Genomic DNA, 136946 nt, shown 5'->3' with positions numbered 1-136946 from the left:
GCTCCAAGAGGCTTTTCTTTTGTCCAGCCTTTTCCCCAGGAAAACACACTGTTTACTGCTTAATCAGAACAAACGTCAATCCACAGAAAACCTGCTTGACGCTTGATCTGATTCAGGGCTCATACAAACTTGCGCTGTGCCTAGAAAGCAGGACCCAAGCAGTTTTCTTTTGCCTCACCACTTTCCCCTGGAAAACCCACTCTTAAGCAATAAATCAGAGCAATAAGTCAATCCGGAGAAAACCCACCTGACACTTGCTCCAATTCAGCAGTGAAGCGCAGGGCAAACAGAGGTGTGGCTAAACCCATCTAGTCCAGCACCACTTTCTCTCAGTGGCCAAGGAGACACTTGTGGGGAACTAGCAAGCAGGATCTGAGCCCAAGAGCAGCTCTTCCCTTGGGGGGTTCCAGCCACTGGCGCTCAGAAGCGTGGCTGCCTCCACCTGGGGAGAAGAGCCCCAAATGAGCAGCAACTCCCACCTCCACGGGGGTCTCAGGCCCTCTCTCTGGAAATCTCCAAAGATCTCCGTTGTTCCAGAGCAAGGAGCCACTTCCTTCACTGGCCACTCAGCATCTGGAGAATTACCGCATTTACTCGAATCTCAGGCGCCATCAAATCTAATGTGCACCTCAGTTTTCAGAACCTTGAAACCCAAAAAAGTATTTGCTGGCGAATGTAAATGTGCCATCAAATCTAATGTGCACCTTAATTTTTGCAACATAATCTGGCCAAAAACAGTGAGCATTAGATTTGAGTAAATACTTCTAAGCTGAGCTTCCATTGCCAATCAATAAATCAGCAAACCCTCGGGAAATAAATTACACCCCCCCAACTCCCCCAGACGGCAGCGAAGATCCATTCCCTTTACCTTGAGCACCTGATCCACCTCCACAGACATAATCATTTCAGGAAGATTACCATTCCAAACATTTTTCATAATCTATTTTTATTAAACATTAATGAAATTGCAAAGGAAATGAAGCAAAACAAATCTTTCACACAGAAGAAGTTTTCTTTAAGGTTGGAAGATGCCTTTTGATGGGATGCTATTAAGCCAGAGGGAAATGGGATAGTTTGTCATGTCGATGTGCTTCGATGCTGAGGCGGGGGGGGGGGTCAGAGGGTCCCCAAGGGGGGCTGCCACCAAGGGCCTCATGGCGGAAGGGGTGGGGGGCTCTGGGCTGCCCCACACAGCGTGGGTGCCTAGCCCAGCCACATCTCCACCCTCGCTCCTGCCCCCAACAGCCTTGGCACTCCTGGCGCCAGTGTGGCCCCTTCTTTCTCCATGCCACTGGCTGGTCCTGGTGCCCACGTCTGCTCCCTCCTCAGCGTCCTGCCCTGGCTCTACTACAGGATGGGCAACCGCTACCCCAGGGCCAGGCCTTGCCACGTGGTACATCCTACTGCTCTGTTGTAGCCCAGGGCAGGAGTGGGGTCAGCTGTGATCTGTCAGAGGCACCAGGAGAGGCAGTGGCTTCCCTCAAAAGGCCTGTTCATTTCTTGCTCCATGTGGACTTTCTCCTGGTCCCATCCTGCTTGGCTAGCTGCCCCCTCCCACCTCCAGCTGAGAGGGGAAGGTGTGGGGAGCAGGATGCAGCCCCAAACTCAGCCCCCCGTCTGCACTTGCCAAGTGAAAAATGCAGAAGGGGAAGTTTCTCAGTAACAGGGCTGGCCCAGCCATTAGACAGGGTGATGCTGCCGCCTCAGGCAACAGAAGTCCCTGAGGCAGAAACCCCTGTGGGTGCCCCACAACCTCCGCCACCGGCAGAGAAGCAGCGTCAGAGTCAGCACCAATTTCAGGTGCGATCTTGGCAATTTTGCTGACCGCCCAAGTTCTCACCCGAAGTGGGTCCTGATGCTGGAACCGCTTCTCCAGCACTGGCGGCAGCAGCAACGGCAGGGCAGGGTAGCACGTCCCATTGCGCCCCTGCTCAACAGCCGCTCTTGGCCTTGATGTGAGGGGGTTTGGATTAGAAATGAAATGGCAGATCACCTTCAGGAGGCTTATAATGACAGCACAATGCACACGGTAATATACAGAATCCATCATATGGCAGCAGGGAAATTAATGCATTGGCGGCAAAGCAGGATAGCAGCGTCAATGTTCTTGAGGAGAGTGGAAAGTGTTGTGCTAATGGCTTGACACCTCCTAGTCATAATGCAAACATCTGGCAGTCGATCCCTCTTTGGAAGGAACAAGGTGGGGGGCATTAGCACCCACCACCACCATGTGCTAGGTCCAGACTCAGCCTTTGCGCTGGGGGGTTTGGGGGGCAGTCTTAGCCCACCTGGCCTTCCCATCATCCAACATCTAAGTGCAGAAGTCTTCAAAGAGCTGTGGGGCGTGGGGGGGGGCTCATCTAGGCACACCGGAGCATTGTTTTCCTTTCCGGGGAATACAGAGGCAAAGTTGGTGTTGAGCAGTTCCACCTTCCCTCTGTCTCCCAACAGCATCTTCTTAAAGTCCAGAGTGCATGTCCAACCATTCTCAGCTTTCTCATGCCTCTCCATCATGAAACCCAAGAGGACATGATCACTTCCTCCCAAGATTCCCAGTGTTGTTGTTTAGTCGTTTAGTCGTGTCCGACTCTTCATGACCCCATGGACCAGAGCACACCAGGCACTTCTGTCTTCCACGGCCTCCCGCAGTTTGGTCAGACTCATGTTTGTAGCTTCGAGAACACTGTCCAACCACCTCATCCTCTGTCGTCCCCTTCTTCTTGTGCCCTCAATCTTTCCCAACATCAGGGTCTTTTCCAGGGAGTCTTCTCTTCTCATGAGGTGTCCAAAGTATTGGAGCCTCAGCTTCACGATCTGTCCTTCCAGTGAGCACTCAGGGCTGATTTCCTTAAGAATGGATACGTTTGATCTTCTTGCAGTCCATGGGACTCTCAAGAGTCTCCTCCAGCACCATAATTCAAAAGCATCCATTCTTCGGCGATCAGCCTTCTTTATGGTCCAGCTCTCACTTCCATACATCACTAGTGGGAAAACCATGGCTTTAACTATACGGACCTTTGTTGGCAAGGTGATGTCTCTGCTTTTTAAGATGCTGTCTAGGTTTGCCTTCGCCTTTCTCCCAAGGAGCAGGCGTCTTTTAATTTCGTGACTGCTGTCACCATCTGCAGTGATCATGGAGCCCAAGAAAGTAAAATCTCTCACTGCCTCCATTTCTTCCCCTTCTATTTGCCAGGAGGTGATGAGCCCAGATTCCCAGTACTTCCACCAATAACAAACTTGGTCTCTAAGGTGCTACATGGAAGGAATTTTTTTATTTTGTTTCGACTACGGCAGACCAACATGGCTGCCTACCTATAACTTCCACTCTGTCGGTTAGTTCTTTCCTGTTGGTGAGGACAAAGTCCAAAATAGAAGGTCCCCTTGTTGCTTCTTCTACTTTCTGGGAAAAGAAATGGTCAGTGAGGCAATGGAGGAATTTGTTGGACCTTAGTAAGCATTTTTGGCAGAGTTTGACTTCCAACAGATATCAGAGAAGTTGAAGTCTCCCATGACTGCTATATTTCTCCTTTTTGAATCTTCCGTAACCTGTTCTATGAAGTCTTTAGTCTGGCTTGGAGGTCTATGGCAGACACTCACAGTAAGGTCACCTACAGTTTTTACACATACAGTATGCTCTCAATCTGCATTCCATGCTCCAGGTCATGGATCTCTTCACAAGTGTACACAACCATTACATATAATCTTTCCTGTTTAGTCTATTCCCTTTGAACAGATTATACCCCTCAATTTCTACATTCCAGATACAAGTCTCATACCACCAGGTTTCAGTAATGCCTATTAGGTCATATTTGCCACCCTGTATTAAGAGCTCCAATTTGTCTTGCTTGTTTCCCATACTCTGTGCATTTGTGTAGAGACAACTGAAACCATGAGTCATGCCCTTCAGCTGATTCCTACTTGTAGTTTCCAGCCCTTTAGCAGGTTTCTGGAGCATCACTTGTTTCCTGTGCATCCATGAAGCTATTCTCCCCAGTATCAAGTGTTCCGCCTGTCATCTGTAATATTGTCTCCCTCCACCTCAGGATTTAGTTTAAAGCTCCCCTGATCAGGCTCTTAGCAAACAGATGCTGGGTAGCACAAGAGTGCACAGAAGAGGGCTGTGGCACTTGGGTCCTGCTTTGGGGCTTCCTGCTTGGCTATGTGGGAACAAGGTGGAGATGGGGCTTTGGCCTGATTGGGCAGCTGTGGTCTTCTGATAGCCTTGCGTCAGGAGAAAGTGTCCAATGGTATTCAAAGTGTTGGAAAAGTCAAGGTGGGTGAGGACTGGAGGGAAGCCTTCAGACCGTATAGTTAAGAGCCCCTCAGTTATTTTCCTGAGGGCAATTTCAGTGGAGCACAGGGGATAGAAACCAATCTGGGGAGGGAGGACGGGGGTGCAGGAGCAAGTGACACCTCCCAGGAAGGTGAAGGCGAAGAGCAGGAGCAGAAAGAAGAGTCTGGCACCTTTGTAGGGGGCATAATGTTGTGCAGCAAAACACACCAATGATGAGGCACAACCTCCTTGCAGGTAATTAACTGCCTCCCATAATTTTCCAGGCTGTTGGGCACCTGACAAGGGACTCCTACAGGCTTCAGAAGCCTCTGGGTCATCTGCTTAGATCTGCAGGAGGCAAAGCAATCCCGCTCTCTCCTGGGGGCTCCAGCTTTGCAGTCAGAAGAGACCCAGAGACCACCAAGAGCACCTGGATGAAGGCAGGGAGGGAGACTCCCCACCCATTTGCCTCTCTGGAGAAAACAGAAATAGTTTTCTCCAGAGCTAAGAATGCAAGAGGGGCCTCCAGCTGGATCAGGCCAGTGGACCACCTGGTCCAGCATCCTGTTCCCACAGTGCTCAGCCAGAGGCCCCCATGGGAAACCCACAAGCAGGATTAGATTGCCCTAGAGGACCTTCAGGGTCCCTTCCAACTCTACAAATCGACTAAGCTTCAGCCTCTCCCCAGAGGAAGAGAAGGCATCAAAAAGTGTTTTCTAAAGAATTGATTTAATGTTTTGCTTGTTTTACGTCAATTGCCCTGGAAGAGGCTGGGTGCAAATATTGGAATGAATGGATTCTGCATTTCCCCAAAATTCTCTACATGACTGAATTCAGCAGTTCTTGAGAGAGAGCATCACCAGGCACTGACCCAGCTGCTGATGGAGGCAACTGGCAAATCCAGAGACAGACTGATCACCCTTCAGAAGCAGCCTCCCCAGCACAGGCAGCTCTTTGGCTGGGGGGGGGGGCATCAGGAAAGCCACTTGCCCCAGAAAAGCAAGAAGCAGCAACCCAAATCATGCTGCTTTTGACAGATTGCAAATGAACAGGGAAACTGGGATTTTTTTCCCCTGGTCATTTTTGAGTGCCTGTTTACATGAAATTGACTTGTTCTAACTCCAGCCGAGTCAGCCTACCTAGGACACACCAATTGTTTTGAAGTGGATATTTCAAGTAAGCCCATTACTATTTTTCTGTTCTTTTTAACACATTGAGCGCCATGGGATGGCGCAGAGGATGTTGACAAGAGGGTGTCCTGCCCCCTAAAATAAATCCTGGCTAAGCCCATGGAGAGAGAGAGAGAGAGAGAGAGAGAGAGAGAGAGAGAGAGAGAGATTGAGAGAGATGTGAACTTGCAGGAGATCCTTTGGCCCCCCCTGAGTCCTGCAGGGGCCGCCTTCATGGCCGATGGGGTTGGGGGGCAGAGCAGCTACCTTGGCCCTGAGTTGCTTCTCTCCCGGGGCTTTGGACTAGATGGCCCTTGGGGTTCCTTCCGACTCCTCAGTTCTGTGATTCTATTAAATATATTTGGATGTCAATGTCACCTCCTGCCCTCAACTTCTGTTTTGCTATAAACCTGTTTTGTTGAGATTTGCTTCCCTGCTCAGAGATGAGCAGGGCACCTCCTCTTCCTCCTCCTTCCCTCTTTACGTGCCAGGGGTGGCAGCTGGCTAGTTGTGGGGAGAAAGAGAGAGGCTGGCGCCCCTTCTACTGCCTGCTGCCCTCACAATGCCAGGCTGGCTCAGATGATTAATCCATTCCCCTCATTTGTGGGAAGGAGCAGCTGGGCTGGAGAGCCAGGGGCTGGGAGAGGAAGAGGAGGAGGTCTCCGTGGCTACTGATAGGGGGGCTGCCAGGCCTCCCCCTCTTGTGATGGTCCAAGTACCAAGTATGTTTTCATCACTGCTGGCCGTGGCCACAGCGGAAGCGGAAAGCACCTCTCAGTGCAAGGGATGGAGGAGAGACGACAGGAACACTCTCGCATGCGAGCTGGACTCTGGAGCACCCTTCTTCGCCTTCTGCCAAGCCGCCTCAGCCTGCCCCACATCAGAAGGGCAGGAAGGCCACCTCAGCCAAAACAGGTGGGGAAAACACTGGATGGCAGCTCTCTTCATGGAGGAGAGGGCTGTCGGGGGCTACTGGCCACAGTGGCTATGCTCTGCCTCCACTGATCGGAGGCAGCAATGTGCCTAGAAATTGCAGGAGGGAAGAGGCCTCTTGTGCTCAGATCTTGTGCTCAGATCCTGCTTGCAGGTTTCCCATAATGGGCATCTGGTTGGCCACTATGGGAACTGGATGGTGTGATGCATGGGCCATTGGTCTGATCCAGCAGGCTTTGCTTATGTTCTTTTGCCACGAGGAAGGGTCTCTCTCTCTCCCCCCCCCTCCCCCTGGGTGCTACTTTCTCTGTGTGACCTCCTCCTTGCAATACTTTTCACATATTCATAGAATCATAGAATTGCAGAGGTGGAATGCTCTGACAGGTTTATAAGCCTCCAGTGAAGGAGAGTCCACCACCTTCCCAGAGATTTGCAGAGAGAGATTGTTTGTGAAGCAGGCATTATTTGCCTTTGGCACCAGGAAGATTTTCTCTGCTTTGCCTCTTCCAGCTCTTGGACGAGAATGTGCAAACTATGAGGCCTTTGGTGAGGAGCAAGTGGACAAGGATGAGACAGATTCATGGGAATGGAGTGTTTGCACAGTGGCTGGTGCTGAGATGGCTAAATGGAGCTTCCACAGTCAGAGAGAGTCTACCTTGGATCATCAAATGTTGGGGTTGAAGTGAAGAAGCCATCCCCTCACAGCTCCACTTGGCGTCTTCCCACTGGGCCATTTTGCCTTCCCACAGGCTAGGTGCTCTGGGGTGTCCAGTGCCTAAGGAGGAGCTCTGAGCAACTTAGAGGGGGAAGAGGAGCTAAAAATGCCATGCCTGAAGTCCCCCACCCCATTCTGTCAGCAGCCCCGGCAAAACATGGCAGGGCCTCTCTTCTTTCGAGGCAGCAGTTGCCATGGGAACCAGATGTTGGGTAAAGCAGCTCCGAAGAGGCCCTGCCTGCTCTCTGTGGCACCCCAAAGACAGCGGGAAACGCCGGGGGGGGACTTTCTCCTAAGTGGGGCAAGGGAAGCTCCAGGGTGTTCCTCTCTCTTGTGGAGGGGAGTCCCTGGGGCTCAGGCTAAAGACGGCTGAGTCTCCTTGCTCACCCTCCCCAGGAAGTGCTGCACAAGCAAGCGGCAGGCAGGTCCTTGCAAAGCAAAAGGCTTCACAGAACTAGGAGCCCCTGCAAGGAGGAGCAACACCTTCTCTCCTGCCAGAGGAAAGGTCCTTCCAGCCCCTACTGAGGGGTCAGGAAACCTCTGAGTTGAGGGCTTAGGCTTCTTCTTTACATGTACTTACTGCACAAAATCCTTCTTTATGCAGCGCACAGTTAAACTATGGAACTCACTTCCACAAGAGGCAGTGATGGCCACCAACCTGGTCAGCTTTAAAAGAGGACTGGACACATTCACAGAGGAGAGGGCTATCCATGGCTCCTAGCCAGGATGGCTCTGCTCTGCCTTCGCAGTTGGAGGCAGCCATGCTTCAGAGTCCAGCTGCTGGAATCTGCAGGAGGGAAGAGGGCCGCTCTTGTGCTCAAATCCTGCTTGTGAGTTCCCAAAATGGGCATCTGGCTGGCCAGGGTGAGAAGACGATGCCGGACAAGATGGGTCCCTGGCCTGATCCAGCAGGGCTTGTCTTACATTCTGAGCCACAAGGGGAATAGGGAGGGCTGAGGAGCCACCTACCCACCAGGCCAAGATGGCCAGTGCCTGCTGGATCCCAGCACCTGTCGTGGCCCAAAGCCCATCTTGGGCTTCTGCACGAAAGGAAGCTTCAGTGGGAGGCAGACAGTGGGAGAATTGCCACAAGGGAGGCTGCTCAGTGCCCCACTGTGGTTCATAACGGGGTGTCAATGGAAAGCCTCTTCCGCTCATCTCCCTCCTTCCAATGACTTCTTTATCTTCCTAGAAAGAATTGAGATCCTAGAAGACCTCTGCAGGTGGAATAATAGAACTGTAGAGTTGGAAGGGATCCTGACAGCCATCTAGTCCAACCTCTGCAATGCAGGAATCACAGGTGAGGAATCCCTCACAGACGGCCACCCAAGGAAGGAGAGTCCACAGCCTCCCGAGGGAGACTGTTCCACAGCTCTTACTGTCAGAAAGTTTTTCCTAATGTTTAGTTGGAATCTCCTTTCTTAAAACATGAAGCCATTGATTCGAGTCCTGCCCTCCACAGCAGGAGAAAACAATTTATTTTTTAATTGATTTTATACCTTTCACTTCCTACCTAAGCATCGCAAGAGACAAGGATCAAAGCAGGGAGAGTTGGGGTGGCAGAGAGAGAGAAAGAGGCTGTGCTGCTATCTGCATGAGGGTTAGGCCACTGGGGAACCAGGGAACTCCTTGCCACTGTGAGATTTGCTGCCATGACCTAGTGAGCACCACACTTCTGCCAGCCAGGCACATGGAGCAAGGCACTGTGGGGAAACAGCCCCGTCTATGTTGGGATACTGCCAGGGAGATAAAGTCCATCTGAGCCCCAAGCTCGGTGCCGGACGATCCATCGACCTCCCTTAGTCACGCAGTATCTAGCAATTGTAGCGACACGAAGCCTCAAGAAAAGATAGCCACATTCTTGGACTTGTGCACACTCTATCAGCAGAATTCACACAACAGAAGTTGCACAGCATGAGAGCAGAACATGCATATTTACAGTTTATTAGGCGTTGGTCAGGACAAAGAAAAGCATGACCGTCTGCTCCGACTGCTCAGGCAAAACAGCAAAAAACGAAAGGAACTTACAACATAAACATCCTGTGAGACAGGAACGTACGCAGGCTGTTATACAAACATCCTGCTCCCTTTTAAGGTGGAACGGAAATATCCTAACATCCTCCCCCTTTCCGTGTAACCTGTAGTACCTGTGGTTCAACCCAATTGCAACCTTTGTGCGTAAACCTTAAGTTGTTCTCTGTTAACAACCTTAGACAACAGATCAGCAGGAATTTCATTTCCTGGCATGTAGGACACCTGAATGAGTCCTTTCTGAATACACTCTCTTGCACGATGTAGCTTAATCTGCAAGTACTTGGTTCTTTGCTTGCAACTCTCCGAGTTCAGCAAAGCCAAACAAGATCTATTGTCTTGATACACTTGTATAGGACATTTCACAGAAACCCCAATGTCCTTAAACAGTTGCATCAACCATTCACAATCCATGAGTGAAAATGACAGAGCATTGAGTTCTGCTTCACAGGAACTTAGGCTAACTGTTGTCTGCTTTTTGCACAACCAGTCAAACAGGCAGTGGTTGTACATGTAGCATACTCCAGAAGTGCTTGTACCATCCGTGGTGTCACTTCCAAAACTTGCATCTGCAAAGATTTCAAGACCTCCAGTCTTCTGACTGGTGAACCTCAGCCTGTAGTGCATAGTCCCTTTCAAATAACGGGCTATGCGCTTCAGAGCTTTCCAATCCTGAACAGTAGGATTGTTAGCATGTCTGCTAAGCAGGTTAGTGCTTACAGCAATGTCAGGTCTTGAACATCTAGCAATGAAATTCAACTTGCCTAGAACGCATCTGTACAGCGTTGTGTCAGAAAACGCTTCAGCAGTACTATCTACCTGGTAACCTGTCACCATCGGTGTGTCTGCTGGGTTTGCATCAACCAAATTCAACCTGGTTAATACATCAGCAATTTTCTGTGTTTGGTGTACCAGAAAATTACCTGCTTGGTCCCTCTCCACCTGCAGAGAAAGATAGTTGGATACCTCACCAAGATCCTTCATGTCAAAGTGCTCCTTCAACTGAGCTAGGGTGCTTTGGTAAAAAACCTGATTCTTCCAAAACATCAGAAGATCATCAACAAAACATAAACAATACAGTTTGTTTTGCCCCTCCTCCTTGACAAACACACACGGATCAGCTTTGCCCTGGTGAAAACCTAGAGAAAGCAACGTCTCAGTGAGTTTTGTGTTCCAACACCTGGCACTCTGCTTGAGACCATATAAGGATTTCCGCAGTTTACAGACCATTCCCTTCTGTATCTGCATTCCATCAGGTGGAAGCATGTACAGCTGCTCGTTCAAAATCCCGTACAAAAAAGCTGTATTTATGTCATGATGGGAAACATGCAGTTTCTCCTCCGCAGCGATCTTGAGCATCAGCCGAATGCTCTCATATTTGACCGTGGGTGAGTAGGTCTCGTGGTAATCCTGCCCTGGTACCTGTGAAAAACCTCTGGCAACCAATCTGGCTTTGTGTCTGACAACCTTGCCATTCTGGTCTGTCTTGGCCTTAAAGACCCATTTGCTGCCAACCAGTCTCATCCCTGGGACTACCGGTACCAGCTCCCAAGTTTGGTTCCTGTTCAAGGAATCAACTTCAGCTTTCATGGCTTTAAGCCAAGGCTCAGCATCTTTAGAGGTTAACTCCTGGACCTCTTTGAAGCTTGAAGGTTCCCACACCTTCTCTGAGCTACTAAGAACAGCAGTTGCCATCTTAGCAAACTCATCAGCAAATCTCTTTGGAGGTTTGCCTTTGGTCGCCCTTTCAGACCTGCGAACCAGACGCAAGTCTTCTGGACTCATCTCCTCCTTCTTAGGAGAAAAACGACCAATGGTGAACAGTGGTTCTTCCAGTTCATTGTCAGACTCATCAGATGGTCTGACTGAGGCCTTTGCGCTCTTGTAGTCTGCTGTGTCATCACTGTCACTGACAGCAGCAGCAGCACCGCCCACTGAACTGGAATCCGAACTCTGATCATCATCATCATCATCCTCATCATCATCATCCTCAGTTTCCTCAGCTTTCTCAGCATGATCTGCTTTCTTCACATCACCTTCATCCTCCTCTGGGTAACTCTGGAAAATTCCCACATTTTCCCCCCACTTAGGATTGTACTCAACACTCCTTGTGAACTTTATGGATTTAGAGTTAGTCATCCATACCCTGTATGCACCTTTTTCGTACCCCATGAACAGACCATGTGCCCCACGCTTCCCAAGCTTGTTGCTTTGTGGGGTGTGTACCCATATGTCAGAACCAAAGATTCTCATGTGTTTGACATTAGGTTGCTTACCAAACATTTTCTCATAGGGAGTGCAGCCAATAGGTGATGACAGTCTCCTGTTAAAAGTATAAACAAAATTTGCCAAAGCCTCCCCCCAAAACTTCTCAGGGAGATTGGCATCATGCAACAAGGTTTTTATCCCTTGCAGCAACGTTTGATTTGCTCTCTCCGCAAGCCCATTCATCCATGGCGATCTAGGCGTTGACAAGTCATGCTGGATTCCCTTCTCAGTCAGGAAAGCTTCAAACTGCTGAGAAGTGAACTCCCCGCCTCGATCAGTAAACAGACAACCAATACATTTACCATGAGCATTCTCCAACCAAGCACAGAATGCCTTGAACCTAGGAAATGCTTGCGATTTCTGCTCGAGCATAAACACATGAATGTACCTGGAAAAAGAATCAATTAGAACCATGAAGTACCTTGCTCCTCCTAAAGAGGGCGCTAGTGGACCAACCAGGTCTGCGTGAACTAGCTGGTAGGGTTTGGAAGCCTGCCTGCTAGACTCCTTGCCTTTTGGAGCAACCTTCACCTTGTTCTCTGCACAAGATACACATTTCATGTGAAATTTACAAGGTTTGATGTCCAAACCTTCAACCAACTCAGGCATCTTGGCTAGCGCTTGCCAAGAGAGGTGACAAAACCTTCTATGTGCATCGTGAATGCATCCTGCATGAAGAACCTTGTTAGTTTGTGCAACACAACAAGAATCAGCATTTGGTGTAACAGCATTGTCATCATAAGTTAGACAGAACAAACCATCCAACAACTTTGCATGCAAAAAGTCCTCTTTGCCTTTTCTGATGACACAGACAGTCCTCTTGAAGGTAATTTCAAAACCACGCCCATTGAGCTGTGGGACACTAAGCAAATTGTCCGCAGCTCCTGGAACAAAAAGTACATCTCTGATGGTAGTATGCAGACTTGCAAGTTTCACAGTCCCAACTCCTGCAGCTTGCAAAGTCCTTCCATCAGCCAGGTGGATCTCTCCATCTTGAGGTGTGAAGGAGATGAACAGATGGCGGTCTTTGGTGATATGACGCGTGCAGCCTGAATCCACAATAAACCTGGCTTTGGCTTTTGCCTTTGGTGAAGCAGTGCCAGCAAACAAAACCTTGTTTTCCACTGGCGTGGGCTTTTGCTGCTTGCCCCCCTGCTCCTGGCCATCAGACTTGCCTTTAGCCTTTGGTGAAGCTGTGCCAGCAAACAAAGCCTTGTTTTCCACTGGCGTGGGCTTTTGCAACGTGCCCCCCTGCTCCTGGCCATCAGACGTGCCTTTAGCCTTTGGTGGAGCTGTGCCAGCAAACATCTTGCACTGTTTACATCTGGTCTTCCGGCCTCTGCAAAGGCTCTGACCTTGGTTCTCACGAGAAACAGAGCTCTCAGCTGCCGACTCCTTGGCTCCCCCTGGAGGCTGGAATGCTGCCTGGGATGACGTTATAGTCTGCTCCCCCTGCAGCTTGCAATCGGTGCCCTCAGCATCCCTGCATTCACTAGCATTCTGGGAAACAGCCAGGACCTCCGATGCATTCAAACACTGGGCTGGGATTATTGGCTGGTGGGCCTTTTTCAAAGCATCCCACATCTGACGTGCAGTCGTGTTGCCAGCTAGCGTAGCAATTTCCTCCAGAGAGACGGACAAGACTATTACGTCTATGGCTCTCGAATTCTGAGCCTCCCATCTCCCTGTCAGAGGAACTGGAGGGGCTTCACAGACAGTATGCCAGACTCCAAACTGACGCAGCAAACTCTCACACCATTTTGCCCAGGTCTCATAATTGTCCCGATTTAATTTTGGGCACTCAGCAGCTTCAGAGGCTTGGAAAAACTCCATTCCAGCTCTTAACGCCAGCCGTGAGCCTTTATGCCACTTCAGAGACTCCTTATCTTGGCACCCATAAATCACGAAGCCTCTGGCTCGGCTCCCAGGCCAATTAATTTTGCCGGACATCAAAGACTTCTTCCGCGGCAGAAAAGCCTCTGCTTTCGCTTTTCCAGCACATACCTTTTTGCAGTCTGTCGCTGTCTTACTCTTCTGCAAGTGCCGTGAATCTGGGCCCGAAACCTGTTGTTGGGATACTGCCAGGGAGATAAAGTCCATCTGAGCCCCAAGCTCGGTGCCGGACGATCCATCGACCTCCCTTAGTCACGCAGTATCTAGCAATTGTAGCGACACGAAGCCTCAAGAAAAGATAGCCACATTCTTGGACTTGTGCACACTCTATCAGCAGAATTCACACAACAGAAGTTGCACAGCATGAGAGCAGAACATGCATATTTACAGTTTATTAGGCGTTGGTCAGGACAAAGAAAAGCATGACCGTCTGCTCCGACTGCTCAGGCAAAACAGCAAAAAACGAAAGGAACTTACAACATAAACATCCTGTGAGACAGGAACGTACGCAGGCTGTTATACAAACATCCTGCTCCCTTTTAAGGTGGAACGGAAATATCCTAACAGTCTACCCAGAGGGAACAACGGCCGGGCACTGAACTAAGAGCCAGCCACACATCATTGTTAGCCTTAAGCACTCTGTGCTCTTTATCCTAAGGTTACCAGATGTCCCCGTTTCCCGGGGACAGTCCCCGGATTTACAAATCAGTCCCCATACAAAATCCATTGAAGTTGAAAAGTGTCTCCGGATTCATTGAAAAAAATCTGGTAACTTTACTTTTATCCCATCATCTTAAAATCGTTTACATCTTTAAAATATATTTTTCCACTCTTATAAAAATCTCAGGTGCTTTGGGGGCATTATGAGCCTTTCTCAAGAGCAATTAGAAGCTCACTCATCGTATAATGGCAAATCTTATGGAGATTCAGGAACAACCATTTCAAAGCGGAAACCAAACCTTAGTACAGTAGAGCAGAGATTTATGGCTTCCCATCCCCTGTGCAAATGCTCAGCTCCTGCTCCTTGGCAGAATGATCAACCCTTTTGCAGTCAAAAGGCTTCCTCCGCTGGCCTCTGTAGCTTTTGCACACTGCAGTCCTGTGCACACGTCATCTTACTTCCAAGCAGACATGCTGAGGATCGCACTGCACGTGCCCCCAACTCCCCACGGAGCAGGAGATTTCAGGGCTGCAGCATCTCACCAGGGTCCATGCTCCTTTGGAAAGAGGCCGAGGGCAAAAGCAAACACACACTCTTCCTCCTCCTGAAGCCCAACTGCTCCCATTTCCTCTCTGCTGTAAACATTTACGGGGCTTTCCCCAAAGAGCCAGAAAGCGGCCCAGTCCACAGAAGAGCACTTTCACACCAAAGAGATGGTCAAATGGCTGCCGGGCCATTTATAGCCCAGTCAGTTCAAGGTCAGGGAAACATCTCCAAAGGCCTTGTGACTGTTGGCTCAACTCCCAAATCTAATAATAATAATAATAATAATAATAATAATAATAATAATAAATGCCATCCATCTGACTAGGTTGCCCCAGGTATTCCGGGCAGCTTCCAGCAAAATATAAAAACACAATTAAACTTCCAACATTAAAAACTTTTCCTAAATTAATAGCAGCAGGGAAGGGAGTGGGGAGGCACCAGGAGAAGGAGACTTGGGGAGCCTGTGCAGCCAATAGGCATCCTCAAGCCTCCTGAGGAATCACCTGCAACCAAAAGGTTATCCAGACCAGGCTCCCCACATCCAAGCTTGCCACTAAGCCTCCAGGGTCACCTGACTCCCGCCTGGCTGGGAGGGAGGTGAAGTCTTTGGGGAAAGGAAACCATTCTTGGAGGTCCAGGTAACTTTACCTACCGTATTTTTCACTCTATAAGGCGCACCAGACCACAAGACGCACCTAGTTTTTGGAGGAGGAAAACAAGAAAAAAAATATTCTGAATCTCAGAAGCCAGAACAGCAAGAGGGATCGCTGCGCAGTGAAAGCAGCAATCCCTCTTGCTGTTCTGGCTTCTGGGATAGCTGCGCAGCCTGCATTCGCTCCATAAGACGCACACACATTTCCCCTTACTTTTTAGGAGGGGAAAAGTGAGTCTTATAGAGCAAAAAATATGGTATACTTCAGAAAGAAATGTCTGCCTGTCTGCCTCCATGGGGGGTGGGGGTGGAGACTAACAGGATGGTCCACCTTTGGTTGAAGGGTGAATGGATGATTGATGGGAAGATGGGTAGCTGCACCCACCGCCCCCCCACACACACCCCAAGCAAACCAGGAGGGAGGCGGGAGCAGGGAGGCTTCTTGGCTCATCTATTGCTCTACAAACAAATCAGAGTCACTCCTGAATAAGGACTAGAGACAGCCCAACCTCCACATAACCGTTATGCAAGCAGATCCGGACTCTCCTTCTCGGAAGGTTTTTAAACAGAGGTTGGATGGCAACCTGTCAGGGATGCTTTGGCTGGAATTCCTGCAAATGTGACATGAAGGCTGGTAACATCAACCCCGCCATGTGGAAATCCCTTGCAGACGACCGCAGCGCCTGGAGACAGACAGGTAGTCAGTACATTCACAGCAGTGACCACCAGAGGAGGAATGGCCACTGGGAGGAGTGCAAAGAAAAGCCATTGTGCATCTGAAGCAGCAAAACGGGACGCCTTCATTTGCCCCCAGAGGCAACAAAACATGGCTTTCCCATGTCAGAGAGACACAGCAGACACAGAAACTCTCCAGTGGTTTAACTCCACCCCCAAAGGCTCACTCTCCCATTGTCTCCTGAGACAGATGGATGAGCTGAACTGTGGGGGGATGAGGGGACCTTTCATGGGGGCCACAGGAGGGGCTGGTGGGCACCCCGCCAACCACAGGCAACGCACATGCTGCCAGGGAGGGAAACAAGATGTTTAAAAGGCATAAAGACTGCAGGGGGGGCAGGAGAGCCTCGCAGTCAGGCAGCTTCTCTCATTTCTGTCTCTTCTCAACCTGAGAAAGGTACAAAATTATTAACTCGGTGCAGCTCAGCATTCATTTGAAGCCAGGCAAAGAGCTCACACTGATTATGGCAGTGTGTCCCCAAACCACTGCCATGTCCTCAGTATCTGTGGTGCAGCAGCGCCCTCTGCTGGCTGGCCTTTGTCTCCTTCAGCAGCAAAATGGGAAGGGAAAGATTTCAGCTATCAGCACCCAGCACTAAAAACTAGCCTAACCTGGAGGGTGCTGGGTGTCTCCCCAGGAGGCAGGTGACCTGAGAGTGGCTCCCAGCCTGTGCTCCATATGATTCTATGATTCCCCTGCAAGGACTCAGGCAAGCTCAGGACTGAAGGCAGGTGCCCCTGGAAGGGGGTTTGCAAGCCACCCAAGGCTGCTCCTCCCCAGCAACTGGGGATGTGCAGGATGTGCCCAGTGACCCCAACTGGCTGTGCACCCCGTGATGCTGTGTGCAGGGGATATATATAGGAGAAAGAACCCAGCGGACTTGCCTCGCCGGTCTGCTATGAGGAATCAAGAAACAGACACAGCATACAACATAAGAACATAAGACCTGGATCAGGCCTTATGATGGGGGTGGTGGCTTGGAAAGGCCCCTTGCTTGGGGGCAAAGAGAGGGCAGGGCCCCTGCATGCCACTTTGGCCCCATCCTAAGGGCTACCATAGGCTGACCCCCAGCTGGTCCTAGCCAGGATGTGGAGAAAAGGGCTTTACCCTAAATCCACCCACAGCAGGCAGGCTCTGTTTTGAATCCTGCTGGGCAAATTCAGGTCTTGGCTGCTACTGTTTCCTTACTTGTTGCTGTGATAGATGTGTCCCAGTTCTCAGGGTGATGGGGAATTTCAGGGGCAGGTCAGAGACCCCAATTGTAGACCCCAAAGGGTCATCCAGTCCAATCCCCTGCAATGCAGGAATCACAGCTAAATGACCCAAGACAGATGCCCATACGATCTCTGCTTCAAAACCTCCAAGGAAGGAGAATCCACCACCTTCCAAGGGAGTTTCACTGTTGAACAACTCTTGCCATCGAAAAATTCTCCCTGATGTTGAGGCAGAACCTCCTTTCTTGTAATTTGAATCCATAGGTTCAGGTCCCTCCCCTTTGGAGCAGCAGAACACAAGCTGGCTCCATCTTCCATGGGATGGCCCTTCAGATATTTGAAGATCTGGGTCTGGTTCCCTTGTGACCTTTTACACATAGGTTGAACATCTGTGGAAGTGCAATTTAAACACTCCAACAGATGGTCCCAAATCCATGCAAACAGGCCCCATCTAGGTCAGCAACTTGGCCTCCTAGGGACCAACAAGCCCCCACTTATTTCTAGGAAAGCAGTTAGCTGTTGTTCCCAAGTTAGCTCTTCTGAGTCTCCAATTCCAGGTCTCTGACTCTGTCCCAGACTGGCTCTGTTATGTACTGAAGTTCTCACCCTGGGCCAGCAGGGGGATACTGTAGATAGTTATGCAAATGAAGGATCGAAAGTGACGTTCAATGATTGGATGGATACTGTAGATAGTTATGCAAATGAAGGATCGAAAGTGACGTTCAGTGATTGGATAGTTTTAGAAAGTTGTTACAGTAACGTGGTACTGGAGCTCTATATAAGCAGGCTGACTGAGCCCTTCAGTTCAGTTCTGTCCTGGCCTGTGAATAAACAAGAGCTGTTTGAAGAATCGCTGTGTCGTCTGATATGTTCACCCACAACCTAAAAGGCTCCAAAGTGACCCGCCAATTCTTTTCACACAGTGTCTCTTAAGTAGCAGAATTGCTTTGCTGGGAGAGGGGAAGGCAGGCTGTGCCCCATTCAGAACAGTCCTGAAGACTCTGGGGAAATGGCTGGACACTTAGCCCAGTGCCATGTTGCCATGGCAACACACCTGCCTCACCAAAGAGATGTGTAGGCAAGACCAGTCGTCCTTTTGTATAGACCTCAGTCTTACTGTAGAACCACCACACAGAAGGGAGCCGAAGGTCACCCCCTAAAAAACTCTCAAAGCCTACAACATGGTGATCTCTTGGTTTCCCTTCAGTAACATTTCCTTGGATTCTGCTTTGGAGGGCAGAACTCAACCCAATTGAGAAAGGAGATTCTGACTCAGCATCAGGAAGAACTTTCTGATGGCAAGAGCTGTCCAAGTGGACAGGTCTCCCTTCGGAGGTTATGAACCGTCCTTCCTTGGAGGTTTTTAAGAGCTTTAGCTGTGATTCCAGCATTGCAGGGGGCAGGACTAGATGACCCTCTGGGTCCCTTCCAACTCTATAGTTCTATGATTCTAAGATTTTCCTGGTTCATGGTGTTGCTAGATCAGAGATGGGGAATGCCTGGCCTGCAGGTCTCATGAGGTGCAGCATGGGTCCTATGTTGACCCACAAGGCCATTCCCCACAACCATGCCCAGATGGGACTCCAATGGGAGGCTAAAGTGAGCTCCTGAGCCCCTCTTTGCCAGTGGGGCTCCCTGTCAGTGCCTATTGACTTATGATGTGGAACGTGGGGCCAAGGTCAGGCCATTCCCCATTCCTGTCTGTGCAGGACTGTGCTTCTGATGGCAATAGTCCATCTGGGTGGCCAAAGGCACAGGAGAGCTCTGAGGGGCCCAGCCTTTAACTCCTGGTGATGGGCTGTCAGCCAGTGCTGAAGCGTTCACACAACCGCAGACCCAACTCTAGTCATTTCCACTGAATTTCTGAAAAGCCACCAGCTGCAGCTGGATAGTTAATAGACAACAAACTCTTTGTTGAAATCTGGGGAATATATGTATGATGATGAATAGAGGCTGTTTGTGAGGTGAATGATAGAAGAAAGAAAAGCCAGCCAGCCTATTTGGCAACATCTCAAAATCTATCACCTTTTTTGGTCAAATGTGCTCCTTCTGCTTAGCAAAGCCTCAGGTGCAATTTCTCCCTGCCAAAAACAGGAAGTGTGGAGCTTACTCGACCGATAATAAATGTTGGAAATGTAAAGATAATGAAGGTACATTCTTTCACCTTTGGTGGACGTGCCCAAGGATTAAGGCTTTCTAGGAGATGATATATAATGAAATGAAAAAGGTATTTAAATATACCTTCTTGAAGAAACCAGAGGCCTTTCTCCTGGGCATGGTCGGCCAATTGGTGTTAAAGAAGGACAGAACTTTTTTTATGTACGCCACAACAGCAGCAAGAATACTTATTGCAAAGTATTGGAAGACAGAAGATTTACCCACTCTGGAAGAATGGCAGATGAAAGTGATGGACTATATGGAATTGGCAGAAATGACTGGCAGAATCCGAGACCAGGGAGAAGAGTCGGTGGAAGAAGACTATTTACAGAAACACTGCAAAATTAATGAATGTTAAAATGATGTTGGAATGAAATGAAGCGGTTTTAGTAACAATGTTAAAAAGGAGTATGTAAAAATGATTTATTAAATAGATGAAATTATAAGGTTACAATATGTTAAGATAAAGAACTAAGATAAATACAAAGAGGGAAAGGATTTGCTGAATTAACCATTCGAAATGGAATACAAAAAAGGGAGGTGTGAGGAGGTCAGGGAAACAAGTCAATGAAAAGTAAGATATTGAAAGATGGACTTATTTTTCTTTACTGTATTTTCTATTTTCTTTTTTTTCTACTCTGTATTTTTTATTGTTTGTTTTCTTTTTTTATTATCTTATTATTTTTGTAAACTCTTTCTTGAAATTTGAATAAAATATCATTTAAAAAATATATATATATTACTGAAATTTATGGAAACTGCCTTGAGCTGAAGAAAGGTGGTGTCAGAGGCTCAGGAGCAGAAGAGCAGGGGAGAGAGCAGATAGAGAGCGGAGGAGAGGAATCAGAGGGGAGCGTAGGGGAATATGACAGTGGACCGAGAGATTCCATGAGCTTCTCCAGCGAATCAGAAGATTCCCAGGAGAGGGCGCCTATGGTAAGGGCGAGGCGAATCCCAGAGGGGACGATCCATAAACAAGGAACCAGAGGGGAGTCCCAAAGGAGTAGCGGAGGAGTAGGGCCAGTTTCCCCACCAGAGCACAGTGGGGGGGAAGAGTCACGTGAGTCAGGACCAGCTTCTCCTCCATCGGGGAGTGGGGAGAAGGAGGGAAGGCCAGGTCCAGCTAGCCTCCCCGAAAGGGGGAGCAGTGACACAAGTGTAACGGTCAGAAGGAAAGTGGGAGGCTGCGCGCGCGCGCCAAGTTCAAATGTGGAGGAGCGCGGGACAGCAGAAAACCCGGATTGGGAGCCAGGTCCTAAAGCCCAAAAGAGGGGGGGGGAGGAGTCGGGAGAATCAGCGTCAGAAGAATCTCGGAGGGCAGAGACTCCGACTAGCAGAAGGACCCAGAGAAAGAAGGAACAGAGGAAAAGGTGGAGTAAAGCTAGAATCTTAAGCTGGTGTCAGGGGGGCGGAGATTCAGATGGGACTTCTACGGTCTGACGGATAGATGTAGCGTTGCGCGCTGCACGTCTGGAAATGAGACTGAACTTCAATAAAGACTTTTAAACTTGAGCAAGAAGCAGCGTTGGTCTTGTGTGAGCTGGGACCTTGGGCAGCGCTGACAGGTGGTCTATCAATATTTTCTGTAAATAACATACTCAAATCCCACCAACATGAATATGGGCTTCCCTGTTGAGGAAACAGCATTCATTAGTAAATGGGGTCAAATGTGGGGTGCCGTTTCCTTTTTCTGCAGTGCATGAAAGCACAAGAGGACTCTGGGGGCAAAAGCATCCCCTCAGAAGTGCTGTAAGCCATGGAGCCCTCTGCCCCCAAGTCAGTGCAAGAGACGGAGCCTTAGAGTGCCACAAAACCACTCTCCTGTCTGCTGACTCTTTGGTGCTACATAGGTGTTGCTAGGAAGGTTGAGGGGCACTGGAAGCCCACTGCTAGCATCTCAGCATCATCCCTCAGGGACCCTGAGGGCCATCCAGTCCCATCACCTCCATGCTTGCTGAGTCCCCTATTCAATTCCAGTGAAATATTATCATTTTTTTGGAGGAAGAGAGATCCTCACAAATCAGGAAACCTTTTAATCCCACCTTGACTAAAATCCCATAGCATCACGGGGGCTGAATCCGGCCCAGTTGGACAGCCATGGATTAACTCAATTGGGGATCCTCTAAATGGCTCTGTTCTGGCTTCCTGTTCCTCCCTGAGCCCAATTTAAAGGCGAGCATCACCTTTTTGATCCAGGATGTCTAAAAAACAGCTTGCTCTTGCTATGCCTGTGCCTGCCCACAGAGTCTCTGCTCCACATCCATGACCTTGTAAAATAAGGCAGGTGAGTATCCAGAGAGTATTGGGTGGGGTATGTGATGCCTTCTTGGTTGTTCCCCAGACTCTGGACCTGCATCTGTCAGAAATCCCGCCGATCCCCTTCTCTTCTCATTCTTAGGAAAATGGCAAAAACAGACTTGCTCAGACCGACTTTCAGTCTTGAGTGATTTGCGGCCCTTGAGAAGCTGGTTTTCTTGCTTATTGTTTCCTGACGCTTATTTTTATTGATGCTCGTCTCGTTATTGTTGCCTGCTGCTTCAAGGGTCTTTCTGGCTGCAAAACAACACATAACTGTAAATAATACTGTCAGAGGCTCAGGAGCAGAAGAGCAGGGGAGAGAGCAAATAGAGAGCGGAGGAGAGGAATCAGAGGGGAGCGTAGGGGAATATGACAGTGGACCGAGAGATTCCATGAGCTTCTCCAGCGAATCAGAAGATTCCCAGGAGGGGGCGCCTATGGTAAGGGCGAGGCGAATCCCAGAGGGGACGATCCATAAACAGGGAACCAGAGGGGAGTCCCAAAGGAGTAGCGGAGAAGTAGGGCCAGTTCCCCCACCAGAGCACAGTGGGGGAGAAGAGGCATGGGAGTCAGGACCAGCGTCTCCTCCATCGGGGAGTGGGGAGACGGAGGGAAGGGCAGGTCCAGCTAGCCTCCCCGAAAGGGGGAGCAGTGACACAAGTGTAACGGTCAGAAGGAAAGTGGGAGGCTGCGCGCGCGCGCCAAGTTCAAATGTGGAGGAGCGCGGGACAGCAGAAAACCCGGATTGGGAGCCAGGTCCTAAAGCCCGAAAGAGGGGGGAGGAGGAGTCGGGAGAATCAGCGTCAGAAGAATCTCGGAGGGCAGAGACTCCGACTAGCAGAAGGACCCAGAGAAAGAAGGAACAGAGGAAGAGGTGGAGTAAAGCTAGAATCTTAAGCTGGTGTCAGGGGGGCGGAGATTCAGATGGGACTTCTATGATCTGACGGATAGATGTAGCGTTGCGCGCTGCACGTCTGGAAATGAGACTGAACTTCAATAAAGACTTTTGAACTTGAGCAAGAAGCAGCGTTGGTCTTGTGTGAGCTGGGACCTTGGGCAGCGCTGACAAATACTAATAAGGTGTCCTTACCGTTGTCATGAGCACTGCCTGGTCTTTGCCTGAACAGGGTACCACTGCTACTCCCAGCCCCCAAAGCATGATGTAGCCCTCTGGTCAAAGCGGAGGAGAAGAGCAGGAGGGCATGCCCTACTCAACATTACAGCGTATCTGGATAACTGATAGGTGGAAAAGAAAAGCCAGCCAGCGATGACTCTCACGAGATGGCAGAGCCAACGAAGAAGGCAAGCCCAGCAGCACTCCTGGTGCAGAGTGCTGAAAGCAATATGGCAATGCATAAATCATGTGAAAGGCACCCCTGGGTGCAGATGGTCAAGAAGCAGAGCAAGACCTTGCAGAAAATGCATTCTAGGGGAGGGGGGAGGAATCTCTGCCAGGCAGTTTGCAAAAGATTCATAGTCCTGTGGTTTGAATGAATCTGGAGCTATTCAAAACTGGTATCATTTAGGAGTAAGTCCTTCTGCAAGTCAGCAGGATTCTCTGCTGAATGGCCTCACCCTGTGCACTATGGGAACCAAATTACTGTTATTTAACCTCTAGGTTAGAGTACTGCAATGCATTATATGTGGGGCTGCCTCTGGAGATGGTCCAGAGGTCCAGAGGGCAGCAACACAAAAACAAGCCTTTTCTCCCTCCCTCCCTCCCCAGGGAGACTCGCCTGGAACCTTCATTGCATATCTTTAAGTGCCAGGCAAGAACATTTCTTTATACCCAGGCCTGTAGCCAATTAGCATCATATCTAGTCTGAGTCCAGCTCAAATACGAGAACTCGAAGGAGGAAGAGCAGTCAGGGCCATGAAGTTGCCTGTCAACAATGAGCAGCGTCTGGACTACAGACTGAGCAGGCACTCACAAAGCTCACCTGGGCTGGATCTAGACACATTCCAAAAACGTTTCAGGAAAACGCATTGTAAAGCTCATAATGGGAAATCACGTTGCTGAAGGATTGAACTCTACAGCACCATCACAGTGTGATGTCATACCCTTTCCCACCAGAGGGTTTCTACAAAGCATAATAAATATTTCTAAATCTGTATCTATGCCTTGAAGTTAGCATAGGCAAATTTTATGCAGGTCCCCGTCCTCTTACTGCTTCTTTTTCAGGAGGAAGGGGATACACACGTGGCTGTCCCAACAGGGACCCTGGTCATCTCTCACCAGCTGACTCTGATGTCCTTTCACTCAGAAGCATCACTCCTGCAAGACTACTTACTTGAAAACATGGCAACTTGGCTTTGGCCAGACGTCCTGTGCAACTGCAGCCACCACCTTTCCCAGGAACGTCTGTCTTCCAGAAGAGAAAGTGCATAACTGAGAAGGCCTTTGTGTGTCCTCATTAACATGCATCATAAACCAGCCAAAGAACTGTACTTTTATTGCAGTGCTTCTATTGAAAAATCTAATGGGCATTAAGAGGCTGACAAGAATAATAAATGCCAGTAATTAATAACTGCAGCCCTGAAGCAAGCCCTCCCCCCACCCCGCCAAGGGCTGAGACGTGGCTGTGTTTGCTCCAGTGTTCCTGTAACCAGGACCTCCTGGGGCTGAAGAGGGAATTCTGCCCTGACTTCTTGAATCATCTTCTCCTTCCAGGCAAGTCTGGGCCCCCATTGTCTCCCATCCGTCAGTCCATCCAGATTTACAAGACACCCTAGTTCAAAGGGAAAGGGCCTCTCTTTTTAGAGAGCAATTATGGAACTCTCTGCCTCAGGAGGCCGTGATGGCCATCAACTTGGGTGGCTTTAAAAGTGGATTAGACAAATTCACAGAGGAGAGGAGGGCTATCAAAGGCCAATAGCCATGGGGAGACAGCAATGCTGCCAAAGACCAGCTGCTAGGATCCACAGGAGGAGGAGGTGCTCTTGTGTTCACGTTCTTCTTGCTGGCTTCTCGTTGAGGCATCTGGCTGGCCACTGAGGAAAGGATGCTGGACTCCAGCAGGCTCTTCCAATGTTTTTATGTGGTGCTTTTGTTCACTTTGTGTGTGAGATTGGGGGTGTCTCAATAAGCAAACCAAAAGTTTTGTTTCCTGCCCCTCCAATAACAGCGACACGAGTGCCTGTGCAAGTAGGGAATGTCTTTTGGGGGTGATCAGATCTTGGGGCCAAGCCTGGAGTTCCCATGGAATGGCTTACTGCTCCCAGCAAAAGTGGTGCTGATTCACCATGGGCAACAGGCAGGCCTGTGGAGCAGTCAGACATTCCCACAGAGCAGTGCCAGCAGGGGAGGAGGATTGGGACTCCGCACATTTGTACAGGACAGAAGCTGTGCTATGATGGTTCTGGACAATGCCACAGCCAGTGACGGAAGGGAGCATTTGAAGGGGTCTGTTGGCACACCAGCAGAGGTTACTCCTGAGTGAACCTTTCCTTCAGTGTTGCTGGCAAGTGAACCCAAAATACATGATGTGCAGATGACAGTTTAATGACTCAGAAAGGATTCAATAAGTCTGCTAACGTGTGGCTAATTCTTTACATCCTGGAGGAAGGGCTTAGCCACAGCGGCCGTTGACTAATGGCAACCTTGGCAGACACGTTTCAGAGAGGCTTGCAGTTGACAATGTGTAATCAAAAGGGCCCTCCTTGTCACGAGGGGCACAAGTAGCCCATTCTTCATCCTTATAAAACACGTCCAAGTGTCCCAGAGGCATGCTCCCTTCATGCGGCAGCACTCGTCTCAGTTGGGAGCACTTTCTGGTAGGCTCTGCTGCCACCAGCTGGCACCTAGAGGGGAGGACGGGGCTTTGGGACTATGTTTAGAGGAAGAGGAGAACCAAGGAAAAGGTAGTTCCACCAAGGGCAGCCTGTGGTTGGGAAGGAAAACTCCTAGGCATTCGGAATGAAAACCAATCTTTCTCTGGGCCTGATGAATTGCATCTGGAGTGCCACAATCCCAGAGTCCATCAGTGACCAGGACACTAAGTTGGGAGGCTCACCAGCTCAGGAATCCAGCTGGCCTTCTCACCTGCCACACTGAGAGGTCTGCCAAGTGCTCTTCACCAGCCACAATTCACCTGCCTTATACCAATAACATTGCTGAGGACTGGTGCGATGGAGAGGCTGGAGTATTGGTCATGGGCCACGTCACAGGCTCATGTTGTGATGGGGTTGCCCTGCCCTGTCTTCATCCCCCACCCCGCCCCCTTTGGCTTCCAAGGCACAGTCCTGAAGTCATTTGAGTGGCTGAAATAAGAATGTGATCAATATGTGATGCATGACCAGATAGGAGAAAATGGGAGGGTTGATTAATGTGTCCATGTACAGCATCAGCAGCTCATGTGCACGATACATTTAATCTCGAGTGTTTTACTCAGCAACAGAATGATTCAAATGTAATTTATGTATGAAATTAATGAAGCAAAATAATTCATGAGAACGAATTGTTAGAACAAAGAATGTTTCAAAATTCAGGAGCTGCATTTTTAAAAAATGGTTCTATTATCATTGAATTAGGGAAATCAAGGTGCCCAATTTATCAGTGCTGAGATGTTCAAGGTGTTTTGAGGTAATCAAGACTGAGGATAATGGCATGCTGGGAGTTTCATTCCTGGAACTCACAATTGCTATTAAAACCTCTCTTTAGTATGGCCAAAGCAGGAGCAGAAGTTGCAAGATTTATTATGGAATAAAGGGAGGCACTCATAGTGTGCATAAATCTGGGCCAGGGGGCCATGATTAACGTGCAGACCAAGAAGCGTCACACTGACGCTTTCCGAAATGTGAAATGGCTCCTTCTCAGTAACCAGGCCTACACTTCATCACGAGGGGCTGTTGGACACAGAGCCTTTGCCAAGCAACTGAGACCGTGTGCCGTTTGCTACCTGGGACTCACTGGGCAAAGTGCCTCTAATAATTTCAGTCGCAAGTGCCAAGCACGGGCAGTTGAGTGCTGTAGACCAAGTGCTTTGGCAGCAGTCTGGGATCTTGGGAGTTCGAGCTTCATTAGGATGTTCACCTCCAGTCCATTCATGGACTCAAGTCTCTTGGCTTTGGTCAATCAGAGCAACTTCAAGGGGGGCATGGATGGATCACACTGTCATGGACCATGTAATGATCAGCCATTGATGCGCACAGGTGAAGAGTCAAGGGGATCTCCCCCTCCTGCTGCAACAAGCTCTTCTCCCGTCTCCCAGAACCAAAAAAGGGTTGAAATGGGAGGAGGAAGGGCAGGCTGCATGCAGACACAGTCTCAGATTGCTTGGGGGAAGCCCCGGAGAGGAGAGGACTTTGATGGCTGTGGGAAAGCTATGAGTTTCAGTCTTTGCAATTTGATCTGACACTCAGCAAAATCTGTGAAGATTGTGTCTTTACAATAAAGAGTTAACTCCAACTTTAAGCAGTGTGCTTTTCTGACAGCTCACTCTGTGACATCCTAGATCATTTTCACATGTACTACTGGCAACTAGGTGTCCCTCATCTTATATTTGTGCATCTGGTTCTTCCTGTCTAAGTGTAGAAGCTTCCATTTGTCCCCCTAGGAGCTGGGGGCACTGTTATACAGTGGTTCTGCTCCTTCCTCCTGGGCCATGTTCAGAGAGTGGGGGGGTGAGTGTTCAGACCCCTGGGCTCTCACTTTTGGGGTGCCTCAAGGTTCTGTCCTCCCCCCCCCATGCTTTTCAACATCTACATGCAGCCACTGGGAGAGATCATCAGGGGGCTTGAGCTGGGTGTTCATCAATATCCGGATGATACCCAGCTCTAACTCTCTTTCAAATCAGAACCAGTGAAGGCGGTGAAAGTCCTGAGTGAGTGTCTGGAGGTGGTTGGAGGATGGATGGCAGCTAACAGATTGAAGTTGAATCCTGACAAGACAGAAGTACTGTTTTCAGGAGACAGGAGGTGGGCAGGTGTGGAGGACTCCCTGGTCCTGAATGGGGTAACTGTGACCCTGAAGGACCAACTGCACAGCTTGGAAGTCATTTTGGACTCACAGCTGTCCATGGAGGCGCAGGTCAATTATGTGTCCAGGGCAGCTGTTTATCAGCTCCATCTGGTACACAGGCTGAGACCCTACCTGCCCGCAGACTGTCTCTTTTTTATATATATATAAGATATTTATTAAGGTTTTTTTTAAAAGTACAAAAAGAAACATAAAAAAACCCCATCCTTTTAAACAAGAGAAGATGAAATACAAAAAAAAAAGATAGATCAAAAAGAAAAAAACAGAGAATTAAAATCCATTAAACAAAAAGAAAGATCAAGAAAAGAAATACAGCAACTCTTCCCATTTGTTTTCTTTCATTAGCTTATTTCCCTGACCTCCTCACACCTCCCTTTTTTGTATTCTGTCAGTTATCCATTTCAGCAAATCCTTTCCCTCTTTTCAAATTTTTGTCCTGTAAATTTATCTTGATATTAATATAAGTTTACTTTCCCTCCTTTCACCAATTAACAGTCTGTTTTTTCTAAATCTTTGTGACATTTCTGCTAGAATCACACAAATTCATTCCAACATCATTCTAACATTCATTAATCTTACAATACTTCTGTAAATAAACTTTGAATTTCTTCCAATCTTCCTCTACCGACTCTTCTCCCTGGTCTCGGATTCTGCCAGTCATTTCCGCCAGTTCCATATAGTCCATCACCTTCATCTGCCATTCTTCCAGTGTGGGTAAATCTTGTGTCTTCCAATGCTTTGCAATAAGTATTCTTGCTGCTGTTGTAGCATACATAAAGAAAGTTCTGTCCTTCTTTAGCACCAATTGGCCGACCATGCCCAGGAGAAAGGCCTCTGGTTTCTTCAGAAAGGTCTGTCTCGCCAGAGTGGTGCATGCTCTAGTTATCTCTCGCTTGGACTACTGCTATGTGCTCTATGTGGGGCTACCTTTGTTTTTTAAATAGTATTTATTGAAGTTTTAAGGTTACCCTTTTTTACCTTTGAAGGTGACCCAGAAACTACAACTAATCCAGAATGCAGCAGCTAGACTGATGACTGGGAGTGGCTGCCAAGACCACATAACACAGGTCTTGAAAGACCTACTGTACGTTTCTGCGCACAATTCAAAGTGTTGGTGCTGACCTTTAAAGCCTTAAACGGCCTCGGTCCAGTATACCTGAAGGAACATCTCCACCTCCATCGTTCTGCTCAGACACTGAGGTCCAGCGCCGAGGGTCTTCTGGCGGTTCCCTCACTGCATGAAGCCAAGTTATAGGGAACCAGGCAGAGGGCCTTCTCGGTAGCGGCACCTGCCCTGTAGAACGCCCTCCCACCATATGTCAAAGAGAAAAACAACTACCAGACTTTTAGAAGACATCTGACGGCAGCCCTGTTTAGGGAAGCTATCGTATTTTAATATTTTGTTGGAAGCCGCCCAGAGTGGCTAGGGAAACCCAGCCAGATGGGCACGGTATAAATTATTATTAGTAGTAGTATTAGTATTGAAATGCATTTGGCCCAGTCTTCTCCAATCTGTTAAAGTCATCTTGAATCCCAATTCTGTCTTCTGTAGCATTAGCTATCCTTCCTGGTCTGGCGTAACTGGGTGAGCATCCCCTCAATTCCTTCATCCAAGTCATTTATAAAGACAATGGGCCCAGGACAGAACCCTGCAGCACCCCACTTTTCACTTTTTTTCCAGCATGATGAGGAACCATTAACGAGTATTCTTTGGGTTCAGTAAGTCAACCAGCTACAAATCCACTTAACAGTTATCTCATCCAGCCCACATTTTACCAGCTTCCTCTCAAGAACATCATGAGGGACTTCATCAAAAGCCTTACTGAAATCAAGATACACTATGTCCACAGCATTGCCCTGATCCAGCAAGCCTGTAAGTCCATCAAAAAAAAATTGAGATTGGTCTGGCGTGACATATTTTTGAGAAACCCATGCTGGGTCTTAGTAATCACAGCATCCTTTTCTAAGTGCTCATAGATTGACCGTTGAATTATCTGTTCTAGGACCCTTCCTGGTATTGATGTTATGCTCACCAGTCAGTAGTTACCTGGGTCTTCTTTTTCTCTTTTTGAAAATAGGGACATTTGACCACCTCCTCACCTAATCGCCAAGAATTCTCAAAGATCACAAAGGCTGAGATTACACCTGCAAGCTCCTTTAGTACCCTTGGGTGCAGCTCATCAGGCCCTGGAAATCTGAATTCATTTAAAGTAGCTAAATGTCCCCTTACTACCTCCTTTCCTTTCATGAGCTACAACTCCTTTTTTGCATCATTTCTTTTGTCACTAGGTTGGTCATTGCGTTCCTTTTGTGTGAAGACAGAGAAAAAGTATATGGTAAGCAGTTCCGCCTTCTCTCTGTCACCCAAGAGCATTGCTCTGTCTTCTCCATGCAAATGACCTACCACTTGTTTGTTCTTCCTCTTCCTTCGAGCATAGCTGAATAAACCTTTATTATTATTTTTAACCTCTCTTGCAAGCCTGAGCTCATACTGAGCTTTAGCCCACCTGACATTCACCCTACATCAATTGGCTACTTGTGTATACTCCTCCTTTGTGATTTCTCCATTCTTCTTTTTCTTATACATTCCCTTCTTAACTCTCAGTTCATCTGTAAGCTCCTTATGTAGCCACACCGGTTTCCTTAGATGCCTCCCGCTTTTCTTTCTTGTTGGAAATGTCTGCATTTGGACCTTCAAAATTTCATCTTAAGGAAACTCCCATCAGTCTTGGACTCCCTTCTCTCTGAGTATTTCTGTCCATGGGATCTTACTCAGTAGTTGTTCCTGATGTTTCATTGGAGTATTGTATGAAATTTGCAGCAGAGTAAGCACTATATGCCTGGATGCCCCTTGCAGGACTCCTGAGTTCACAAATATTTTGTCACAAAACCTTGGTATCTCACTGCTTGAAACTTTGGGGTCTTTTCCCCCTGTAATCCTTGTTCTTTCTTAATTCAGGTTATCCAGAGCTGCATGCTGCATCCATTGAGAAACGGATATGACTATGCAAACGCTAAAACTATTCCACACTTGCACGAGGCGCTATTAGTGCTTCTACAAAGGCAAGAGATGTCACTTTTGTTCTTAGCTCCATGATTACAGGGTGGAGAACAAAGAAGCCACCTAACATTCTTACTAAGAGGATTTCACCAAAGCCTAAAGTTGTCACAACCTATTAAGGCAAATGAAGCCTGGCATTTCACAAAAGGCAGAAACGCTTGTAATTTGATTGTGAGAGATAGAATTCCTCATCTCCATGGTTTCTATTTCAGCCTAATCCTACTCAAATGACATAAGCACTTTCATACTGGTGATTATTTCTAAATCTCTGCTCTTGACAGGGGAAACATGACATTATCTCCCCACAGAGGAGTTACGGCAGATTTGTGCCTGGAAGGTGGGGGGCGCTGGGCGAGGCAAGAGAGGCCGCCAGCAGCCGGCGCTTTCTGGGTCCGGGAGTGGGCACGACCCACAGGGCAGGTCTCCAAAGGGCACCATCTGAGGCCGCTGCCCCCGACTCTCGGATGGAGAGGCAACGCGAGGAGTCCTGTGGCAGCCAAAACAAGCCAGACCAAGCGCCGAAAGCTCTTGCAGGCTTGGAAGGAACCAGGCAGAATGTCTTCCTTTCTTTCCCGGGCTTCCGCGGGAGCCTGTCCATGGCTGCGCGGCCTTCCTCTCCTCGCCTCCCCACGGGGGCCGCAGCCTTGCTTGTTCGGGGCCCGGGCCCTGCTCCACTTCTGTGGGCTAACTCTGAGGAGGGACCCGCCAAGGGCGCAGCAGCCAGCTTCGCTCTCGCGAGGGGCGAGGGACACCCGCCGCCGCCCCGCCCTGGCGCTCCTCGCCGCCGCCGCCTCCTTCCCGCCCTTTCCAGCGCCTCAGGCGAAACGAAGAAAAGGGCGGGAAACTTCGGACGCGGCAGCGCGAGAGCCGCTTCTGGGCTTCCCTCGGCGTTGGCTGCTCCGCCTGCCTGTCAACATGTGGCCCCGCCTTGCGCCACTGCCTGCCCAGTCAGACGCCTCTCTGAGCTGCCAGTCGGTCGTGGCTGGAGGAGGCGCTGGGAAGGGCGTCCGCCTCCCAGGGAGCAAAGGGCCGGAAAGTGCCTTCTTCGCCTGGATGGAAGTCTCTCTGCAGGAGGAGCCATTGGGCCCTCCACTCGCTTTCCATTCGGCTCCCTTGGCATTTCTCAAAAGGGGGGCCATTTCGCCCTCAATGAGAAGTTTGTGGGGCTGCTCAGTGAAATTCTTCTTAGTTTAATTGCTTTGCAATGGCTTTGGCTACACAAATAAGCAATAGGCAGAAATAAATCCTTTATTCTGGAGCTACATTCCTATCTCATAGGAAGCGCTTGTAAGGCATTTGCAATGGCTCCGTCCCGTGTGTGTCTGGGAGGAGAGGCTTCCTTGGGTCACGGCCGGCTCACGCGTCTTCCGCAACCAACATGGCCTGGGGAATTTGGCTCTTCCCCAGCCGCCTGCCCTGCTTGAGCCCTTTCTGGCAATTCCAATGCAACTCAGTCCTTCCGAGGAAGCAAAGGCCGTGGTCCTGTCTGGATTGCGGCCAGAGATCCTTCTGGGCACCGGTGCCTGGCTCTGGCTTTCAGTGCACACCAGAGGAGCACTCCTTGAATAGGCCTCCAATAATGGCATCTTAGTTCAGGGGGAATCCATACGTTTAAAAAATCACTGGATGAGATTTCTTTTAAATACCCTGCTTCTGTGATAGGGACACACAGAATTCAAGCTGAGAACACAAATTCAGTGCCTAATAATATTATAGGCATGTTGCATCTGAGTTTATCAAAGAAATGTAAGCAAGAATAGACACTGAACTTACAGTACCGTCTCATGCATCTCTACTAAGAGCCAGTCTCACTGAGTTCAGTGGGGCTTACTCCCAGGTGAAGTGTGTAGCATTTCTGCCTCAAGCCTGGCAGTAAACAAACTGCATCTTCTTCTCAAAGTCCCCAAGGGGATTCCTAAGACTACTGCATTCAGGCCTTCTAGGCTTTGCGCTACAAAATCCCACTTCACATAAGCATAACAATGCTGGTGGAATGAATAGTGCCATCTGAGAATGCATTCATTTTTGGTACACAAAATCAAAGTTTAGTACAATGTAGTTAAACTCAGGGTATCTGAGCTTTGATCTATGTGAACCAAAGTTTGTTACCTCATCCTGCCCCCAATTTCAGTGCAGTGTTTGTAAGTTTAAGCTCAGAATTTATGAACTCAAGGGGAGACAATTTGGAAATCTGTACAATTATATCTGAGCCCCATGAATCAGACTTGTAAGAGCAATTGTGTTCTTTTAAAGCATAAGAACTTTATTAACACTCTAAAAAAAGAAAGCTAAGATTTTCTGGTTTCTTGCTTAAGAAGCTAAATTGATGTCATAGATCACACAGTGATGTATTCCCAACTGCTTAAGCCTCTGGACTGATGTCATGGATCACACTATGATATATTCACACAACTCAGCAGGTTTTAAAGCACTGACAATTTAACTGTACTCATTATCTTTTTCCTGTCAGTAGGAGATGCAGCTTGGGGTGGATTTGTAGCAGAAAAAATGGAAGCAAAATTATTAAGAAACTGCCCCCTCCACCATTGCCCACTGCTCAACTTCTGCTAGAAGTTTCAGCCAAGAAAGGAAGGAAGAAAAATAAAGAGAAAGAATAAGAGAATTGATGAAGGGAGGGAGTGGGAGAGGAATGAAACACCTGAGCATCCCATGTTGTTTGACTCCGATAGTCCAGTGGCTCTTCTGCCTCCTGCTTACCCTCTTGTATCCTTGCAGGTTCCTTCAGCAAGGTAGAGGGCCACCTGAAACAGGTGGGGAAAGTCTACAGCAGCAGCTCCAGAGCAAATACGTATATGGAGCTGGCTTCCACAAAGAGTGAGGTCTCCTTCCTAAAGAAAGTACTAGAGGAGTGGGGGAGAAACTCATGGAGCACCGTCCACAGCACCAGAAAGAGCCTGCATGACAGCTGACGCTTAGGTCACATGGCTATGAGCAGCCAGCAGGCAGGACAAGAGCCTCCTTTATTTTATTTATTTTGCTTTACTTTACATTGTTTTGTTTTTTAATTTTATTCTGTCCTTCACCCAAAGATCACAAAGCAGTTCACAATATAGGGTGCCCTGGCCTGCTGTCTTTGGTTTTCCTTTGGGTAAGGACAGTGGCCCATCAGTTTGGTAGTCAGCATGCTCTAGCATATTCAGTGCAATTAACTTCAGCCACATAGGGCAATGAGAGACATGGGAATGATGGGGAAGCCCGATGTGCATTGAGAAAATGTGGCTTTACCCAAAACACTTGTTACATTATGCATCCCTTACTAACTCCATTCTTCCATGTCTCCTAACAAAGCAAAATAACACCTGTTTATCTGACTTTTGTGTTCAAATCTCAATGATCACACCACATTGAATATGCCCTAATTACCATATTTACTTGAATCTAATGCACACCTTTTTTGGCCAAATCACGTTGTGAATATTTGGGTTTGCGTTAGACTCCATGACACATTTACATTTGCCAGCAAATACTTTTTTTGGTTTCAAGGTTCTGAAAATTGAGGTGCGCATTAGATTCGATGGCACATTAGACTCAAGTAAATACGGTACCTTGTGCTTTGTAACCACAGTGTAACTAACATTCCCCTTTCCTGACAGTGCGAACCTGCGTGAGCAGGAGTCAGGGAGCCAGATGGAAGGGAAAGACTTCAACTCAGCTCAGACTCCGCAACCCAGAAGCAAAGCAAGGCCCAGGGCTGGTGCAGGTGCTGCAGGCTGACTGCGAGGGGCCACGTCCATTGCTGTCCAAGGTTCTGAACTACTAAAGAGCCGTAAGCAGTAAGGTCTTGCCTGGAAGCCGGATACTTTGCTTTTAAGTGTGCTGTTTCATGCCTTAATATAGAAGCCCAATCTAGGAACCGGGCTTCTTGCTTTGTCTGGCATCCTGTAAGTTGGGGCTGGACACACTGGTGGCACTAGGGCACTCCAACTGGGGTGCTGAGCATTACCCTGTTAGTCTTTGTGCTTTAACATGTGGTATGCAGGCTAGTCCTGTGCATTACACATAATACATTCTGCAGGTTGGCTACGCAGCTATGTTGTGCTTCATTCTTGCTGGGTATGAGTAACGTGTGGTCATCACCCCAAGAATTTTTATTGCCTTTGAATCCAGAAAGAGCAGCTGCCCTTGGCAGAACACAACAAAGATGCTGAAATGGCTGGGCCTCTGGTTTGTGGAACAGTTTTGGGCTTGATTTGGGACTGACTCTTGAAAGAGCTAAGCAGGACTAAGTAGCTTCATGAATGTAGCTTGACCAGCAGCCGAGATCCAGTCCTAAAGGGCCCTGCTGAGATTTCACTGACAATTCAACTTCAAACAATTCAAGAACTTGCTGCAAATATTTATTGAAGTTCATCTCAACCACCAAACACAATATATACTGGTCAGTACACAAGAGAGTGTATTTGTATTAAGGCAAGGAGTCCCCAGGAAAATAAATAATTTCACACTTAAGATCAGTATTGTCATAGTGCCTATTGAGTACTCATAGTGTTCCTCATCCTTAGCTAAGTAATTCTTACACAACCCCCTATTACACCTGATGCATTCAATTCAAATACTTCCATAGGATAATGTCCCACCTTTTTCTTACAAAGATTTTGCAAACCTGCAGTATTGTATAATCTTTTTTATATAGTTGAGCCATTAGGAGAGATTAAACATCCAGGTCCCACAGAGATCTCCCAGAGCAGTTTGCATCAGAGGAAATGCCTGAATCCAAACCCCAGAAAACAGGATAAGTGAGAGACTGTCAACTTTAGGGCTTTCTGGAGTTGGAAAAAACAAACATTTCAATCAAATATCTGCTGGTAGAGAAAGAGGAGACAGAATTGCACAAGCAACATTCTTGCCTCAGCCTCCCAGTTGTTATGCCTGATAATCACTGTGTAAACAGGAGAAACTCTACAAATATTCATGCTTACTTAAATCTTTTGGACAATTAATTGAAGGAAGGTGTGTATGTCTAAAGCCTTCAGAATTTTGTTTTTTACTGATGCAGCTCTGCAAGAAGTCACAGCCTCCAGCTGCACAGAATCTGCAGCTGCCCTCCCAACACCCCTGAACCCTTTTTGTGAGTGCTGTCAGCCCCCCTTCTGGGAATGGCCCCAGGGGACTCCTTGTCCTGCCGCCATTAATGAACACAAAGGAGGAAGAGAGGAGCCGCTTCCAGAGCAGAAACTGGAAGTCCCTGTTAAATCCCTTCTTCACAGGGAATGTGGCACAACACCCCAGATCACAGGAGTGACCAAGGCACTGACCCCCTGTGAGCAGAGCAGGGGCAGGAGACCCCTGCTCTGAACGAGACCCTTGCAATGGCCACTGAAGGAAAAGGGATAGCAAAGAGTCCTCTGGAGAGGGCTTGCTGACACGTGGCCCAGCAGGAAAGGTGGCAGCCACCATGTTGCACGACAAGTGAGAGACACCACATGGAGACACAGGCAGGCGGCGATGGCAGGCATCATTGGGGGCATGTTGGGCTGCCCTCTTCTGTGAGGGTCTTGAAATCCATGGACAGGGCCATCTCCTCAGCCAAGGGGGGCCTTTGCCACTCCTCCCGTGTCAAGATGTAGCCCACAATGGCCCCAAAAGCCACCAGCAGGAGGCCCAAGGTGTTGGCAAGGACTCCCTCCGGGGCAAAGGAGCTGTAGGTCTCCCTGAGCAAGAACAGAAAGGTTGACATTAGCACAAGCACTTTATCTCCACCCCACCCCCAATTTCTAATTCATTTAAGAAAAAGGCAGCTCAAGGCTTTGGGCAACTCGTCTGCTGACCAGACATGTTCAGAATCTCATTCTGCCTTCCAGGCCAGAGGAGGCAATGGAGACGGCACTCAGTTCCAAGCCCAGCACTGCTGCCATTTTGCAAGATGTTGATTTGAGAATATATTAGCCAAGTAAACTGCAAAAAGCTGTAACGAACACCCCTCCTAGGCAGTCATTTCTGCTCCATCCCTCACTTTGCAGCCCAGAATTCTGGATTTATCAGAAGGAAGCTGAGCAGAGACAGAGCCATCAGGTTGTAAGTTAAAACAGAAACACTTCCACAAAGTGGGGGCCACTCACTTGATGTTGAAGAGCAGCACCTCCAGGACCCCCAGCAGGGCAGTGGCGACGGAAAGGATGAGGAGGGCAGCCCCAAAGAAGACATGCTGTGGTTTGTATCTGCTGCGCAGCGAAAAGGAGGCTCCAGGGAAGAGGAAGAAGCTCCAGCCCAGCAGCCACTAAGGAGGAAGGGAGGCAGTGCCCCAAAGTCAGGAGACAGCAGCCCACCTCCCATGGAGCCCATCCCATCCCCAGAATTGACTAAACAATCAGGAGGCAAAGAGGAGCCAGCCCTCAAAGCCTGCAAACTCCCTTGCCGCCGCCACCTTTAAGTTCTGGTGAGAGGCGGGTGGGGCCCCAGGATGAGGGGCGAAAGGTCTCCCTGCCAATAATCCCAGGAAGCCATGACTGGGGGGGGGGGGCACAAGGGCTGGCTCAAAGGCAATTCAGAGCGGCAGCCTCCTTGCTTGGAGGTTTTTAAGCAGAGGCTGGATGGCCCTCTGTCATGGATGCTTTAGCTGAGTTTCCTGCATTGCAGGGGGCTGGACTACATGGCCCTGGGGGGTCCCTTCCAACTCTTAAGATTTTATGTGGTCCCACTGCAAGTGACCCCCCCCCCCAGGAAGAAGGGGGCGCAGGAAGGGCTCCCAGCAATGCAGATCAGCTGTGCTTTGGGAAAAGATGAGGATCCTGGGAGCCAAGACCCAGCTCCCCAGGCAGACAGTGTCAAGAGCCCCGTGTTGTTTCTGCAGTGCAGATGGAGCCCTCCCAGAGATCCCCCATCCAGCGCCTGGAATCAAAGGCCCCCCTGAGAAGGATGTGGGTGGCTGCTGGAAGCTCTGAAGCTGTCAGGCTGCAGCATGCAGCAAGGATGTGGCTCAAGGGTGTCCTTCCTCTAATCGCTTGGGTCCAGACCCCTGGACAGCTCAAGCCCCCCTCCAAGGTTGCTGAGGAATCTGGGGAGCCCCAGCACCAGATGCCGTTTTAACAGGGGAATCAGCAGCCAGAGTTTCTTCCTTTCTCTTGCTCTGATTTCCTGCCCCTTGTGCATTTCTCTCTCTCTGCTCTCTGGGCCACAGACCTGCTTTGGAAGGAGGCCAGGCAGACACCAGCCCCCTTTCTTCCTCCCGCTCTGCTTTTGCCTCACCTGCACAAAGTAGAAGCCAAAGGCCAGGATGCCGCACCAGCTGTGCAGGCTGTACATGTCCGGGATGCTCTGCTTCTTGTGGAATTGGAACACGGCGATCAGACCTGGAGGGAGGGAGAGACCTCAGGTGACCCCCTGCCTTTCCCCACCATCCCAACCCTCAGGCAAAACTGCACCAGAGTGGGACCCCACTTAACATGAGGGACCAGGGATGGGGAGATGGGCAGGTCCAAATTGCCTGGGAAGAAGCACATGGGTGGAAATGGCAGGTGGTGGAGACTGTCTGTCTGTCTGTCTGGGGGAGCCCTGCTAGTTATATCCCAATCCACATATGTGAGGAACGCAGTAAGCCACCCACGGCCTCGTCCACCCCAGCCTTATGTTTTTATGGGAGAGGAGGCCCAAAACATGCCCGCTTCCTCCAGCTTATTGGAGAACTCAGAGGAGCTGTGGGTTGACCCTGAGGCTCAGCGAAGCCTCTGACCACCCCCTTGAGCCTGGTGCCCCTCAGAGGGGCTTCTGAGAAGGCAGGCAGGAGGTTGAGGCTCAAGCAAATGGGGCAGATCATTCCAGCTGCCCCCCCCCCGGACTCACCAACCAGTGCAATGACCAGTGCCAGGGCGTGGAGCAGCCCGTGGAGGATTTTGGTAGAGCGCTTGCTCTCATGCCGGAAGACCCGATATACCAGGAGGGCTGCAAGAGGAGAAGAGGAGGGGAGAGGGGCAGTGAGGTGTGGGGCTGGCTGAGAGGGGGGCTTGGCTCTTGCTCCCCTGGCCAGGAACTGCTCCGCTCAGACCCCACAAGTAGCGTTCTTCAGTTCTGTATTTTGTACACTTATAAATTCATAAATATATTTTTTAAAAACAAACAAACAAATAATTGAAAAAGTTTGAGGGTCTCTCAAAAGCCTGGGATTTGAATAACAGAGTGGAAGATAATCTAGTGGAGCATCTGCCTTAATCATGTGACCATGTGCAGACACAGTTTGTGGACCCTTGTGGGGGGGGCACATCCTGCTCTGCCCCCTCTCCTAAATTGTGAATGCAGTTACAGCGGGGGGGGGTTGAAATAAGCAGCTCCCAGTTGTCTCCCTTGGAAGGCAGTTCTCAAAGGCCCCCCTCCCACCACTTCCTTACCGTCTCCTTGGAGGAAGACCATCCCAATGACCATGCACAGGGGGTGGGCATTGAACTGCAGCTTGGATCCATCCCAGGCAATGCCGCCTCGGTATTGGCCCATCCAGGCCCCCGTCAGGGTGATCACAGCCAGGCCCACCACCTGGGAAGCAGCCACGGCGTAGGTGAGGCCAGATGGACTGGCGCTCCTGGCCGGAGAATCCTCCATGCTCTGCTCAGCAGAGCCCGGGGCTGCCAAACAAGAGGAGCACAGCTGTCAGCAGGTAGACCCAGGGAGGGCAGGGGCTGCCTCTGGAAATCTCGGGGGGACTGGAATTTGGGGGAGACCTGCACCCCTCCTTGTCCCACTTGGCAGCAGCACCTTGGAGAAGCTGCACCCATCACCAGATCTTCTGTTAATTCCAGTGACCAAAGAAGGCCCAGAGGGTGGACCAGTTACTCTATGAGCCAAAGGTGGCCCTCAAGATCTCGCTGGACTTCCGTGGAGCCCGTTACAATTCTTAATTATCTGTCTGCATTGTTTTAAAGTGATATTTTATCTCTTTTGTAAAGCTTGCTACACACTGCTCTGGAATTTTGCACGAAGGGTGCTCTATGAATACTTTTCATACACTACTAAGACGCTGGGCCAGGCTGCCTGGGGTTTCTCCTTCACCATTTCGTGGCTCTATAAGGATCAGGGAGAAGAGGAAGCTGGCATGGCCCCACTTGGCCCTGGGGCAGAGAGCCCAAGCCGAGGCTGTGGGGCAAGAGTCTGAGGCTCCTCCACCTTCTGCATCTGGGAGCTACAACTCCCATCTTCCTTGGCATCATACAGCTATGTTTTGGGGTACCTGATGGGACCTGGAGAGTTCAGAACATCTGAGCAGCCATGAAGCACCATGTTGGGGAAGCCCACTCCGGTCAAACTCCCCCCAGGAGTCCCTCACCCAAAATGCTTGTTCCCCACCTGCATCTTCAGGTCCTTCTCTGCACTTTGACCCAGCACAGCAGAAAGGTCTGCAAACATCCTCCCCTTTAAAACAAACACAAGCCCCAGGAAAACACAAAAATGCCTTCATTGGGCCACAACCAACAATGATGATGTCCTCTCTGCACTGGGAGTTCCCAATCCAAGCAAGAGCCTCTGCTCTTGGGAAAGGAAAATGCAAAGTCTGACCGCCCCCCACCGCCTGCAGGCTGCCTTCCAGCTTCTCTTCTACTGAGCCTCCACCCAAAGATAGGGCAGGATGGAGCCTAGATGTGCTTATGGGCAAAACCAGGACTAAACCACTGAGCCTCTTGGGCTTGCTGATCAGAAGGTCGGCAGTTCAAATCCCCGCAACGGAATGAGTTCCTGTGGCCCCTTCCCAGCTCCTGCCAACCTAGCAGTTCGAAAACATGCCAGTGCAAGTAGATAAATAGGTACCGCTGTGACGGGAAGCTAAATGGCGTTTCTGTGTGCTCTGGCTTCTGTCATGGTGTCCAATTGCAGCAGAAGTGGTTTAGTCCTGCTAGCCACATGATCCGAAAAGCTGTCTATGGACAAAAAGCAGCTCCCTCGGCCTGAAAGCGAGATGAGCGCCACAACCCTGTAGTCGCCTTTGACTGGACTTAATCATCCAGGTGTGCTTTACCTTTATGGGCAAAACCTCAGCACCACCATTTGCTGGTGGAGAAGCAGAGCCTGCAATGCCTCTGAGGAGCCTGGTGAGTTGTCCCCTAGCTGCGTTGCTGGGCTCTGGATCTCCCTGCCCCTCTGCCAGGGACATGGGTACCCTAGGGGCCTGTTCTGTTGCACAGCACACAGCTGGCCTTTGCAGCAGGGAGGAGGACGGGGCTAAGCCAATTGACTTAATCCACTTAACTGCGCTGATCTAATCAGGCCTGCAGCTCTGGCCAAGAATCGATGCAAATGTGATAAAGACACCCACTCCCACCTCAGCTTCCAGGATCCAGGCTTCTGTTGGGAACATCCTGCTCCCCAACCAGATCCCCCTCTGCCCCCCCCAGCACTTTGGAGTCTGCTGCTCCACAACTAGCAAAGAGCAGGAGCTGCCATTAAAACAGGTGCAAACATCTGGCTGCAGAACAGGCCTCCCTAGGGAGAGGCAGAAGGCAGGGGATTCCTTTAGGCTGTGCTGACTTGCCAGGGAGAGGGGCTGCACTTTCCTCCCTGCTCTCCATAACTTGGTCTGTGGTAGAACAGCTGCTTGGCATGCAGAAGGTCATTGGCATCTCCAGGCAAGGCTGGGGAGAGACTCCTTGCCTGAAATCCTGGAGAGCCACTTCTGCCAGTCAGTGCAGACAGTACTGAGCAAGATGCAGCAATGGGTCCCACTCAGTATAAGGCAGCATTGCACCCCCCCCCACCTCCATGCCAGGCCCACACTGCCTGTCTCGTGAAGCTTGCCATGTAAGGGATGTGCCAGGGCAGGAGGGGAGGAGATGACTGGCAGCACCAGCCTTTAATCAGGGAGCACCTTGGCCAGGCTCTCCTTCCTTCTTCCAATCACAGTGCCGGGGGGGGGGGTAATAGAATGAAGTTACCAGTTGCTGCCAAGGGACAAAAAAGCAAAAATCAAAACCTCAAACCAGCTTTCATACATCCCAAGTCCCTTCCCCCTGTGCCATTGTAGAGTTGAAAGGGACCCTGGGCATCATCTTCTGGTCCAAGAGTGTAAGGTCTGACAAATTCCTCCCTTGCCTTGCTGACCATTTCATTTCCCAGAAGGTGGAAGAACCAACAAGGGGGTCATCTATCTTGGATCTGGTCCTCACTAACAGGGAGGAGCTGATCGATGAAGTGGAAGCACTTGGAAACTCTGAAAGTTGGGAGGAAGTGATTCTCTTCTCCTGGGTTTCAGGATAGAGAGGAAAGGGGAAACGAAAGGGGAGTCGGACACAGACTCTGGACTTCAAGAAGAGCAACTTCATATAGCTTAAGGAGCTACTGGGTGTGATCCCACCGTCAAAGAGAAGGGAGTCCAAGAAGGATGGGAGTTTCTAAAAGGAGAAATATTGAAGGCCCAAATGCAGACAATACCAAAAAGAAAGAAAAGTGGGGGGCTCAGCAAAAATATATGTAAGCTATTTTCATACAAATTGCCCCCCAAGTCACAGCAGAGAGATAACCCCCCCCCCACACACACACTTTCTAGACTTCTCTTGCACAAAACCCCCAGTACTGACTTGAAAATTTCAACAAATTCTGCAAATAAATAAATATTATAGGTTCCACGTTATATAAAAAAAGAACCATTAAAGGCATCTTGCCCACAGGCCCCTCCACCTGTTTGGCTGAACTCTGGCAAGCAGAATCCACTCAGAAGTGGCTGGCAGACCTGCCCTTGCCACCCAGTTCTGCAAAAGAGGCATCCGCTTCCTTGGGCGCCCCTTGCAGTCAGCAGAGCCAAAGAAATCCTCCGTCCACCTGCCGGGAGCCCAAGCGACCCAGGTTCTGAGGGGCCAAAGCAGGCTGGGCCTGGCTCTTCCCTCCTCGGTGCCCCCTCTTTGCTACCCCCAGCGCCGGCAGGCAGCGCTCAGCCCGGCCAAGACCCACCTGCTGCTGCTGCTGCTCCTGCGATCTCTGCTCCGCGTCCGGAGCCCCCAAGGCGCGTCTGCCGGCCGCTCCGGAGCTCCTTGCGCAGCGGAGAGACGAGGCTCCCGTTTCCTCCTCCTCCTCCTCCTCCGGGCAGAGCCTGGACCTCCCTCCCTCCCGCCCGCCCGCCCCCCGGTGCCCAGCAGCCACCTCCGCCCCTGGCGCGCCCAGAGCTCCGGACTGGGGGCCCTCACCTGCCCGCCCCCGCCGCCTCCTGCTCTCGGCCGGCGGACCCTCTTGCCGGGGGCGCCTCGGAGAAGGGCCGGGGGGGGGCACGGGGCAGGGGACTGGACGGAGCCACCTTCAGCTAACATGACTCACCTTTCCTGTTCTCGCCCAGGCAGGAAGCCAGAGAAGGAGGAAGGGAGAGCAGCCCCGCGGGAGGGGCCGGGCGGGGCCCCCGGCTCCGGGTCTGGAGGGGACCCCGGGGCATCTAGTCAACCCCCCTTGCTTCCAAAGAGGGGCAAGCCGGGGAGGCAGCCTTGGAAGGGCCCCTGCTCCTTCGGCGAGGGGGCAGGACCCGCCTGCCGAGGGCGCCTCCTTGCAGAAGCCTCCGTCTCGAGAGGGACAAAGAAGGGCCGCGAGGGGGGTCCTGTGGGGGCAGACGGAAGCCCATCCCGGCTGGGGGGCAGAACTCTGGGTCGCCCGCGGGGGAGGGCGAGGTTGCCCATCCCACTCCCCCCCCCGCCCAGACCGGGGCGACCAGCCGGGTCTTCTCTGGGGGATGCGGGGCCCCTTGGCGCTCCAGGGAGGCGCCCCTCTCCTCCCCCCCCCTCACCTGGCGGCGCCTCCGTCCCAGTCGCTGCTGCTGCGCGGCGTCCGCCTCCTCCTCCCGGCCGGGCTCCCCTCCCACCCCCACCCCGTCGCCATGGAAACGGGGGGAGCTGCGGGGCGAAGGAGGAAGAGGGGCTGCAGCCAAAGGACCCCTCCCTGCCCCTCCAGTCCGAGCAGGTGCAGGGGCGCAGGCTGGGTGGCCGGGGCGGGGCTGCCCTGAGCCCCAAGGAAAGAAGCGCCAGCTCCAGCGGGGGGCCAGATAAGCCCCCTCCCCGGATGAGGGGGTCTCCCTGCCGACTGCACCTGGCTGCGCTGGGGGGGGGCTTCCCTGGTTGAGAAACTCAACAAGCTGCTGGTGGCCCCACAGGAAGGAGAAGGATGCCCGTGGAACTCCCTGCAGCTTTTTAGGTGTCTCTTGGAAACTCCTTTTAAGACAGGCCACCGCAATACATTTTTGTATAGAACCACCAGCACCTACTGATGATTTAAATGTTTCATAGATATGTTAGGGGTCTCCCTCCACCGGGATTTTTAACTGGTTTTATCCAGTTCTATTTTATACAGTGTATTGTTAAGTTGCTTTGAGATTTTCTTTTTATAAAGCCACTAAGAAACACAATAATGTCTTAGCTTCCATAGCAAATGTTTTTTAGATTATAAACTATGAGGAACGGCTAAGGGAGCTGGGCATGTTTAGCCTGGAGAAGAGGAGGTTAAGCGGTGATATGACAGCCATGTTCAAATATATAAAAGGATGTCACATAGAGGAGGGAGAAAGGTTGTTTTCTGCTGCTCCAGAGAAGCGGACACGGAGCAATGGATCCAAACTACAAGAAAGAAGATTCCACCTAAACATTAGGAAGAACTTCCTGACAGTAAGAGCTGTTTGACAGTGGAATTTGCTGCCAAGGAGTGTGGTGGAGTCTCTTTCTTTGGAGGTCTTTAAGCAGAGGCTTGACAACCATATGTCAGGAGTGCTCTGATGGTGTTTCCTGCTTGGCAGGGGGTTGGACTCGATGGCCCTTGTGGTCTCTTCCAACTCTATGATTCTATGAACTACATCTTGGGCAACAAAAGATAATATTTAGAATTGAACTGGTACTTTTGTACAGAAAGGGACTATTCACAACGTTGCAGAAGATGTAATTAGGAAAATGCTTCTTTGAAACATAAGTATAAGCTATGTCTGACGTTTATGAATTTTTGGATTAAAGTCTTAGGATGTATAAATACTCTATTTGGGGGGAAATAAAATTGTCAGATGATGGCATTATCCTAAATGTCATGTCAATTATATGAAGCTTGACAGTTGGTCGATCTAGATGGACTCTTTGTGCTCTTACTTCTGCCAAAAGACTGATATTGACTGGAAAGATAATACTTTGGCCCCTTTTTGATTAATGGAGAGACGATAGGACATTTCTTGCAACATAGGAACAGATTATTTTTAGATGCAGATTGTGTATTTTGTGCATTTTGTTCAGAGAGAGATGACCCTCCATTTGCCTCCTGTGGCTTAATCAACCAGCTGCTCTTTTCAACATCCAGGATTCTGTAAACACCAAGCATTTTATTTTCAAAAATACAGAAACGATTTTCACCCTCCGCACGCAACTCTGGTCCTGGGGACTCCTGGCCTGCAGGAGCAGCTCCCAGTTGGAGAAGGACCCAGTTCACTGTCTCTGCCAGGTAGGGCAGGCACACCTCCCTACACCAGAGCCCACTTTGCCTCTGCTGAAGGGTCAAAACCAGCTCCTCTGCCTGAGGAAAGGCCGCCTGGGCTTTGCAAAAGTCTTTCTTCACTCTGCCACTTCCTGAAGTTCCTCTTTGGTCCCTCAGGCCTTCTTTTTTCTGCCTTGGAAGCTGCGCTTTGCCCCTTGTCCAAAGCAAACAGTGTGTGGGACACTGGAAGAGAAGGAACAGCAAGAGAGCTTTCAGTGTCCTCATGGCCAGCAGTAAAAAGGGCTCTGGGTGGATCAGAGGCTTGGCTGAGGCTTCTCAGGTTTCCAAATGCCATATGCGAGCGCTGCCGTTTAAGATAACTTGTGTGACTACAGAAGGCCCTGAAATCTATTGAAATTTGTTACGCTTTCCTGTTGCTCAGCCACTCAGGCTCAACAATGGGTGTAGTTCCTTATTTTAACTCATTTCTGGTACCTCCATATTGAGCTCATGTTACCACAAGTGCATGAAGCGTTGTCATTTGATTAGTAAAAAAAATACCCAGTCACCAGTTCAGTAACTAAGCTATGCAAACATATATACATGCAAGCAATATTCCAAAAGCAGAACAGCTCTTTCTGACTTATTCCAGAGGCCAGACTTACACATTTCAAGACGTTACTACCCTGTGCTTCTTCAGGAGGAAAGGGGATATAATTTTAATATAAACAGCAATATTAGTTAGTAGTGCCAAATCGCCCCAAGTTTCACTCACACAATGCCATTCATGCAGCTTCCAGCCATTCAAAAAGATTTGGGGCAGGATTTTAAGATGAGATACCTATTTTCTCTTGGAGGTTTAGTGACCCTTTTTAGTTTGTGGCTGACAGAAGAAGCAAGCGTTGACATCATTCTCCACACACAAAGAACAAGCGGATGCTAAGACGAGGACAGCCGCTCCAGGAGAGGCACCGACCTGGACCTGTAGAGCCGCCTCTCAGGTGGCGGAAAGGCTGGCGTGTCCTCTGCCCCAGGCTGGGGCGGCTTCTCCTCTGTGCTCTCGCTGGGGCCGACTTCCATGGCATCGTCCGCTGCTGGCTCCCTGCAGTCTTCTCCCTCCCACACATCCATCGGGAAGGTGGTCTCTCTGGAGGGAGATCTCGCTGCCTTTGTGCTGGCACAAAAACACAGCCCAGAGCAAAAGCCTTGCAAACTTTATGAAAAGGCATGAGGACCTTGCTGCTGCCACCACCCCAGTTTCTCTCACCACATGGAGGCTGTCTGTGAGTCCTGGCCCTTCTCCCTTGTCAGCTTCTTCTCCCCCCAGCCTTGCTTTTCTTCCTGCAACATGCAGTCACAGTGGCAGGCAAAGACTTTTTAGAAGAGGATCTAAATCCCTCCCCACCCATGAGGCTCACCAAGTGGCCTTGGGGCCAGGCACTTCCTCTCAGCCTCACCTACCTTGGCTCCTGGGCGAAAAGGGCAGGATTCCAAAGAAAGCCAAACAGTACTAGATTTGTCTAGAAGATTTGTCTGCTCCCCCCCACCGCTCCATGTCCGAAGCCAGTCTGCTGAACAGTGAGCATGTCTGCTCCCCCCCCCCTGTTACCCACACCTAAGTACTTACCTCTTTGCCTTCACGGGTTTATCAAAGCGGAAGTCCGACGGGTAGCAGTGAACTCGGATCAAGTGCTCCTTGCGCTCTTTGCTGTTCTTGAACTTCTCTGGACAGCTCTCAACCAGGCACTGGTACTAGAAAAGGGGGCAAGAAGGGGCTGGTCAGCATTTGGGGTCCCAACCACTCAAGCAGAGGTGGGCTTTTGAAAAAAATCTCTGATGTCTTATTGCGTTTTTATATTTTGTTGGAAGCAGCCCAGAGTGGCTGGGGCAATACAGTCAGGGGAACAAGATACAAATAATAAAATTATTGTCATGAAGCAGCAGCTGGCTACTGATGCAATGGCCTATTATACGGACTATAAGCCCCTTCATGGAGCAGCGCCAGGGCTGCCTTGCCCTCCAGGGGCCTCCGGCTCTCACCAGGCTGCGCTTCTCCGCCATGACCCCGAAGAGGGCGTCGTGCCACTCCAGCAGGTGCAGGTGCAGCAGGTGCGCCGAGGGGAAGGCGCGCTGGCAGGCCGAGCAGGCGCTGCGGTGGAGGAGGCCGTAGTGGTGCTCGCAGCTGGCCAGGGAGTCGAAGACCTGCGCGCAGCCCACGGCCGGGCACGAGAAGGCGGCGGCGGCGGCGGCGGGGGGCCTGCGGGAGACACAGCGGGGTCGCAAGGGGCACCCAAAGGCCACCCAGACCCGCCCCGCAGGGAGGCGAGAAGGTTCCCCCGCGGGCGACGCTCACCGGGAGGCCCCTCCGGGGGGGGCGCTGGGCTGCGCATCCTGGAGGCCGAGATGCCGCTGGACGTCGCCGTCCTAAGACGAAGGAAGAAAGACCCGGATGACGCCACTTCCGGGAGGGCCCCCCCCAGGGCTCCCCTCTCCCCCCCCCCCAGCCCGCCCGCCTGCCTCGAAGAAGGGGTGCTGCGCGGGGAAGCGGAGCCTGGCCGGGCGGAAGCGGAAGGGCCCTCCGCCTCCGCCGCCTCGCTCGCCTTCCTCGTCCCGCATCCTCCCGCTTTCCTCGCCCGCTGCCGGAAGAGGCGGGTCTCTCTCTCTCCCGCTTCCGGGGCCCCGTTGCCGGGGAGACGCCTCCCGGTCCATGGCGGCCATGAGCGAGTTCCGGCTCCACCACGACGTGAACGAGCTTCTCCGGCTCCTCCGCGCGAGGGGCTCCTGCGGGGAAGGCGGCGCCGAGGGCTACGTGGAGCTGCTGCAGAGGAGCCAGAGCGGGCCCTTCCTCGCCACCTCCGCCGCCGCCCTCGGAGCCAAGGCGAGCCAGGCCCCGGGGGGAGGGAGGGAGAGAAGGAAGGACCCCCCCGGGACCCCCCCCGGGACTCCCCCCGCCGGGCGCTGACCCCCCCCCGTCTCCCCGCAGGTGAAGATCGCGGAGTTTTCTCGGACGCCGGAAGACTTTCTGACCAAGTACGACGAGCTGAAGTCGAAGAACACGCGGCACCTGGACTCGCTGGTGCAGCTGCTCTCCAAGCTGACCGAGGACAAGGAGGTGAGGAGAGGCCAGCGGCGCGGGCGGGGACAGAGAGACGGGTCCCCCCAGAAGCAGCCCCAGCCAGCCCAGCGCTGGCTCACCGGTTCCCCATCAAGAGAAGAAGCAGAGGGTGGGACCTGCAGCCCAGGCTTGGAGGGTCCAGAGCCCCCGCTCCCCCTCTCCCTTCCCACCCGGCAGACTGACAAGAGAGAGACAGGTTGCTCTGGCCTGAGGCCTGAACCCCTGAGGGCTGCAGGTTGCCCACCTCGGCTGTCATATATCAAGACTGGGGAGGCAGCTGAGAGATCCACTCTCCTTGTGGGCTGTGGCTCTTTGGTGCCATTCCTGAGTTCTGCTTTTTGTGGGGCTTTTGCAGACCCTCCAGTACTTGCAGCAAAATGCCAAGGAAAGGGCAGAGCTAGCAGCCAATGCAGCGGCCAACAGTGGCGGAGCCAGCAGCAGCGTCACTTTCTCCATCCCCTCAACAACAGCCAAAATGACCGTCCAGGAGCTGGAGGAGCTACGGAAGCAGCTGGGCACCGTCACAACCAGCTCCAGCGCCCCACAGGTCCCTCTCTTCTCTCGGGTCCCCTGATTTGTTATTTGGGAAGGGAGGGTTCTGCTGCAGCCAAAGCCTTTGGGATCTCTCTCTCACACACGGCAAGCCTGGGATGGGAAGCCAGTGACCTCAGTGGGCAGGAGGTCCTTAGCTGGGCTCCCTGTAGTGCCTACTTCAGAGGAAGTTCTGCCTTGTCCAACGCTCCGGGTGGGTGGGCTGCTCTTTGGTTTGCCAAGGGGAGTAGGGGTGGGTCCTGAGAGGCCTCCCTGGGTGCAAATACTGTGCCAGCCTCTTTTGCCCCCTGAGCAAAGGGGGCAGGAACTGGCAGCGAGTGGGAGCCCAGCTGCCACACACCCTGCTGCCATGGCTGCTTGATAGTTCAGTGTCTGGGCTGGCCTGTCACTCGCTCTCTTCCTTGGCAGTCTCTTGAGCTGGTGCGGAAGTCGCTCAGGGACAAGCAGAACAGGAAGAACTCTGGGCAGCCCATCCCGTCCTTTCCGGCCTGGGTGTATGAGAGGCCGGCCCTCATCGGGGACTTCCTCACGAGCTCCAGCCTGAGCCTGGACACCACGGTGCCTATAGGTGAGTCTTGCACGAGAGGAGCAGAGGGTCTCACAGCTTGGGGCTGTTTCTGCCTCCCCTGCCTGGATATTTCTCTGGGACCCTTAATGGGCAGCTGGTGATGCTCTGCCAATGTGGGTCTGGGTAGTGCAGCGCGGAAGGTCCAGAACACAAGAAGAGTGGGGCGGCTGGATCAGGCCAAAGGGGCCTATCCATTCCAGCATACTGTCCTCACAGGGGCCCACCAGATGCCCCCAATGGGAAATCCATTGGCAGGATCCAAGCCCAAGAGCCCTCTCCTCTCCCATAGCCGCCAACAACTGCCAGCTTACCATAGATTAAAAACACATGAATATGAGTAGAGTTTTATTTGTGAGCCCAGCAGGCACAATAAAAAGTGTCAAACAGCTTGACGTAAAAAAATAAGCACACCAAACCGTGTCCAGGTACACAAAATATCAATAGGGATAAAGTCAAAGAGCATATCAAGGCAGCCACCTGTCAAATGCCCTCTCCTCTCCCGCTGGTGGGAGACCCTGCTCTTTTTTAGAATGGCCAGCTGCCCTTTTGGCCCTCAGGCGGGTTCCCCAGATGCATTTGTTCGAGTGGCGCCGGTGCATGACGTGCCGCTTTCCTCTGCCAGGGACTTTGCCACTGGCAGCCCAGGAATCTGCTGTGGTGGAGGACTTGCTCTACGTTCTGATTGGGGTGGATGGCCGGTACATCACTGCGCAGCCACTGGTGGGCAGAGAGAGCCGCACTTTCTTGGTGGATCCCAACCTGGATATGTCGGTCAAGGAGCTGGTCACCAGGATCCTCCCCGTGGCAGCGAGCTACTCCATCGTCACCAGGTAGCAGCCTGGGGTTCCTCATCAGGGACGGAGCTGGGGGAGGCGAAGAAGACGCAGCAACAGCCTGTGTCCCATCCCTCTGGCTGAGGGCTGGGTGGGGGGGCCTCTGGGGTTCCTCCCACCTGGGGGCTGCAGCAGCTCAGAGCCCCAAAGGCCCCTGGAGCTCAGGGAGCCTAGGGAGCTTCCTGCTTCCTCTCATTGCTGAGCTGCACAAGAACAAGGCTTCCTTGCATCTCGGGCAGGTGGGGCGGGGGGGTGGCATTGGTGGGCCACGTTTCTGGTGGGGCCCAGAGGTGCTGGGGCTGGCTTCCAGCAGCAGCTCTCTGTCCTGCGCCCTGACAGGTTTGTGGAAGAGAAGTCTTCCTTTGAGTACGGGCAGGTGAACCATGCGCTGGCGGCCGCCATGAGGGCCCTGGTCAAGGAATACATGACCCTGGTGACGCAGCTGGAGCACCTGCAGCGCCAAGGCCTGCTCTCCCTGCAGAAGCTCTGGTTCTACATCCAGCCCACCATGAGGACCATGGAGATCCTGGCTTCCCTGGGTGAGTGCAGGGCAAGGTCTCTCTGGGGGGCAGTGAGCAGGGTGTCTTTCTGGGCAGCCGCCTTCTCTGTCTGCTTGCCTCCTGCTCCCCTGGAGGGGGCAAGGGAGGGAGGGAGGCTTGGACCTTGGAGCCCCAGTGCCAGGAGAGGCTGAGCTGGCTCTCCTTCATCAAGGGGGCGGTGGAAGGAGATGGGTCCGTGTGTCCAAATGGGTCTCTGGCTCTGCCCACTGCTGGGATGTTGCTGCAGGGAGGGTCCTTCCAAGGGAGTCCAGCAGCCCACCGCTGAAAGGGCTTCCCTCGTGCCACAGTCAGTCTCAGGTGAGGCCAGTGATTGGGTCATTCCTTTTCCTGGGGGCAGCAAAGTCAAAGGGGCTCCCTCTGGGCCTACCCACCCCCTGGGAATGCCACTCCTCCTCCTTCCCACAAGGAGCCCCATCCCTCAGCCCTAGAAAGAGGAGCTGCAGGGGAGCTTCCTTTGTACACACATCCCCCCCCAAATGCTGTGGAAGCCTCCAAGTCCCCCCTACCCTGGTGCCCCAGAGCAGAAGGGGGCATCCTCTGGCCCCTCCTTATTTTGGTAATAATTTTTATAAAGTTGACACAGAGGGATGTCGGCATGTCTTCATTTTGATTACTGTATATATATTACAGTTTTTAAGGTTGATCTCTTCTGTGAACCTCCCTGAGACCTCCAGGTATAGGGTGGTATATAAATTCAATTAAGAAGAAGAAGAAGGAGAAGAAGAAGAAGTAGTTTGCAATTACAATCTGATAATAGCCTCATTATAACAGTACCAACTTATAATACAGTTATTAAAACCAATCCCCTGGCCCCTCCTGCTGACTGCGGGAATAATGCTGGCGTGCTCGCTCTCTGTTTCTGTGTGTCTGCAGTCTGTGAGCTGTACACTATTTGTTGATTTTGCAGAAGCTTCTATCAGCTGAATAGGGTGGGGTGGGAGGACATTCTTTGAATAAACAGTTCTACATGATTCAGATTCAGCACAGGGGATTGGCTGGAGCACCTCAATCGCGATAAGTGCACTTGAGGACAACCAGGGAGTGGCAGAGGTTCTGTTCCTGAAGTGCTTGCCAGTAGCCTCTTTTCAGAGGTTCTTGGGCACCTTTGGGGGCCACAAGTGACCCAACCCCAAGGGCCCATTGAGCCTTGCGGAAACCCTGCCTCCGCTCTGGGTGCTCACCTCGTAAGCCGGTGTCCCAGGCCATGGTCCAGAGCAGCCATCTCCTGCTGACCCCTTTTCAGATGGGGGAGCTCCTGCAACATCCAGGTGTGTCTGCCATGGATGGGCACCTGTGCCCTGACCAACCCTGGCTTCAGCGGGACGTGGCTCTTCTTGGCCTTTGCTTCTTGTTGCAGCCACTTCTGTGGACAAAGGGGAGTGTGTTGGAGGGTCAACACTCAGCCTGCTGCATGATAAGACGTTCAACTACACGGGAGACAGCCAAGCCCAGGAGCTCTGCCTCTACTTGACCAAGGCTGCCAGCGTCCCCTACTTCGAAATCCTGGAGAAATGGATCTATCGAGGCATCATCAATGATCCCTACAGGTGGGCGGAGGAACCTGTGTTCCTTCTCTTGGCATGTGAGCTGGAGAAACCTCTGTGGTCTGTTTGGGAGTCCAAGCAGGGTGCTGTGTCCTGGAACTGCCTGGATGAAGAGCCCTGGGGAGCCTCCTGCTCTGCGCTTCCCTGCCATGGGCCTAACCGTTTTTTAATTCCACAGTGAATTCATGGTGGAAGAGCATGAGCTCCAGAAGGAGAAGATCCAAGAAGACTATAATGACAAGTACTGGGACCAGAGGTACACGATTGTCCAGCAGCAGATCCCCTCCTTCCTCCAGAAGATTGCAGACAAAATTCTCAGCACAGGTGAGGAGCCAACTTCCTGCTTGACAGGAAAGCGGGAGGGGGGGGGTCATGCAGTGGATGGAGAAGCCCCCAGGCGGGGCGGGGGGGGGAGCGGTTGTGGAGTGCCTGGGAGGTCTGGTTCCCTTTGCAGCTCTTCCCTTCTGCCTCTGGGTGAGTCGTATGGAGGATATCCTGTGAGATTTTTTCTCAAGCTCCAAAAGCCTATCGTTGTATTTATCTGGCTTCTTTCCATTGCCCTTCCGTCAAGGAGGGAGATGACAGATGAAGAAATTGAGGGGATCCTCATCAAATTTGCAGAGGATACCAAACTGGGAGGGGTAGCTAATGCTGCAGAAGACAGAATCAGGATGCAAAAATACCTTAACGGATTGGAGAAGTCAGCCCAAACTAACAAAATGAGTTTCAGCAGAGACTAATGTCAGCTTCTGTGCTGAAGTTTCATGCAGTGGGAGGATGAGAGGGACAGCAGGGAAGGGAGAGGAAATGTGCTCATTTGTTTGTGTACAAGGTCTGAACAGCGTTTAGTGAAGAGCTGAGCCCGTCCTCATGTCCCTTTGTCCCTCCCGTCCTGCAGGGAAGTATTTGAATGTCGTTCGGGAGTGTGGCCGTGATGTCACTTGCCCCCTGGCCAAAGAGGTCATCTACACACTGAAGGAGCGGGAATATGTGGAGCAGATCGAGAAAGCCTACAACTACGCCAGCAAAGTGCTGCTCGATTTCCTCATGGAGGAAAAAGAACTTGTCGCCCACTTAAGGTTTGCTTCCTTCCAAGTAGTGTCTCTTGCAGGCTGCTTTTCTTCTCCATGCCAACTGGGACAGTTTTAGGGGCTGCTGATTTGGGAAATGAAGGGGCAAAAGTGTGGAGGAGCTTGTGCTTTCCCAGCAGGGGGCGAGAAGCAGGCACTTTCATAGACTTGCCCTGAGGCTGCAGGAGGAGCTGGGTGGAGGGGCAGGGGCCATGGGACCCCCACTCCAAGGGAGAGTCCTCCCATTTCCTGCCTCCCAGCTGAATTGCAAGGGGCTGCTTTATTGCAGATGGCATAAAGATACTTGCAGCACTTCTTATTCCAAAAGCCAGGTCCGCTTCTTCCTGTTTCTACTGGGCGGGAGGAGGCAGGCAGTGGGTGAGGGGTCCCTCCTGCCTCCTCTGTTCCTGCCGCAGTGAGTTGACTGGTGGCCCCTTTCGGTGAGCAGGTCCATCAAGCACTACTTCCTCATGGACCAGGGGGACTTCTACGTCCATTTCATGGACCTCACCGAAGAGGAGCTGAAGAAGCCAGTGGACGACATTGTCCCCACCCGGCTGGAGGCTCTACTGGAGCTGGCCCTGCGGATGAGCACAGCAAACACAGACCCCTTCAAGGATGACTTGAAGGTAAAGGATGCCCGGCACAAAGGCTAGGCCTCAGAGCCCCAGAGGTGCTGCCAGTGTCTCCCCATTGAGCCAGGGCAACCCCGCGAGTGGCTTTGGCTTGTCTAGCAGGGCTCTGGGGGACGTTTGGTGTGGAGCCCTTGCCCACCCAACCAAAGAAAAGACTTTTTGCAGATAAAGTTGCTCAGATTCAGGAAGAGGTAGACTCCACCATGGAAGCAGGGTCAGGCCAGGAGAGTGCTAGAATCCTGTCTAGTCAAGTTGCATGGAATCAGTTCCAATCTGTGACCTCTGAGGATGTGGACAGGCTGCTTGGACGAGTGAAACCAACCACCTGTCTCCTGGATCCTTGCCCATCCTGGCTTATAAAAGCTAGCCGGGAAGGACTGGGCGATGGGCTTCGTGGGGTGGTAAATGCTTCTCTCTGAGGGAGCCTTCCTAGACCCGCTGAAAGAGGCGGTTATCAAACCACTTCTTAAAAAAACATCTTTAGACGCGGCCACGATGGCCAACTATCACCCAGTCTCAAATCTTCCATTCTTGGGCAAGGTGATTGAGCAGGTAGTTGCTGAACAACTCCAAGCACTCCTGGAGGATGTGAACCATTTAGATCCCTTTCAGTCGCGATGCAGGCCTCACCATGGGACTGAAACTGCCTTGGTTGTGCTGGTCGATGATCTCTGGCAGGTTAGGGACAAAGGTGAGAGGTGTTTCCTAGTTCTGCTGGATCTCTCAGCGGCTTTTGATACCATTAACCATAACGGACCAATGTGTTTTAATACTTTGTTGAAAGCTGCCCAGAATGGCTGCGAAAACCCAGCCAGATGGATGGGGTATAAATAAATTATTATTATTATTATTATTATTATTATTATTATTATTATTAATTATTATTCCAGGTTTTTTAAGACTACTATGGAGCGTTTCTGCTGGTTCAGGGTTTGACTTTGGCCTCACGGACTGTCAGTGATTGAAAATTCAAATATTTGCTATCGTTTGTTGACAGTCTGGTCACATGCTCTGTTTGGCAGTTTGAGTGTCTGACTGACCTCCCTCCTCTTTCCAGGTTGACTTGATGCCCCACGATCTCATCACGCAGCTCCTGAGAGTCCTGGCCATCGAAACCAAGCAGGAGAAGGCCATCATCCACGCAGACCCCACGGAGCTCTCGCTCAGCGGCCTGGAAGCCTTTTCCTTCGATTACATCGTGAAGTGGCCTCTCTCGCTGATCATCAACAGGTAAGGCAGAGCAGCTCAGCTGATGGTGGCTCATCCTTTCCATCCAGAGGGGGCAGAGCACAGCCAGCCATTGGCCTGATCCTGATCCTCCTTCCTCCGTGCATGTGCCTCAGTCAATGCATCATAACTCTGGAGGGGAAGGGGTGCTGGGAAGGCCTCCTTGGTGCCTCTGGAGGAAAGAGGGCTGGCTGGCCCCTGGCCCTGAGGTAACCTGCCTTGGCCCCTCCGGGCCCTGGCCAAGCAGCAGCTCCTCCACGCCTCTCCCCGTCTCCTAGGAAGGCCTTGACGCGCTACCAGATGCTCTTCCGGCACATGTTTTATTGCAAACATGTGGAGCGCCAGCTGTGCAACGTCTGGATCAGCAGCAAGACGGCCAAGCAGTGCTCCCTGCACTCCTCCAAATGGTGAGCTCTCCCAGAGCCAAGCAGGCCCAGTCGCCAGCAGAGTCTCTGAAGGCGGAGGCCTAGAGCGGAGCCTGGCCCCTCCACATGCGCCGTGGGTGCTCAGCCCACTGAGCTGTAGCTGCTTCCTGGGCCTTCCTGCTTTCTGCAGAATGAACACCCTCTTGGATGGATGAGGCCAATGGGAGGGCATTGGGCTGCTGGGTCCCCCGGCAGCAAGAGGGTCTCTCCCTGCAAGTCCTCTGGCCCTGGGAGCTCCCCCTTCAGATTCTGGAAGGGGGCACTGAGGATTCAGAAGCCGCTCAAGGGGCAAAGACCTTGGTAGTCAGAACTGGTGGGTGTGTGGGGGGGTCTCTTCTCCTTGCTTCCTTCCTCCCCCCCCCCCCCAGTTGCAGGGCTCCTCCTGCCTGGCACTGGTTTCGGCTCCTTCCTGGGCTTCTGGGCAGCATCCTGCAGCCCCACAGGGGCTCTCCTCCCATCTACCCCTCCAGGCTCCTCCCTCTCTCTTGTTCCCAGGTTTGCTGGCGCCTTCACTCTCCGCCAACGGATGCTCAACTTTGTGCAGAATATCCAGTACTACATGATGTTCGAAGTGATGGAGCCAACTTGGCACATCCTGGAGAAGAACCTGAAGTCGGTCAGTTTTGGGCCAGTGGCTCTCAGATCCTCTGTGGGCCACACCAGGCCCCCGAGTCCTCCTTTCGCCCCCCAAAGGTGGGGCTGGGTGGGGCCTCTGTTCCCAAGGGGCTTTCTTCTTTTTCCGCTAAAACAGGGGGTTCATTTGTGAGTTGGAAGGGTGTCAGGCTCTTTTGGGAAAGCAAGGTTCTGGGTGGTAAGGAGCTTTCTGCTGTGCCAGAGAGCCTGAAGTAGCTGCTCACAGGAGGCCACTGGCCCAGAAAGCCCCTTGGCTACATTTTGGCTTCTAGTGCTCCCTTTCCTCCAATGTGACAGTGAGATGGAGCTCCCTTTGCCACCTGCCTCAGCCCCTGAAAATAAGGCTTTGTCATCGCTAGCTCTGCATGTTGATTGTAGCAAAAGAACAGAGAACTATTTCTGGCCATGGCTGTTTCCGATTCCCTCTTTGCTGGGCGTTTCTGATGGGCTCTGTCTCCTCTGGGCAGGCTTCCAATATTGATGATGTCTTGAGCCACCACACCAGCTTCCTGGACAACTGCTTGAAGGACTGCATGCTCACCAACCCAGAGCTGCTGAAGATCTTCTCCAAGATGATGTCTGTCTGCGTCATGTTCACCAACTGCATGCAGGTGGGCTCCCTCTTGCGTCCCTCTGTGCCACGGGGAGCGAGGGGCACCCCCTGAGTGCGCCAGCATTCTCTGGGCTCATGCCTGCCTTTGTCCCACCCACCAGAGATTATCGCACAGCATAAAGCTGGACAATGAGCTGGGGCGCCAGGCGGTGGAGCACGGGACCATGAGGGGGCCCCCCACCGAGCAGGAGCGCATAGAGGAATCCACCCGGAAGCAGCTGGCGAACAAGGTAGGGGTGCAGGGGAGGGTGGAGGTGCTTCTTCATTTGCAGATCCCAGCCCTTCGCTCAGGAAAGCACCTCAGGTGTGGGCAGAGCCCTTCTCTCGTAGCACTATCTGGCTCCTTCCCAAGTCCTTGTGCTCTCCAGGAAATCCTGCCCCAGGATGAACCATGGCAGCAAGGCCAGGGCCGCTTCCTTGCCTGCCCTCTCTTCTCCCTTGTGAGCCTTAACTCTCTCCCCCCCCCCCAACCTCTGCAGCTGTTAGCAGAGCAGACCGATACAATGCAAGTCACCTCTGGCTTCGAGGCCACAATCAACAAGTTTGACAGCAATTTCTCAGCCCACCTCCTGGACCTGCTGGACAAGCTGAGCATCTACAGCACCAATGACTGCGAGCACAGCATGATCAACATCATTTACAGGTGAGCAGGGAGCAGCATCTCTTGGGCAGCTGGAGGGAGCCTGGGGCTCGTGTGGAGGCTCTGTCCTCCTCCCAGCATCAGGGCGGCTGTGCAGGGAATGGCGCCTGCTTGGCCATGGCAGGAAGGAGGAGGTTGGACTCTGCAGATTCTGCTCTGGCAGAGGGACTTCCTGGTCACGCTCCTGTGCTGCTTCCACCCTCCTCTCCCTCTCTCTCTCCGCCCCCAGATTGGACTTCAACGGCTTCTACACGGAGCGGCTGGAGCACATGTCTGCCGAGCGGAGCCAGAAGGCCGTGCTGCAGGCGGGCCCCCCCAGGCCTCTGGTGGCCACCCAGTGATCCCCTTCCCTCTCCCCGGGGGCTGCACCCAGAACTCCCCACGTAAATTTAGCACTTTTATTGCGTAGGTAGCCTAGAGCTGCAGCAACACACTCCCGCTGCAGCCGCCGTTGCTTGTCCATAAAGAATTGTGGCGTTTCTGGATGCATCTACTTTTTCAACGCAGCTGAACAATTTGGTGTATTTTACTTGACATAAAAAGTACCTGTAAGCAGTTCCTGAAGTCCTGTCATGTGACACAGGTGGCGGGAGGGAGGCGTTGAGGCCTATGAGATGGTGATGGAGCCGAAGGGGGCACAGCAAGGCCCCACCCCATAACCTTGGGGCAGTGGGTGGGTGGGTGGATGTTCACCCACACTGCGTCCTACATGCTCTGTTGGGAAAGAGGGTCCTTTCCATTAGACTGTCTTAGTTGTGGGCTTGCCAAAGAGGATACCCACACCATATATTGAAAGCTCCCTCGTAACACCCCAACACACACACACCCGCAAGGAGGGAAGCTTCTTGCTTGTTCATACGGCATTGGCAATGTTGCTGCAACCTGCCTTTTTTGGAGCTGAGAAACTTGGCACTTCGACTCACTCTTCAACCCCCCCTCCACTAGCTTTCTGCGGGGGAGCTGGGAGAGAAACTAATCTGCTCTGGTGAAATGCAGTGTGTGTGAGATGAAGAACAGCTTGTTAAAGGCTAGAAGGCAACCATTGAGGAGATGCAGCACAGATACAGAGGCCACAGGAAAAGATTATGAAAATAACTTTATTTTCCCTTAATCCAAAGTTCAACATTTTGCATATATCTCTCTCGCTCTTTTGAAATAGAAGCCATACAAAAAAAGCCAGGAAACACTTCCAGTCAGCAGGTTTACCTTCCACAAGTTCTGAAGCAAAGTCTGCCCACCAGTTTAATCCAGTTTACAGTTACAACCCAACAAATGTGTCCCCACTTCTGCACACACCCTGGCATCACGGTTCATTCAACCTGGCCATTGGCCCCCAGAATGAAGACACTCTGAGCCTTTGGGCATCTCTGCAAGGAGCATCCAGTACCATGCTGTGGGGTGGGCTCCGCGGAGGGGCAATGCCCCACCCAGGGGACACAGAGAAAGAAGCAATGATAAAGCAGCACAACACACCCACACCCAAAGGAGCCCCGCTGTGTCAAAGTTGTCCTCACAGGAGGTCTGCAGTAGAGTCTACCCTCCACGGACTTAACGGCTGAGGTCCCCCAGAGCATCCTCCCTCCCCCCCCACCCCTCCTCTGTGGGGCAGGTGCAGCAGCCATAAAACTCCCATGAAAGCTGGCCCTTGGGCTGTGGAGGACCACGCAACTTCAAGGACGGTTTGTGCTGCCCTGAATAAGGCAGATCTGAGGCAGCCAGTGAGTTGCAGTTTCAGACCACGGAGCAGACACGATGGCTGGTGCAGCAGAGGCATCATGTGGCGGCTGCCGTGGCAGAGCTGGCCCCGCCTCCCCCGTGCTGGAGGCGCAGCTTCCCTGCTTTGGAGAGGAGACGGCTGTCTCTAGCAGTCCTCGCCTCTGCCGGCTCAAAGGCGTAAGAGCCCAGAAAGAGGTTCGGGGGGAGGCTGCTGCCAAAGTAGAGCTTGCTGTTGGAGGCCACGGCCTGGTACCTCATCAGCTCCAGGAAGGCAGGTGTCAGTTTCAGCTGCACAGGGCAGGGGGAGAGAGGAGGAGAACGAATGAGGCAAGGATTTCTGTGCCATGAGCATCCACAGGATACTCACAGTGCAGCCATCCTTCCAAATGAGCAGGAGTTCTGCGTTTCTGAGGCAAAATCCTTTTCCTTCTCCCCAGCACACACACGGGCAGCCAAGAGTCAACACCCACCTTGTTCGAGGCAGCTGCTTTCTGGGCCATGTAGAAGTTGGCGTCAGCCTTCGCCTTCTCTCGCGCCAAGAAAGCCGTGTCTGGGAAGGGACCAAGGAAGGCAGCTCAGGAGAAAGGAGGATCACCAGGGTGCCCCATGGGGATATGGCCCTGGAAACCCACAGGAAAGCAACATCCCACTCAAGCACAGGCCGGTTTCTCACTGGTTCCACCCCTGATGAAGATAATAAACAGCCCCAACCCCACGGTCCAGAGGATTCACCAGAGCAGAAAGCAGCCCCTTTTCTGCCTGCCTCCTCCCTGCCCACCTTGGCTTTGGGGACCTGGATTATGCTTTGCACACAAGGCTTTGGGGACAAGACACACACACACACACACACACACACACACACTCCATGAGGCACATGGCTTGTGCAGGCTCTGCAGATCTGTTTTTCAGGCTCAAGCAATCTGAGCCAGTGAACACAAGTGAATCTGAAGCAAAGGAGCCCCTGTCTTGGGCCACCCCCAGTGGCATCCACAAGGCATCAATGCTCAACTATGGCCAGACACCCAGGCTGTACCCGGACTTGGCTTCTCAGTCCCCAGAAGACAGGCAAAGTCCCAGTGCTCTGCTTGACTGCAGGCAAAATGCTTGTGGGTAGCACAGCCAGAGACGCGGGGTTATTTGGCTCACAGCTTCTGCTTTGCAGGCAGGGAGGAGGTAGAGGTAAGGGCTGCATAGCTACCTTCAAGCTCAGAAATTTGCTTCTCCATCAAAGTCTCCATGACCCTCTGCTGGCAATGAATCTTTGCCACCTGAGCCGCCTTCTCCGCTTCTGTGAGGAGAGAGCAGTCAGTCAAACACCAGCAGCACCAGCAGCCAAGGGCACCAATGCTCCAGAGCCCCACAGCCAGCGCTCCAGGACTCCCGAGAGGAAATCCGTGACAACAGAGCTCTAGCAGCAGGCAACCAAGAGCCCCAAAGAGCCCGCAGACCTGGCTTGTGACACACCGTCACTGGGACCTCACAGGCCACGCCCTCTTCTCAGGCCTGCTGGGCCTGGGGAAAGAAGACACTCTGGCCTCTGCCAGAAGTGAAGTCGTGGCTCTCCAGTCTCTTGCTCCAGGCTGTCTTTGCAACCAGGCGCTAGCAACTGTTTGCCATGTCAAGCAATAAGCTACACAGCTGCCACAGGATTCTCGTTCCGCATTTGCCAGAAACTGATCTTTTATTGCAGCAGCCTCCACACTTCAGAACTCCCTGTCTATTGACACCAGGCAGGTGCCTTCATCACTGTGGCCTTTTTGGCGCCTGCTAAGAATATTTTGTTTAAGACAAGCCTGCCCAAAAATGTAATATGTTTTATCCATCTTTAGCTTGCTGCTTGTTTCAATTCTTATCTAATTATTTTAAATAGCTGTTTTTAACTGCTTTAACTGCTTTATTCATTTTATGCATTTCATAAACCACTTTAGGGTTTTTTAACAATCACATGGTATATAAATTGTATGAAACAAATATGGTACTGTGGAGTTCCGTTTTTCATGAGGTTTGCAATGCATTTTCCTGAAATGCTTTTTGGATGTGTCTAGATCCAGCCAGAAGCCTAGAATCTAAGGTCTTTGTGCCACACATGCCTCTCCCCCCATTTTCTGTCCCAAGGGAAGATAAGGGACCGGGGGTGGGGGGAAGAGAGAGACTCTCCCAAAGAGAGTCTGGTTACCTATGACGGCCCTTTTCCTCTCCGTCTCGGCCTCCTTCTCCACCACTCTCTGCTTCTGGGTCGCTATCAGGAGCTTCGTCTTCTCTGCTTCCCTGAATGGAAAAACAGGAAAGGTCCTTCCCTGCTCCTCCTTGGTGTGGGGCCCCAGCCGCCCTCCCCCCCTGCCCTGGGAAGGAAGGGGCCCTGGGAGGAAGTGGCTGCCCCCCCCCCTCTGCTGTTTGCATCCCAAGGTGCTGCGCAAAGCAGGAGCTTGGTCTTTAAATCCCCTCCAGCTTTTGCCCTGCTCCGGACTCACGTGTTTCCTTTTCCAGCACTGGATCTTGGCCCTTCCCTTCACTAGACAGAATGTTTTCTCATTCAGATACATGGCGTGTTTGGGGGGAAACCCAAAAGATAAACATTTGCACTTCAGATTGTCACCGGCCCTGAAGAGTTAATGAGCTGCCCAAGATGTTTTTCCTTCAGCCTTCCAGCCACATCTCTCAGCCTGCTCTGCCCAATACCTCCAGGCACCACCGGTGGTCTCCAACTCCTGCCATCTTCTGCTAGTTTACAGCAGTCCAACTGATGGCCAGCTACTTCTCCATATGCCAGAATCTAAGCCCCAAACCCCCCGAACAACCATCTCTCTCTTCACATGCCCGCCCCTCCGCCATAGAAGGGCCAGACCTGAGCAATCTCAGGCATGGCCCAGAGCAATCCAGCAACAGCCTTGGTTGCTCCTTTCCTCTTTGCAGGCAAGCAGAGACACTCCGCTCTGATTCTCCTGGCAACTGGAGGGCAGCCCAGGCCTGAAAGCCCTGAGAAGGAGATGTCAAGCAAAGCCGCCTGAGAGGCGATTCTCCCACCCTGGCCTTTGCATCAGCTGCACAGAATGGGGAGAGACCTCTGAGAAAACGGTGGGCACAAATCCACAGAGGAGGAGGCTGTCCTTCATTGCCGGACGGAGGAGATGCCTCAGGAGAGCAGGGGCTGAGGAGCCCAAGGGGAGGTGAAAACTGGTGGAGTTCAGGTCCAGCCTGCCTGCCGGGGCTTCCCAGAAGAGACGCTTGGTTGGCCCCTGTGGGAATCCTGAAACACTGGCCTAGAGCCCCTCCCTGGCCCTGTGCTTTGGCCTGACCTTTCTCTGATGCTCTCAGCAAATACTCACACAAGTTCAAAATCTCTTCGGATGGCTTCTGGGATCTTGGGCTTCGTCACACGCACTGCCTGCACACACACAAAAGCCAGCAGACCTCATAAGACTGCAGCTGCCCCCCAAGTGCAAGCTCCTCTGCTGCAAAGAAAGGAAGCGGCCCCCTGCATCTGGGCCCGTCCTGCTGGACTGGACCCCCCAGCCAGCAATATGGCAAGTTTCCATTTTCGACAGAGGGAAGCTCTCCCTCCTCAACCTGCATCCCCACGCAGAGAAGTGGGCTAGTCCTAAATCCACCCAGAGCCGGGAAAGGGAAAAGGGAAGGGGGGCATTACCTGGATGGTGAGACCTGGAGCCATGGCATTCAGATCCTGCTGCAGGGCCAACTTCAGATTTTCATCTATTTGATCTAGGATTAGGGGGAGAAAAGATGAGAGGCAGCATCAGCCAAAGAGAGTCCGCTACACAAGAGTCCCAGCATTTCTCCAGCTGGCTCTGTGCTGCCTGCACTGACCAGCCGCAATGGCTTCAGGTCAGTCTCACCTGAAAACGTTGCCAGGACTTGACCCACAGGAATTCTGCATGCACCGCAGATGTTGCGCCACTGAACCACATGCACCCCCTGTGCCAAGCACAGGCAAGAGTCAACAAAGACACCAGACTGCCCTGCCAACTGCCCAGCTGTGGACGGGGCCCTCAGGCAACCCAGTCGAAGATTCCCAAAAGCAGAGAATCGGATCTGCCAGACAAGCCCAAGAACAGCTGGCAAAATATCAGGATGCCATAATAAATATTGTTCTCACTACCAAGAGTAATTCTGTGGTGCTTAATGTGAAGCAGAATACTTGAAACTCAGACTGGGAGCTCTGTGGGTGTCTCTACACAATGCCCAGCTGCCAGCTGCATCTCTCTCCTAAAAATATTCTTCCTCCTTAAGAAATCCCAAATTCCCCAAGCACTCCATCCCAGTCTGGTCATGCAGCCTCTTACCCTGCCTGCCAGACATCTAAGGAAACAGGAGTGCAGATTCTGAAATGGGAGCAGGTCCAACAACACAAAAGGCTCCTGCATTCCTCCTGATCCAGCACCTCAGGAGGACCAGGAACACCCAGCTCTACCTCTCCTTCAAATCAGAAACAGTGAGGGCGGTGAAGGTCCTGTGTGAGTGTCTGGAGGCAGTTGGCGGATGGTTGAACCCTGACAAGACAGAAGTACTGTTCTTGGAGGGCGGGGGTGGGGGACTCCCTCGTCCTGAAGGGGGTAACTGTGCCCCTGAAGGACCAGGTGCGCAGCCTGCAAATCATTTTGGACTCACAGCTGTCCATGGAGGCACAGATCAATTCTGTGTCCAGGGCAGATGTCTACCAGCTCCATCTGGTATGCAGGCTGAGACCCTCCCTGTCCGCAGACTGTCTCACCAGTGGTGCATGCTCTGGTTATCTCCTGCTTGGACTACTGCAATGCGCTCTACGTGGGGCTACCTTTGGAAACTACAATGAATAAAGAATGCGGCAGCTAGACTGGTGACTGGGAGCAGCCTCCAAGACCACATAACACCGGTCCTGAAAGACCTACGTTGGCTCCCAGTACGTTTCCAAGCACAATTCAAAGTGTTGGTGCTGACCTTTAAACCCCTAAATGGCCTTGGTCCAGTATACCTGAAGGAACGTCTCCACCCCCATCGCTCAGCCCGGACACTGAGGTCCTCCTCCAAGGATCTTCTGCTTGTTCCCTCACTGCAAGAAGCGAAGTTACAGGGACCCAGGCAGAGGACCTTCTCGGTAGTGGTGCCCTCCCTGTGGAACACCCTCCCTTCAGAAGTCAATGAAATAAACAACTATCTGATTTTTAGAAGACATCTGAAGGCAGCACTGTTAAGGGAAGTTTTTAAGGAATGATCTTTTTATTATTTTTAGGTATGTTGTAAGCTGCCCAGAGTGACTGGGGAAACCCAACCAGATGGGTGGTGTATATATGAGAAAATATCATCATCATCATCATCAGGTGAGAGCTGGAGGACGAAGTCCTGACCGAGCAAGAGGCACAAGATCTCTGTGGGCTTCCTCTTCCATGCCGTCCCAGAAGAGGAGGGATGGAACTGTGTAAACATCCTTGCTCCATTTCCAATTCACTGGATGTGCTTTGGGGAAACGGTACCAGCAAAAGCAAGCCCCCCATCACCTGCTTACCAAAGAGCTCAATGTAGACTTCCTGGAGGGTGTGGGCACTGCAGAACTGGTTGAGCTCATGATGGACTTTGTTGAAAATGAGGGTCTTGTCATAATCTGCAGTGTAGTTCTTCACCACATCATATACTAAGAAAAGGAACAGCAGAAGTGTCACCGGAAAGTCACCCTGATGCCATTGGTGCTCTCTCACCTGTCAGGCAAATTCAAGAGGCTGGTGCTCAGCGTTTCTTGAACACATAGGAGCTATTTCTCTGAATTAATCACAATTTCTATCTAACAACTGAATATGACTTGTAAGTATAAAAGATTGTCCACACATCTGAAGCCGGATCCTAGCTATATTCACTCAGAAGGAAGTCCAACTGGTTTTAGTGTGATTTACTTGCAAGAAAGTGTGCTTAAGGCTGCAGCCCCAAAAAGATGGCAGTGGCCTAATGAGCAAATGTCCTAATTTTTACTCAGCAGTTCCAAAGTGAGCAGCTCTAATGAAAACATTACAATGTGATGTTACAGGAGACTGATAATATTTTTCTTCCTATGTCAACTGCAACTGGAAGCTTCTATACAGAAGTCCACCTTTACAAGTCCAGTGAGCAGCAGTTCCCAACATCCCGCAAAGCCTCCCAGGGACTGTGGTGAGAGCCAGGCCCCAGCGGGAGTCAGTCTCTGCTTTTTCCTAGAAGCCCAGCTGCAAAGCTTCTTCTCAAAGCTCACCCTCTGCCATCCCCAAGAAGCCCTGTCCTGTGCTCCTTTTCCAGCTGGTGCCCTTCCGGACCCCACTTCCCTTCTCTTCCCCCTCCTCCTGCCGCCCCAGCCACTTCCCCCACCAGAACAGCTCTGCCCACTGCCTCCCCTGCAGGTGCCTAAGGAGAGTCTCTCTGCCTGCTCAGCCTGCCCCACACAGACAAACACGCCTTTGACTCTGACAGATTCAGAAGCAATTTAGCCTTTCCGGCTGGACCAAAATCAGTTCCTTCGGAGGGTGTAAGTCTCGCTCATGCCAGTCACCAATAACAACACTGAAGAGCATCAGCTTCCGGACCCACCCCTGGCTGTTTTCCATCAGCCTAGCAATCCTTACTGAGCCAACATCAAAAGTCAGGAGCAGTCAACAGGAAACCCTCCTTTTCAGCAACATGAGCTCCTCCAACTTCCCTCTGCAAGCCCCTTTCCATGCCCACCAACCCCCACCTCCCTCAGCTCTTGCTGCTGGTGAGCCCACCCGCCCCTGTCTCCGAGGGGCTCTGCTTCTCTCCTTCCTCCAGGATTTGCTTTCAGGCACAGGAAAAGGAGCCATACCTGCATGTGGAGCCAACATGTTCACCACCTCTATCCGATCAATGTAGATCATGACTCCTCCACTGCAAGGAAAAAAGGAGGAAGATGAGCTACGCCACCCCTTGGGGCAAACTCAGTTTCCTGGAGCCTTTCTCTACACCAAGAGGGAGAGAGGCAGAGACAGCGTGCACAGAGTTTAAGTGCAAGAGAGCCGGGGGTGGGCAGGGGGCTGGTCTGAGGCAGCTTCCTGCTCCCATCTCAGGGTTAGAACCAGGAGACCCTAGATAACCTTTGGCCCTCAACAATGGGCTCGGGAGCGAGTGGCACAGACCGCCCAGCTGGGCTGCTGCACCAGCAGCACTTCCCTCCACAACACAAACTCCCGCCAGAGCCAATGACGACAACAGCAATGAAGCCGCCGGCCGAGTGACTTGGAACAGACGCAGGTCCCACGGTTATTGCACTGCTATTGGCACAGACTGAAGGTTAACCTACATCTCTACTGAGCAACATGCAAGAGAAAATGAAGAGGAAGCAACACAGGACTCTAGAGGCAACCCCAGCTCCCGTCTTTGCCTTCACACTGCTACAACTGAAAGATAACTAGGTAGCCTGGCTGTGTCCAGCAGCTGCCAAGAGCCAGACTGGGGCACCTGCCATACACCTGACTAGCCCCCCGCCCCCGGCAAGAGAAAGGCCAGCAGCCCCACAAGAGAGCAACTTTCCCAAGATGAGCCTGTTGGCTGCTTGCAGCTTCCCTTAAGCAAACTGCCTTTGAGCCCTTTGGTTCCGGAAGAGAATCCTGCCCAACACATCTCAAAGAAGCAGCCAAGAAGCAGAGCCACTGACAGGTGCTGGGTGCTTCCAGCCCAGAAAATGCCGCTCAGGCTCCACCGCACCCAGCCTAAGGTGCTCCTCCTTGCACAGCCTCCGACGCAGCCAGAGCCATCAAAAGGGCGACCCACCTGGTCCCGCAAGGCACGTTTTTCACCTCGTCCGTTTGCAGCGTTGTCTGAAACAGAAGAGAGACTGAGCAGCCCTGGGAGGGAGGGAGGGAGGGAGGGAGGGAGGGCGGAGGGTCCCCGCCAACCCCAGAAGCAGCAGCAGCAGCAGGGCTGCGGGGGGGGGGAGGTCCCGCCTGCTCCTCCCCGGCAGGAGCCCCACGCGGGTCGGCAGAGGCCCCTTTCCCGCCGCCTGGCAGCTGGCAGGGCGGCGGCTGCCAGGCCAAGCTTCCGAGGCGAGATACAGACCTGGACGGCTCTGGGCGTGGTGACGAAGGGCAGCATGAGGTGGTAGCCCGGGCCGCTGAGGGTGGCCAGCAGCGCCCCGCCCCTGGGGGGAGAGAGGGGGCTGAGCGGAGAGGCCTCGGGGGCCCGGGGGGTCCCTGGTCTCCCCCCCCTCCCTCCCTCGCCCCGCCTCACCTGTAATAGACGGCCAGGTGGCCCTCCTGCACCTTGTGGACCGAGGCGCCCAGCAGGAGGAGCAGCGCCGCCGCCGCCCCGGCCAGACTGGCCCCGGCCCAGCGGGGCGGGCGGGCGGGGAGGGAGCGCGGCGCCCCCGGAGGAGCCGGGCCGGGCCAGCGACGGGCGTCCCCCTCCCCGGCCAGGCCTCCGCTGCTCCCGCCGCCGCCGCCGCCGCCGGAGGACATGGCGCTGGCTTCCTTCTTTCGCTCTCGCTCTCCCGGGCGCCGCATGCGCAGAAGCGCCTCCCCGCCCCCGTTTCCCAGGGGGCCGGAGGACTTTGGGCGACGCACCGCCCGCCCCAGCCGGAAGTGCCCTTCCGCCGGAAAGAGGAAGCGCGCGGGAGAGCGATGGCGCCCGGAGGCGCCCTGAGAGTGTGAGCCCCAGAGAGGCCCCGCCGGCCTCCCCTCCCTCCCTCCCTCCCTCCCTCTTTCTCGGGGCTCCGTCCGAGGCCTTCCTCCCCCCCTGACGCGCCTTCTCTCTCTCTCTCTCTCCCCTCCAGGCTGGTCTGCGGGGACGTGGAGGGTCGCCTGGGCTCCCTGTACAGCCGCGTCCAGGCGGCGCAGAGCAAGAGCGGCCCCTTCGACGTAAGGGCGCCCCTTCCCCTCGTCTCCTCCGCGGCGGGCGCCGAGTCTCCTCCGGGGCCTCCTCCTGAACGTCTCCCCTCGTCTTCTCTTGCAGCTCCTCTTGTGCGTGGGGAACTTCTTCGGCTCGGCCCAAGACCCAGAATGGCAGGAATACCAGGCAGGAGCCAAGAAAGGTAGGGCGAGGTTGCAGGAGACAGGAAAACGGGGAGCTGATACAAAGCTGAAAATGAATGAACTGCAGCTAAAGTCTTAGGCTCATTTTTCACATGGTCTAGTCCTCATCTGTAGACTGCAAAAAACAAAGCCATGCTTCCCCTGCCCGCCCCCCTAATATTCTTATGAGGGTCCCTTCTCCAGGCTTCAGAGTGTGGCTGGAAGTGGGGGACAGAAAAGGGTCCTCCTATCCTTCCACTCTGTAGTTTTAATCTGAAATCTTAGGCACACTCCTGCACCTAGAGCTCAAACTGCTCGTGCTAATGAAATTCCCTGTCACAAAATGCGCACAGAAAAATGGGCGTTTCAAACCCTGACTCCCAGCCCCTCTCCCTCACCTCAGGCTGTTTTCCAGCCAAGGTGATGATCTGTGTCTGGGCTGCAGCCCTTCAGACTTTCACTGTGGGGTCACACATCTGCATCATTCTCCCTGTGAAGGACCCCTTTCCATGTAGGAAGCTCACTCTCTTGTAGAAGCTTCCTCTAGCCTACACCACAGTGCCCAGTCATATCTTTTTCAAAAGCCAGCACTTTCTCTGAAATGAATTGTCTGTGGAGAAAGAAATAATAATAATTAATTTATTTATTTATACCCCATCCATCTGGCGGCATTTCCCCAGCCACTCTGGGCAGCTTCTAACAAAAGATTAAAAATACATTAAAACATCAGTCATTAAAAACTTCCCTAAACGGGGCTGCCTTCAGATGTCTTCTAAGCGTCAGATGGCTGTTTATTTCTTTGACATCTGATGGGAGGGCGTTCCCATCAGGTGCCACCACCGAGAAATAACAGCCCTGCAAAGTTCATCTCATTTGGGCCATGGTGGCTTTGTCTCCCTCAGCTCCTATACAGACATACGTCTTGGGTGCCAACAACAGTGAAACAGCACAATGTTTTCCAGATGCCAGCGGATGCGAACTAGCGGAGAACATCACTTACCTTGGTAACTTTATGCTTATTGTTTACTACATTTAATTAAAAGGAAGGAGGAAAATGTCTGAGAGTAGCTTCTTAAAAAAATAAAGGTAAAGTTACCCTTGACCGTTAGAGTCGCGGATGACTCTGGGGTTGCACGCTCATCTCGCTCTATAGGCCGAGGGAGCCGGCGTTTGTCCGCAGACAGCTTCCGGGTCATGTGGCTAAGCCGCTTCTGGCAAACCAGAGCAGCACACGGAAACACCGTTTACCTTCCTGCCGGAGCAGTACCCATTTATCTACTTGCACTTGACGTGCTTTCAAACTGCTAGGTGGGCAGGAGCAGGGACCGAGCAATGGGAGCTCACCCTGTCACGGGGATTCGAACTGCCGACCTTCTGATTGGCAAGCCCTAGGCTCTGTGGTTTAGACCACAGAGAGATACAGAGAGATAAATCAGTTAAAAGCCAAATTTAAAATGATGTACCATACAGAATCCTAGAACTGTTCGTCCAACAATCCAATAAAAAGGACGATCCCTCCCCATGCCCACTAAAAGATGAGCACCACAATAGAGGTGAAGAACCACCAAAGCCCGGGCAAATAGGAAGGTTTCGGGCTTGCACCTAAAAGCTGACGGGGGGAGGAGGAGCTGACTGCTCTTGGGACTCAGGCATGGTTTGGGCCCCAATTTAGGGCTCTGTGGGAACCATATTTTGTATTTCCTTCAAACTAGCAGGGTGTGGATTTTATCTGATCCCCACCAGAAATTGTTTCTTTTTCCAAATGGAAAGTTACTGTGCCAAATGAGATTTCTCACTTGGGTCCTTCCTTGCTGGGGTCTGGGCTTGGGAGCACGGCTGCCACCTGCCCCTTCTTTGGTGGAGAACAAAGATCTTTGATCTTCAGCCTTCTTGTTTGGAGGAGAGGGATGGTGCCCCTCTGACCTCTCTCAATGCTCCCAAGAAGGTGATGGTGTGGGGCTCGCCAAGGTTTCTCCCCCTGTTCACTCAGCCCCCACCCCACTCCATGCCAAGCTTCCTGACCCATGAATTGAATGGGTCATAATGCAGGCATCTGCCAGGCTCTACCAGGGGCTGGGAAAAGACTGGGAATTTTTGCTGGCCAGGGAAAAGTTCTTTCCAGCACAAGGCAGAGAGGCTCCTTCCCTGTCTCTTGAACAAATCAGAATTCCAGCATATACACCCAACTAGGATCTCTCTGGTTCTCCCTGTAGAATTAATTGTGTTCAGTCTTCAGGCACGTTGCTGGTGTGTCAAAGGGTTCCATCCTGACCGTTGTGTTCTGTGCTGTGCATGTAGGACGTAAAGGGGTCTTCAGCGGAGCCTCTGGGCTGCAGATTGCCTACCTCAGTGGGACTGAGTCCACAGGGGGGGAACCAACTCCAGCCCACTGCTTCAGCACCAAGGATGTGACTGATCTCAAAACCTCCCTGCTGTCTGCCTCTAAGTTCAAAGGTGTAGACATCTTGTTGACATCTTCTTGGCCTAAAGGAGTAGAAATCTTTGGAAATAGCCCTGTAAGTATCCAGTTTTGGGTGGGAGGGGCTTGTATGTTCTGTTCCATAGAAATCCACATTCTGGATTGGTGGTGGTGGTGATTGTAAATCCGTGCTTGAAATTATACACCACTTTGGAAAAGCAGGAACAGTAAGGAATACCACAAAGTCAACTGAAACAAAAATATGTGGTGATGTGCAATACTTGAACCCAGAGGATGGCAATAGATAAATGTGGCTCAGCGTTGGAAGAAAATAAATGCTGACTACAAGAGTGGGATGCAGGCATAATAAATAAATTTTGCAGTGACAATAAAGGAACAGGAAATGCATGACAGTATATACAAAACTGTGATAAACAGTTATCAAACCAAATGCTGTCATTGTTTCAAAAGTCTGAGAGAAGAAGAAAGTCTCCATTAAATTGAGAGCCAGAAGGCCAGATGTGCTTCTGGCTGGAGACCCTTCTCAGGCATGGGGCCCACCATGGGGAAGCCACCAGGCACCAGCCTGAGATCAGACGAAGGGGGGTGCAGCACGAGGCCCCCTTCAGAGAGCCGTTTACCATGGAAGCCAGACAGCCTTTCAGCAGCCTGGGCCCAGATGTGGAGGGGGCTGTGCTGGAGGGAAAGGCTTTCTAGGAAGCAGGTTTACTTTCCCCAAGAAACAATCCTTTCCTTCTGCAGTTCACAAACATGGGCAGAGGGGGACTTACTTTCTTTGGGCTGCTAACAAATCCACAGAAATGTGAAACAAAATATGTGTGTTTGTGTTTTAAACAGGGTGACATAGACACTAAGAAATGTGGCTCCGGCCTGGTGTCTTTACTAGCTGCGAGTCTGAAACCACGGTACCATTTTGCTGCCCTGCAAAAGGTCTATTACGAAAGGCTTCCCTACAGGTACGCAGAGCCTGGGATCGCAGTTTGCTGACTGGCTGGTGTCTCTGTGTTGATGCAGTCTCATGCATTAGGCCAGGGAGGAATATTGTTTATTATTATTATTATTTATATGATAACTATTGCTGTCCATAAGTGGCCTCTTGAAATTCTCCAAGCAATTTCTTTGCATTGAGTCCTCTTGGAGAGGCAGAGGGGGAATCTGCTTGCTACCCTGATATTTTGGGATTTATAGAATTCCAAATTTGTTCTGCATTGATGGTTCCACCTGTAGCCCGTCTCGTGCCGCTCCCATAACTGGAAAGTGGTGCTGTGAAGCAGACACCTTTCAGCGTGGGAGTTTTGGAATCTCCTTTCCTGGAGGCTTTCAATGTGTGACTTGCTGAGCTGCTCTGGAAGAAGCTGAACTCTGTCCAGATTCCATGTTGACCTGTGCATGGCACTTCTTTGGTTTCTCTGATTCCTGCTGGAAGTGGCCTCACTCTTCTCTTCTGCAGGAACCACACGGTTCTCCAGGAGGCAGCCCAGCATGTCAGCAGGTTCATCGCCTTGGCCGGGGTCGGCAATTCCGACAAGAGGAAGGTACAGAGAGTTCCAGGGACCCTCCTGTCTCCTCTGATGAGAATTGTCAAAGTAATCACCGTTTCACTGATGGAAACAAGTCAGTTGTTTGTGTTTCTCCTGACTCTCTTTGCTGTTCGCTTTCTCCAGTATCTCTACGCCTTCAGCATCCTCCCAATGAGCTCCATGGAGCCTGCAGAGCTGGTCAAGCAGCCGCAAGATGTGACGGAGAACCCCTATCGAAGGCCTGGGGGCAGCAAGAGCTGTGCCCACCTGCTGCTGGATGAAAAGGTACTGGGGACGGGGGCTGCACATGTGCATTTCCAGCAAAGCCCCCCCCCCATTTGCCTCTGCATTGGAATTGTCTTCACAAACTTTAATTGGCTTATCGCTAGTGTGTCCTGCCCTGAGAGGAAGGTGGGATATAAATCTGGCATGTTTAAGAACATGTAAGGAGAGCCCAGTAGCAGGATCAGGCCAAAGGGGACCCATTCAGTCCCACATCCTCTTCCTCTCCTACGGCCAGCCAAGTGTCCACTATGGGGAGCCCCCAAGCAGCACGCCAGCCACTTGCGATGCCCAGCATTTGGGATCAGGAGGGTTGGCCGTTTCTGGCCGGCTGGGTGATAGGCACGTGGGGGAGGGAGGTTGCGGAGCTGGTGGCTTCAGCAGCCAGGGAATGGTCAGTAGAAGGAGCCATTCCCTTTTCTGCATCCAGAAGATCCTGGCCAGAATTCACTTCATGCGCAGCAGGACTGCCACTCTCCCCCCCCCACATCCCCCAAAAACAGCTCATGGGGGGAGGACAGGGGAGGTTGTTCCACCTGGGGAGCTGAGATGCTTGCTCAGACACAGCCTTCATCCTGGCACAAGACTGAGCTCCACTGATCCTCCCTCTGCACTGCACAAGAGTTGAATTTGGATCATCTCCCAAGTTTCCTCCAAAAGAAACTTCCAGCAGGCTGTGCCCTGTCTGCTCATCCTACTTCTCACTATTTTGGGGCTCCCCAGTCCCGCTTTGCAGCTCCTTCAGAAAAGAGTTTTGTTCCTAGGGTTCCAGAGGAAGGATTGCCAGGCCTCAAGGTACATGGAAGCAGCCCTTCCCCCTCTCCAGATGGTGGCTTGATAGCAGCCCTTCTCCTTTCCTCTGCAGGAGGAGCCGGCTCCCCAGTTCTTCTTTGACTTAAGCAGCAAGCCAAAAGGAAGGAAGCGCAGACCAGAAGGTGGGGAGGGGCAGCAGCCCAAGCGTGCCCCCGGCAAGCCCCGTGAGTACCAGGCCCACACCTCTCTCCATGGGCTGGCAGAGGGTGGACTTCTCCCTTCAGGCCAGGAATTGGATTTGCCTTTTGTTTCCGCACTTCTTCCATGGAGACTCTGACTGGGCGGCAGGCAGAGAGCAGAGCCGCTTAAGGGGGAGGCTCTAGACTTGCTACCCACTTGTTACAACACAGTACAAAACATAAAGGTAATTGCACTACACCATTAAAGAGCACACACACACAGTGGAGGCAGCAGCAGGCGACCTTGCTGGGGAAAGGACTCTGCAGATGTGGAGCCACAGCAAAAAAGGCCCTTCTCTTGCACCACCCTCCCAGTCTCCCTCAGGGGGTCTGGCAGGTCTCTTTTGTGGGAGAGGGGCTCCAGAAGATAACAGGGTCCTAATAATAAAAATTTCTTATTTTTACCCTGCCCATCTGCTGGGCAGCTACCAACAGGATGATAATAATAATAATAATAATAATAATAATAATAATAATAATAATAATACACGATAAAACATTAATCCCTAATTCGCAAAGAGCTTCCTGGGTCAAAACCAGCCCTTAGAATAAGGCTTGGAAGTGGCCAATCAGCCAATGGAGCTGCAACAGGATTCGTGTTATAGGATCTGCTTGCCTCCAACCTGTCACCTGTCAAGCAGCTGCACAAATTCAGCCTTCCTAGCCGCTTCCTAGGGCAGCCCCCCAATGAAGCACATTGCAGTAGTCCAGCCTTAGGTTGCCAAGTTCCCCCTGCCCAGAGGGTTCCCTATGCTGAGAGAAGGGAGTTGTCTGTGGCTGGCTGGTGAAAGAGCCTTCCCACCTTGGATGGGCTTTTGATCCTCAAGGGGGTGGGCCCCCTGGCCTGAGTCAGCTTGAGCCCCCTCGTCGCACATGCCTGTTCTCTGCCTGTGGGGCTACCCCTGAGGTCCCCATTGTGCTTGGGAAGAAGCAGTGGCCATGCCTTGGGGGCTCAGGGGCAAGAAGCGAGGGAATGTCAGCTTCCCCCCATGAGTCCAGCACAGCCTTGGCCGGCAGGAGGGTCCTTCTGGAGGCCTGGCCCACCAAGTTGCCCGGAGGAAACAGTGCTCTTGCTGCCTCCTGCTGGCCGTCCTGCGACACGTGTGTGAGTGTTTTTGTCTCTCCCCCCTCCACCTGCCTGTTTAAGCCCTGCCAACGGCCGCCTGCTGGTTTTGCCTCGCCAGCCCAGAAGTCGAGAAGCATTTGGTGGTGAGCATCGGCACGCACGTGAGTCCCTCTTTCTTTCTGCCTTGGTCCCTTTCGGAGCTTGCCGGGCATTGTGTGGGTCTGAGATGGACTCCCAGCCGAGGACAGGAGTTGCTGCAGCAGGACTGAGATGCAGCGAGGCTGGCCATGACTTGGCCTCCTGGAGGGGAGGCTGCTGGGAAGTCTGGCAGGGAGGCTTGGTTCCCTCTTAAAGGACTTCCCGTGGTTTTCTGTCCCGTCCCTGGGTGCTCTTGAGCTGCTCTTTGGTATCTCTCAGTGTGCAAGGAAGCAGCAGCTGATCCGGGGAAACCTCAGTATGACCACAGGGAGAGCCGCCTTGGGGCTCTGGGCTGCTTCAGCTTTGACCCGGCTGGTGTCGCTGCCGGAGCTAGCGGGGTGGGGTGCTCACCCTTTGTGTTCCTCTGCGCCTGGTTCTGCTGCAGTGCTACCTGGCCCTGGCCAAAGGGGGCTTGACTCCAGACCACGTCCTCATCTTGCCCATTGGGCACTGTCAGTCGATGGTGGACCTGGCATCAGAGGTGGTGGAAGAAGTAGAGCAGTACAAGTCCGCCCTGAAAAGGTTCTTCATGGCCAGAGGGAAGAGATTCGTGGCCTTTGAGAGGAACTACCGCAGTCAGCACCTCCAGCTCCAGGTGAGAGGCCTCTGGGTTAGTCCCTCAGGAACAGGCGAGGGATGGCCATGGGCGTAAGAGCAGTGGGGTGCTCCTCCTTCCTTCCTTCTGGGGAGCAGATTGCAGTTGCTGCTGGGCTCTCAGAGCCTGGGCGGCTGTTGTGGCAGTTCTGCGTAGCCGGCCAGAGACAGTGTCTGAGCGGCGTCTGGCTGTCACAGAGAGTGTGGAGGAGGCCAGTTAGCGGAGGGCTCCTGGAGGGTGCAGAGTCCCCGGCTGCTGCTGCTCACCTCCTACAGCTACAGGAAAGCTTTCCTTTCCTTCTTTCCTCAAATTTCATAAGTTTAAGCCTGCAGGAGAGGCTCTCTGCCTTCCACCATGATGACAAGCTGCACTGAGGGACGCCCTGTGGGCCCCTGTGATGGTACTTTCAGCTTGCTTTGCAGTTCTGCTCTTAGGCTGCCATGCACCATGCCAACTCCTCTGTGCTGATTCTCATCCCCCAGGTGGTTCCTGTTCCCCTGAACTGCTGCACCACGGAAGACCTCAAGGAGGCCTTCATCGTCCAGGCAGAAGAGCAGCGGATCGAGTTGCTGGAGATCCCAGAGCACTCGGCTCTCAAGCAGGTAGGAGGAGCACACCAGGGTCTCCTGGGGCCACGAGGTCCATTTCATCCGTAGCGAGGCTGGAGCTCCCCCTCCTTGGAGCAACCCCTTTGGGTGGGCCATGCTCAGAGACGGCTGGTGGCTGCATGGAGCCACCTTTTTATGCAAAATTCATCTGGATGGCCAGGAATCAGAATTGCAGGGTTGGAAGGGACTTCAAGGGTCATCTGGTCCAGGAATCACAGCTAATCCAGGGGACCTCAGTCACCAGTCCTTCCTTTGCCGCCTGCTCCATAGTCACTGACTGCAAAGTGGCTCACCTAACCTGGAGCCATTTCTGCTTCTCTCCCCATCAGCCAAGGGGGACACTCAGAGGGAAGCAGGCCTATAGCAGGGCCCTTCGGGGGGGGGGCAGGTGTAACCAGAGGAGGGCCTGAGAGTCATGCAGGCCCAGCATCTGCTGCTGACAGATCCTGAACAGGAGTCCTTTTGGCTTCCCCTTCCTAGGCTGTGTGAAGACTCCTCTTCAGTAGCCATTAGGGCAGCTGCCCAGACCATCTGTGTCCTGGGCCAGCCCACAGAGCCACCCGCAGGGGGGGGGGGTGAGGGAGTATTGGCCTCTCCATCACTCTGTGGTTGCTTTAAGGGTCTCCAGATATCCTGGGTCCTGCTGCAGCCATGAATAATAATAATACAGTGGAACCTCAGTTTTTGAATGTAATCCGTTCCGGAAGACCATTTGACTTCCAAAATGTTTGAGAACCGAAGCTGCAAGTTGGCTGCAAGTGGGCAGGGTCCTACCTTACCCCTGGCATATTTGCTGCCTTTGGGTCAACAGGCAGGATAAACTTAGCAAATAACTTGTTGAAAGCTCTTACAAGGCTGGGCCCAGCACCTCCAGCTAAACCTGGGGCTGGCAAGGCAAGGAGGAGGCTGCTCTGGTCACACTGAGCCCTGGGGTCCCAGCGGCAGAAATGCTGCCCCAGAGACGTTCTGAGGCTTTGGTTTTGTCTTTCAGATAGTCCAGCCAGGGACGCCTTATTTCTATGTGGAGCTCGATAATGGGGAGAAGCTCTTCCACCGTATTAGGAAGAGCTTTCCCCTCCAGTTTGGAAGGTTTGTCATTTGTCCCCACCCCCAATCACAGGGGCTCTGCACATGCTGGGTGGTTGCTGAGTCCAGGATTCTCTTGGTCAGAGAATCCTAGAGTTGTAGAGTTGGAAGAGATCCCAGTTGTCATCCAGCCCCCTGCAACGTGGGAATCTCAACTGAAACCATCCAGCCTCTGCTTGGAAACCTCCAGTATCTCTGCCCCTTCAACCTCCCCCAGCAGAAGATGCCCCAATCAGGAGTGGTTTGGGGAGGGGGCAGGAAGCCAGCTGCTCTGTGGGCCTGGTGGGGTTGGGGGCGCTTGGAGAGAGCAGGCCGGGCTGACGCTTTTCTGGGTGTCCTCTCTCTCCCCTCAGGGAGGTCCTCGCCAGCGAAGCCATCCTGGCCATGCCTGGGCGGGCAGACTGGAGGAGCTGCCAGGCGGGGCAGGAGGAAGAAGCCACGGCAGCCCAAGACTTCCGCCAGGCCTTTGAGCCCTTTGACCTCGCCCAGGAAGATTAAGGGCCAGGGCGGGTGTGAGCAGGCAGCAGCACAGACCGGCTGGATCCTGCCCTCTCTCTTCCTGTGAGGAGCCTCCTTTCCCTCCCTGCGAGGGCTCTTCTTCCACGGCCACAGAGACTCCCTCCACCCCGGATCAGCTACCATTGGCCTGTCTGGCTTCCAGAGCAGAGGTGGCTGCTGGGTCTAAGGGGGGGTCCTGCGCACAACTCCAGACTGTGCTGTGGAGGAAAGGAAGGCAGCTGTTCCCTCTGAAACGGAGGCAGACTCACCCCACACCGAGCATCTCCCGTGAGGTTCAGGGAGAGAGGGGTCTCTCTCTGCTACAGGGTCCTCCAGGGCACCCAGGCAGGATGGGCGTTAGAGGCCGTGGCAGGGCAGACTCCCCTTCCCCTCTTCATGGCTTTGCTTCAGCCCAAAAGATGCTGCTCCTTGTTTCTGCTGGGAAATATTAACTGCCGGCCAAAGGCGGATTCCTAAGGATTGCTCTGAGGAGGGTGTATATAATTTGAACATATGCTGGATTGTTGTACTGTAAAAAAAGTGTTTTGTCATAAGAAAATCCTCAAATAAAAGGGTGCTTTTATATATTTAAATACATGAGCTGAGCCCGTCTGCTCCTGGCTAGTCGGTTGGGGCTGGGGCTGTCAGAGAGGGAGGGGTGTGGAGGGGAAGGGGTGGCTAATGGCTGCTCCAAAGGACCTTCATTTCATACCAGCCGTAATGTGACAGTCGGAGGGTGTTGCCTCGTGGCTTCCTCTGGGCCCACTGACCTTCCCACCCATAGAGATACCATCTGGAATGAGAGGAGCATTTTGGCTCTTATCAAATCCTAGAATCATAGAGTTGGAAGGGACCTTGAGGATCATCTAGCCCAGCCCCCTGCAATGCAAGCATAGGCAGCTGTCCCATACAGGCTTTGAACCTGCAGCCTTGGCATTATAAGCACCAGGCTCTAACCAGCGGAACTTGGGGGAAGTGCCAGCTTCGCCTTTGAGCCAGTGCCAACGACTGGGCTCAACCTCTTCAGCTCCGACTGGGCCAAGCGAGCTGGAAAAGCACTCCCAGAGACCTTCCACTGCAGGGAGCAGGTCTAACTGCTGCAGACTCACAACTTAGAGCTGTGAGCACCAAACTCAATTCCCAAAGTCAGCGGAGCACAGCAGAGTATGAACCACACGAACCACAGCTCTGAAGTATAACTTCTTTTATTCTCTGCAGCTACTGCATAAACTAAAGACTAATCGGAGACGCTGGGCTGCATGAGTGTTATAGCTGCTTGAGCCATCACCTTATCTATATACAGATAACACTCACTCACTTTGAAGTCAGGCTGGAGCGGAAGAAGCAATGAGCAAAATCCGCCCCCTCCTTTCTGAAACATTGTCAGCAGATTCTTGCAATGGGAGGGGTGAAACATCCTCAGGAAGATGGTCTCTTTTGAGAAAATTCTTCAAGGAAGGTCTGCTAACCTTTGCCTTCCACAGCCCCCCTGAAAGTGGAGGGTACAACCCTTTTAAACTGCCATAAGAGCAAAATGCTGCTTTGGGGTGTTGTGCCGCTCTCCTAACACCCCATTCACAGTTTATATTCACGATTCAGGAGGGCAACTTACTTGTAGGGCAAAGACTCTGTTGAGTGTCCCTGCAGAAAAACTTCTTAATGGTAAATGAGAGGTAAGTCTTTCCCAGAGCATTTCTGAAAATACAGCTTAAAAAATACAACAATGACAACGAAAAGTGATGAACAGTTTATTATGTATGTTCTTCTGAGCTCTTCCTAGCTGCTAATTAGCTAGGCTAATGGATGCCAATACTAGTCCATCCATGCAGTTTCCTTCCTTTGTTGGGAGGTGGAGCTAAGGGAAGGAGGGAGAAGGTTCTGTAGACAAGCCAAATTTCAGAGAGACAAGATTGAGTGAATGCTCTTAGGTTTTAGATTCCGGTAGCTAGCCGTGTTGGTCTGACGCAGTCAATATATATATAAAAAACACAATAAATTGTCCAGTAGCACCTTAGAGACCAACTAAGTCTGTTCTGGGTATAAGCTTTCGTGTGCATGCACACTTCTTCAGATACACTGAAACAGAAGTCACCAGGCCCTTATATATAGTGGGAGGGTGGGGTGGAGTTTTTCTGTCTCATTACATATGCTGATCCAGGGATAGGCCACCTCAGCCCACCAGATGTTTTGGGACTACAACTCCCATCATCCCTAGCTAACAGGACCAGTGGTCAGGGATGATGGCAGTTGTAGTCCCAAAACATCTGGAGGGCCGAGGTCGCCTATGCCTGTGCTAATCATCTGCATACTATCCCTTGCTTTTTCCTGTAGGACTAATTGCAGTTGTTAACAGTTGTCAACAGGTTTACCATACCCACTGAGTCAATCACCCATCTCCTACTACCCTCCTGAGAAAAACCCCACCCCACCCTCCCACTATATATAAGGGTCTGGTGACTTCTGTTTCAGTGTATCTGAAGAAGTGTGCATGCACACGAAAGCTTATACCCAGAACAGACTTAGTTGGTGCTACTGGACTTTTTATTTTTTTATATTTCGACTGCCCTTAGGTTTGTTCAGGTTAACTGCAGAATTCTGCCCCCCCCTTTTAAATTCAAGCAAGGAGGCAAGCTCCCTTTGACAACAGAGTTGTTAGGCAGCAAAAGCTTACCAACACTACCCCCACCTTCTGTTGCTTTTTCAAATATGCACTTTGCTCAACGGTCCTTGCTATTAATTCATTTTTCTCTCTCCTTGGCTACTCTGCTTCAGGAGTGGGTAGAAAAACCCACCGCAAAACATGGTGACAAATTATAATGCTAAATATTCTTTTCCTGTACCTCAGTGCCTTATTCTTTCAACTTCTTGTCCACTTGATTTGGCTAACAAATAGGTTTCAACCTGTAAACAAGTGATTTGCTCTACAATTAGACCATTCCTTTTTTCTTTTTCTTTGCCTGCCTGCGTGGCTGCATCTCATGTCTGGGCTCATTGGTTCTTCTGTTATTTATTGCCTGTGATGTTTAAAAGCAATAATCACACTGAGAGTTTATAAAAACTATAAGGTATCACTAAAAGCATGCAATGCCTCTATTTATGCTCTAAAATAAATGTAAACCAAATGATGAGCCAAAATGCTAAGAAAAAGGTTCATTAGCTGGTTAAAGGCAGTTGGGGGAACTAAACTTCCCTGTCCCTTTTTCTTTCTTTTTTTACATTTTCCAATATTGCAGATTTGCTCCAAATTGCAGTAAAAAATAGTAAGATGGAGAAAACATGCACGTGTTCCTCCAACCTAGGAAACCTGATGTCTGTTGTGGACATGTGCAGAGGTATTCATTCAACTGTCCAGCACACCAGGAGGGCCTACGTGAATAAAAGAATGAGGGGCGCAGGTAAGCCCCGCCATGCAATGCCCTCAAATATTTTATGGGGGGGTGAAGGTACCTTGACCCTTAAGAGTTGGCTCTTATGCGACCCATACACCTGTGGATCGTTCCTATTTTTAAAAAATCTATCTGCACTTCTGGCACCAGAGCACAGTTTGTCTCCTTTGGGGGCTTCTGAAGTGCCCTCCAGCCAAGCACTCCGCACACAAGGTGCTCTCCTGGGGGAAGCGGAGCCCTTTGCCGCATGGCGACTTCGCTGTGTTTGTCCAAAGCAGCAGCTCCTGTGCTTGTCTTGCCTAAAAGAGCCTTTGAGAGCCACTCGGGTTGATAAAGCAGGAGATCAGCATTCTAAACAGGGCCTGATCCACTAGAAGTCCTGCTCTCAGGCTCCAGGGCAACCGTGCAGGGCACACCCTTGGTCAGGGTTTCGCCCCCCCCCCCCCGTGGGGTTGGGCTTCTAGGGCTGCAGCTGCTGCTTCCCTAAGCCTTGTGGGAAATGGCCCCTGCTGGGAAACAGGACTCTGCCCCACCCCCCAGCTCTTGCCTTGTCTGTCTTAACAGTGACAGATCTTGCAGTTGCAGCTGGGGGCAGTTCTGGATTCCTCTCGTGATTGCAGCACTGATACCAGGCCAGAGAAACCAGAAGGGCGACATGGCAGGATACAGCCACTGCACGAAGGCCACAGGACCCTCTTCCCCATAAGCACCTCAGAGCGGAGGCGGAAGAGGGCAGCTGAGGGGCTAGCGCATCCATGAGGGGCTGCCAAGTGCAGTTCAGACTCCAGCAGGAGACACCTGTTTTCAGTATGGCTGACCTATAAGTCTTTGACATATCTTAGAAACCTACAAAATGTTCCCCCCCGCCCCGCCCCCCCCCCCCGGGTTTATACCTGTTGCAGACTTTGGCTTTGCAGCTTCTGCCATGGTGTCTTCAGATATTCTTTTGTCCCTGTTTTCAGTTTGTGACTTTCTGAATCTTTCACTTGTGTCTTCAAAAACAAAAGAGAAAAACAAGACTGGTATTGTTACAAGTGATATTGACCTCTATTACTCCTCTGTCTCCTCCTAATTAAATTTGTATATCATCCTTCATCTGAAAACCACAAGGCAGTTAACAATGTAAAACCCTCAAAGTACATAATAAAAACAAAAACAAAAACAAAACAGTAATGCTCCTGCTCCCGTCCAAAAAACACATTTAAAAGCACATTGACTGCTAATCAGCCAAAGGTCTGGTTGCATAGGAACATTTTTGCCTGGGTCTCTGGGCAGACGCAATGATGCTAAGCTTGCAATTCAGAATCCTTGTACTGAAGTTTGTGCAGATTTTCAAAGGCTCTAAAAACAAGTTTAAAGTGAATCACACTGTCTCTCAGGGACCCACTGTCTGGGGGCCTGCAATGCAAAGCTCAGTGAGCCCATTCAGAATACCTTTCCATTATTTGATATTAAGCTGGAGCTTATTAAGAAGGTCTGTCAAAAGTGTCCAGAATAGAAGTAGACCTCCATCTTGAACGCAGGTCAGCCACACAGAGTTACACTATGGAACTCATTTCCAGAAGAGGCGGAGATGGCTTTGAAAGAGAACGAGACAAATCCATGGAGGAGGAGGAATGGCCAAGAGGCCATGGATGGCTCCTAGCCAGGATGTCTATGCTCTGCCTCCTGGTCAGAAGCAGCAATACTTCTGAATCCCATTTGCTGGAAACTACTGGAGGGGAGAATTGCTCTTGTGCTCAAATCCTGCTCGACAGCTTCCCAAAGGCATCTGCTTGGCCACTGGACTAGAAAGGGTCATTCACCTGGTCCAGCAGGCTCTTCTCATGTGGAATTATCTGCTTCAGTGTCCACACTTGGGTAGGATGTGATTTTATGTTGATCTCCCCCACTATCAACCCGCATCAGATTATTCATAGACTGGGGAAACCCCAACTAATTGGGAGGAAAGTTCAGGTTGTCACTTGGATGAGGGTGACATCATGGGGACAATGCAAAAGCCCTGAACCCATGAAGTGCATTGAATCCCCTTGGACCTGCACCCCCAGACAGCAAGCAAGCAGCTCCTTCCCTGCCACCACCTCTGGTTGGTCAGTCGCTGTGGCTCCCTGGGCAAGCAGATGGCCAGCTGTTCTGGAAGGAAAAGCAGATTTGCTGTATGATGAAATATGCTGTGTCTCATTCCGGGCCTTCTTAAAACAACACAAAATTCAGAGTGGGACAGACTGCAGGAGACAGAAAAGATGCTGCAGCAGTGTGAAAGAGAGAAGCAGGGACACCCCAAAGCAGGGAGCTTTGGCTGGGGCTTGTGGGTTCCAGGGAGGTGCCTGGTGGGCCTTTGGGGGGGGGATGCTGCACGCTGGGCCCACCTTGCTGTGAGCCAGCAGGAACCTTCTCATGGATCCGGACGTGCCAGGAGAGTCCTGCATTTTGGAGGCTCTGCGGGTGGCTGCGTGTGCCTGCATCTGCCTTGGCTTTCCTTCAAGGGCCTCCCACACACCTCCGGTGGTGACCTTTGGGCACAGAAGGTTGCAGTTGTTATCTTGAAGACCAACAGAAGGCGATTGGCTAGCAATCCAGCCCCACCTTCATCTGAGCAGTTTTGCATATTTTGGACTGTAATAAACAGCTTTCCTTCGTCCTGCAATCTGGTGAAATGCAGTTTTTGATCATGGAGACTTGGGGGGGCCCTGGCATATTTCTTCTGCTATGTGCTGCTTGCCTCTTCTTCCTCTCAGTCCGGAGGAAGGCGCCTGGCCGCCAGAGGCTCCCTCCAGGCCCCCAGCCCCTGCCCTGGGTGGGGAACATCCTGCAGCTGGACACCAAGGACTTCCCCAGATCTTTGGAGAAGGTAAGCCAGCATGCAGAACGGGCAGGTGGGGGCTGGCAGGCTAGCCTGGCATGGAGCCCCACGGCAAGATGGGGCCTGTGCCGCCCCAGGGCCTGCCCAACAAGAACTGCCTGAGTAGTTCACCCTCTTGGTCTTCACAGTCAGGAGGCCCCAGATGTTTGCAGACCGAGATTCACTTTGCAATGTGAGGGTTCCCAGGAGGGCTGCTTTGGAGCAAGGGTGGACCGCATCCTGCAGCGTGCCTCTGCCACCCTGTCTGAAGGAGACACACGTGGTGGTGAGGCTGCAGGACACACTGGGGCCCAATAAGGGCAGCCCTGCCCTTCTCAGCTGCCCAGAGGCACCACCTAGGAGCTCCTCCTCACAGCAGCATCAAATGGCTGCAGAAACCGCCAGCGAAGGAGACTCTGCCTGGGTAGGCGGGCCGAAGGCACCTGGCTCAAAATAAGCAGCCCTCTTCTTTTTTAAATATATTTTTATTTGATTTTAAAATATATAAAAATACAACAAAAAACAATTCAAGATCCAACTATCAAGATTACTCTGAATTTCCTAACTTCCTCACATCCCTTCCATGGGTCCTAATGATAATTTTTACAACTGCATATCAATACTTATCCAAATTTTTGTCCTTCCAAATTATCCAAACTTTCCATTACTTTACAAGTGTGTTTAAAATCCTGCTAATGTTTTAACCTGCTTACAATGGTCTCGTAAATAAATTATGAACTTTCCCCATTCTTTTGTAAAGTTCTTGTCTTCTTGATTTCTGAACTTCCCAGTTAATTTTGCCATTTCAGCATAGTCCATCAACTTGTTTTGCCACAATAAGCAGCCCTCTTCTAGGGCTCCCAGAAGGGCACATCCCTCGGCGGTGGAGGCTGGGCCGGGGCTCTTGGGGTGCAGCCTGAGGGTCCCCCCAGAGAGGTCAGTCTGTACTTGCGCAAAGGAAGCCTGGCCACCTCCCTTCTCTTCTGACAGCTCAGCCAGAGGTACGGGCCCATCTTCACCATCTACCTGGGCTCTCAACGGGTCGTGGTGCTCTATGGGCACGAAGTGGCGCAGGAGGCCTTGCTGGCCCAGGGAGACTCCTTTGGGGCCAGAGGAAGCAACCCCATTCTGGCTAAAACAGCCAATGGAACAGGTTGGTTTCTAGAAGAGCACACGCCAGCACACGCACAGCCTCCAGCCCCTTAGGGAGAGCCCACAGGGGCTTTGTCAAAAGTATTTATGGGCTGCTTTCTAAGGTGTGGCTTATGCAAGGCAGTGAACGCAACACAGGAATGCCCCCCTCCCCGCGCCACCCATTAGGTCTCTGCTGGGCGTTTGACTGACTAAGGTACACAGCTCCCCTTCATGGGGGTGGGGGGGTGTTGGTTAAGGTCCAGAGGCCAGGAACCGAGGAAAAGTAAGTAAGTCCTGGGGGAGCTCCTTGTTCCAAGTAGTTCTCTGTTTTGGACAAGCCTCCCCATCCCCATTCCTGCTCTCTTTCCCCGCAGAAATACAGATCCAAGTCTGTGGCATCAGAAAGGCAGATTGTTTTCCCCTGTGCAATGAGGCCGAATCCTGTACATGCCCCATTCGCCTTCTCTCTAATTGCCCTATTGAGCTTCCTTGGCTCCTGTGGTGTGTGAGAGACAGACAGACAAATTCCACCCTCTGCGGCTCAGCTTACGGCAGAGGGACAGCCCAGCCCTGCGGTGGAGGGAAGCATCCTGGCCCCACAAGGCCCCTTTGCCCCTCATGCATTGCCTTCCTCTCTGCGTGTCCTCAGGAATTGGCTTCAGCAACGGGGAGACGTGGAGGCAGCTGCGGCAGTTTGCTGTTGCCACCTTGGGCAGCTTGGAGGTGGGGAAAAGGAGCTTTGAGGAGAGGATCCAGGAGGAGGCGAGGTTCCTGGTGGAGAGACTCAGAAACACAAATGGTAAGGAGGCCTCTTTTGCTCACCTCCAGACCACACAGTGCTACGGGCTCCTCAAGCGGACTTCTTTTATTCCAAGTAGCAAATGGCTGGTGGCTCATAGAACTGTGAAGCTGGGAGGGACCCGAGGGTCTTCTAGTCCAAGCACCTTCAATATGCCAGACTGCACTAACTTTTTGGCTCCACAGGACAGATCCTGATCAGGATTGGCCTTGTGGGCAGAAGAACCTAAGGGCCTGCTGGATCAGGCTCACAGGGGCCAAGCAGATACCCCATCAGAGGCAGTTTTAGGGTAGCGTGAGACACCCTGCAGGGGCACCAAAACAAGGCTGTAGAACAGAGCGGGGGGGGGGCTGGATTGTAGTGTTGCATAGACGTGAAAACCCAAAGTCCGCCACTGCCCCCGTGGGAAACCCCCAAGCAGGATCTGAGAGCAAGAACAGTCCCTCTTGTGAGAATCATTTCTGACTCTGGCTGTGGAAGCAGAGCAGAGTCAACGTGGCCAGAAGCCATCCTTAGTCCTCTCCCTTGGGTCTGGAGATGGGCCCTTACCCTTCCTGGTCTTGGAGGGGAGCCTGACCAGATGCAGCCGGGATCTCCCCACGGCCTCGAAATGATGCCCCTTTTTGTGCCCTGGCAGCAAGGCCCTTCGACCCATCTCGCTTCCTCAGCCAGGCAACTGCCAACATCCTCTGCTCAGTTTCCTTTGGCAGTCGTTTTGACTATGAAGACGAGGAGTTCCTGGGATTCATCCACCTGGTTCAAGAAAATGCTCTTCTTCAGTCCAGCCCAATGACAAAGGTGAGCACACAGGCAGCAGGAGAGGAGGGGCTTCTCTTCCAGCCATTCAGCCACTGGGGGGGGGGCATGCTCTGTATAGGATGTGCAGGGAGGGCAGAAGATGGCCGAGGTTCCTTTCTTCCTGTGGGGCAAGAAGTGACCCATCACGCAATCTATGCCTGAGGTAGCATGGGGGCCCTTCTGTGATGGTGTCCCCCACCAGCACTTCCTGACTCTGGTCTGTGTCTGCTCCTGCTGCTCCCATCTCCCTCTGCCAAGAGGCACAGACGGAAGACACGCTGCCTTTCAGACTGCACCCAGGGCATTCCCACTGCCGACTGGGGAAGCCACAATCCATATCTATCCTGTATCTACCCTAAGAAATGCTGCATTTTGATGTCTTTCTCCCCTAAATCAGCTTTGATCAGAATTGAGAAAAAACAGGTAATGTGCACACAGCCACACAGTTGGGGTCCTTTGTGGAAAACTCCCTAAAATGCCTGCACCGTCTCACCGAAAAGGCAGCCCCTGCTCCCATCAGCCGGGCCCTTCCAATTCCCCTTGCCCACCAGGTGAGGGGAGCAGGTGGGGCTGGCTAGGGTGGGTCCCCAGCAGTGGGTGTGGGGCTGGAGAGGTCAGCTTTCCCCCTTCACAGAGACGGGTCCCAAGTTCCTGAACCAAGGGCTGAATGGGGGGGGAGCAGCTCCAACCCGCTTGCTGGACCCCGGCTGACCAAGGAGTGGGTCAGAGTGCCTGCCCCCCACCTGCCAACTCACCCCTGGGCTGCAGCATGCAAGGTAGCCTGCAAGAACAGAGAGCTGAGCTATGAACATCCAGAGGAGGAGGAAGAGGTTGTGTGGGGTGGGGGTGGGCAGAGGAGCAACATCTCCTGTGTATGCACTGCCCTGGGGGGTGAGTGGGGAGGTTGGCTGGCTGGTTTCCAGCTTAAGATTTTGGAAAAGGCTGCCTGATGTGAGCAGTTATTGGGCTACTCAGGTCAACCTGAACATAGGGCAGGCAGACTGGAAATGCCATTTGAATGGTAAGAAATGCTCCTTTTTATGGTCAGACAACTATAGAATCCCAGAACTGTAGTGTTGGAAGGGACCCAAAGGGCATCTACTCCAACCCCCTGCAATGCAGGAATCACATGATGAGTTTTACCTCCTGCTCTTCACAGCTGTACAATATTTTCCCGACAATCCTGGAATACTTCCCTGGATCTCACAAGAAGATATTTAAAAATACAGAGGAGTTAAAGCGTTTCATCTTAAGGCGGGTGAAAAGACACCAGGAGACCACGAAGCCCAGCCAGCCTCAGGACTTCATTGATGCCTTTCTCGTCAAGATGGAGCAGGTGGGGGCGTGTCACCTGCCTCCTTGGCTGTCCTGTCTGCAGCGATCCCTGGGACACCCTGCTCAGAAGCTGATCCGCTGTCTCACTGGGTCTCACTATGGCGGCCATCCGAGGGCAGGTGCCATGTGCCATGTGGTGCTGTGCCACCCCTGGCTGTGTGCTCAGCAGAGCCTCTCTGCCACGTTTCCAGACTGGAGGTGGCAGGGAAACATGTCTGTATGAAAGGGGGCGGCAGGGCACATTTTTTGCTCTGGAAGCCCACATCCAGGGTCAAAGCACCCCCTGTTCCCACCTTATGCTGGGCCATGGCAGCAGGGGCAGAGGGAGGGGGCACAAAAGGCTTTGTTCTGCTTCTCATTGCACCCCCTTCCCCCCAGCTTTACGCAGGAGGTCAGGAGGGAGTGGGGGGTGGCTTGGGTAGTGGGTGGGTGTGCTGAGAGAGGGATCCTGGAAGGTGGCAGGTTGGGGAAGTCCTGGAAAACTCTTCCCCTCACACAGGATGAGAGGAAGAGTTTTCCAGGACTGGAACTTATCTCTGCATTGCAAACATGACAGACAGGCCCAGCCCCAGATCCTTGGGAGGTGTTTGTGGTGGAATTCTGTAATGGCAGAGTTACTTTGGGCAAATAATGTGCTTTGTGCATCTGTCGTCTCTTCCAACCTCCCTACAGGAGAAGCAGAACAGTGGGTCAGTGTTTGATCTTCAAGGTTTGGTGAGGAGCATCTTAGACCTTTTCATTGGAGGAGCAGAATCCACCAGCCTCACCCTGAGTTACGCCCTCCTGACTCTCATGAAGCACCCAGAGGTCAAAGGTAGGCAGCACCCAAGTGGGGGGGGGGCTTCTAGTTGGGAGACTGAGGAGCTTGGAAAAGAAGGGGGCAGAGAAGAGGGGCAGGAACAGAAAACAAAGCAAAAAAAAATCAAATCACACTCACAAAAATCTCACTCTTACTACATCTCGTCTATTTTTACCTTAGAGAAAGTTCATCAAGAAATTGATACTGTGATTGGCTCATCACGAAGTCCTTGCATGGCGGATCTGGGAAAGATGCCCTACACAGATGCTGTGATCCATGAGATCCATCGAACCCTGGCGCTTGTGCCACTGAATCTGCCACATGCAACCACAAAGGACACTCTCTTCAGGCAATACTTCATCCCCAAGGTCAGTTTCTGGCCTCCCAGGTGGCCTCTAAAATGGCCACAAAGAAACCTGTGTGCAGTTTCCTTTCATCCACAGCAGACACTGTGGAGCCTTCTGGGTATTGGTTGTAGTGGAGGAGCGGATTTGAAAGCTGGGCAGGGCACGCTCAAGGGCTTTCCACACACACAGCACCAGAAATGTGCAGCCGGCACTTTGCACGTGAATCAAGGCCACCCTGCCAAGCAGTCCCCTCCATGCAGCTGCAGCCAGGGCAAGGCTGAGACTCCTGAGGTGCACAGGAGCGCCCAGAAGGGAGGCCAGGGCTGGGGTGGGAGTAAGTCATTTCTCCATCAGGCACCTGGTCCCCAGAGGAGGTTACTGAGGGCTGCCCCACCTGAGCCAGGCAGGGGGTGACCCCAGACCTCGAGGGCCTTGTCTGCGACTGCACCTGCAGGGCAGAACTCTCTGCTTCCTTCTCTTTTGGAGAAGAACCTCTTGGGCCCAGGAGGGTCTCCTCTCTTTGTCCCCCCACCAGGGCACCACAGTCTTCCCGGCTCTGAAGCCTTCGCTGCACGACAGCAGAGAATTCCCCAACCCACTGCAGTTTGATCCTGGGCATTTCCTGGATGATAACGGAGGCCTGAAGGAGAGCAAATTCTTCATCCCACTTTCCGTAGGTAAATAGAGGAATCCTCATTTTACAGCTGAAAGGAATCTTGCAGCCAAACAGGTTCTCCTACGCCTCATCTTAATTCCAATGCATGGCTGGAGTCTCTGGCTGCTTGGAAGGGGGGGTGGGTCACAGACAGCCACAGATTTTGTGCCCACAGCGTGGAAGAGCTGCTCTGCCTCCCCCCCCCCCAATTTAGCATCTCACTTGGTCCCCCTTCCTGCCATCCCAGCGGTGTGGCTTTGCCGTTCCAAGGATGCAGCCAGGAAGGCACTTCCAGGGCTCACCTCCCTTTCTGCTTGCAGGCCAGCGGGCCTGTATTGGCAAGAAGCTGGTGGACATGACCATCTTTGTGGCCTTGACATCCATCCTGCAACACTTTGACCTGGTCCCTCTTGTGGCTCCTGAGGACCTCGATGCCTCGCCAGCACCAGCATTCCTGACAATGGTCCCCAAAGCCTACCGGCTCCGCGTTGCCCCTCGCTGAAGGGTGGGAAGGTGGCCACCCACACGGCTGCCACAGCCATGGCTCAGTGGCATGCTCTGTTTTTATTGTAACCTGCCTCTTGGAAGGGTTCTTTTATTTTTATTGTAACCTGCCTCTTGGAAGGGTTCTTGAAAGCCGGGAGGGGGGTGAATTGTTGGAGATTGGTAAATATATTACAACAAAGGGCAAAGAGAAAAACGGGTGGTGGGTGGAAAGGATGAAGCAAATTTAAGGTTTATAACTCATGGCACAAAAAGCTGTTCTATGCACAGGTTTTACATTTGCCAAGACTGAGCTGAGACATTGATGCTGCAATGTGGGGAAGCTGTGGGAAGGCAGCAAAACCTCTGCTGGGCCCCTGAGAGAAGAGGCGGGTGTGGGGCTGGGTGTTCCCCTTTGGCCTGGGCTGGCTGCAGGCGGCTGCTCTTCCAGGAAGCAGCTGGTGGCAGGTCACTTTGGGCTGAGCAAGTTAAAGCAACTAACAAATTCAATAAACCGTAGTAATTGTGTACCTGAAATATACTCAGAGTCGCGAAGTGATTTCATGCTCTTTATTCAGCTCATAGTGGTGAGGAGGAATGAATGAAAGTCCCCTCAAAGTATCTGCTTTATATACATTATTTACACAATGGGCTGCACATGATTGGCTAATTCCGGAATTCTACTGTAAGCCAATCAGGTTGTGGATTCACTTCTATCTGGAGCATGATTGGGTAGTTCCTGCCAACCAATCATACTGCTGCATTGTTCTAGGACCAATCAGACTGCTGCATGCTGAATCCTATTGTTCTAGGACCAATCAGACTGCTGCCTTTTGGATCCTATTGTTCTAGGACCAATCAGACTGCTGCAGTTTGGATCCTATTCAACTCAGTACATAACACCCCTCCCCTCTAAGTTCCAGTCCTGCCCGGGAGGTCGCATTCATAGTCCTCGAGGTACGCTGGCGGCCTACGTGTGCGTTGCGGCCTGGGGTGTTCCCTGGTCCGGGGTTCAGGTTCTGCTCGTGTTCCAAGGATGCTGGCTGTGATGGGGCTATTTGGTCTGGCGCAACCGGCTCGCTCAGTCGTGGTTCTGGTTCCGGTGTCCTTTCGGCCTCGCAGGTCCTCTCTGTATTTACTGATTCTGCCTCTCCTGCTGGCCCCTCGTGCTCTATGGGCCTCACTGCCCCTCTGTTCCCTTGGGACTCCTCTGACCTTTCCTCCTCCTGGTTTTCTCCCGGGAATCATCGCCGTATCTGGTCGCAGTGGCGGCGCCAGCATTGCCCCCCATCTGTTAGCACCTCGTACGACACGGGGCCAGTGACCCTGGTGACTGTGGCGGGTACCCATGCTGGGCCTGCCCCAAAATTCTTTGCGTACACTGGGTCCTGGGCCTCGAAGGTCCGGGGGTTCCTGCCTTCCCCCACCACTACCTCATCCTGAGCTCTATCGGGGTGAATGCGGTTCAATCTGATTGCAAGGCGCAGACCCATTAGTAGTTCAGCGGGGCTCCGGCCAGTTGTTGAGCTGGGGGTGCTGTGCTGTGCTAGAAGGAATGTGGCAAGGCGGTACTCCCAATCCCCTTGCGTCATGCGGCGAAGGGTGTCCTTGGTGGTCCGCACCATGCGTTCTGCTTGGCCATTGGTGGCAGGATGGAATGGCGCCGAACGGATGTGGCGGATGGCGTTCTGCGCTGTGAAGGTTTGGAATTCTCCTGACGTAAATGCAGTCCCGTTGTCTGAGACGAGAGTGTCAGGGAGCCCGTGGGTTGCAAACAGCCTGCGTAGTACCCGGATGGCTGCGGACGTAGAAGTGGACGGTACCAGTGCGACTTCCAGCCATTTGGTGTAGGAGTCCACCACTATGAAGAATGTTTTCCCCTGAAAGGGGCCAGCGAAGTCCACATGCAGGCGTGACCATGGTGCTCGGGCGGACTCCCAGGACTGGACTGGGGCCCTTGGGGGATCTGGGCGGGATTCTTGGCAGGCCTGGCAGTGTTTGACCCAGGCCTCTATCTCTCCGTCGATCCCCGGCCACCACACATAACTCCTGGCAAGGGCCTTCATTCTTACTACCCCTGGGTGTGTCTCGTGTAGGGCTGTGAGGACCCTTTTGCGGAGGGGCTGGGGAACAACGACCCTGCTTCCCCATAACAGGCACCCCTTGTGGGCCGACAGTTCATGTTTGCGGGTTGTGTAGCCGGCGAATTCTGGCCCGGGGCTGCTGCTGGGCCATCCCCTCCACACCCAGTCCAGGACCCGGGAGATGACCCTATCTTTCTTGGAATGGTGTGCAACTTCTTGTGCCTGAATGGGGCGGTCGGGAAGCAGCTCCAGGCTCATAACCTCTTGTGCAGGTGCTGGGTCGGGGCCTGTTTCCGGTAGTGGTAGCCTGCTGAGGGCATCCGCATGGCCCATCGCCTTCCCCGGACGGTGAATCAGTGCATACTGGTAGCTGGCAAGGAAAATTGACCACCTGAGGACGCGAGGAGACAGCACTTGGGGGGTCTGCTTTTCAGGGGCAAATAAGCCAAGCAACGGCTTGTGGTCAGTCACCACGGTGAAGGGCCGCCCGTACAAGAAATCATGGAATTTTTTTACTCCCTTCACGATTGCCAGACCCTCCTTGTCGATTTGCGAGTAGTTCTGCTCGGTTGCGTTGAGTGTCTGGGAAAAGTATGCCACCGGTACCTCTCTTCCATCCGGGAGTTGGTGTCCCAGGACAGCGCCAATTCCATAGGGCGAGGCATCGCATGCTAGCACCACCGGCAGCCTCTCGTCGAAGTGTGCCAAGACCGAGTTTGAGACAAGCAAGTCCTTGACTGCCTGGAATGCGGCCTCCTGGCGCTGGCCCCACACCCAAGGGGCCCGCTTGTCCAGGAGTCTGTGCAGGGGCTCTGCTACCGCCGCCTTGTGGGGAAGGAAGGAATGGTAAAAGTTCAATAGTCCCAAGAAGGCCTGAAGTTCAGTCTTGTTCTTGGGCGCTGGGGCATCACAAATGGCCCGTACCTTGTCCCCAGTCGGGTGGACCCCTTCTGCGTCCACCATAAATCCCAGAAAGTCCACCTGAGGCACTCCTAGTAGACATTTTTCCCGCTTCACCTTGAGACCCGCCGTCTGGAAACGGTGCAGAACGGTGCGGAGGCGGTCCTCAAACTCCTCTGGTGTGGGCCCGGCAATCAACACATCATTGAAGAAGGGGGTGACGCCAGGAATCCCTTTAAGTAGAGAGTCCATTAGATTCTGGAATATGCCTGGTGCCACGCTGACACCGAATTGCAGCCGCTTTACCCTGAATGCTCCTCTGTGCGTCACAATCGTCTGTGCCTCTGCTGTGGCCTCATCTACTGGCAGCTGTTGATATGCTTGGGCCAAGTCCAGCTTGCCAAAAATTTTCGACCCAGCCAGGGTGGCAAGAACATGGCTGACCACTGGCACTGGGTATGCATGGGCCGTGAGGGCCTTGTTTATGGTACATTTGTAGTCTGCGCAGATGCGGACTGAACCATTAGGCTTGACGGGCGTGACGATTGGGGTTTCCCAGGGGGCTTGCCGCTTTGCGTAGAAGGCATTTCGACGAGCCACCACTGAGGGCTGCGGCGAAAAGTGCCCCTTCAGCTGTTCCATTATTGTTTTGTATGGAACTGTAGCGACGTCTTCAGGCGCAAGGAGGGCCCGGGCGATTTCAAACGTCTCCTCTCCGCAGACGCTGAAGAATATCGCCCTCTTCTTGGCGTCTTCTTCGTCGGTGACCCCTTTGGCTTCTAGGAGGAAGGTGAAACGGGAGGCGTACGCTTCCCAGTCTCCAGATGCTGGGTTGAATGGCGAGAAGCTGTTGTCGGTTGCCATTCTGAGTTCCTTGTGTCCCGGAGCTGAAGCCTGGATACACGGTGCGAGGCAGCGGTGCGGCAGGTGGCGGTGCTGCGGTGCTGTGTGTGGCAGTCAGCTCAGCGGGATCCCACCTTCGTCGCCAGTGAAATATACTCAGAGTCACGAAGTGATTTCATGCTCTTTATTCAGCTCATAGTGGTGAGGAGGAATGAATGAAAGTCCCCTCAAAGTATCTGCTTTATATACATTATTTACACAATGGGCTGCACATGATTGGCTAATTCCGGAATTCTACTGTAAGCCAATCAGGTTGTGGATTCACTTCTATCTGGAGCATGATTGGGTAGTTCCTGCCAACCAATCATACTGCTGCATTGTTCTAGGACCAATCAGACTGCTGCATTCTGAATCCTATTGTTCTAGGACCAATCAGACTGCTGCCTTTTGGATCCTATTGTTCTAGGACCAATCAGACTGCTGCAGTTTGGATCCTATTCAACTCAGTACATAACAGTACCCCTTGGTTCTTCCACATGTATGTTCCACCCTCCCCCAGAGACACCTGCCTGGCCGCCCCACATCACCTCTTTCCCCCCACTGGTCCCAGGGGCCCATCTGGTTGCAGCTGAGGCTGGGGCAGAGGGAGGCAGGCATGGGGGAAGGAGAGGAGCATCAGCCAACCCCAGGATCCGCCTCACCCTACCTTACCCCACCCCTCAACCTCCTGCACAGAGGGGGGCAGTCTGCGGAAATGTCCATGAAGAAGCCACCAGCTCCCAGGGGCAATGTTGCATGCAGCCCCCTGCACCCACGGGGGAAGGAGGAGGGATAGCTCCCCCCTTCTGCTGATTCCCGGGGGTCTCAGCCCAGTAAAAAAGGAGGGAAAGTCAAGTACAGTGTCCCCTGGGAGAAGCAGTCCATGCTTCTGCCCATTGCCATGGGTGGCCCTGCTGAGCAGACTACACTTTCCAGCAGGCTCCACAGTGTAGATTTCAGAGCAGAAGAAACTATGATGATTGGCTATGCTCTAGGGAACAAAGGATGAAGGGTGATGGACTTGAATACAAGGAAAGTCAGCACAAGACAAGTGGTTCATTTTGACAAACACAGGAAAGCTGACAAGAGAGGACCTGTGATACACTTATCTGATGATTCAGAGGGGGAAAATGCAAGCCCTCATAAACGTCCCTGAATTGATGTATAGCATTCCAGATCTACTGCCTACTGTCAGACCTCCTAGCACAGATGCTGAGCAGGAAGGAGAACCAGAGGAGCAGATTACAAGAAGTGGTACAACCAGAGGGGAGGAGACTGATGATGAGGCCCCCTGAGGTCTACAGGTATAGGGCAGCATACATTTAATCAATGATGATGATAATGTTACAAAAGTTGGGTGCCACCCCCACTCTGCTGAGCTGCAGCAAGAGTCCAAGGGGTTCCAGGCACTCACTCAGGGTCTGAAACATAGAGGAAAGCATTCACCACCCTGCGGAGCCCATCGCCCAGCCCTTCCCATAGTCATAAGCAATACATAAATAATTAAAAAATACACAACCAAAATATACAACCAAACTGAACAATTTCCTCATAAATCACAAGATCTGAAGAAGAAGAAAAACCCAGCAGGAACAGACCCGACTCACAAAAACAACCTCCTAAGCCCAAGATTCTGTTCAGCAGCTTCAGCTTTTGCAGCGGAAGTCAGGGCCCAAGGCTCCCAGGCTAGGTGGGAACAGGCCTTTAAAGCAGGGTGCAGGTGTTCCAGGAATCTCAGCCAAGGCGGCCTCAGCAGCCTCTTTGGTAAGACAGTTGGAGGTGTTAAAACCAGGAACGGGGGCGGGGGCAGTTAAACAACTTCCCCAAAATTCCGAGTCCCCACCATAGCCTCTAAGGCCAGGACAATGACCATTGACACAGGGCACCATACATACACAACAGCGAAGAAGCTCAGAAAAGTAGTCTATAAAACTGGAGCAATAAGTAGATACCATGTATCATACTGTTTCCTCCGACTATCCAAAATACACTCAAATAATCTCCAAAATTCAACAGTTTGATCCATTTCCTTGGTTGTAGTGATTAATGACTCCTCTGGAAGAAGGGAATCCAGGCTTCCCCTGCCTCCATAATCCCTGAGGCATGCAGTCCCATACACAGCACCCCTCTCCTGTGGAAAACAATGGAGATCTGCTGATGGGTTTGGTGAGGCAGGGTGTTCCCAAAGCCCAATCGGGAAGGCTGGGGGACAAGGATATGCATGTTGTTGTTTAGTCGTTTAGTCGTTTAGTCGTGTCTGACTCTTCGTGACCCCCTGGACCAGAGCACGCCAGGCACTTCTGTCTTCCACTGCCTCCCGCAGTTTAATCAAACTCATGCTGGTAGCTTCGAGAACACTGTCCAACCATCTCGTCCTCTGTCATCCCCTTCTCCTTGTGCCCTCCATCTTTCCCAACATCAGGATCTTTTCCAGGGAGTCTTCTCTTCTCATGAGGTGGCCGAAGTACTGGAGCTTCAGCTTTACAATCTGTCCTTCCAGTGAGCACTCAGGGCTGATTTCCTTAAGAATGGATAGGTTTGATCTTCTTGCAGTCCATGGGACTCTCAAGAGTCTCCTCCAGCACCATAATTCAAAAGCATCCATTCTTCGGCGATCAGCCTTCTTTATGGTCCAGCTCTCACTTCCATACATCACTACTGGGAAAACCATGGCTTTAACTATACAGACCTTTGTTGGCAAGGTGATGTCTCTGCTTTTTAAGATGCTGTCTAGGTTTGCCATCGCCTTTCTCCCAAGGAGCAGGCGTCTTTTAATTTTGTGACTGCTGTCACCATCTGCAGTGATCATGGAGCCCAAGAAAGTAAAATCTCTCACTGCCTCCATTTCTTCCCCTTCTATTTGCCAGGAGGTGATGGGATGGGACCAGTGGCCATGATCTTCGTTTTTTTGATGTTGAGCTTCAGACCATATTTTGTGCTCTCCTCTTTCACCCTCAATAAAAGGTTCTTTTAATTCCTCCTCACTTTCTGCCATAAAGGTTGTGTCATCTGCATATCTGAGATTGTTGATGTTTCTTCCAGCGATCTTAATTCCGGCGTGGGAATCATCCAGCCCAGCCTTTTGCATGATGAATTCTGCATATAAGTTAAAAAGCAGGGGGACAATATACAGCCTTGCCGTACTGCTTTTCCAATTTTGAACCAATCAGTTGTTCCATATCCAGTTCTAACTGTAGCTTCTTGTCCCACATAGAGATTTCTCAGGAGACAGATGAGGTGATCAGGCACTCCCATTTCTTTAAGAACTTGCCATAGTTTGCTGTGGTCGACAAAGTCAAAGGTTTTTGCATAGTCAATGAAGCAGAAGTAGATGTCTTTCTGGAACTCTCTAGCTTTCTCCATAATCCTGTTCGGTGATTTATTTGTAGCTTTACCAGCCCCCGGGGGGTCCACACGCTTCCTCTGGGCGACTCTGCTCTCCCGGGGCTCCTCTGATTTCAGCAGAGTGTGAACACAGCGGAACAGAAGCAGTTGCTGTGTGTGCGTAATAAATCAGGCTTAACGCACGGTGTCTTCTTTATCTTTAAGTCTTTATTCCCGTAGCAAAACAAACATCATAACTTTCCCGGTGACAGAGCACACATGTTGGTTCCTCTCACGCAACGGAGCATAACACACACACTGAGAGAAACACAGTAAAACACTCCCCTCAGTATTCTAAACCACGCCTCAGAATGTGAGACGTCACCCAGAACTTCTTAACCCTGTGAGTTCTGATTCTCTCCACAAATCCAATGCATGCTTGCAATTTGGTCTCTGGTTCCTCTGCCTCTTCTAAATCCAGCTTGCACTTCTGGGAGTTCTCGGTCCACATACTGCTTGAACCTTCCTTGTAGAATTTTAAGCGTGTGAAATGAGTGCAATTGTGCGGTAGGTGGAGCATTCTTTGGCACTGCTCTTCTTTGGGATTGGGATGTAGACTGATCTTCTCCAATCCTCTGGCCACTGCTGAGTTTTCCAAACTTGCTGGCATATTGAGTGTAGCACCTTAACAGCATCATCTTTTAAAATTTTAAGTAGTTCAGCTGGAATACCATCACTTCCTTGCCTTGTTATTAGCAATGCTTTCTAAGGTCCATTTGACTTCACTCTTCAGGTTGTCTGGCTCAAGGTCAGCAACCACACTACCTGGGGTGTACGAGACCTCCATATCTTTCTGGTAATTCCTCTGTGTATTCTTGCCACCTCTTCTTTGGTAGATGAAGGGAACGCAGTGGATGTAGCCTACCTTGATTTCAGCAAGGCATTTGACAAGGTGCCCCATGATATTATTGTAAAGAAGCTGGTAAAATGCGGTCTTGACTATGCTACCACTCAGTGGATTTGTAACTGGCTGGCTGACCGAACCCAAAGGGTGCTCATCAATGGTTCCTCTTCATCCTGTAGAACAGTGACTAGTGGGGTGCCACAGGGTTCTGTCTTGGGCCCGGTCTTATTCAACATCTTTATCAATGACTTGGATGATGGACTCAAGGGCATCCTGATCAAATTTGCAGATGACACCTGTCAGCGCTGCCCAAGGTCCCAGCTCACACAAGACCAACGCTGCTTCTTGCTCAAGTTCAAAAGTCTTTATTGAAGTTCAGTCTCATTTCCAGACGTGCAGCGCGCAACGCTACATCTATCCGTCAGATCATAGAAGTCCCATCTGAATCTCCGCCCCCCTGACACCAGCTTAAGATTCTAGCTTTACTCCACCTCTTCCTCTGTTCCTTCTTTCTCTGGGTCCTTCTGCTAGTCGGAGTCTCTGCCCTCCGAGATTCTTCTGACGCTGATTCTCCCGACTCCTCCTCCCCCCTCTTTCGGGCTTTAGGACCTGGCTCCCAATCCGGGTTTTCTGCTGTCCCGCGCTCCTCCACATTTGAACTTGGCGCGTGCGCGCAGCCTCCCACTTTCCTTCTGACCGTTACACTTGTGTCACTGCTCCCCCTTTCGGGGAGGCTAGCTGGACCTGCCCTTCCCTCCGTCTCCCCACTCCCCGATGGAGGAGACGCTGGTCCTGACTCCCATGCCTCTTCTCCCCCACTGTGCTCTGGTGGGGGAACTGGCCCTACTTCTCCGCTACTCCTTTGGGACTCCCCTCTGGTTCCCTGTTTATGGATCGTCCCCTCTGGGATTCGCCTCGCCCTTACCATAGGCGCCCCCTCCTGGGAATCTTCTGATTCGCTGGAGAAGCTCATGGAATCTCTCGGTCCACTGTCATATTCCCCTACGCTCCCCTCTGATTCCTCTCCTCCGCTCTCTATTTGCTCTCTCCCCTGCTCTTCTGCTCCTGAGCCTCTGACATCCATCCCCCCCTCGAAGCCCCCCCTTCCCCCCTCCCCCTCTTCGGGTGTGGGTTCCAGGTGCTCCAGCGCTGGGGGTGTGAGTGCTGGCTTCCGTTCTCTCTCCCTGGTGTGCAACCGTCCAGCGGGATCAGGCCCCCCCACGATGGGTTCGTCGACGTCGACTTCCTCTGCTTCCATTTCTCTGCTGTCGTGCTCAAAACCAAGATCCTCCCCCCACACGTCCATGTCCTCCTCTCCCCCCGGTCCCTCGGGTGAGGCTGTGTGCAAGGGCCCCCTCAGCAGTTCCCTGCTCCACCCCACTTCTGGTTGAGTGTCCCACCAATAGGAGCGGTCCGTGGCAAACCCCGAGAGCGACCCCTCCGGGGAGCTCATCCCCGGCGTCGGCTCCTCATCTGAGGAGAAACCTTGGAACGTGCTGGCTGACAGTGTGGGTGTGAAAAGCCAGTCGTCAAAATACTCCGCCGGCATGGGTCTGTGTGGGAAGATCGAATGGAACTCGTCTTTGAGATAGTGCTCCTCCACGGCGTAGCACGGCACCCACTCGTTGGCGCTGGCCGGAGTACCCTCCCTGGCGAGGAGATATTCAACTCCCTCTTCCCCCCATCTGGAGTCCAAAATCTCTGTGACCTCGTTGAGTGGCGTCGCCCTCTGTGGTCCCTCCCCTGCTGGCGATGGGCTACGTGGAGCTGGTGCGGTCCCTGGCGCCTGAAACCTGTGGGGCGCCTTGTAAGGCGTGAGCACTGACCTGTGAAAGACTGGGTGCATTCTGGAGCCCTCCGGGAGTGTCAACCGGTAGGCCACTGGATTGATTTGTGCCGCGACCTGGTAAGGTCCCAGCTGCTTGTGTCCTAGCTTCCTCTTAGCTAGCGTTCTGGCCGGCACTGCCTGAGCTGCTAACCAGACCCAGTCCCCTACCTGTATGTCTTCCCCAACCCTCCTGTGCCTGTCTGCCTGCATCTTGTAGGCGTGTTTCGCGAGTTCCAAGTGCCTTCGGAGTTGCTCATGGACCTCCTGTAACTCTGCGGCTAAGTGCTCTGCCCCCCGTGGCTCCCCCTCTGCCTCGGTCTCCAACCCCGGGAAGGTTCTGGGGTGGCGCCCATTGTTGGCGAAGAACGGTGTCACCCCTGTAGACCCGTGCTTCGTGTTGTTGTAGGCAAACTCGGCTAGCGGTAGGTAGTCCACCCAGGTCGAGGGCTGTTGATTGGCGTAGCATCGCAGGTACTGCTGCATGATGGCGTTGACCCTCTCCGCTTGTCCGTTGGTCTGCGGGTGTCGTGCCGACGCTAAGTTGATCTTGACGTTCAGGATGCCCAGCAGCTTCTGCCAAAAGTTCGAGATGAATTGGCGGCCCCGGTCGGACAGGATGGACCGCGGCAGGCCGTGAGCTTTGAACACGTGGTCTATGAACAGCTTGGCGGTCTGTTCCGCTGTGGCCACCTTCGCGCACGGAATGAAATGCGCCATTTTGGTGAAGAGGTCTACGACCACGAGTACTGCTGTTTTGCCGCGCGAACTGGGCAGATCTGTAACAAAGTCCAGGGCCACTTTCTCCCATGGTTCGAGCGGCGTCTGCAGCGGTTCCAGCAGACCCGCCGGCTTCCTGTGTACTGGCTTGGCCCTTTGGCAGGTGTCACACCTGGAAACGTAATCCGCAACTTCTCCCCGCACCTTGGGCCACCAAAAGTCCCTGGTGACTAATTCCGCCGTCTTGTCCTTGCCGAAGTGCCCAGCGCTGGGCGCGTCGTGCAGCTGCTGCAAGACTCTCGCGCGAAGGTCTTCTCCCGGTACGTAGAGAGCCCCTTTGCGGAGGAGTAGTCCGTCGCGTATCTGGAACTCGTCGTCCCTCGCTGTGCCGTTTCGCACCTCCTCCATCTTGGTTTGCGCAAACGAATCCGCCTGTAGCGCACGACGGACTGCGTCCAGGTCCACTGCGGCTGAAGCGCACGCCCACACCTCTGGTGCGAAAATGTGTTTGGCCGCTGCCGGTGCCGCTTCCTCGAGATACTGCGGCTTCCTGGATAGCGCATCCGCCATGACGTTGTTGTCTCCCGGGATGTATTCTATCCGGAAATCGAAATCTGCAAAGAACTCCGCCCAGCGGATGTGTCTCTGGTTCAGGAATTTCGCCGTGCGCCAGTACTCCAGGTTCTTGTGGTCCGTGCGAACCTGCACCGTGTGTCTGGCTCCGACGAGGAAGTGCCGCCACGCCTTGAAAGCTGCATGAATGGCCAGCAACTCCCTGTCCCAGATGGTGTAGTTCTGCTCCGACGTGCTGAGCTTCCTGGAGTAGAATGCGCACGGTCTCCAGTCCCCTTGCGGATCTTGCTGCAACAGGACCGCCCCCACCGCTCTGTCCGAGGCGTCCGTTTCAACCCTCATCGGTTTGCTGGGGTTTACGTGTAGCAGCTGTTCTTCGGACGCGAAGAGACGCTTGAGCCTCCGAAAGGACTGCTCCGCCTGGTCCGTCCAGGTGAACTTCTTCTTCTTGGAGCTGAGGGTGTCCGTGATGGCCGCTGTCTCCTTCGCGAACCCCTTGATGAACTTGCGATAAAAGTTGGCGAAACCGACGAACTTCTGGACCTCCTTCCGGTTGCGCGGGCTCTTCCAGTCCAACACTGAGCGGACCTTGGCGCTGTCCATGGCAAGTCCCTTGTCGGACAGCTTGTAGCCCAGGAAATCCACCTCTGTCGTGTCGAACTGGCACTTCTCCAGTTTGGCGTAAAGTCTGTGCTCCCGTAGTCTCTGCAGGACCTCCTTGACGTCCTCCTCGTGCGCCTCCTGCGAGTCCGAAAAGATCAGGATATCATCTAAAAAGCAGACGCACTTCTTGTAGAGGAGTCCCGCTAGCACGTGGTGCATGAAAGCTTGGAAACAATGGGAGCCATTTTGGAGACCAAACGGCATGACTCTGTATTCATAGGTTCCTAAAGGCGTAAACATGGCTGTCTTCCACTCGTCGCCCTCCCGCATGCGTATAAGGTTGTAGGCCCCTCGTAAATCCAACTTGGTGAAGATCCGTCCCTTCCTCACCGTCGCGAGCAGGTCGTCAATTTTGGGCATGGGGAATGCTGTGGGCTTTGTCCTGGAATTGATGATTCTATAATCCACTATGAGCCTCCGTTCGGGCGTGTCTCTCTTCTTCACGAAAAACACGGGACTGCCCCCCACTGCTTTGGATTCCCGGATGAATCCCCGCTTCAAATTGCGATCTATGAACTCCCTGAGTTCTTGCATTTCGTCTTCAGACATGGAGTACAGTTTCCCAGTTGGCAGCGTCGCCCCTGGCAGGAGGTCAATCTTGCAGTCGTAGGGTCTGTGGGGAGGCAGCTTGTCTGCTTCCTTCTCGCAGAAGACTTCCAAAAAGTCCTTGTACTTGTTGGGCACCGCTTGCACCACGCCTAGGTGTAGCTGCGGTGCATCCTCTTGCCCCTCTCCTTCCTGGCAGGTCTGGATGCAGTGCGCTGCGCAGTAGGAAGAGCAGAAGGTCAATTGCCGCTGGTACCACGCTAATGCCGGGCTGTGCCTATCCAGCCAACTCATGCCCAACACTATGGGCGTGTCCGACAGGTGGGTGACGTTGAAACTGATGACTTCGCGGTGGTTTCCAATTTGCATCACCAGAGGCGGTGTTTGCTGTACCACCTCTCCTCCCAGTATCTTCCTGCCATCTACCGTGACAACATTTAGGGGCATCGTGGCTGGCAGGAGTGCTATGCGATGCTGCTTGACGAAGTCCAACCCTACAAAGTCTGCGTTGCTACCAGAGTCAATGGTAATAGGGACCTCCAGGGTGAGCCCATCGGGCAGCTGGAGCGATGCAGTGAGTTGCACCACTGGTTTGGGTGGGAGGGGGTCTGTGGGCTGCAAAATCTCTGGGGACTGTTTCACTGACTCGCCTGGTTGAGCCCCAGAGCCTCCATCTCCAACCAGGCGTCGCCTTTTCCCTGCTGCTCAATTCCCTGCTTAATTCCTCCTTTAACAGTTGCTGAGGCTGCAGTGTGCTTCTGGAGCCTCTGGGGACACTCTTTCGCCATGTGCTGTGCACTGTCGCAGATGTAACACTTCCTGCTCCCTCTAGGAGCCTTCGCCTTGACTGCTCCTGGTGTCTGGGCTCTGCTTGCTGTCTGAGCCCTTGCACCTCCGATTTCCATTGGCTCCTCTCCACTTATGAGAGGAGGCGTGGACTGAGCGCGCTCTGTCTCTCTGGGTAGGAAGGGAGTCGTTCTAACTGACGTGTTTGCTCTTCGCCCCTCCTCCCTGCTCCACGGGCGTTCTTCCAGGCGCACCCCAATTGCAAGCGCCCTTTGGACTACTTCTGTTGTATTTTGGGGTCTCTCCCCCCTCGCCAGTTCATCTTTAACGGCTCCATTCAGCCCCTCCCAGAACAGATCCCTGACGGCAGCTGAGTCCTTCTGCCAGCCCAGCACATTTACTAACCCAAAAAAGCGGGAATGATACTGGCGCACCGTCGCTCTCCCTTGTCGCAATCCATGCATTTCCCTTCTAGCGACATCCACATCCACCGTTGATTTAAAGCAAGCGTCCATGGCTCCAATAAAAGCGCTTGAATCTTTGAGGGCGGGGTCATTTTCGCGTAGCAAAGTTCGCAGCCACGACTTAGCTTCCCCATGCAGATGAGTGATTATGAAACCCACTTTCTCCTCCTCATCTCTAAAATCTTTCCGAAGCAAATTGAGCGCGAAGACTACTTCTGCTCTGAAGTTAGGGTACTGCTGCAGGTTCCCGTCAAAATGGGTCACAAGGCTTGCCCCCCTTTTCCCGAGGCTAACTCCCTCCGGCTTGGCTCCCAGCTGCCCCTCCTTTCCCCATTTGTCCCACCTGGCTTGCAGATCCTGGCAGAGCGCAGCTGTGTCTTCTTCTTTTTTCCTAAACGCAGCTAATTCTGCGTAGAGCGTTGACACCGCTTCCTGCAATTGCTTGACTTTTTCCTCAGTCGTCATCTTTGCCTATCTCCGTGAGCTCGCAGAGTTTATTGGAGATGGGACTTACTGTCAGCGCTGCCCAAGGTCCCAGCTCACACAAGACCAACGCTGCTTCTTGCTCAAGTTCAAAAGTCTTTATTGAAGTTCAGTCTCATTTCCAGACGTGCAGCGCGCAACGCTACATCTATCCGTCAGATCATAGAAGTCCCATCTGAATCTCCGCCCCCCTGACACCAGCTTAAGATTCTAGCTTTACTCCACCTCTTCCTCTGTTCCTTCTTTCTCTGGGTCCTTCTGCTAGTCGGAGTCTCTGCCCTCCGAGATTCTTCTGACGCTGATTCTCCCGACTCCTCCTCCCCCCTCTTTCGGGCTTTAGGACCTGGCTCCCAATCCGGGTTTTCTGCTGTCCCGCGCTCCTCCACATTTGAACTTGGCGCGCGCGCGCAGCCTCCCACTTTCCTTCTGACCGTTACACTTGTGTCACTGCTCCCCCTTTCGGGGAGGCTAGCTGGACCTGCCCTTCCCTCCGTCTCCCCACTCCCCGATGGAGGAGACGCTGGTCCTGACTCCCATGCCTCTTCTCCCCCACTGTGCTCTGGTGGGGGAACTGGCCCTACTTCTCCGCTACTCCTTTGGGACTCCCCTCTGGTTCCCTGTTTATGGATCGTCCCCTCTGGGATTCGCCTCGCCCTTACCATAGGCGCCCCCTCCTGGGAATCTTCTGATTCGCTGGAGAAGCTCATGGAATCTCTCGGTCCACTGTCATATTCCCCTACGCTCCCCTCTGATTCCTCTCCTCCGCTCTCTATTTGCTCTCTCCCCTGCTCTTCTGCTCCTGAGCCTCTGACAACACCAAACTGGGAGGGGTGGCTAACACCCCAGAGGACAGGATCACACTTCAAAACAACCTTGACAGATTGGAGAACTGGGCCAAAACAAACAAGATGAATTTTAAAAGGGAGAAATGTAAAGTATTGCACTTGGGCAAAAAAAATGAGAGGCACAAATACAAGATGGGTGACACCTGGCTTGAGAGCAGTACATGTGAAAAGGATCTAGGAGTCTTGGTTGACCACAAACTTGACATGAGCCAACAGTGTGACACGGCAGCTAAAAAAGCCAATGCAGTTCTGGGCTGCATCAATAGGAGTATAGCATCTAGATCAAGGGAAGTAATAGTGCCACTGTATTCTGCTCTGGTCAGACCTCACCTGTAGTACTGTGTCCAGTTCTGGGTGCCACAGTTCAAGAAGGACACTGACAAACTGGAATGTGTCCAGAGGAAGGCAACCAAAATGGTCAAAGGCCTGGAAACGATGCCTTATGAGGAACGGCTAAGGGAGCTGGGCATGTTTAGCCTGGAGAAGAGGAGGTTAAGGGGTGATATGATAGCCATGTTCAAATATATAAAAGGATATCACATAGAGGAGGGAGAAAGGTTGTTTTCTGCTGCTCCAGAGAAGCGGACACGGAGCAATGGACCCAAACTGCAGGAAAGAAGATTCCACCTAAACATTAGGAAGAACTTCCTGACAGTAAGAGCTGTTCGACAGTGGAATTTGCTGCCAAGGAGTGTGGTGGAGTCTCCTTCTTTGGAGGTCTTTAAGCAGAGGCTTGACAACCATATGTCAGGAGAGCTCTGATGGTGTTTCCTGCTTGGCAGGGGGTTGGACTCGATGGCCCTTGTGGTCTCTTCCAACTCTATGATTCTATGATTCTATGATTCTTGATGTCTTCTGCTTCTGTTAGGTTCTTACCACTTTTGTCCTTTATTATGGTAATCTTTGAACGAAATGTTCCTTTCATATCTCCAATTTTCTTGAACAGATCTCTGTTTTTCCCATTCAATTGTTTTCCTCTATTTCTTTGCATTGCTCGTTTAAGAAGGCCTTCTTGTCTCTCCTTGCTATTCTTTGGAAATCTGCATTCAATTTCCTGTATCTTTCTCTATCTCCCTCGCATTTTGCTTGCCTTCTCTCTCCCGCTAATTGTAAGGCCTCGTTGGACAGCCACTTTGCTTTCTTGGATTTCCTTTTCATTGGGATTGTTTCCATTGCTGACTCCTGTATAATGTTGCGAACCTCCATCCATAGTTCTTCAGGCACTCTGTCCAGCAAATCTAAATCCTTAAACCTGTTCCTCACTTCCACTGTGTATTCATAAGGGATTTGATTTAGATTGTATCTTACTGGCCCAGTGGTTTTTCCTACTTTCTTCAGTTTAAGCTTGAATTTTGCTATAAGAAGCTGATGATATGAGCCACAGTCAGCTCCAGGTCTTGTTTTTGCTGACTGTATAGAGCTTCTCCATCTTTGGCCACAGAGAATATAATCAATCTGATTTCGATGCTGCCCATCTGGTGATGTCCATGTGTAGAGTCGTCTCTTGTGTTGTTGGAAAAGCGTGTTTGTGATGACCAGCTTGTTCTCTTGACAGAACTCTATTAGCCTTTGCCCTGCTTCGTTTTGCTCTCCAAGGCCAAACTTGCCAGTTGTTCCTTTTATCTCTTGATTCCCTACTTTAGCATTCCAATCCCCTATAATGAGAAGAACATCCTTCTTTGGTGTCACTTCTATAAGATCATAGAACTGATCAATTTCCGTTTCTTCAGCACCAGTAGTTGGTGCATAAACTTGGATTACTGTGATGTTATGCATAGGTGTCAGGGGCTCAGGAGCAGAAGCACAGGGGAGAGAGCAAATAGAGAGCGAAGGAGAGGAATCCGAGGGGAGCGTAGGGGAGTATGACAGTGACCCGAGAGATTCCATGAGCTTCTCCAGCGAATCAGAAGATTCCCAGAAGGGGGCGCCTATGGTAAGGGCAAGGGGGGTCCCAGGGGGGACGCACCAGAAGCAAGGGGCCAGCGGGGACTCCCAAGGGAGCAGCGGAGGATCAGGACCAGCTCCCCTACCAGAGCGCAGTGGGGGGGAAGAGTCACATGAGTCAGGACCAGCCTCTCCTCCAGCGGGGAGAGAAGATGAGTCAGGGCTGACCACGCCCCCGTCGGAAAGTGGGGAAACGGAGGGGAGGTCAGGTCCAGCTAGCCTCCCCGAAGGAGGGAGCAGTGACACAAGTGTAACGGTCAGAAGGAAAGTGGGAGGCTGCGCGCGCGCGCCAAGTTCAAATGTGCAGGAGCGCAGGACAGCAGAAAACCCGGATTGGGAGCCAAGTCCTAAAGCCCGAAGGAGGGAGGGGGAAGAGTCAGGGGACTCAGCGTCAGAAGAGTCTAGGAAGGGTGAGACCCCGACGGGCAGGCGGACCCAGAGGAGGAAGGAACAGAGGAAGAGGTGGAGTAAGGCTAGAGTCTTAAACTGGTGTCAGGGGGGAGGAGATTCAGACGGAGCTTCGGCGGTCTAAAGTCAGAGACGTAGCGTTGCACGCTGCGCGTGTGGAAGTGAAACTGAACTTCAATAAAGACTTTTATACTAAAGAACGAAGCAGCTGTCAGAGGCTCAGGAGCAGAAGAGCAGGGGAGAGAGCAAATAGAGAGCGGAGGAGAGGAATCAGAGGGGAGCGTAGGGGAATATGACAGTGGACCGAGAGATTCCATGAGCTTCTCCAGCGAATCAGAAGATTCCCAGGAGGGGGCGCCTATGGTAAGGGCGAGGCGAGTCCCAGGGGGGACGATCCATAAACAAGGAACCAGAGGGGAGTCCCAAAGGAGTAGCGGAGGATTAGGACCAGTTCCCCCACCAGAGCACAGTGGGGGGGAAGAGTCACATGAGTCAGGACCAGCTTCTCCTCCATCGGGGAGTGGGGAAACGGAGGGAAGGCCAGGTCCAGCTAGCCTCCCCGAAAGAGGGAGCAGTGACACAAGTGTAACGGTCAGAAGGAAAGTGGGAGGCTGCGCGCGCGCGCCAAGTTCAAATGTGGAGGAGCGCGGGACAGCAGAAAACCCGGATTGGGAGCCAGGTCCTAAAGCCCGAAAGAGGGGGGGAGAAGAGTCGGCGGACTCAGCGTCAGAAGAATCTAGGAGGGCTGAGACTCCGACTAGCAGGAGGACCCAGAGAAAGAAGGAACAGAGGAAGAGGTGGAGTAAGGCTAGAATCTTAAGCTGGTGTCAGGGGGGAGGAGATTCAGATGGGACTTCTACGGTCTAAGGCATAGACGTAGCGTTGCGCGCTGCGCGTCTGGAAATGAAACTGAACTTCAATAAAGACTTTTTGACTTGAGGAAGAAGCAGCGTTGGTCTTGTGTGAGCTGGGACCTTGGGCAGCGCTGACAGTAAGTCCCATCTCAAAAAACTCTGCAAGCTCACGAAGATAGGCAAAGATGACTACAGAGGAGAAAGTCAAGCAACTGCAGGAGGCAGTCTCAACGCTCTACGCAGAATTGGCTGCGTCTAAGAAAAAGGAAGGAGAAACAGCTGCGCTCTGCCAGGATCTGCAAGCCAGGTGGGACAGATGGGGAAAGGAGGGGCAGCTGGGAGCCAAGCCGGAGGGAGTTGGCCTCGGGAAAAGGGGGGCGAGTATTGTGACCCATTTTGACGGCAACCTGCAGCAGTACCCTAACTTCAGAGCAGAAGTAGTTTTCGCGCTCAGATTGCTTCGGAAAGACTTTAGGGATGAGGAGGAGAAAGTGGGTTTCATAATCACTCATCTGCATGGGGAAGCTAAGTCGTGGCTGCGAACCTTGTTACGCGAAAATGACCCCGCCCTCAAAGATTCAAGCACCTTTATTGAAGCCATGGACGCTTGCTTTAAATCAACGGTGGATGTGGATGTCGCTAGAAGGGAAATGCATGGATTGCGGCAAGGAAAAGCGACGGTGCGCCAGTATCATTCCCGATTTTTTGGGTTAGTAAATGTGCTGGGCTGGCAGAAGGACTCAGCTGCCGTCAGGGATCTGTTCTGGGAGGGGCTGAATGGAGCCGTGAAAGATGAGCTGGCCAGGGGGGAGAGACCCCAAAATACCACAGAAGTAGTCCAAAGGGCGCTCGCAATTGGGGTGCGCCTGGAAGAACGCCCGTGGAGCAGGGAGGGACGAAGAGCACACACGTCAGTTAGAACAACTCCCTTCCTACCCAGAGAGACAGAGCGCGCTCAATCAACGCTTCCGCTGGGGAGGGGAGAGGAGCCGATGGAGATTGGAGGTGCAAGGGCTCAGACAGCCAGCAGAGCCCAAACACCAGGAGCAGTCAAGGCGAAGGCTCCTAGAGGGAGCAGGAAGTGTTACATCTGCGACAGTGCACTGCACATGGCCAAAGAGTGTCCCCAGAGGCTCCAGAAGCACACTGCAGCCTCAGCAACTGTAAAAGGAGCAATTCAGAAGGAGGAGCAGCCCCAGGGAAACGGAGGAGCCTGGTTGGAGACAGAAGCACTGGGGCTCAACCAGGCGAGTCAGTGAAGCAGTCCCCAGAGATTTTGCAGCCCACAGACCCCCTTCCACCCAAACCAGTGGTGCAACTCACTGCATCGCTCCAGCTGCCCGATGGGCTCACCCTGGAGGTCCCTATTACCATTGACTCTGGTAGCAACGCAGACTTTGTAGGGTTGGACTTCGTCAAGCAGCATCGCATAGCACTCCTGCCAGCCACGACGCCCCTAAATGTTGTCACGGTAGATGGCAGGAAGATACTGGGAGGAGAGGTGGTACAGCAGACACCGCCTCTGGTGATGCAAATCGGGAACCACCGTGAAGTCATCAGTTTCAACGTCACCCACCTGTCGGACACGCCCATAGTGTTGGGCATGAGTTGGCTGGATAGGCACAGCCCGGCATTAGCGTGGTACCAGCGGCAATTGACCTTCTGCTCTTCCTACTGCGCAGCGCACTGCATCCAGACCTGCCAGGAAGAAGAGGGGCAAGAGGATGCACCGCAGCTACACCTAGGCATGGTGCAAGCGGTGCCCAACAAGTACAAGGCCTTTTTGGAAGTCTTCTGCGAGAAGGAAGCGGACAAGCTGCCCCCCCACAGACCCTACGACTGCAAGATTGACCTCCTGCCGGGGGCGACGCTGCCGACTGGGAGACTGTACTCCATGTCTGAAGACGAAATGCAAGAACTCAGGGAGTTCATAGATCGCAATTTGAAGCGGGGATTCATCCGGGAATCCAAAGCAGTGGGGGGCAGTCCCGTGTTTTTCGTGAAGAAGAGAGACACGCCCGAACGGAGGCTCATAGTGGATTATAGAATCATCAATTCCAGGACAAAGCCCACAGCATTCCCCATGCCCAAAATTGACGACCTGCTCGCGACGGTGAGGAAGGGACGGATCTTCACCAAGTTGGATCTACGAGGGGCCTACAACCTTATACGCATGCGGGAGGGCGACGAGTGGAAGACAGCCATGTTTACGCCTTTAGGAACCTATGAATACAGAGTCATGCCGTTTGGTCTCCAAAATGGCTCCCCTTGTTTCCAAGCTTTCATGCACCACGTGCTAGCGGGACTCCTCTACAAGAAGTGCGTCTGCTTCTTAGATGACATCCTGATCTTTTCGGACTCGCAGGAGGCGCACGAGGAGGACGTCAAGGAGGTCCTGCAGAGACTACGGGAGCACAGACTTTACGCCAAACTGGAGAAGTGCCAGTTCGACACGACAGAGGTGGATTTCCTGGGCTACAAGCTGTCCGACAAGGGACTTGCCATGGACAGCGCCAAGGTCCGCTCAGTGTTGGACTGGAAGAGCCCGCGCAACCGGAAGGAGGTCCAGAAGTTCGTCGGTTTCGCCAACTTTTATCGCAAGTTCATCAAGGGGTTCGCGAAGGAGACGGCGGCCATCACGGACACCCTCAGCTCCAAGAAGAAGAAGTTCACCTGGACGGACCAGGCGGAGCAGTCCTTTCGGAGGCTCAAGCGTCTCTTCGCGTCCGAAGAACAGCTGCTACACGTAAACCCCAGCAAACCGATGAGGGTTGAAACGGACGCCTCGGACAGAGCGGTGGGGGCGGTCCTGTTGCAGCAAGATCCGCAAGGGGACTGGAGACCGTGCGCATTCTACTCCAGGAAGCTCAGCACGTCGGAGCAGAACTACACCATCTGGGACAGGGAGTTGCTGGCCATTCATGCAGCCTTCAAGGCGTGGCGGCACTTCCTCGTCGGAGCCAGACACACAGTGCAGGTCCGCACGGACCATAAGAACCTGGAGTACTGGCGCACGGCGAAGTTCCTGAACCAGAGACACATCCGCTGGGCGGAGTTCTTTGCGGATTTCGATTTCCCGATAGAATACATCCCGGGAGACAACAACGTCATGGCGGATGCGCTATCCAGGAAGCCGCAGTATCTCGAGGAAGCGGCACCGGCAGCGGCCAAACACATTTTCGCACCAGAGGTGTGGGCGTGCGCTTCAGCCGCAGTGGACCTGGACGCAGTCCGTCGCGCGCTACAGGCGGATTCGTTTGCGCAATCCAAGATGGAGGAGGTGCGAAACGGCACAGCGAGGGACGACGAGTTCCAGATACGCAACGGACTACTCCTCCGTAAAGGGGCTCTCTACGTACCGGGAGACGACCTTCGCACGAGAGTCTTGCAGCAGCTGCACGACGCGCCCAGCGCTGGGCACTTCGGCAAGGACAAGACGGCGGAATTAGTCACCAGGGACTTTTGGTGGCCCAAGGTGCGGGGAGAAGTTGCGGATTACTGTCAGGGAATCAGGAGCAGGAGCACTGGGGAGAGAGGATTGGGAGAGCGAAGGGGAAGAATCCGAGGGCAGCGTAGGGGAGTATGACAGTGGCCCGAGAGATTCCATGAGCTTCTCCAGCGAATCAGAAGATTCCCAGAAGGGGGCGCCGATGGTCAGGGCAAGGGGGGTCCCAGGGGGGACGCACCAGAAACAAGGAGCCAGAGGGGAACCCCAAAGCAGCAGTGGAGGATCGGGACCAGTTTCCCCACCAGAGCATAGTGGGGGGGAGGAGTCACATGTGTCAGGGCCAGCGTCTCCTCCAGAGAGGGAGTCAGGGCTGACCACGCCTCCATCGGAGAGTGGGGGAACGGAAGGGAGGTCAGTTGCAGCTAGCCCCCCCGAAGGGGGAAGCAGTGGCAGCAGCAGTGAAACGGTCAGGAGGAAAGCTGCTGGCTGGGCGCGCGCGCCAAGTTCAAATGTGCAGGCGCGCGGAACAGCAGGAGACCCGGATGGGGAACCAGCTCCTAAAGCCCGCCGGAGGGAGGGAGAAGGGTCAGGGGAATCAGCGGGAGAAGAGGCTAGAAAGGGCGGAACCCCGGCGGGCAGGCGGACCCAGAGGAGGAAGGAGCAGCGGAGAAGGTGGAGCAAGGCTAGGATCTTAAATTGGTGTCAGGGGGGAGGAGACTCAGACGGAGCATCAGTGGTCTGACAGTTGAGACGTGGGGCTGCGCGCTGCGGCTCTGGAAGTGAAACTGAACTTCAATAAAGACTTTTATACTTAACAACGAAGCAGCGTTGGTCCTTTGTGAGCTGGGACCTAGGGTAGCCCTGACAATTACGTTTCCAGGTGTGACACCTGCCAAAGGGCCAAGCCAGTACACAGGAAGCCGGCGGGCCTGCTGGAACCGCTGCAGACGCCGCTCGAACCATGGGAGAAAGTGGCCCTGGACTTTGTTACAGATCTGCCCAGTTCGCGTGGCAAAACAGCGGTACTCGTGGTCGTAGACCTCTTCACCAAGATGGCGCATTTCATTCCGTGCGCGAAGGTGGCCACAGCGGAACAGACGGCCAAGCTGTTCATAGACCACGTGTTCAAAGCTCATGGCTTGCCGCGGTCCATCCTGTCCGACCGGGGCCGCCAATTCATCTCGAACTTCTGGCAGAAGCTGCTGGGCATCCTGAATGTCAAGATCAACTTAGCGTCGGCACGACACCCGCAGACCAACGGACAAGCGGAGAGGGTCAACGCCATCATGCAGCAGTACCTGCGATGCTACGCCAATCAACAGTCCTCGACCTGGGTGGACTACCTACCGCTAGTCGAGTTTGCCTACAACACGAAGCACGGGTCTACAGGGGTGACACCGTTCTTCGCCAACAATGGGCGCCACCCCAGAACCTTCCCGGGGTTGGAGACCGAGGCAGAGGGGGAGCCACGGGGGGCAGAGCACTTAGCCGCAGAGTTACAGGAGGTCCATGAGCAACTCCGAAGGCACTTGGAACTCGCGAAACACGCCTACAAGGTGCAGGCAGACAGGCACAGGAGGGTTGGGGAAGACATACAGGTAGGGGACTGGGTCTGGTTAGCAGCTCAGGCAGTGCCGGCCAGAACGCTAGCTAAGAAGAAGCTCGGGCACAAGCAGCTGGGACCTTACCAGGTCGCGGCACAAATCAATCCAGTGGCCTACCGGTTGACACTCCCGGAGGGCTCCAGAATGCACCCAGTCTTTCACAGGTCAGTGCTCACACCTTACAAGGCACCCCACAGGTTTCAGGCGCCAGGGACCGCACCAGCCCCACGTAGCCCATCGCCAACAGGGGAGGGACCACAGAGGGCGACCCCACTCAACGAGGTCACGGAGATTTTGGACTCCAGATGGGGGGAAGAGGGAGTTGAATATCTCCTCGCCAGGGAGGGTACTCCGGCCAGCGTCAACGAGTGGGTGCCGTGCTATGCCGTAGAGGAGCACTACCTCAAAGACGAGTTCCATTCGATCTTCCCACACAGACCCATGCCGGCGGAGTATTTCGACGACTGGCTTTTCACACCCACACTGTCAGCCAGCACAGAGGAAGAGGTGGAGTAAGGCTAGAATCTTAAGCTGGTGTCAGGGGGGAGGAGATTCAGATGGGACTTCTACGGTCTAAGGCATAGACGTAGCGTTGCGCGCTGCGCGTCTGGAAATGAAACTGAACTTCAATAAAGACTTTTTGACTTGAGGAAGAAGCAGCGTTGGTCTTGTGTGAGCTGGGACCTTGGGCAGCGCTGACAGCAGCTGTCAGAGGCTCAGGAGCAGAAGAGCAGGGGAGAGAGCAAATAGAGAGCGGAGGAGAGGAATCAGAGGGGAGCGTAGGGGAATATGACAGTGGACCGAGAGATTCCATGAGCTTCTCCAGCGAATCAGAAGATTCCCAGGAGGGGGCGCCTATGGTAAGGGCGAGGCGAATCCCAGAGGGGACGATCCATAAACAGGGAACCAGAGGGGAGTCCCAAAGGAGTAGCGGAGAAGTAGGGCCAGTTCCCCCACCAGAGCACAGTGGGGGAGAAGAGGCATGGGAGTCAGGACCAGCGTCTCCTCCATCGGGGAGTGGGGAGACGGAGGGAAGGGCAGGTCCAGCTAGCCTCCCCGAAAGGGGGAGCAGTGACACAAGTGTAACGGTCAGAAGGAAAGTGGGAGGCTGCGCGCGCGCGCCAAGTTCAAATGTGGAGGAGCGCGGGACAGCAGAAAACCCGGATTGGGAGCCAGGTCCTAAAGCCCGAAAGAGGGGGGAGGAGGAGTCGGGAGAATCAGCGTCAGAAGAATCTCGGAGGGCAGAGACTCCGACTAGCAGAAGGACCCAGAGAAAGAAGGAACAGAGGAAGAGGTGGAGTAAAGCTAGAATCTTAAGCTGGTGTCAGGGGGGCGGAGATTCAGATGGGACTTCTATGATCTGACGGATAGATGTAGCGTTGCGCGCTGCACGTCTGGAAATGAGACTGAACTTCAATAAAGACTTTTGAACTTGAGCAAGAAGCAGCGTTGGTCTTGTGTGAGCTGGGACCTTGGGCAGCGCTGACAGCAGCGTTGGTCTTCTGTGAGCTGGGACCTCGGGCAGCGCTGACAATAGGATATGCATAGATAGTTTTATTGTTCTTTGGGTGGCGGGTACTTAAGGTGTCTGGGACTAAATCTGATAAGCGGAGCAAGTTGATGAACTTGGGTAACCTCAAGATCCCTCTCCCTCTTTATGTCATGTTGATGGTGTATCAGTGATGTATCAACGATGCTTCTGGAAAAGTATTAGGGGAAGTGGGGGAAGGTCTTAAATGAGCGTTGTTACGGAGGGGGGGCATGTCTTCTTCACCTTCTTCTCCGCTACAATATATCCATTTATTCCCAATTGTCAATGTCAAAAGGGACTAAAATCTATAAAATCCATAGAAAATCAACGTGCCAATTTGCTCAATTTCTCTAGGACTCCATGACACCTCCCCTGTCCTCCATAATCCCTCAAGTAAGGTGTCAAGACCCTAATCCTGTCAAATCACTCTGCCAAGCCTTTCCTCTGGGCAATGCCAGGTGGCAGACTATGCATACATGGACCATTGTCTTCCCATCACCGGCACTCAGGAAGCGCTTATCTGCGCATATCTCCAGCTCTGCATATTCCCCCCTCCCTATGTTAATCCGGTGTAACCCAACCTCTCCTTAATGTATTCATGATGTAACTGGGATGTATTTTGCACTGTATTCTGGGACATGGAGGGAGTTTCAAAAGGTCATGTCACCCCTTTCTCGCTGTTCAATCTCGTCTTGAACCTGTTGCGCAATAAACTTGGATCTTCTGCAGTTTGCTCCTGTGCCCGGCTGAGCTCATTTTCTTCCGCAGGGACCCGCGGACTTAGTCCGACGAGCTGGGTGGCAGAGTAGCCCCGCACCCAGATTTTAGCCGTAACAGCGTGTAATCTATGTTGGGGTTCTTACTCCGTGTGGGAACCTGCTGTGCAGCAATAAAGATCGTGGTCTACTGACCACTGTTTTGCTCCAAATTACTTGGCTGGAACTTCTTTCTTTTACTGACCACATAGAACCGCGGGGGACTTGCACCCTGGCAAGCTGGGCTGTTGAGTAGTCTCTCACCCTGTATTTTTTCCCTAACAGAGGGGAGAGAGCAGTGGCAGTTCTGAAGCAGGTTGGTTAGATTAGTACTATAGGAATAGCATTATACTCCCCATTGCTCCTGCTGTAATAAAGTAACAAAAATGAACATTTTTACACAGTTATCTTGAAACCCTTGTTTATTTTTCAATAAATCCTTTGTATTCCACCACACCCCTCATTCTTTGCTACCTTAGGAGAGAAGTGTTCAAAGAGGAGCTCTCTGTGGTGGCAGCAGGAAATAAGATGGGAGTTTGGTGCAGGACCCAGTCCAGACCCATCTCATAGCTGTGCCGTTTGAATGAAGGGGGAGGGTGGTGCAGGGGTGTTTGGGCAGTGCCAGAGCCACGCCAAGGAAAGATGGGGTGGCAGAACATTGGGAGATAAACCACTCTGCATCTTCCTTAAGAACAAACACCGTCCTTCTTACAACAGCCCTATAAGGTAGACCGGGAAGTTCCCCCCGATATTGCAGGAAACTGAAGAGCAGGGCTGGGGGCTGGAGAGGGGGGTGAACCAGAGGCGCGTCTCTTCCTTGTCCCCTGAACAAAAACATCTGTTGGCAGCACTGGCTGCACAGTCCCAAAGAAAGGACACCTTCACTCTCTCTCCTTTCCCGCCATTCAAATGAGTCCAAAGACAAGGTCCCTCGGAGAACCTTCCTTTTCCGGTACAGGAAACCCCTGAGCTGCGCAAAGCCCTTGCTGAGATGTTCATAAGGGTCTTAAACAAACACAGGAAAGTTTCGAACAAGAACCGCTCAGCCCCCCAGCCCAGGGAGTCCCCCAAAGAGAACAAGGCCGGAACTCCCTCCCGGGCCAGCGGGCGGCGGAGCTGGGCGCGCTAGGCTTGCCAAGGGTTAAAAGGCAGGGCGCTTTTTCTAGAGATTCCTAGAGAGGACAGGAAAAGAAGGCATCCCGAGCCCAAGCGAAGGGTTAAAAGGCATGGCGCCGGATTCCTAGAGCGGACAGGAAAAGAAGACATCCCGAGCCCAAGCGAAGGGTTAAAAGGCATGGCGCCGGATTCCTAGAGCGGACAGGAAAAGAAGGCATCCCGAGCCCAAGCGAAGGGTTAAAAGGCATGGCGCCGGATTCCTAGAGCGGACAGGAAAAGAAGACATCCCGAGCCCAAGCGAAGGGTTAAAAGGCATGGCGCCGGATTCCTAGAGCGGACAGGAAAAGAAGGCATCCCGAGCCCAAGCGAAGGGTTAAAAGGCATGGCGCCGGATTCCTAGAGCGGACAGGAAAAGAAGGCATCCCGAGCCCAAGCGAAGGGTTAAAAGGCATGGCGCCGGATTCCTAGAGAGGATAAGAGAGGAAGGCGGGCGCAGGTCCCTCGCTGGTCTCTTCCGGCTCGGCTCTCTCTGCTCCTGGGAGCCTCGGAGGGTGAGTCTTTCTTCCCCGGGGAGCCAGTCCCGGGGCCGCAGCCGGGGTGCGCGGGGGACCCCGGGGCAGGAGGGAGCTGAGCATCTCGGCTCTTCCTCGGGGCCCAGGCGCTGCTTGCCGCCCTGTGGAGGCGTCTCTGGGTCGGGGGGAAACGGGCGTGCAAAGAACGAGAGACAAAGCAGATTGATTACGGGTAGCCAGACAGAACCATTTGGACATAAATATCTATGCAAAAAATGAAAATGAAAAGCTGAGCCATGCAATCCGTAGGGAAAGACGGTCGGAAGATTGAAGGCGAGAAAAGAAAGCGCTTCTTCCTGCGGTGAACTGTGGATCTCCCTCCCGCAGGAAGGGCCTATTAACCAGCGGGGGTGGGACGGGGGAGTCTCGCCTGGCAGCTCTCAGCCCTCACAAGACTCCAACAATCAGTGCCGGAATGTAAATACAGGCATGTGATATAACAATCCCACACATCTGCAGCACGGAGGATTGAAATTCCCAACAGTCCGAACTAACCACGTTCCCCAGGATTCTTTGGAAGCCATGGCTCTTTCAAGGGGTCTGATTCTGCTTTGAAGGTACCGGTACATTGCAGGTGTGGCCTGGGGGTGCTTTTTCCTTTCTCCTTTGAATAACTTTTTATTGAACTTTATAAACAAGGATAATAGAAGTGATGAATGATACCAATAATTAGACCGAGTCTTCTCATGTCATTTGTATATCACAAAAATAGCAAAATACATCTGCAGGAATATCTGCAATATATGTTTCATTATGAGTGTTCAACGTAGGATTCCTTGGTTCAATTCCTTGGTTCCTGAATTGGTTTAAACAGAAGCAACATAGCATAGCCAAACTCCTAGAGAGGCAAGCTTGTGGTTGCTCTTAGGTTAACTCTCCCCCCCCCCTTTCATGTTGCAAATGGAAGAATGCTAGATGCCCTCATGGTCCCTTCCAAGTCTACAAATCTGTGATTCTTAATGGAAATGTTGGTCTATTGATGAGTTGTGGGAGGGAGGCTCAAAGTGAAGATGATGATTTATGTTTACATTTAAATTTAGATCAACCAGATTGAGCCAAATACTGATGATGTGTGTGTTTTCTTCTGTAACCTCAAGGGGCAACAAAACCTCTGCAAATTCCAGCAGGCAAGTTCCCCACTTTCTTGAGGATGTATGTTACTGCTGTTCTTGTTGTTATTGTTATCACTATTTTTACTAGTTACAGAAAGGTAGTCGTGTTGGTCTGCCATACTCAAAACAAACAAACAAACAAATTTCTTTCCAGTAGCACCTTAAAGACCAACTAAGTTAGTTCTTGGTATGAGCTTTCGTGTGCATGCACACGAAAGCTCATACCAAGAACTAACTTAGTTGGTCTTTAAGGTGCTACTGGAAAGAAATTTGTTTGTTTGTTTGTTTTGACTATTTTTACTACTACTCCATTTATTATCCAGGGCGGGATACAGCAATTTTTAAAATCAACATTCAACAGAGTTGAAACAAAATACAGTCACAGGAATAGGGTGCGTCCTGTAAACACATGTCTGCGGTGTCAGAGGCTTTGGTGAATAGCAAAAGGTGCCAGGTGTGCTTCTGTGGGAAGGAATTCCCCAACCAAGGAATGCCTCTCTTGGGACTTCCCCTTTCCAAAACTCTGAGCGTGGTGAGACTACCAAGACCTCTCCCAATCCAAAAACATCCAATGGGTATTTTAGAGAAGGAGGTGGTTCTTCAGATAATGTGAGCACCTTGAATGGGGCTCAGAAATGAACTCACAACGAATGCAGCAGTTTTAAAAAAGCAAGTAAATGTGTTCTCAGGTCATTGTGGGGATTAAATGAGGAGGGGTGTATGCCAAGTAGAGCTTTTTGCAGAAAAAGGTGGGATATAAATACAGTTAATAAAGAGAGCGAGCCCACCAGCTAGCCAATAATCTGGTCACTCCATTTTGGACCATCTTCCAAGTCCTCCTACAGCATGGTGTAGTGGTTAAGAGTGGTAGACTCATAATCCGGTGAACTGGGTTCACGTCTCTGCTCCTCCACATGCAGCTGCTGGGTGACCTTGGGCCAGTCACACTTCTCTGAAGTCTCTCAGCCTCACAGAGTGTTTGTTATGGGGGAGGAAGGGAAAGGAGAATGTGAGCTGCTTTGAGACTCGTTAAGGGGAGTGAAAGGTGGGATATCAAGTCCAAACTTCTTCTTCCTCCTCCTCCTCCTCCTCCTCCTCCTCCTCCTCCTCCTCCTCCTCCTCCTCCTCTTCTTATTCTCTTCAAGGACAGTTTCACACAGAGGGCATTGCAGTAATTCAGTCTGATTCAGAGCATGGATTACAAGGGACACCTCGTCACAGTCCCAAAGGGACAGAGATGGCAAACTAGCCCAGAGCTGGAAATGGGCACTGCTAGTCCCTGAGTCCACCTGAGCCTCAAGTGACCATGCTGGATTCAGGAGTACCCCCAGGCATATATGGCTGTGTGTGGGTTAAGCTATGTCACACCATCATTATCATCTTCATCATCATCATTATTAATCCACCCTTCACCTTCAGTTCCCAGAGCAGATTACAACATTAAAAACTACATTAAAACCGTTTAAAACAACTTACGATCTCAGAAATAAGATGAGTCTTTCTTTACTTGCTTTTTAGCGCTGTCCCTTGGCTCCACCCCCACGTGCTTTGAACTTACCCCCCGTCATCCTCAGGGGGTTGGCCAGGTAAGTATCTGGCCCTCAGAACAAAAAAGGGGAGACCCCACACCAGTAGTATGTTTTGAGAACATTGGAGATTCCAAGTGCTAGAAAATGAGACAGAAACAGGAAAGAAATGTGTGTTTAGCGGGGAAGGACAGGACGGGGAGCAGCTTTTGAGGGCCCCAGGTTTAGGACCCCCACCACAGCCTAGTGTCCACAGTGCACTTGGTACTCACTCGTCAGTCGCAGTTCTGACTTCATGCATTGACTGAAAGGCAGGAACAAGCGGGGTATTCATCTCACAGAAATGGCCTCAGTGAAAGCTCAGAGTCTGTGCTGTGGTGCAGTCCAACCACAATCAATGGAAGGTCAACTCCTCTGGGCTGATCTGACCTCCAACGACACTGAAGAGACCTCCCCAATTGACCATTATAACACTTTAATCCGAAAACTCCAACCGTTATTGTTAAGACTCAGGAGACCTAACCACAATGAGTCCCCTACCAACAAAAAATGGTTTGACCGCGAATGCATCCAGGCAAAACTTATACTCAGGGAATGCTTTAAGGTCTTCCAGCAAAATCCTAACCCTATCACCAAATTAGAGTTACAACTTAAAAAAAAGAACTACAAAGAGTTAATAAAAACTAAAAAAAAGAACCGCAGACTCTCTCATCTGGCAGGCCCTCATAAAAGCGTCAATAGAAAAAGACAATACCAACTTCTGGAAAATTATCTCCAGTCAAACCAAAGCTCCTAACGAGGGCACAATAATCCCTGCAAATTTATGGGAAGAGCACTATAAAGTGCTGTTTAGGGAACATCGTCCTTCTGCACTGCTTAACATCCCCTTAGATAATGATACACCATGGCCCCCAACATCTGAAACTGAAATCACTTCGTTAATTCTACAGATGAAATCTGGCAAAGCCCCAGGAAGTGATTTCATTGTCGCTGAACTTCTGAAAGCGCAAATAAATTGGTGGGCCCCGGTTCTTGCAAATCTATTTTCATATATAGATAAGACAACTGAAATCCCTAAAGATTGGGGACTGGCTATAATTGTTCCTATATTTAAAAAGGGCAACCCCTCTGACCCATCTAATTATAGACCAATCAGTCTTCTGAATGTAATCTACAAACTTTATACAAAACATCTATGCCTAAAATTATGTGAATGGTTAGATCATAATGACTTGCTAGAAATTGAACGAGCAGGGTTTACATCTGGACGTTCCACCATAGATCACTGCTTAGTGTTAGATTATTTTGTCTATAAGTATGTGAAACATTGGAAAAAGTCATTGTATGCGGCCTTTGTGGACCTAAAGGCAGCATTTGATTCTGTATCCAGGGGTAGGCTCTGGGCCAAATTGGCCAATATGGGTATTAACAGAAGGTTATTACTTCTGATGATTAAGCTTCATGAGAACAATACCCTCCAGATAAGACTCGCACAGGACGGCAGACTCTCTAGAGAAATCCCAGTCCAAAGAGGAGTTAGACAAGGATGCCTATTAGCCCCATTTTTATTTAACATCTATGTTAACTCCCTGGTCACATGTTGCCGTGAAATCGAAACCCACCCCCCCGTGTTCTCTAACGGCAGTAAAATACCAGTTTTAATGTATGTGGATGACGCTGTTCTTCTCTCTCAAACCAAAGTGGGTCTGAAACGTGCCTTAGGAAAGTTTAGTGACCAATGTAACACTGAACTGTTAACAATTAATTTTGCCAAAACCAAAATTGTACATTTTAACCGCTCCTTCAGGAAAGATAATTGGAGCGTGAAGGGAAACGCCATTGAACAGACTAAGACCTTCCAATACTTAGGCATTACTTTCTCTTATAATGCCAAATTGTCAACACACCTGACCACATCAGCTATATCAGCAGGAAGAAGTGCAAATGCCATCCTTAGATTATTCAGAAGGAAAGGAGCTGGCTTCCTCCCGATGGCCCTAAAAGTTTTTCAGGCAAAATCTTTAGCCCAACTCCTGTATGGCTCTCAAATTAGCCCCTCTGCCAACCTTAAGACCCTTGAAACAGTACAATCAAAATTCTTAAGATCATTATTTGCTACCCCAAAGTGTACACCTAATGCAGTCTTAAGGCAAGAGGCAGGACTGCCCAGAGTGGAATTAAAAGTCTGGGAGCAAGCAATATCCCTCTGGCTGAAAATCCATTACAATCCTAAGGGACTGTTACCTTGCTTCCTGGCCGCAGTTCCCTATCCTCCTTGGCTTATGCAAATAACCAACAAGATCAAACAAATTGGCCTAAACCCTGAAAACCTTTTTATTGGAATTCTGAACAAGGCAAAAGCAATTATCACTCAGAGACTTTATGATGTCGAATTACAACAAGAAGATGACCTACTCCCGGAGACGTATAGATGTTTAAAAGCTTGGCCTAATTTTGCAGCTGCTCCTTACTTAACTAACATCACTAACGAAGCTTATAGATGGGCTTTCTCTAGAGCCCGCTTTGAGACAATGCCCTCAGCAGTGCTGTACGGCAAATTCACGCGGGTACCAATGCATGCGCGTCTCTGCCCCTGTATGTCTAATAAGGTAGAATCTGTCACACACATCCTTCTATTTTGCGAATTTTATAGTGAAGAGCGAGTTCAACTTATTTTGCCGCTTTTATCAAAATTTATACCCCTACAACATTATTTGGAATCCTCCCCTGAAATTCTACGAAAATACCTTCTGGAAGATTCCTCAAGCTCAATATCATATGAGGTGGCCAAATTTTGCACTTTAGTAATCAGGAAGCGTAAATCTCCTCTGTTGAATGGCACACTGCGAAGTTCCCTTGTGTAATCCTTTTTTCTTTCTTTTCTGATGTTGTTGTTGATTCCTTTTTGTTTGATCTTGTGGTGTTTAGTGTCACTGGCTTTTGCCGTAATAAAACTTGATTGATTGATTGATTGATTGGTGCAGTCCAACCCTGGTTCTTAGTAAGACTCATCCACGCTTACTCAGGGAACATTTTTCTTCTCCTGACAGTGTACCAATTTTGTAACAGAACAATGCACTTGCTTTGTAGGATTTGCTAGTGCTTCTAATTGGGACAGACAGAACTTGGCAGAAGAAAAAGGGATCTCCGCGAGGCTTCATGAGAGCACAAATGGATGAGCAAGACTCAGCTGACCCTGAAGCAGGAAGAGGCCATGCTATCAAAACTGGGAGCAGTGGGAGTTTCTGGGGAAACTCGCTGCAGAAGGTCCTGGGTGAGGACACCCTCCGCTCAGAGGTTAAGAGCCAACAGTTCAGGCGGCTCTGTTCCCTGGAGACTGAAGGACCCCGAGAAGTTTGCAACCAATTTTACCGTCTTGATGGTCAGTGGCTGAAGCCAGAAAGGCATACAAAAGTTCAGATGCTGGACCTGGTGATCATGGAGCAGTTCCTGGCTGTCCTTCCACTGGAGATGGAGTGCTGGGTGAGGGAATGTGGAGCAGAGACCAGTTCCCAGGCAGTAGCCCTGGCTGAAGGTTTTCTCCTGAGTCAGGCAGAGGAGAGAAAGCAGGCAGAGCAGCAGGTGAGAGAGACTTTCCTCTGGATGCTCCTAAGGGGCTCCAAACATGAGGGAGAACATCCCATCCTTTTTGGAAAGCATCCAAGGAATGCCTCTGCCATTCCTTTTCCAGTACTTCTCCAACTTCTCTGTTTTAAATCCTTGCTCTTTTAGGGAAAGGAACTGTTTGCAGAAAAGGGCTTGGATTCCTCAGAGAGGACTCTGTTGGAAACCAGAGAGAGGCTGTTGGGTAAGGATTGATGAGTTCTTTCTACATTTTGGCACATGCTATTGATTTTGAAACTAATATAATGGGTTCTTTGAATTCTTTTAAGGAAGACACTTGGGCCCAACATGGAGTCTACACACACATAAAAACTGTTCTGAAAATGCTTTTTAAAAAATACATCGAATTTTTCATAAGGCTCACCACCGTCATTTAGTGTCACATTGTATATTGCACTGAAAACACACTCAAAGCCTTTTATTTGTGGCTGTGTAGCTGAGTCCCAAGAACCCCAAGGAGAGGAGATCCATTTTTGTAGCACGAAAATGTGAAATGGGCACAAACATCCAAATGCAGTCAGCAGGCAAGACTTTATGTAAGGCCCATCTGAAGTTAGAGCCGGGCTGCTTAACCTCTGAGAGAAGCATGCACCTGTGTCTTCCTACTTGCCTTCTTACTTACAGGTGACCAAATGATGCCATCAAGACATGCTCCTCCATCTTTTCTTGGTGCTGGAGGGGAAGCAGCGGCTGTGGAACCAGATCAAGTAGGAGGAAGAAGCCTTGTGGGGAAAGAGGCTGAGGGGTGGGGCTGCCTGGGTGCCTCCGGGCCCAAATGAATCTCTCCCCCTCCTCTTGCTGCTGTGAAACTGCCCTTAACAAAGTCTGAACATGCAATTCCAGAAGATTTGTGTGCTGTGAATAATCAACAGCCACCTCTCCTTAACTAGGTTTCTGAATGTTGCTAGTATTATTTACCGTATTTTTCACTCCATAGGGCGCACAGGACCATAAGGCGCACCTAGTTTTTTTTTGGGGGGGGGAATCAAGAAAAATTTTTTATCCCCCCCCCCCAGCCCCAAAGAGCAGCGGACAGGCTTCTGGAGCTGTCAGGGGAAGCCCGGGTTCGCTGTCTTGGCTTCGTTTTTAGCCGCGCGCCACCTCTCCAGCCAGGAGAGGCTGCGCGCGGTTTTGGCAGAAGCCAAGGCAGCGAGCGGGATGGGTCCCACTCACTGCCTTGGCTTTGTTTTTAGCTGCAGGGCTGGGGCGGGGGAAGCCCGAGCTTCCCCTGACCCCAGAACAGGTCCGGGAGCAGCGGCAAGGTTGCGTGCAGCCTTGCCTCCGCTCCCAGAGCTTGTGAGGCTGGTAGGGGAAGCCCGGGTCCCCCCCCCAGCCCCAAGGACCACACATTCGCTCCATAAGACACACAGACACTTCCCCTTAGTTTTTAAGAAGAAAAATGGGCGTCTTATGGAGTGAAAAATACGATATGTTGTTGCACTTTTATTTATATATTTATTGTTGAATGCTAAGACAGGCTTCTAAGCAGTGGCCAGGAGTCCTCTAGCCAGCCACATCAGTTGCACAATGGGGCTCAGCTCCCTTTCCTGCCACTCCTTGTGCCCCCATGCACCCCTTGCAGTTGGCTTTAGCCCCCCCCCCGCCAAGAACAGCGCAATGGGGAGTAGAGTGGGGATCTTTCCATCTGGCAAGTTGGAATGCTTGCGCAGACAGAAGGATTTGAAGTTCCATCCTATTACACAAAATTAATACCCATCATTAAAATATACAACAAAAATTCCATTAAAATGTTAAAACAAGCTCACATAATTGAAATGTGAAGTAAACCCATCCAATTAAAACAACACAGCAATTCACAGGCAGAAAATAGCAGAGCAGTGTACAGTTTATATTCTTCATGCTGTCTAAGAAGACAACCTTTTTCTTTTAGGGTCCAGTGTGCTTTGAAGATGTTGCTGTTCATTTCACAGATGAGGAATGGGCGTTGCTGGATCCTGACCAGAGAACTCTGCATAAGGAAGTCATGGAGGAGAATCGTGAGGTCATGGACTCTCTCAGTAAGACTCCCTCTTGCTTCATAATTTCTGTTTTGATATTGAGTATTGTGACAAACCTCCAGTAATTGGATGGAGCTCAACAGCACCATCTACAGTATCAAGGATTCTAACTCCCCAATAGGTAAGCCTGAATGGAGGACTATCAACTGTTTTGGCTGGGCATATTCTCCCTCCAGTTAGGCTTCGGAGCTGTTAGGAAAGTTGAAACAGCTTCTGTCAGGGTTTTTGGTTGACTCAAGAGAAAACTAACATTGGAGATGGAGAAGAGTCCATGATTGGGCCAAGCAAAATCCATCCCAGAAAAGAGTCAGGCTTTATTGATCTCAGGTATGTCAGTTAATACAAAGACACTGAACCTTGTAGTAAGACCTGGGTGTTCATCAGTATGCATATAATATCCAGCTCTACCTCTCTTTCAAATCAGAACATCGGTCCAGTATACCTGAAGGAGTGTCTCCACTCCCATCGTTCTGTTCTGCCTGGACACTGAGATCCAGCGCCAAGGGCCTTCTGGCGGTTCCCTCACTGCGAGAAGCCAAGTTACAGGGAACCAGGCAGAGGGCCTTCTCGGTAGTGGCACCTGCCCTGTGGAACACCCTCCCATCAGTTGTCAAAGAGAAAAACAACTACCAGACTTTTAGAAGACACCTGAAGGCAGCCCTGTTTAGGGAAGCTTTTAATGTTTGACAGATTATTGTATTTAATATTTTGTTGGAAGCCGTACAGGGTGGCTGGTGAAACCCAGCCTGATGGGCGGGGTATAAATAAATTATTTTTATTATTACTACTGCAATGTGGGGCTAGCTTTGGAGATGACCCAGAAACTACAACTAATCCAGAATGTGGCAGCTACACTGGTGACTGGGAGTAGCCACCGAGACCATATAACAACGGTCCTGAATGACCTACATTGGCTCCCAGTACGTTTCTGAGCACAATTCAAAGTGTTGATGCTGACCTTTAAAGCCCTAAATGGCCTCAGCGCAGTAGACCTGAAGGAGTGTCTCCATCCCCATCGTTCAGCCTGGACACAAGAGATCCATCTCCGAGGGCCTTCTGGCGGTTCCCTCCCTGCGAGAAGTGAGGTTACAGGGAACCAGGCAGAGGGCCTTCTAGGTAGTGGCGTCTACACTGGAACACCCTTCCATCAGATGTCAAGGAAATAAACAACTATCTGACTTTTAGAAGACATCTGAAGGCAGCACTGTTAAGGGAAGTTTTTAATGTTTGACATTTTATTGTGTTTATAATATTATGCTGGGAGCTGCCCAAAGGGATTGGGGAAACCTAGCCACTTGGGCAGGGTATTGTTGTTGTTGTTGTTGTTGTTGTTGTTGTTGTTGTTGTTGTTGTTATCATTATTATTATTAATGAATGAATGAATAAATAATTGTCTAACTCCTTTCTCTTTTTTCTCTCTCACAAGCATTGATTATCATTGTTCAATAATCTGGGGCTCAGTTTCTTCCTAAGGCTCTAATCCATTTCTCTTATTGTCACAGGTGCTGATGAATTGGAAATTAAGAACAAGAGAGACCACTGCAAAATCCACACAGCGGAGAAGCCATATAACTATATGGTGTGTGGAGAAAGCTTCAGTCAGAGCTTCCATTCCTCTTCCCATCAAAAAAATCCCATTGAGAAGAAACTCTGTCAGTGCTTGGAATGTGGAAACAGCTTCAATTCCAAGAGGAGTCTCACTTCCCATCAAAAAACTCATAGCAGGAAAAAATCATATCAGTGCTTGGAATGTGGAAAAAGCTTCAGTCAAAGCTCCTATCTCATTTCCCACCAAAGAACTCACAGCGGGGAGAGACCATATCATTGCTTGGAATGTGGAAAGAGCTTCACCTGGAAGGCAAGTCTCACTTCCCATCAAATAATTCATACAGGGGAGAAACCATATCAGTGCTTGGAATGTGGAAAGCGCTTTAGTCGGAACTTTCATCTCACTTCCCATCAAAGAACTCACAGTGGTGAGAAACCGTATTGGTGCATTGAATGTGGAAAGAGCTTCAGTCAGAAGGGCCCACTCACTTCCCATCAAAGAACTCACAGTGGGGAGAATCCCTATCAGTGCTTTGAATGTGGAAAGAGTTTCACCTGCAAGGAAAGCCTCATTTCCCACCAGAGAATTCATACAGGGGAGAAACCATATCAATGCTTAGAATGTGGAAAGAGCTTCACTTGGAAGGTAAACCTTACTTCCCATCAAAGAATTCATACAGGGGAGAAACCGTATCAGTGTTTGGAATGCGGAAAGAGATTCACCCAGAAGGAAGGTCTCACTTCCCATCAAAGAATTCATACAGGGAAGAAACCATATCAGTGCTTAGAATGTGGCGAGAGCTTCGCCTGGAAAGTAAGTCTCACTTCCCATCAAATAATTCATACAGGGGAAAAACCATATCAATGTTTGGAATGTGGAAAGAGCTTCAGTCGGAACTCCCATCTCACATCACATGAAAGAATTCACAGAGGGGAAGAGCCATATCAGTGCTTGGAATGTGGAAAGAGCTTCATTCGGAAGGATAATCTCATTTCCCATCAAAGAATTCACAGCGGAGAGAAACCCTATCAGTGCTTGGTATGTGGAAAGAGCTTTAGTCGGAAAGAAAGTGTCACTTCCCATCAAAGAATTCATACAGGGGAGAAACCCTATCAGTGTTTGGAATGTGGAAAGAGCTTCAGTCAGAACACCCATCTCATTTCCCATCAAAGAATTCATACAGGGGAGAAACCATATCAATGCTTGGAATGTGGAAAGAGCTTCAGTAAGAGGGCCCATCTCATGGCCCATCAAAGAATTCACACTGGGGAGAAACCATATCAGTGTGTTGAATGTGGAAACAGCTTCAATTCCAAGGGGACTCTCACTTCCCATCAAAGAATTCATACAGGGGAAAAACCATATCAGTGCTTGGAATGTGGAAAGAGATTCAACCAAAAGGAAAATCTCACTTCCCATCAAAGAATTCATACAGGGGAAAAACCATATCAGTGTTTGGAATGTGGAAAGAGATTCAGTCGAAATTCCCATCGCACTTCCCACCAAAAAACTCACAGCAGGGAGAAACCATATCAGTGCTTGGAATGTGGAAAGAGATTCACCTGGAAAGGAAGTCTCACTTCACATGAAAGAATTCATACAGGGGTGAAACCATTAAAATGCTTGTGATGTGGAAACAACTTCAATTCCAAGAGGAATCTCGTGGTCCATTGAAGACTTCATACAGGGGAGAAACCATATCAGTGCTTGGAATGTGGAAAGAACTTCAGTAAGAGCACCAAGCTCACGTCCCATTAAATAATTCACCGTGGGGAGAATCATAGAATTGTAGCATTGGAAGGGACCCTAAGGTTAATCTCTTGTCTTTGTCCATGGAGTTTTCTTGGCAGGGATACTGGAGTGGCTTGCCAGTTCCTGCTCCAGGTGGATCACATTTGGTCAAAACTCTCCACTATGACCTGTCCATCTTGGGTGGCCCTGCACGGCATAGCTCATAGCTTCTCCGAGTTATTCAAGCCCCTTTGCCACGGCAAGGCAGTGATCGATGAAGTGAGGGAGGGAGGAATTAAAGAACCTTTTAATGAGGGTGAAAGAGGAGAGCGCAAAATATGGTCTGAAGTTCAACATCAAAAAAACTAAGATCATGGCCACTGGTCCCATCACCTGGCAAATAGAAGGGGAAGAAATGGAGGCAGTGAGAGATTTTACTTTCTTGGGCTCCATGATCACTGCAGATGGTGACAGCAGTCACAAAATTAAAAGACGCCTGCTCCTTGGGAGAAAGGCGATGGCAAACCTAGACAGCATCTTAAAAAGCAGAGACATCACCTTGCCAACAAAGGTCCGTATAGTTAAAGCCATGGTTTTCCCAGTAGTGATGTATGGAAGTGAGAGCTGGACCATAAAGAAGGCTGATCGCCGAAGAATGAATGCTTTTGAATTATGGTGCTGGAGGAGACTCTTGAGAGTCCCATGGACTGCAAGAAGATCAAACCTATCCATTCTTAAGGAAATCAGCCCTGAGTGCTCACTGAAAGGACAGATCGTGAAGTTGAGGCTCCAGTACTTTGGACACCTCATGAGAAGAGAAGACTCCCTGGAAAAGACCCTGATGTTGGGAAAGATGGAGGGCACAAGGAGAAGGGGACGACAGAGGACGAGATGGTTGGACAGTGTTCTCGAAGCTACAAACATGAGTCTGACCAAACTGTGGGAGACAATGGAAGACAGAAGTGCCTGGCGTGCTCTGGTCCATGGGGTCACGAAGAGTCGGACACGACTAAACGACTAAACAACAACAAGGTTAATCTAGTTCAACCTCCTGCAATGTAAGAATCTCGGCTGAAGCATCCATGACATGACCATCCAGCCTCTGCTTAAAATCCTCCAATGAAGGAGCACCCCCCACCCTCTGAGGGAGTTCATTTCACTGTTTAACAGCTTCCAACACCAGAAAGCTCTTCCTTGAGCTATTTCCACCATCTCAGCCTCCTCTTTTCGAGGCTAAACACAGCCAGTTCCCTAAACCATTCCTCACAAGGCTTGTTTTCCAGACCCTTGATCATCTTAACCACCCTCCTCTGCACATAACTGGACACAGTATTCAAGGTGTAGTCTGTCCAAGGACTAGTCTGACCTTGAACTGGACACTATACTTCAGTTGATGCAGACATTAGCCTTTTTGACTGCAGCATCACACTGCTGACTCGTGTCAAGCCAAGTATTACCCATTGTATATATGTGCAGCTGATTATTCCTGTGTTAGTGCAGAACCTTACATTTGTCCTTATTAAAATTCATTTATTGCCTTTTTATACCACCTTTTCCTCCAAGGAGTATTAAAGGTCACAGTCCATCACACTTTTGCTGCATGAGTATACTCATGTGTAGGCACCTTGTTAGCAGCTTTCAGTCCTTCAGCAGAGTTTCTGGAAGCAGTTGTCAGCAGTTGAAGCTACACTTTGAGAAGAAACATTCACAGACACCGTAAAACTCAGTCAAGTGTTTTATTGCTTGACTGGTCATAAATGCTTCACGGTAACACTATTTACAATCATTATAGCAAGAGCTGTAACGCCATACTTAAGCCTCACTCTTTCTTTTTAGCAGCGAGAGGCAGGCGGGCACAGTCTATAGGCAGTCATGACACAACCATTTGTAGGCAGCATTTGTTGGTCAGTTGTTTGCAAAAGGAAAAAACAAAAGTTCTACTTTTATCAGCACTTCCAGCTGAAGCTACGCATGCTCAGAGTGCCAATCCCACTTATATACGACTGTTCTGGAATCTTTTCACTGTTTCTGGATGAATGACCCCCCCCCCACTCACTCATATATAAATAGAAGGTATAATGGCTCGGGCTCAGGTTCAGGCACGGGTGGGCTTGGCGCAGTGGCAGCGGATGGAGGGGGTGGAGGCGAGCTGCAATCACCTAAAAAAAGCTCACTGCCGGTGATGTTTAAATATACAATACTAAAAATACCAGTGTTTTGAATATTTAGGAAAATATCAAAGTTCTGTTTGATGTTTAAAATTTTGATTTCTTGATTTGGGGTTCACCATCTGTGTATAAGACAAACCTCAATTTTTGAGTAAGTTTTTTAAAACAAAAAACATTGACTAACACATAGAAAAAGATGGTAAATACAAATGATGGTTTCCTTTGCAAAGTGAACAGTTGCAATTATATCTTTTTGCACTGTCAACAGTTCACATTTGAAAGCAAGACCAGAATAGAGCGTAGTTCAATCGCGGACTGTGGGTTGGGGGGAGGGGTGTCATTGTTAATCCAGGAGAATTGCTCTTTCAGGGTTCTGCCAGAGCCATAGATCTCCGGCATTGAATGTGTTGGCCTGGTGTGGGGCACCAAGGAGAGCCTGGCTGTCTGGCGGGTGTATAAACCACCTAGAGCACTGGCAGCCACCCTGTCAGGCCTGCTGGAGGTGGTGACAGGCTGGGCCTTGGAGTTCCCTAACCTATTGTTTTTGGGGGACTTCAACGCCCATGCTGACACCGCCCCCTCCTCATGGGTTCTGAACTTGGTGTCCTCCACGGCCTTGACAGAGGCTGGGAATCAAAGCAGGCAGAGAGAGATAAGGACACTGGAATGTGAGAGGGAGGAGGGGCAGCCCAGCGGCATAGCTTCAGAAAGCAGAGAGCAGGCAGCAGATAGCAAAGATCCAAATAGCAATCTTAGCTCAGAGACAGAAGGGGAGAGGCCAGGAATAGATAGCCCCAAAACTCAAAGGTGCGAAGAGGTCAGTGAAAGGAGGGGAAAAGAGCGGAAGCGAAAGGGTTTTTTCCCCTGTTGGAAGAAGAGGAAGGGCGGAGTTTAGACTCTGCAACTGCAAACTTGGAGTCAGACACGGAGTGAAGGAGCTCCGGAGTGATTTATGTGTTTGAGCAATAAACCTGAGATAATTGCTGCCGCTTCTGTGGGAGAGCCAAGCCATTACACTAGGGCTCTCCCAGTTTGTTTTGGGCCACACACGTCAAGCAGGCCACACACTGGATTTGATTTTTGGCACAGGTATAGATTAGGGTTAGGGGCAGGGCTAGAGTTATGGATAGGGGGTTAGGGTTTAGGGTGAGGGTAGGAGTTAGGGTTAAGGGTTAGGTTAGGTTAGGTTAGAGCAGTGTTTCCCAACCTTGGGCCTCCAGCTGTTTTTTTCTTTTTAAAAAAATATTAAATTTTCCAATTTTTTAAACAAACAAATAAACAAAACAAACAGAAACATTAAACAAAGGTATAAAATTCATAAACCATACTTTTAAATAACAAATTTCTCAGACCTCCTCATACTTCTCCTTCTTGTATCCCAATTAAGATTATTTGTTCAGCAAATCCTTCGTTTAAAGCATTACAGCTTGTAACATTACCTTATTTTTCAAACCCTTTTTTCCCCCCATCTATGTTCTTATATATCATTGCAGCTAGAAACCTCTCAATTTCAATCCAACACCATCTAACATTCTTAAATTTTACAATATTTCTGTAGATAGTCCTTGAATTTTTTCCAATCTTCTTCAGCCGACTCTTCTCCCTGGTCACGGATTCTGCTCGTCAATTCTGCCAGTCCCATACAGTCAATCAATTTCATCTGCCATTCTTCCAGAGTGGGTAGATCTTGCGTCTTCCAATACTTTGCGATGAGTATTCTTGCTGCTGTTGTAGCATACATAAAAGGGCCTCCAGCTGTTTTTGGACTACAACTCCCATCATCCCTAGCTAGCAAGACCAGTGGTCAGGGATGAACTACTGTTTTTGTAGTTCAAAAACAGCTGGAGGCCCAAGGTTGGGAAACACTGGGTTAGAGGTTAGGTTAGGGTAGGGGGTTAAGGGTTTAGGGTTAGAGCAGGGTTAGGATTGGGTTAGGGTTAGAGCAGCGGGTTAGGGGTTAGGATGCCCACCACCAGAGGGGTCATGGCTGAGGCAAGGTAGCAGAATCGTATGATTTGCTGCCTCACTCAGATTCTGGCACACCTCTCCCTTCTGTTACCCCGTTTATTATAGAAACAGGCCACCAACTGGAAAGTATGCTTAAAACATATAATTTACTCACAGTCAAGCACCTGTCCTTAGCAACAACAGCAGTAAAAATAAATGCAGGTAAAATACTTGTATTTACAGTGAAAGCAGCCTCAGGCATGAGCCTGATGCTGGAGCAAGCAGATACAAGTCTTCTCCCATCGGCTGGTTGGAGAGAGAGAGAGAGAGAGAGAAAGAGAGAAGGAACAGAAAATACTTCTTTTCTTCATCCCTACCAAGAGAGGGGAAATGAAATAACACAGAGCCTTCTCTACCAATTGCATTGATCTGAATCCACCTAACAGCAATACTGCTCTGTGATTTTAATCCCCACACTTGCTTACTAGTAAGAATATGCATTTTTAGATTTGATTTCTAAACTCCCACAATATTTACTCCATGGAGCAGTTTCATTAGCATCCCAGCCTTCCATGGCCTAACACAGTCAAAGCTCCATGAAAGAACCTACCACACCAGCACCCACCTAGAGCTGGCTCTGAAGTCTGCCTGTTTGTGAAGTGAGGCACTTGGGGTGCTCAGAGGCCCGACCCCTCCAACGGATGTAAGTTGCAGAGCTGCTGATTTCCATACCCCTTAAGGTACCCATTTCACACACCCCTCTGCGACGTCACTGTTTCTGCCAAGAAAGTGCCTGGTAGGCAGAGGCACAACCTCTTCAGTTCTTTGCTCTTCATCCAAACTGGCTATCAGTTGTACTTAAGGAGGCCACCCAACAGTCCCTTGCCTGAGCTAAGCCAAGCCCCCTTGCCCACCTCACCAGCTTCTTACAGAGATCTCAGTTCTGTTTTCCCATCATTGCCAGCCACAGAGATGCCAACTGAGAGTGCCCACAAATGGCAAGTTTAGTTGAGTGTGCTCATACGCTATGTCACTGCACTGAATGGTGCCCAAAGCAGCCTGAAACAAACACCAACTGATTATCAAAACACAGCATCCTTGGAGGTGGCTACTGCTGCTGAAAGCTCTTAACTCTGTCCCTTGATAAAAACAGGATTGTGACAGGAGGGATGCATTCCATTGTCTCTGCAGGCAGAGGCCGAGGAAGGGGTTGCGGTGGGTGGGTGTCACCACTGAGGAGGGTGACAAAATGCTGGGCGGCACTCACCACGGGGCCTGCAGCATGCCCAAACCACCAGTGGTCAGGACCTCATTAGCAGGACCAGTGGTCAGGGATGATGGGCCTTGTATTCCCACAACATTGGGTGACCCAAGGTGGAGAAAGGCTGCTCTGCACTGACTGGCAACCACTCTCTATCTCACACGAGGAGAGATACCTGGGTGCATTGGGTTCGCTGATGTGTTTGGTGCAGAAGTTTCCCCTACACAGGTTGCTCTCTCTGTGGTCTTTGTGGTCTTTAAGAACAGGCAAAAAAGTCCACGGTCCATGGCTAGTCCTTTGGCAAACACACAGGGCAGAAGTGAAACCAATTGAATCATCTGAAGCAAACTTAACAATAATATAAGGCTATGGTTATATGCACACTAATTTGAAATAAATTTTGTTGAGATCAATGTGACATTTTGGAACCTGGGTGAAACAATCCTGAAACGGGCAAGTCAGCATAGAGGTCTTTTTTTTTTTGGTCTGTCTTTACATGGAATGGCTGCAGGTCTGTCCTGCACATTTTTCTGGAAGCAAGTCCCAAATGTATGGGTTCAGGGAAAGGCCCAAAGAAAAACCAACACCCAAGCTAAACACTCTGACAGTTTGCCTCAGATTCTAGAGAATTGTAGGCTTCAGAGATCCCCAAAGGTCATCCAGCCCACCCCCTGCAATGCAGGAAGTACACTTTGATTGCAACTGACACTCACTCACTGTTGCTCATGAGCACCAGAAGCAGGTGTTGTCCCCTTCCAACGAAAACCCAATCTGTTATTGGAGATCTCCTGATCTGCACACACCTCCTCAGGTTGGGCAGGTGGCCATGTTTCCATTTCACTATTTCATGAAAAGTATGTGTTGCTTGATTGTAGAACAAAAAACCTCAAAGCAAAAGCACAGGCAAGCGCAGCAAAATCCTTGGCAGTGAGCATGGGGGGGGGCAGGGGGCAACGTGGGATTTTCACTTGAGTAAATGCAGGACAGGATGCCCGAATGGCTGAGAAGCATAGCTCTTGCAGGGGGACCTCCATGGACAGATGCAACCTAGCAGGGAATGGGCTAGGCTGGGGAGGGGGGCGAGCGAAGACCAGAAGCTTAACGCTGTGATGCAGCAGCAGCAGCAGCAGCAGCAGCAGCAGCAGCAGCAGCAGCAGCAGCAAAAAAGGCGAATGCTCTTCTCTGCTGCCTCCGCAGAAGTCTAGTGTGCAGATCCAGGGCCCAAATCCTGGAGAGTCAGTGTTCAAGTTCAGAGGCAAGAGCATTTATGTTGCAGGCAAATCCTCACTGGTATCTGCAAGGGGGGCTGGGAGAGACCCCCACCATGCCACCTGAAGCCCTGGAGAGCAGCAGCCAGTCCGTGTAGAGGTGGCGTGGCATAGTGGTAAGAGCAGTGTTTCTCAAACTTGGGTCCAGACAACAGCTGGGAAGAAACAGTGGATCAGAATGTCGGTCTAGGGCCCGGGAGGCCGGGGTTCAAATTCCCGTCTGGCCATGAAGCTCACTGGGTGACATCTGGCCAGTCACTCACTCTCAGCCTGACCTCCCTCGCAGGGCTTTTGTGAAGACAGAATGAGCAGGAGTGGCAGAGCCTAGGAAAAGGGACGGGCCGCCTGTCGTTCTCTCACTTTAGCCTGGGGGCTGATGCCGTAGCTGGTGAAGGCATACTGGCAATGCAGCAGCCCCAGGTGGGTGATCAGGAGCCAGCAGTAAGTGGTGAAGGTTGTGGTGAGGAAATGCCAGTAGAGAGCTCGGTCCAGAAACCAGATCTCAGAATGTGGGTGACAACTGGAAGAGAGAAGAGAGTCCGCAGGATGAGAAGAACAGACCTTTCAAGGGGGCCTAGGGATGACGAACTGGGCCTCGGTGCTTTCTACAAAGGATAAAGGCGTTTCCAAGGGAAATTCATCCTCTGAGGCCCTTCTTCGGGTGCCTCCTCCCCGAGAGGAGGGTGGCTACACAAGAACAGGCCTTTTCTGCAGTGGCCCCCTGTTTGTGGAAGGCTCTCTCCAGGGAGGCTCGCCTGGCACCTTCGCGACCTATCTGTAGGCGTCAGGCGAAAATGTTCCTCTTCAACCCAGCCTTTGGCTGATTGACACCTGATATCTTTCTAAATGTGTTGGGTGGGGGGAATGCTTGTTTTTCTTCTTATTTTTATTATGCATTTTGTGTTCATAGAATCATAGAATCATAGAATCATAGAGTTGGAAGAGACCACAAGGGCCATCGAGTCCAACCCCCTGCCAAGCAGGAAACACCATCAGAGCACTCCTGACATATGGTTGTCAAGCCTCTGCTTAAAGACCTCCAAAGAAGGAGACTCCACCACACTCCTTGGCAGCAAATTCCACTGTCGAACAGCTCTTACTGTCAGGAAGTTCTTCCTAATGTTTAGGTGGAATCTTCTTTCTTGTAGCTTGGATCCATTGCTCCGTGTCCGCTTCTCTGGAGCAGCAGAAAACAACCTTTCTCCCTCCTCTATGTGACATCCTTTTATATATTTGAACATGGCTATCATATCACCCCTTAACCTCCTCTTCTCCAGGCTAAACATGCCCAGCTCCCTTAGCCGTTCCTCATAAGGCATCGTTTCCAGGCCTTTGACCATTTTGGTTGCCCTCCTCTGGACACGTTCCAGTTTGTCAATGTCCTTCTTGAACTGTGGTGCCCAGAACTGGACACAGTACTCCAGGTGAGGTCTGACCAGAGCAGAATACAGTGGCACTATTACTTCCCTTGATCTAGATGCTATACTCCTATTGATGCAGCCCAGAATTGCATTGGCTTTTTTAGCTGCTGCGTCACACTGTTGGCTCATGTCAAGTTTGTGGTCAACCAAGACTCCTAGATCCTTTTCACATGTAG

The 136946-nt window shown here is 51.6% G+C and overlaps 7 protein-coding genes across 14 annotated transcripts; 4 read left to right on the top strand and 3 right to left on the bottom strand.

Moving 5' to 3' along the window:
- Window positions 1-34926: 34926 nt before the first annotated feature.
- On the bottom strand, window positions 34927-43346 carry LOC128408687 (transmembrane ascorbate-dependent reductase CYB561). 3 transcript variants are annotated; one of them, XM_053378796.1, is made up of 6 exons: window positions 43285-43346; window positions 38927-39157; window positions 38385-38483; window positions 37791-37894; window positions 36665-36822; window positions 34927-36256 (listed from the first exon to the last, which is right to left on the bottom strand). In XM_053378796.1, the coding sequence occupies exons 2-6, from the start codon at window positions 39132-39134 to the stop codon at window positions 36061-36063; spliced, it is 765 nt and encodes a 254-aa protein (XP_053234771.1). In that variant the 5' UTR covers window positions 39135-39157; window positions 43285-43346; the 3' UTR covers window positions 34927-36060. The 3 variants fall into 3 exon arrangements, with proteins under 3 accessions (XP_053234771.1, XP_053234840.1, XP_053234706.1); XM_053378865.1 differs by lacking the exon at window positions 43285-43346 and adding an exon at window positions 42828-42915; XM_053378731.1 differs by lacking the exon at window positions 43285-43346 and adding an exon at window positions 42468-42617.
- Window positions 43347-44830: 1484 nt separating this feature from the next.
- On the bottom strand, window positions 44831-47597 carry ZNF511 (zinc finger protein 511). Its single transcript, XM_053378983.1, has 6 exons — window positions 47460-47597; window positions 47296-47366; window positions 46983-47199; window positions 46570-46694; window positions 45919-46116; window positions 44831-45185 (listed from the first exon to the last, which is right to left on the bottom strand). Exons 1-6 carry the CDS (start codon window positions 47556-47558, stop codon window positions 45116-45118), a joined length of 780 nt encoding a protein of 259 aa, XP_053234958.1. The 5' UTR covers window positions 47559-47597; the 3' UTR covers window positions 44831-45115.
- A 7-nt stretch (window positions 47598-47604) lies between these two features.
- TUBGCP2 (tubulin gamma complex associated protein 2) lies at window positions 47605-57912 on the top strand. Its single transcript, XM_053377362.1, has 17 exons — window positions 47605-47820; window positions 47926-48054; window positions 48413-48604; window positions 49018-49177; window positions 49800-50007; window positions 50350-50549; window positions 51928-52117; window positions 52293-52438; window positions 53013-53193; window positions 53633-53813; window positions 54877-55049; window positions 55325-55453; window positions 55967-56087; window positions 56572-56715; window positions 56819-56947; window positions 57197-57360; window positions 57587-57912. The coding sequence occupies exons 1-17, from the start codon at window positions 47650-47652 to the stop codon at window positions 57696-57698; spliced, it is 2730 nt and encodes a 909-aa protein (XP_053233337.1). The 5' UTR covers window positions 47605-47649; the 3' UTR covers window positions 57699-57912.
- A 937-nt stretch (window positions 57913-58849) lies between these two features.
- Window positions 58850-67559, bottom strand: LOC128408620 (erlin-1-like). Its single transcript, XM_053378613.1, has 11 exons — window positions 67273-67559; window positions 67102-67183; window positions 66817-66863; window positions 65873-65934; window positions 64574-64699; window positions 62720-62793; window positions 62400-62458; window positions 61250-61341; window positions 60272-60361; window positions 59544-59623; window positions 58850-59361 (listed from the first exon to the last, which is right to left on the bottom strand). The coding sequence occupies exons 1-11, from the start codon at window positions 67542-67544 to the stop codon at window positions 59131-59133; spliced, it is 1215 nt and encodes a 404-aa protein (XP_053234588.1). The 5' UTR covers window positions 67545-67559; the 3' UTR covers window positions 58850-59130.
- A 24-nt stretch (window positions 67560-67583) lies between these two features.
- Window positions 67584-77929, top strand: CWF19L1 (CWF19 like cell cycle control factor 1). 3 transcript variants are annotated; one of them, XM_053378181.1, is made up of 14 exons: window positions 67584-67687; window positions 67814-67898; window positions 67993-68071; window positions 68954-69055; window positions 70350-70567; window positions 71329-71447; window positions 71942-72026; window positions 72156-72296; window positions 73159-73270; window positions 74433-74512; window positions 74935-75144; window positions 75627-75746; window positions 76744-76841; window positions 77192-77929. In XM_053378181.1, exons 1-14 carry the CDS (start codon window positions 67662-67664, stop codon window positions 77334-77336), a joined length of 1620 nt encoding a protein of 539 aa, XP_053234156.1. In that variant the 5' UTR covers window positions 67584-67661; the 3' UTR covers window positions 77337-77929. The 3 variants fall into 3 exon arrangements, with proteins under 3 accessions (XP_053234156.1, XP_053234248.1, XP_053234340.1); XM_053378273.1 differs by lacking the exon at window positions 74935-75144 and having other exon boundaries at window positions 67606-67687; XM_053378365.1 differs by having other exon boundaries at window positions 67606-67687; window positions 71942-72296.
- A 4403-nt stretch (window positions 77930-82332) lies between these two features.
- LOC128408551 (cytochrome P450 2H2-like) lies at window positions 82333-90005 on the top strand. Its single transcript, XM_053378502.1, has 9 exons — window positions 82333-83573; window positions 84555-84717; window positions 85348-85497; window positions 86135-86295; window positions 87455-87631; window positions 88303-88444; window positions 88610-88797; window positions 89312-89453; window positions 89752-90005. The coding sequence occupies exons 1-9, from the start codon at window positions 83379-83381 to the stop codon at window positions 89931-89933; spliced, it is 1500 nt and encodes a 499-aa protein (XP_053234477.1). The 5' UTR covers window positions 82333-83378; the 3' UTR covers window positions 89934-90005.
- Window positions 90006-117022: 27017 nt separating this feature from the next.
- On the top strand, window positions 117023-128834 carry LOC128408283 (zinc finger protein OZF-like). Of its 4 annotated transcripts, XM_053377974.1 has the most exons (8): window positions 117691-117702; window positions 118243-118272; window positions 119776-119843; window positions 122874-123365; window positions 123516-123591; window positions 124032-124114; window positions 125299-125425; window positions 126928-128834. In XM_053377974.1, exons 4-8 carry the CDS (start codon window positions 122943-122945, stop codon window positions 128601-128603), a joined length of 2385 nt encoding a protein of 794 aa, XP_053233949.1. In that variant the 5' UTR covers window positions 117691-117702; window positions 118243-118272; window positions 119776-119843; window positions 122874-122942; the 3' UTR covers window positions 128604-128834. The 4 variants fall into 4 exon arrangements, with proteins under 4 accessions (XP_053233865.1, XP_053233771.1, XP_053233949.1 ...); XM_053377890.1 differs by lacking the exons at window positions 117691-117702; window positions 118243-118272 and adding an exon at window positions 117023-117124; XM_053377796.1 differs by lacking the exon at window positions 118243-118272 and having other exon boundaries at window positions 117164-117702.
- Window positions 128835-136946: the final 8112 nt, after the last annotated feature.

This window comes from Podarcis raffonei, chromosome 1, assembly GCF_027172205.1.
Source record: "Podarcis raffonei isolate rPodRaf1 chromosome 1, rPodRaf1.pri, whole genome shotgun sequence".
Lineage (NCBI taxonomy): Eukaryota > Metazoa > Chordata > Lepidosauria > Squamata > Lacertidae > Podarcis > Podarcis raffonei.
The sequence above is the reverse complement of the archived record's forward strand: the minus strand, read 5'-3'. Positions and strand labels throughout refer to the sequence as shown.

What these genes read in the sequence shown, in the direction of transcription:
- LOC128408283 (XM_053377890.1), top strand. Translation starts at nt 122,943, where the DNA reads ATGAGAGCACAAATGGATGAGCAAGACTCAGCTGACCCTGAAGCAGGA. An exon ending in AACCAGAGAGAGGCTGTTGG is followed by an intron (nt 123,592 to 124,031) that starts GTAAGGATTGAT and finishes TCTTACTTACAG; the next exon opens with GTGACCAAATGATGCCATCA. An exon ending in CGGCTGTGGAACCAGATCAA is followed by an intron (nt 124,115 to 125,298) that starts GTAGGAGGAAGA and finishes TTTTTCTTTTAG; the next exon opens with GGTCCAGTGTGCTTTGAAGA.
- TUBGCP2 (XM_053377362.1), top strand. Translation starts at nt 47,650, where the DNA reads ATGGCGGCCATGAGCGAGTTCCGGCTCCACCACGACGTGAACGAGCTT. An exon ending in AGACAAAATTCTCAGCACAG is followed by an intron (nt 52,439 to 53,012) that starts GTGAGGAGCCAA and finishes CCCGTCCTGCAG; the next exon opens with GGAAGTATTTGAATGTCGTT. An exon ending in TGGAGAAGAACCTGAAGTCG is followed by an intron (nt 56,088 to 56,571) that starts GTCAGTTTTGGG and finishes TCCTCTGGGCAG; the next exon opens with GCTTCCAATATTGATGATGT.
- LOC128408687 (XM_053378796.1), bottom strand. Translation starts at nt 39,134, where the DNA reads ATGGAGGATTCTCCGGCCAGGAGCGCCAGTCCATCTGGCCTCACCTAC. An exon ending in ACTGGTCATTGCACTGGTTG is followed by an intron (nt 37,895 to 38,384) that starts GTGAGTCCGGGG and finishes CCCTCCCTCCAG; the next exon opens with GTCTGATCGCCGTGTTCCAA. An exon ending in GTGCTGCTCTTCAACATCAA is followed by an intron (nt 36,257 to 36,664) that starts GTGAGTGGCCCC and finishes GTTCTTGCTCAG; the next exon opens with GGAGACCTACAGCTCCTTTG.
- ZNF511 (XM_053378983.1), bottom strand. Translation starts at nt 47,558, where the DNA reads ATGCGGGACGAGGAAGGCGAGCGAGGCGGCGGAGGCGGAGGGCCCTTC. An exon ending in AAACCCGTGAAGGCAAAGAG is followed by an intron (nt 46,117 to 46,569) that starts GTAAGTACTTAG and finishes TTTTTGTGCCAG; the next exon opens with CACAAAGGCAGCGAGATCTC. An exon ending in AGGCGGCTCTACAGGTCCAG is followed by an intron (nt 45,186 to 45,918) that starts GTCGGTGCCTCT and finishes CTTCTCTTCCAG; the next exon opens with TGTCCCACACACTGTTTGCT.
- LOC128408551 (XM_053378502.1), top strand. Translation starts at nt 83,379, where the DNA reads ATGCAGTTTTTGATCATGGAGACTTGGGGGGGCCCTGGCATATTTCTT. An exon ending in AGTCCAGCCCAATGACAAAG is followed by an intron (nt 86,296 to 87,454) that starts GTGAGCACACAG and finishes TGCTCTTCACAG; the next exon opens with CTGTACAATATTTTCCCGAC. An exon ending in GGCAATACTTCATCCCCAAG is followed by an intron (nt 88,798 to 89,311) that starts GTCAGTTTCTGG and finishes TCCCCCCACCAG; the next exon opens with GGCACCACAGTCTTCCCGGC.
- CWF19L1 (XM_053378365.1), top strand. Translation starts at nt 67,662, where the DNA reads ATGGCGCCCGGAGGCGCCCTGAGAGT. An exon ending in GGAGAACATCACTTACCTTG is followed by an intron (nt 69,056 to 70,349) that starts GTAACTTTATGC and finishes CTGTGCATGTAG; the next exon opens with GACGTAAAGGGGTCTTCAGC. An exon ending in TGGTGAGCATCGGCACGCAC is followed by an intron (nt 74,513 to 74,934) that starts GTGAGTCCCTCT and finishes GTTCTGCTGCAG; the next exon opens with TGCTACCTGGCCCTGGCCAA.
- LOC128408620 (XM_053378613.1), bottom strand. Translation starts at nt 67,544, where the DNA reads ATGCGGCGCCCGGGAGAGCGAGAGCGAAAGAAGGAAGCCAGCGCCATG. An exon ending in CTCCAGGTCTCACCATCCAG is followed by an intron (nt 62,459 to 62,719) that starts GTAATGCCCCCC and finishes GTGTGTGTGCAG; the next exon opens with GCAGTGCGTGTGACGAAGCC. An exon ending in AAGCAGCTGCCTCGAACAAG is followed by an intron (nt 59,362 to 59,543) that starts GTGGGTGTTGAC and finishes TGCCCTGTGCAG; the next exon opens with CTGAAACTGACACCTGCCTT.